Source organism: Balaenoptera acutorostrata, chromosome 13, assembly GCF_949987535.1.
Source record: "Balaenoptera acutorostrata chromosome 13, mBalAcu1.1, whole genome shotgun sequence".
NCBI classification, from domain to species: Eukaryota; Metazoa; Chordata; class Mammalia; order Artiodactyla; family Balaenopteridae; genus Balaenoptera; species Balaenoptera acutorostrata.
In genome coordinates, this window is record NC_080076.1 from 64,055,665 (window position 1) to 64,177,560 (window position 121,896).

General features: G+C 47.3%; 3 protein-coding genes across 19 annotated transcripts; 2 read left to right on the top strand and 1 right to left on the bottom strand.

The window, feature by feature from the left end:
- The first annotated feature begins 5,788 nt into the window (after positions 1–5,788).
- Positions 5,789–96,128, top strand: GNAL (G protein subunit alpha L). Of its 2 annotated transcripts, none has more exons than XM_057527188.1 (12): positions 5,789–6,254; positions 25,561–25,633; positions 26,303–26,357; positions 26,647–26,766; positions 64,321–64,418; positions 90,894–90,948; positions 91,717–91,790; positions 92,222–92,280; positions 92,546–92,666; positions 93,415–93,545; positions 94,779–94,846; positions 95,318–96,128. In XM_057527188.1, the coding sequence occupies exons 1-12, from the start codon at positions 5,957–5,959 to the stop codon at positions 95,462–95,464; spliced, it is 1,299 nt and encodes a 432-aa protein (XP_057383171.1). In that variant the 5' UTR covers positions 5,789–5,956; the 3' UTR covers positions 95,465–96,128. The 2 variants fall into 2 exon arrangements, with proteins under 2 accessions (XP_057383171.1, XP_007196260.3); XM_007196198.3 differs by lacking the exon at positions 5,789–6,254 and adding an exon at positions 25,188–25,329.
- CHMP1B (charged multivesicular body protein 1B) lies at positions 81,720–83,358 on the top strand. The gene has a single exon (XM_007196197.3). The coding sequence runs from the start codon at positions 81,847–81,849 to the stop codon at positions 82,444–82,446; it is 600 nt and encodes a 199-aa protein (XP_007196259.1). The 5' UTR covers positions 81,720–81,846; the 3' UTR covers positions 82,447–83,358.
- Positions 96,129–96,244: 116 nt separating the features above from the next.
- Positions 96,245–115,701, bottom strand: MPPE1 (metallophosphoesterase 1). 16 transcript variants are annotated; one of them, XM_057527089.1, is made up of 14 exons: positions 115,572–115,701; positions 114,428–114,490; positions 107,540–107,703; positions 106,971–107,101; positions 106,412–106,812; positions 103,750–103,858; positions 102,309–102,485; positions 101,971–102,074; positions 101,310–101,384; positions 100,525–100,708; positions 100,344–100,412; positions 100,143–100,265; positions 99,054–99,194; positions 96,245–98,141 (listed from the first exon to the last, which is right to left on the bottom strand). In XM_057527089.1, the coding sequence occupies exons 5-14, from the start codon at positions 106,705–106,707 to the stop codon at positions 97,959–97,961; spliced, it is 1,461 nt and encodes a 486-aa protein (XP_057383072.1). In that variant the 5' UTR covers positions 106,708–106,812; positions 106,971–107,101; positions 107,540–107,703; positions 114,428–114,490; positions 115,572–115,701; the 3' UTR covers positions 96,245–97,958. The 16 variants fall into 16 exon arrangements, with proteins under 16 accessions (XP_057383072.1, XP_057383071.1, XP_057383078.1 ...); XM_057527088.1 differs by lacking the exon at positions 107,540–107,703; XM_057527095.1 differs by lacking the exons at positions 107,540–107,703; positions 115,572–115,701 and adding an exon at positions 115,352–115,445 and having other exon boundaries at positions 100,344–100,409; positions 100,525–100,633.
- Between the last annotated feature and the right edge of the window lie 6,195 nt (positions 115,702–121,896).

A 121,896-nucleotide genomic window follows, 5' to 3' on the forward strand; every position in this document is an offset into this window, starting at 1 on the left:
GATAATATTCATCAACAAGCCTCTGAGAATCTGCTCATTTCTCTTCAGTTGTTTTTTTATCCCCGCTCTGCAGATTGGATCATTTCTATAGACTTGTTTCCAAAGTCTTCAAGTTGTTGTTCTTTCATCTTCAACCTGCTGTTAAGCACATACAATGAATTTTTTATTTCAGTTATTGCACTTTTCAGTTTTAGTATTTCCATTTGCTTCCCCTTTACAGTTTCAATTTCTCTGCTGAGATTCTCCATCAGTTAATTTATTATGTATACATCTTATTCTAAATCTCTGAGAGTATTTGTAACACCTGCTTTAAAGTCCTTGTCTGCTAATGGTTGCATCTGGTTCATCCAGGCATCCATTTATAGGATTGCTTTTTTTCTGAACTGTGGGTCACAATTTCCTGTCTCTTCTAATTATTTTTTAATAATTTTAATAATTTTAATAATTTTTAAATTATTTAATAATTTAAGTTAAAATTTAAATTAAATTATTAAATTTAATTTAATAATTTAATTTAATTATTAAATTAAATTTAATAATTTAAATTAAATAATTTAATTTAAATTAATAATTTAAATTAAATAATTTAAATTATTTAATAATTTTAATAATTGCCTTCTAATTATTTTTTACTGGACACTGGACGTTATGAATGATATGTTGTGAGGACTTCACCTTCCGTTACAGTTCTCTAATGAGTGATTTTCTTTTGTTTTGTTTTGTTTCATTTTGTTTTGTTTTGTTCTATACACCAGTTAACCTGGTTGGGCTCAAACTCTGTCTCTCCTGAAGGGAGAAGAAGCTGAAATCTTTGCTCTGTTCTTTTAGTTTTTTTGGCGTTTCTTGTCGGGCCACCATGTTGTTAAGTCATCAGCCAAGGATCTGAGTGGATTTTGCATTCAGATTTGTGGGGCTCACACTTCTCAAGTTCCCTTCCTTCTAGGATTTGGCTGCAAACTTTCTGGCTGTTGCCACACCTCCAAATTCTGTTCTCTGACATCGTGAGCCAGTGAGTAGGGGCAGCTTCCTGGGCGTGTGACCTGTAAAGTCCCACAGGGCCCCAGGCCTGGTTTAATACTCCTCACTCACTGTCTTGAAATTCCTATTTTTCAACAGGGACAGAGGATTTTCATTTTGCACCGGGCTCCACAAATTCTGTAACCCATCTTGCCAGTAACCCTGTGGCTTTCTGCTTCCCCCTGACTGCAGACTAGGGAGTGTCCTCAGGCAAAAGGGCATCAACTCACAAATCTTAGCCAGTGCACTCATCTTTCAAGGGTAGACTCGCTCTGAATTCACATAGGAGATATAAATGTCATATTTTTTTTTTTGTTATCTGAGGAGTGTCAGTCCAAGCAAGCTCCTCTGCCAATCTATTGCAGCCACAGTTCTCAAGCGGGATCAGTTTTGCCTAAGGGGACATCTGGCATGCCTGGAGACATTTTTTTGTTGTCACCATTGAGGAAGGTGCTACAGGCATCTACTGAGTAGAGGCCAAGGATGCTCCTAAACATCCCACAATGCACAAGACACTCCCTACTACAACAAATTATCCAGCCTCAGAGGTTGAGAGTGCCGAGATTGAGAAATCCTGCATTACAGGAAGTCAGGTCTCCACTTTCATTTTTTTTTTTTTTTAACAAAATGGTTCTTTTTTTTTTTTTTTTTTTCTATTTATTTATGGCTGTGTTGGGTCTTCGTTTCTGTGCGAGGGCTTTCTCTAGTTGTGGCAAGCGGGGGCCACTCTTCATCGCGGTGCGCGGGCCTCTCACTATCGCGGCCTCTCCCGTTGCGGAGCACAGGCTCCAGACGCGCAGGCTCAGTAGTTGTGGCTCACGGGCCTAGTTGCTCCGCGGCATGTGGGATCGTCCCAGACCAGGGCTCGAACCCGTGTCCCCTGCATTGGCAGGCAGATTCTCAACCACTGCACCACCAGGGAAGCCCCCACTTTCATTTTTAATGGCTACATTATTATATACATTACCATCTCATTATTTAATGACTCCTCTAGGACTATATAGCATACTAATCAAACATAGCCCCAATTTAGGGGAAGAGGAAGCCAAATTGGCCTTAACTCTTTCCTACAAGTTTACTTATGTTTCCAATGGAACAGTGTCAAAATATGCAAAAATGGCAATAATAAAGTGCCACTTTCATCAATTAAACACGATATCCACACAAAGACCTTAGACATAATCTTTCACTACATCATAACTATTTGCTCTTCAAAAGGAAATTCAGAGAAAGACGGATTGAGAATGGAAAAATCCTACCTGCAGCAGTGAAGATTATACATAAGATTACATATTATATCAACATGCTGTAATGTTACATTTACTTAGACTCCCCTCATAATTTCTATTTTCAGATTCATAATCATTCTTTGACATTAGAAATTGCCTACAGGGGCTTCCCTGGTGGCGCAGTGGTTGAGAATCTGCCTGCCAATGCAGGGGACACGGGTTCGAGCCCTGGTCTGGGAAGATCCCACATGCCGCAGAGCAACTAGGCCTGTGAGCCACAACTACTGAGCCTGCGCGTCTGGAGCCTGTGCTCCGCAACAAGAGAGGCCACGATAGTGAGAGGCCCGCGCACCGCAATGAAGAGTGGCTCCCACTTGCTGCAACTGGAGAAAGCTCTCGCGCAGAAACGAAGACCCAACACAGCCAAAAATAAAAAATGAATAAATAAATAAAATTTAAAAGAAATTGCCTACATCTATGACCCAGTGATTCTTAAATTTAAAAAAATTATCTAGATTAAAGAAAAAACATTAAATTTTACTAACAGTTATATACAAATATTAAATATTTGATTCTAATTTATCCTACGCATAGACCACATAATCCAATTTTCTAATAATTAGTATTGATGGAAGAAATTTTCACATATTGAGGTGTGGGGAAGTCATTCTGGCTTACACATGACTTGGCTTGAACTTTATGCTCACTAGAATAGCCTGCCTCCTGGCCTGTCAACCACGCATTGTCCATCTGCATCTGCTTGAACCACTAAAGACAAGAATGCATTTAAAAATCAAAATGGAGTAACTGTGGTTCAGGCATCCAAAATGGAGCCGGGTGTCCATTGTGGACATGGTTTCAGACACATTCCTGCCTCACTGAGAACTTGAATTTTCTGAACTGTATCAAACTCAAGGACACCAGCAGCCTTTCTCAAAACAGAATCTGATAGCAGCTGCCAGCTGCAACCTTCTGGTCTCAAGGTCTCCCCTTGTAACTATGCCACCACTTCAGACCCCAACCAATCCTGGCTTAACAAGCGCCTCACTTCTTACCAGATCCAATTATCATTCCTGACAAACAACTCATGTAATTGTCCAGTTTTTTCCTTTATTAGCCACCCTCACTTTGCAGTCTGGAGGAACACAACCCAAATGCTGCTTGAATCTGTGTCTCCCAGGGTATAGTCTTCAGTTTGTCTCAGATAAAACTCTTTTCTATTCCTATTATAGACTTTATTATTTCCATCAACAGGATGTAATTAGAGGTGTTTGAAAGAAACTGAAATGTGGGCACAAGGGGCAGAGCATTTTTTTCCTAGAGTTCTTTTAATAGGATAGTAAGGGTTTTTTTCAGTTTATTATGTAAGGTACCAAGAGGAAATATTGTCTTCTATTTCTTTTTCTAAGTAAACTATTAAATTTGAGTGAATTCTCATTTATATACATTTTATTTTATGTGCTTAAACTTTTAAAAATTGTACTGTTTGCTTCTATTTTCAGCTGACTTTAATTTACAAACATTGTTATCCATCTCATGTGATACTACTTGATAAAGTGTGTATAGTAAACTAAGTTATAACAGAAAGGAATTAATATGCACTTCTCAGATCTCGGTTCAAATATCCCTTCCTCTGAAAGGCCTTCTCTTGATCATACACAAACCCCCTTCCCTCCCCAATTTAAATTGGACTTTCCCTATTTCTCCTCATTTGTATAATTTGCATTATATAACAAACACATTGGCTTGTGTTTATATGACTGAACATACTTCCACCTCCTAGTGTACAAACTCCATGAGGACCCACGTCTTTTTTTTTGGAGTATAGTTGCTTTACAATGTTGTGTTAGTTTCTGCTGTACAACGAAGTGAATCAGCCATATGTATACATATATCCCCTCCCTCTTGGACCTCCCTCCCACTGTCCCCCCATCCCACCCTTCTGGGTCACCACAGAGCACAGAGCTGAGCTCCCTGTGCTATACAGCAGGTTACCACTAGCTACCTATTTTACACATGGTAGTGTATATATGTCAAACCTAATTTCCCAATTCATACTACTACCCCTTCCCCCCCGTGTCCACACATCCATTCTCTACAGCTGCGTCTCTATTCCTGCCCTGAAAATAGGTTCATCTGTACCATTTTTCTAGATTCCACATATATGTGTTAATACACGATACTTGTTTTTGTCTTTATGACTTAACTTCATGCTGTATGACAGACTCTAGGTCCATCCACCTCTCTACAAACGATCCATGTCTTTTGTTTCACCCAATACCAACCAGGAAGCCAAGCAAATTGTGTGTGCTTGGTACATATTAATAAACAAGTGGATACATGGAGGTCAGTGAATGCACATGACAGTGATATTTAGAACCTTCTTCTGTCTTCTCAAGTTAGATTTTCTATAGTCATCCTTTGTTCTACTCAAAAGATCTAAAAGTACATTATAATTTTGGCAAAAATTTTGGCGTAATATTAGGTGAAAAGTATTACATGGCATTTGTTATTAACAGGGCCCTAAAATAAATGTGAATTGTAGATCTCTATTTTTTTATATAAAAAATTAATCAAGTATAAAGTTTACTCCAAATGCCCACTGCTGTGTTGCATTAAACAGCCCAATTTGGTCTATTAACGGGATTTTTATTAGATATATTTACCTATCAGTTACAACATCCCATGTCATTTTGCTCGAAATCAAGGAACCCGTGTTATAGCAGGTTTCTTAAAAGCTATGTTGAAATTTTCATGTGTTGCAAAAGACCTATAAGATGATGGACATTATGTGAGAATTCAGGAGAAAACCAAGGGATCTCTGGTAGACTGGAGGTGTGGATAGAGGGCACAGGGTCTGGAAGCGGCCCGCTCCTCCCTGGGCTATATTGCAGATTAAAAGATAGGACGCAGTGTGCAATTCCGTATTCTCCTTTTAGCAAATATAAACAGTATGTGACAATTAGCACTTGTTTTCAATTTTTTACTAAGTGTAGAAATTGTTGAAAATTATGTCTTGGACCTCCTGATTTGGAAACTTTGTCGAGATGGAAGGTGTAATGGTTTAAGGTAGGGGTCAAGAGTGTGCGGAGGTGGGTGCACGTGTGTAAGATGAGCAGGAAACAGGTGAAGCCTGTTTCCAGGCTGTTTCCAGGTGAAGGCCACAAGGTGAAGAGAGCGCCGCAGGTGCTCCGGGAATTCAAGATCTCAAAGCTAGCATCCCACCCCTTTACCTGGCCCTCCGTTCCTATTGACCACTGTCCAAGATCACAGCCACGGAGGTGTTTTAAGAGCTGCAGTGGCAGCTCCGGGCGGCGGCGGTACCGAAACGGCCTCAGCGGCACTGTCCGCGGCTGCGCACCGGGCTCGGGCACCAGTCTTTACGGTAACGAGAACTGAGACGAGGGGCGGTACTTACGGTAACATGAGGACGCGCCAGACGGCGGTATTTACGGTAAGGGGGCCGGGCCGGGCTCGGGGCTGCCTGTCCGGCCCGAGGTCCGCGTTGTCAGGTGATCTACTGCCGAGGCAGTCGCCGCCCCCTGCACCGGCGGAAAACGCGGAATGGCCCTCGGGGGCAGTGAGGGGCCGGGGGCCCGCCTCATCCGTGCCCCCCAACCTGCAGGCTGCAGCGCCGCGCCGGGTCCGCGTGCAGCCCCCTCCCGCCCCTCGGCTGGGGCCCCGGCGTGAACCCCGCGCCCCGCGCCCACATGGGGCTGTGCCACAGCCTCCGGCCGCTGCTTTTCGGGGACCCGGAGCCGCCCTTGGAGGGGGCGCGGTCCGGCCCAGACCAGACCCCGGACCCGGACCTGACCCCGGTCCCGACCCCGGCCCGGACCCCGGCGGGGGCAGGCGCGGCGCGGACCCCCGCGCAGAAAGAAAGGATGCGGCGCGCGGACCAGCAGCGCGCGGAGGAGCGCGAGGCCAGGCGGGTCAGCAGGAGCATCGACCGCCGGCTCCGCGAGCAGAAGCGCGACCTGCGGCGGACTCACCGGCTGCTGCTGCTCGGTGAGTGCGAGGGGCGCTCGGGGGGCGCACGGGGGCCGCGGGGAACCGGGCGCGGGACGGGAGGCGCGGGGGGCGTGGGGCGGGGCGCGGAGCCGGGCGCACGCTGGGCTGGGAACCGGCCTCGGGGCGTACGCGGGCCCCGCGGGTTCGGTCTCGGGTCTAGAATGGTTCTTACCCGACAGCGTCCACTTGAGTGACTGGGCCGCGAACGCTCTGCCCGGTGACTCTGCTCTTTTCCACACCGTGTCATCCGGGCCCGTGGCTCACTTGTTACCGGTTAAGGAGCCTGCCCGGGGAATTTCGTTCTCCCTCGGTTCATCCCCAGGGCGTGCAGCCGCGTAGTGGGCCTCGTGCCTCTCACCTCCTCAGCGGCGGCCTTTGTTCTAAGGGCGCGAGTGAAAGCAAGTGCACGAGGCGTTTACGTCGGTGGGTGTGGCTTGTTCCCTTTGGAGAAATAACTTCCACAGCCCAGGATACGGTCCTTCTGTCTCACTGAGTAGGTTCGGGCCTGGTGCCGTCGTAATGTTTGCTCCTTCATCAGAAGCATTCGCTGTGCCACCTGCACACAAGAAAATGGGCGCACCACCACCGGTGCTTGAAGGTACAGACCGCGTCGTTTGCTGGCATTTCTCAGCAAGCGGAACAGCCTTTCCCGTGAACAACTCGGAGACGTTCTCTGTGCTCTCAAAGCCTGTGTTTCTCATGCTACTTGTGGCTTTTAAAGTTTAAGGGGGGAAAAAACGCAAGCCGTGGGCTTCTGACCCCAATTTTGTGACCTATAAGGAAGAATAATTGTTGAGTTTTGTGGCCTCCTAGGCACAAAGAAAGAACCCGGCCCATGATGGAGGAAGATTCCTGCTTATAAATGGGTGAGACTTTTCTTTAAGATCTCGAGAACAACTAAGTCTTCGGTTTTGAAAGGGGTCCCCATTGCAAGAACGAATAACTAAAACAACACAAACCTAGCTGCTGTATCCGGTGAAATATCTGAATTCTAACATAAAGGAACTTTTTTTGGAGTAACAAAGAACAAAAAATATAGAAGTGATCAGGTTTCCTGAAAAGGGAAGAGGACACATCAGAAGCAGAATTATCTACAGTGCTAACTTCTGGAACAGGGCAGAACAATGTTTCCAGGGATCTGAAAATACAGAATGGTGATTCTAGAACCTGGTACCTCGTTAAACCACTGTGTGTGTGTGTGTGTGTGTGAGTGTTTGTGTGAGTATGAGGGGAAAACAGATTTCCAGACATACAAGTGTTCAAAGTACATCCCCAACCACACATTTTTCTGGAAAGAAATCAGAAATTACTCCAGCCAAATTTCTTTTAATGTACCAAATTAAAATAACTAAAAGGAGAGAATTGTCGTCTCAAGAAATAAGAGAAAAACAAATAAGGTCTACAGTTCTGGCAGTGTAATGTTGTTTTAATGTGATTGTGCAGCCGGACAGAAGTGTTTAAAGGATATGTGAAGCAGAAGATGCTCAATATATAGAAAAAATTTTAAACTTAACAATTCTGTGAAAGGGTCCTGGGAGGTGATCTAAAGACTTGAACGGTGAGCAGTTTCTTATAACATGTTGAGAGACTGTCCCTTTAAAGACACTGTCTCAGCCTTGTGTGTCAGCATCATATCTGACGTGTTGCATTGTCAGGTGACTCACACTTTGGGGGGAAAGTGTCCTGGATCTTCCCACCAGTGGCAGCAAGAGTGCAACACCAACTGTCCTGTCACAGTGACATTTAGTCCAGACCAGGTGTCAGTCTAACAGGGACAGTGCATCCTAGCTTCATCCCACTGTCACCTTGTGAGAATGCAGGCCCAGTGTTGCCGGGTCTTGAATTTCCAGAATAAGAGGGAAATGCTCATTTTCATCTGAAACCTCCTTATTTTTAACCATTGGCTCAAATTAATAAAACACAATCTGTGTGCCTGCTGTGGCCCACAGGCCACCAAGTCTCACCTCGGTCGGATCTCTCCCAAGCTAAAGGGACATTTCCGCAGGCCGAGCACTGGGCTGGAGGGGCAGCGGCCCCAGGTCAACACCAGCAAAACGCAGTTGACAAGACTGGGTGTGGGATCAAAATATGTAATCTGTCTGAACACATGGCAAGCGAAGCCAGGTTCCCCATCCTTCAAGTGAATCTTTCTGCCGCTGAGCTCATAGGGTCATGACACAGTCATGACAGTAGATGCCATTGATTGTTCTTCCGCCTCTTTTTGTTGACTATGACGTAAATTCTTGTTCGCTACATTCTGATTGGAAAAGTATTCATTTGATATTATCCTTTTTTCCAGATAATTATTCAAATTAAAAATGGCCAACTGTGGTTAGGATTCATGTTTATCGCTTCCTTCTATTATTTCCTGTTGTTTTCCTGTGTGTTTGGTCTTCCTCTGCCAGGAATACATCTCTCGAGATGGAAGCAGTCTCTGTGGGACACTTGCTGCCTTTCTGTTGTACTTGGCTGTTGGTAGAAACCAGAACGCTGGCTTGACCTCTGTCTGTGTCTCTAAGAGGAAGTACTTGGTACCGTCACAGAAAAACAGAATGTTCTCCACTGGGAGATTTTGATCACTTTTTTTCAGATAAATGTCTCTTTTCTTGAGTCGTGCAGTGGACTTGAGCTGCATGGACCCCCAGGACACCTCCCTTTCAGTTTGCTGCCTTGTCCTGCCCCAGCCTCCTGTAGTCCCATGGCTTTTTTTTTTTTTAAGTTTAATTTTTATTTATTTATTTATGGCTGTGTTGGATCTTCGCCTCTGTGCGAGGGCTTTCTCCAGTTGTGGCAAGTGGGGGCCACTCTTCATCGCGGTGCGTGGGCCTCCCACCATCGCGGCTCCTCCTGTTGCGGAGCACAGGCTCCAGACGCGCAGGCTCAGTAATTGTGGCTCACGGGCCCAGTCGCTCCGCGGCACTGGGATCTTCCCAGACCAGGGCTCGAACCCGTGTCCCCTGCATTGGCAGGCAGACTCTCAACCACTGCGCCACCAGGGAAGCCCAGTCCCATGGCTTTTAAAGTCAGGAGAAATTCCAGATGCTCTGGCTGTGCCTTGGCTTTTCTAAACTCACATGCACAAAACGTCCTTACAGCCCGGGGAGAAGATGCAGCCACAGCTTCTATATCACTCTGTTGTGTAAACTATCACCAGCATCCTGCAGACACAAAGCTCCCCGTTTCAAATCAGTGGAGCAAGACTCAGGAAGCAGATGTGGCCCAAGGGATGGTGCAGTGAGAACGAGCAGGTGGGGCCATGGACCTCCAAGGCCAGTGTGGACAGACCCTGAACCCACACCTCTCCTTAGAAGGAAGCACAGCCCAGGAGGGTGTAAGTTGGAGTTAATCCATCGTTTGATGTGGGGATGGCCTGTGTTCAGAAGGATGTTGGGCCGTGTTTCGGGCCACCCACTTGTGAGTTCAGCAGCTCCTGCCCAGGCGGCTCAGCAGAGAGGCATCCCCGTGGCCTAGTGCAGAGACAAGGGCACCAGCGCCATCACGCCCAGTCCGCTGGCGGGACAGAGCAGGGCCTGGAGGAAGGGAGGCCGCGTGGAGGTCACCGAAAGATCGAAGTACACTCATAGAATAGATTTGTTTTTAAAGGGGACCAGGGATTCTTTTTTTCCATTTTGAGGGGTTTGTCGGAAAACGGTGTATTAAGGTTGCACTTGGAGCAAATGCACAGCAGAACGCCCAGCATATTTCCCACCATCGAAACCCGGCACCTGCCCCACACCAGCTGCATCCACAGTCTAGTCACGACGCCCCGTCAGCCTTCATGGTGTCCCCCTGGAAGGTGAGGTTGGGCCCTCTTAATTGGCTATTAGAGCTTTTCATGTACAAGGAAATTCCATGTGCTGGAAAGAAGCAGCAAAACCCAGGGGGAGATGGCCGTTTTCTGTCCATCGTTCCCTCCTGGGCCAGGAAGGATGGTTATGTAATTCTCTCTCTCAGAAGCTCTAAAGTACCTGATACTTTACTTTAGAATCATTTCTTAATTTAATGTAACAGTGTCCTGCACACCAGCTATCCATCGATCGGTACTGTCTGGCCTGAAAGGCGGGCAGAGACGCAGCTGGTCTGATGCACTTCCCTGCACCCTAATGGAGGATGTTTATTTAATACTCAGACCCACTTCCCCCTCTGGTGGGTGGTGTTTTCTCAGAAGAAACAGCTCCCTTTTGGGCTTGGGCACAATAATGAGCTTGGATTGGCAGGGAAGGCCCGGAGCGTAATAACCAGGGTTTAGACAAAAACATTCCAGTTCAGCTGGGAAAGGAAAGTAGTCATATTCCTCTTCAGAAAAAGAAAAAAAAAAATCTAGTTACTTGCTTTCCTCATCTGTGAAATGGGATCATAAACCACCAGAAAAAGAAAAAAAATCTAGTTACTTGCTTTCCTCATCTGTGAAATGGGATCATAAACCACCTCGTAGGATTTCTTGGCCCAGCGGGGCCCCACCCATACTGGGAGAAAACATCCCCAGAGCATGCACCTGCAGAGCACTTGTTTCCAGAACAAAGAAAGGAATCCTACAGACTGACGTAAAAAGATGCCTGATTAAAACAGGCAAACAGGGAATTCCCCAGTGGTCCAGTGGTTAGGACTCCGAGCTCTCACTGCCAGGGGCCCTGGTTCAATCCCTGGTCAGGGAACTAAGATCCCACAAGCTACAAGATGCGGCCAAAAAAAAAAAAATGGACAAATGACTTGGAGCTGACAGTACACAAAAGAAGATATGTGAAAAACCAGTACACTGCCAGCATGATTGGTCATCAAGGAAATGCAAATTAAAACCACAGACAGCAGTTCACTCCTACCAGGGTGGCCTACAGACCCACAGTTCCAGTGCTGACCGGGATATAAAACAGGGTCAGCAGCCTCTCTCTATGAGGGGCAGGCCATGGGACCTAGTCAGCTCTGCTGCACCATGCAGGCAGCTGTAGACCACACATAAGCACACGAGTGGGGCTGTGCTCCAATAAGACTGTATTTATAAATGCTTACATCTGAATTTCACGTAATTTTTAAATTTTTAAATCATGAAATACTATTCCTTTGATTTTTTTTTTCCCAACCACTAATGGAGTCTTAGCTCACAGACTATGCAAAAACAGGCTGCAAACCGAAGTTTGCTGAGCCCTGATCTAGATGCCAAACCCTCACTCTCTGTTGGTGGCACAAGGACAATTGTACAGTCACTGCCCAGAATTACTGAGTAGTTTTCTATGAAGTTAAACACACATCCTATGACCCAGCAATACCACTCCTAGGAATTTACAGGAGAAATATGAAAATACGCCTTTATTATAAGAAGTTATACAAAATGCTTCTATCTGCTTTATTCAAGATAGCGGAAAACTGGGAACAACTCAAATTGTCACTAACAAGAGAATGAATACGCATACTGTGTATATTCATACAATGAAATACTCAACAATAAAAAAAGTACTGATAACATAGCAACATGGATGAGATTTTTGAGTGTTATGTATACGTACAAAAGAGTATCTACTTATGATTCTGTTTATACTGAATTCTAGAAGAGGTCAAGCCAGTCAGTGGTGATAGAAATCAGAACAGTAGTTTCAGGGGTCAGATTTCTGGAAAAAGTCGTGAAGCACCTTTCTGGGGTCATGGAAATGTTCTGTATCTTGAGTGGGACGGTGATTACACAGGTGTAAACATATGAGAACTTATCAAACTGTATGCTTAAGATCTATGCATTTCAATGTATTTAAATTTTACTTTTTTTTTTTTTAAGATAAAGCCCTTAAAAATAGTGCCTAGCATATAGTAGAGGCTTAATAAATGTTTGCTGTTTTTAAAAGGATAGATCAAAACTCAAAAGAGGGACAATTCTAATTATAGAATGAGATAATAAATTATGGCTTGCTACACCAGGGGTCCCCAACCCCAGGCCCGCAGACCCATACCGGTCCCAGCCTGTTACAAACCAAACTGCACAGCAGGAGGTGAGTGGTGGGCTAGCAAGTGAAGCTTCATCTGCCACTCCCCATCGCTCTCACTACTGCCTGAACCATTACCCCCCCCCCCCGACCATCCGTGGAAAAATTGTCTTTCATGAAACCGGTCCCTGGTCCCAAAAAGGTTGGGGACCGCTGTGCTGCACCATACCTAAATCTAATATGTGTGATACAAAGATCCTTACTTACCATTTGTAGGATCTGGGTTCTAATGATCCCAAAGATTAAACACCAGACGCTGAAGTGGGACTGTGGTATGTGAGTGAGGGCAAGGGTGGTGAAGCTAATCTCTCTGCCGTGTGGTCAGAGCGAAAGGGGGGCTGTGTGGTCAGGTTAACTGCTTCTCTAGCCATTTACTGAGCTCCTGGGTGATGCCAGGCGTCACGGGAACATCCACACTGGAAATCATTAAACTATAAACTGTTTTGTTAACGGGCCCCCTGCTGCCTTGCTACTTTTCTGTTCTGTTCTCCCCTATCTTCTCTCTAAAACGGGACCCCAAACTGAAGTTGTAAAGCTGAAACTCAAAGGCAGAAGGCTGATAGGGAGCCATTCACTGGGCCAACTGTGTAGGGAAATCAGAGTCACTTGTTTTCAACTGTGATAGAATTGCAGCTCAAACAGCCTAAGTTAGAGGCAGAGGAGGCATCAGCCAGGCTCTGTCTGTCCCGGGTCTTGGTTCTGTTTGTTCACCAGCGGCTCCAACTTCACAAAGTCTCGGGAGCCCAGAGGAAAGAGGCTCTGGTAACAGTTCTGGGTGGACAGCTCAAGTGAGAGCTTAACATTGTTTCTAACTGGTATCTGTTCTTGTCCCAGACCTCAAAGGTGCATTTTAAGATAAATGCATTTAATATTTTCTAAAATTACTTCTAAACTTAATTTCACCATTAATCTTTGATAAAAGACATTGATTTCTTCATAATTTCTTCTGTTTCCTTACAGTGATGAAATGGACAGAAACATAGATTTTTGCTATATCACTGTAAGAAAATGAAAATATTCCTGATTCCTGTCTTAGACAGTGAGTTTTATGATGTATAATCCCAAGCACTATTGCAAGCTAAAGACTGTTAGACATTTCGAAGGCAAATTGTTTCCTTGGGAGCCCACAGGTAAGGGACAGGGATTTCTCCTCTCTTGGGAGAAACCATAAGGCATCACTTAAAGTCCTGAGGTTTAAACACTGGTAGGGGTGGACCAGGGAGCAGATGAAATCTCAACAAGAAATGTCAGAACCACTAGTAGGGAAGAGATCTCAGGCATCAGAGTTTTGATTTGCTCTTTGGTCTTTGTACTGATATTTTGGTGTTTGGCAGCAAATACAATATTTAAGCCATATTTCTAAAATCTTGGAAATGACACCCAGGATGTGACGTTTGTGGGCTGGACGGTTCACGTCCTCTAATGCGGAGAGATGGAGCGTTTTCTCCTGAGACGTGAGAGAGAACGAGATTCCCCGCCTAATGTCAGGCTGTTCTGAGGCCCTTCAGGACCCGACCACGTGTCTGCCATCACGTGCGCATGTGTGTGTATATGTCTCTGTGTGTCTGTGTGTGTGTGTGTGTCTGTGTGTGTGTCTGTGTCTGTGGGTGTGTCTGAGTGTGCATGTCTCTGTGCATGTGTGTGTGTGCGTGTCTGTGTGTGTGTGTGCGACTGTGTGTGTGTGTGTTTGTGTCTGCATGTCTGTGTGTGTGCATGTGTCTTTGTGTGTGTATGTGTCTGTGTGTGTGTGCATGTCTGTGTGTGCCTGTGTCTGTGTCTGTGTGTGTGTCTGTGTGTGTGAAATATCACTGAGAACCGCCCCTTCAGGGCACGTCACACCGTCTGTCTCTGTCCCTCTGTCCCTCTGTCACTGCCATTTCTGCCCCCCCCCCACTGCTCCCTCTGCCTGGAGAACGGGTCCCCTTTCTTGCACCTGCATGAACTCGTCTTAGCTTCACATCTTGCCTTTGTTGTTACTCTCTCTGTTGAGAAGCCTTACTTGATGCCCATTTTTTCTTTCCCTGGGCAACTCTTTCCTTCACAGAACTTACCCCATTTTGAATTACATTTTCATTCATGTGTTTGCTTAGCGTTGACGCCAGTAACCTCCTGGGGCCAGAGACCTCATCCTTCAAGTTTCCTGCTGGTCTTCAGTGTCCTGCACGTGCCTGAAGGCATGTTTTTCAGTAAATGCGTGGATGTCAGGCTAAGGTCAGATGGTGACAGGCAAGTGTAAGCGCTGGCCCGGCAGGTGCCCTGTCCCCTCGCTCCCACCCCCGCTGCACCCCAGCAGGTGGGGACTGTAGGGTTGACCGAGGCTCTAGACCAAGACCACAGGGTCAAGTGGCAAACTTTTCTTTCTTTTTTTTTAGGAGGTTACTTTGTTTTAGTATTTCTTAATCGAGATACTGTTGACAGAAAACATTATATTAGTTTCAGTTGTACAACGAAATTATTCAGTATTTGTCTATATTGTGAAATGATCACAATAAATCTAGTTAACATCTGTCACCACACATAGTCACCAAAAAAATTGTGTGTGATGAGGACTTTTAAGGTCTACTTCTTAGCAACCTTCAGGTACACGATACAGTATTGTTAACTGTAGTCACCATGCTGTACCCTCCATCCCCAGGACGTATTTATTTTACAGCTGGGAGTTCGTACCCTTTGTCCCCCTCCCCCCATTTCTCGTGGCCCACTCCCCTCTACACGCACGTGGACCCACCACACCAAAGCATCTGTGCCGCCTCCTCGCTGGCTCCTTGGCTTCCCCTGGTCCTCTGCCCCTGGAATCCCCTCCCCCATTTTCAAAGGTCATCTCGGGTGTTACCTCCTTTTCCAAGCCTTTCCTGATCCCCTCTGTCGGAAGTGTCCGCTCATTTTATATGTAACTCCCTTAGAATACCTTTCCTTCTGCTGTGGACATTCATAAGTTTACCTGAAATCCATGATCAGACTATATCCTATGAGAGTCACGTCCACTTTGATTTATCTATTAAACCTCCACACCACCTGGCAGAACCTGGCATAAAATAAATGGGAAATTGTCGTTGACAAAACAGAAATGAGAACGTGGAAGTCCCGCCGTGCATTTTAATTCCAACCCAGAAAGATTGCCATCTGTTCTTTTCTTAATTGAAATATAATTCACATACCATGAAATTCACCCTTTTGAAAACTGTACAGCTCAGCAGGTTTTTAGCGTATTCACAAGGTTGTGGAACCATCACCATTACCTCATTCCAGAACATTTTCATCTTTCCAAAAAGAAGCCCCCTGCCGCTTAGCAGTCACCCCTCCCCCTGCCACCCCTGACCACCACTGATCCACTTTCTCTCTTTATGGAATTGTCTGTTCTGGACGTTTTGCATAAAAAGTCACACAATATGTAGTCTTCTGTGTCTGGCTTCTTTCACTTAACAGGATGTTTTCACCCATATAACATGGACCAGCACTTCATTCCTTTTTATGGCCAAATAAAGTCCACCGTATGGATCTGCCACCTGTTACTTATTATCTATTCATTCAGTTGGTAGATATAATAGCTAAAATGTGTGTTTCCACTTTTTAGCTATTATGACTAATGCTGCCATGAATGTTCGTGTACAGGTTATTGTCTGGACATATGTTCTCATTTCTCTTGGGTGCATATCTGGGAGTGGAATGCCTTGGTCATATGGTAACTCTGTTTAACTTTTTGATGAACTACCAGACTATTTTCCAAAGCAGCTGAATCACTTTACATTTTCACTGGCAACATGTGAGGGTTCCAGTTTTTCCAATTTTTCCACATTCTCATCAACACCTGTTATTGTCCATCTTTTTTTTATTACAGGCGTCTTAGTGGGCGTGGAATGGTATACCCTGTGCTCTGGATTTGCATTTCCCTAATGACTAATGTTGCACATCTTTGGGTGTGCTGATTGGCCATTTGTACATATTCCTTTGAGAAATGTCTTCAAATACTTGGTTCCTTTCGTAATTGGGTTATTTGTCTTTCTGTTGTTGCGTTGTAGTAGTTTCTTAAATATTCTGTCTGCTGGAGCCTTTTGTTCTTAACCACGTGTAACTCTGCACCTTATGCCCTAACCTGCAGAATATCTGTTCAATAGTGAATAACGTCAAGTTTTGCCTCCATTTTTATAATTTTAATTGCCTTGTACAATTGCCTTGCAATATCAAGAGTCTTAATTCCAAGTTTCTAGATATGGACCTTACCAACATTTACATATTTATGGAGGGGTGGGTATGTGGAATTTTCTAAGACGTCAATATACTTTGAAACACTGTTTTATCAACGTAAATGTGAAATCAACAGAACCCGATAGTTTATGATGAACAGGATAATTTAACAGCAGTAACACAGAAATACAGGGACATCGGGGGGATGGAAAACAGCGGCCTTAGGAAGAGGGGAGGGAGGGAAGGAATGGGTAGGGGAGGCTGTGTATTTTGAAATAGGCGCATTGTGAGCTTTGACTAACTGACACGTGAGAAATTGCAAACAGAAAAGGAGAAAAGAAGCCGGGAAGGAAGCGAAGGTGGGGCCGGGCTGTGGGGACCCAGGGCCTCTCGAGGCGAGGCAGGTGCGCGCGGCCGGTCGTTCCTGCGTTAGTCGCCAGGTGGCGCTGCGGCGCGGGAAGTCCGATGGATGGGCAGCAGCTGCTCCCGGACCGCGGTCCGCACTGCCCGCCGGGCGGGTAGCGGGGAAACCGGCTTGTACTGAGCTCCCAGGTGTGAGTGGTGGTGCTGGGCGAGAAGTGAAAGCGAAGGATGCCCTGCCAGTGGCAGAGCGGGCCCTGGAGGGGGGGGGGGAACCCCACTGACAGGGCCCTTACCTGTGCACACCTGCATGCGGCAGCATCCCCCAATGGCAGTTAGAGGCGCCTCCTTTGTGTGGTCCCTTTTATCTCCTGGGAATAATTGTTCTGTGTGCCCGTGTGATGCTGTACATCCCCAGACAGGTCATGCACCTGTCCATTCTGCACGACTGTTCCCGCCATCTCTGTCCCAGGGAGGGCACCCCGCCTCCTGACGACCATCGGTTCTAGTTTTGTCCGGCCTGTAATCAATTCTCCACGTAAAACTTGCCCCATTCCTGCCCTGCTTCTGACAACTTTGACTTCCGGCCGTCCTGGGGATAAAGAAGCATCCCTAACAGAACCCGCAGCCGGACAGCGTGAGTCATGACTCCTTGGGGCAACACTGGCCATGCCATCAGCACTGCATAAATACTCGGGGAGACCGATGATAAACTCCACACAAACAAAATCCAGCTCGCCAGCAGGCAGGAAGGAAAGGAACCAAGAAATGAGTGAGAGGGGTTCTCGCTTCTCTATGACTGATGTTATGTTCCCTTCTCCCCCCCCCCTTTATTTATCTCTTTGTTGTTGGCATGGACACATGGTATTTCTATATTTTTCAGTGGCTTAGAAGTCACTCCTGTCCTTAAATACCTTGGTGCTGAAATCATCCCAGATTTGGCCAAACGGGAGCCCCTTCTGTCTGGTCTTGTGTTCTCAGGAGGTGCCCCCAGCATTTGAAAGCACTTTCCTACTTTCTGGCATAACAATGTTCCAGATTTATCTGTGGCTCCCCTGCCCCAACCCTGGAATCTGCCGTTTCTCTGAGGAGGCCTGGCTCCTCTGGGTTGTGGGTGATACTGAAGACCAAGGCCTGGGCACTAGGTGCGCTCACCGCCACTGGCGTGTCTAATGCCTCGTCTTTTCAGCAGACAGAACAAGGGAATAGATGCGTGTGGCACATGCACAGGCGTACAGTGTACACACACACGTATGTGCACATAATCACAGACACATACATACATACTCTAGACATCACAAGCTCATTCCGATCACTACAATTCCAGTCCATCCCACGGGTGTTCCTTGCGTTTCCCCATTCCATGTTTGTCCGTCCTCTTTCTCTGAAAATCCTGGTTCTCAGTAACCACCTCAATGCATCTGTCCACCTGCCCCGTCCTGTCATTCATGCACCTAAGGGTTTGGGATTTGCGCTCAGAGTCTCCCTTTTGAACCTCAGTCTTGAATTTATCTGTCATCTAAATTCATCAAACGGTTCCTACTTAATGAGCAAATAAACCACGAATGGGAAATACAGACGATCCCTAGGCTCTGTCTCCCTTGTTCACAGCCCGCAAGCTTCAGAAGAGCCCGTGCAACCTTCCTGGGAAAGGCCCATAGTTCCCACCTATGATGGAGCAAGTTCATGTTCTGTTTAATTTCATATACAGGTTGACATTCTATTACAAGGAAAACTGTTGCTTTAGACTCTGTAACTGAGCCAAATTCTAAAAGAAACCAGTTGCTAAGGCAACTGAGTGAAGAGTTAATTAATTCATCAGTCATTATATGCAGATTAATCTGCCTGTGTTAGCAAGGAGGTGGGCTTGTTTGATTTCTTGTTTTGGAAGAGAGAACGGTGCGATTTTTTCCCCACCAGTCAGAGTTCCTTCTGGAAAGGGCTCAGGTTTTGGGATCAGACAGAGCTCCACCCCCATCAGGCCCCTGTGGAACCTTCAGACCAACAGCCTTCTCTGCAAAGTGTGGATAATCTTGTAGCTGTTGCAATGATCTGATCAGATGAGCCACTAGAAACAGAGCATCTTTCAGTGTCTTTTTAAAAATAAGACGAAGGGTGACTTACAAAGGTTAGCACACATCGCTCTAGGGAAGGAGGTGACATTTTTCTTCACTTGTGTAATTGACCACACACCCCTATGTGCTCCCACTGTAATCTCTACAGAATCCCGAGGACTTGATTGCACGTCTGCCCCTCTCTCCTAGCCGTTTAAACTGCTTGCGATCAGGGACAAGGTCGAGTTCGTCCTTGTAATCTCAAGGCTGCGTGTGTGTCGGATTCAAAAAATGCTCTACGGTGAGTGAATGATGGAAACTCACCGCTTTACAGGCGCCCTTGGAGCCTCCTTCTGACTCCAGGGTCTGCACCGCCACCTGCTGGTCAGAACTATAACTGCAGTAGATGTTTGTAAAGGAGGAATTGAAGTCACGTGGCTGTAATCGGAAGCCTCAAAATGAATAGCGGGAAACCACCAGAGAGAAGGATTTCTCTCTTCAACCACGGACATGATGAAGACCCTAAATGTAAATTTTTTTCTTGTCTTTTTGTGGTTAAATATACATAACGTATAATTGACCATCTTAACCACTTTTAAGCACACAGCTCAGTGGCGGTTAAGTACATTCTCGTGCAACCATCACCTCCATCATCTCCAGAATTTTTCGTCTTCCCAAACTAAAACTCCGCCCCCATCAAACACTGGCTCCCCTTCCCCCTCCACCACTCCCTGGTAACCACCATTCTACTTTCTAATGCATTCAGTGACCACCTCGCGTCTTCACACCAAAACTAAACCCCTGTCTTCGGCACTGAGTTGCGTCTTCCAATGAGGATATTTCAGTCCTGGGTTTTTGGACACAGGGTGAAGTCAAAGACAGTTAACCTACCTTTCCTACTCATTCGCTATTCGGGTTTTTTAAGCCATCAGTTAAAAAGACTGCATTCCTACCCTTTATGGATGGCACTTCTGAAAGCTCCTTAACACTACTTTGCTGTAGGAGTAGGGGAAAAAAAAGAGAAATTAACTCAGTAAATTCTAAAATATTTGATTGCAGAGTGCTATGTACAGAAAGGGAATGTTGAGAACGTTTCCCTACTTTTCTATTTAAAAATGTAAAAAAAATTCACAAGATTTTTAAAGTGTGTTGTGATTAGGTCGTGGGGTGAGCTTGCTGCTGAGAATGAAAATAATCCACACAGACCATTTCCACCGAGACACTAAAAAAGGAAAGAGAGAAAATAACTAACTGCAAGGTGCTAAATGACAGGAAGCAGCACGAGGGCCGTGTGCACAGCGGCCACTCGGCCGCCCCCGCTCCGGCTCCGCCAAGTTTGTTTACAAAACTAGGCGCAGCTTTTCGTTTCTTCGGCCCGGTCACTGCATTGAGTGAGGGTTCGCCTCTCCCACTCTGCTTTGTTCCTCCTCTTTAAAATCTTTCAATATACCTGCTCCAAATGCCTTAGAGTGCAGTTTTAATCTTTAGTAACCTTTACAGTATAAAATGCTAGACCAGTTATTAACGTTTTAAAACATTGATTTTTTAAAATTAAATTCATTATGTCCCCTATCTCATGCCATACAGCATTCTAGTCACTTTTCAAACTGGCTCAGCAGCTCCTGGATCCAGGCCTGTAGTGATGTGAAAAAGTTCCTTTGAATTTTTCATCTTGTTAATTAAATTTCTGTGGAGGTCCTCCTTATAACGGGAAACAAATTTTGTTCTCATTGTTATCAACGAAGACTTGCGTCCAGCTAACCAGAGAACAGCTGTGATCTTTTCGACATTTGCCAACTTCAATCAGAGGGGCTCAAACAAAAACAAATTTCAAAATCGTTATTCAAAATTCACAAAACTAAGTACAAAAGAAATTCAAATAATTCAACTGTCAAATGCACTAAGACTTCTGAGACACCTTGTCTTAAACATCAACAAGAGCAGGAAAACACTTTGTTTTACGTTTGCCCTTTCGCCCCAAACTTTGTGCCTTCCCAACCCTCCTTGCTGCCCAGGATGTCCCCCGCCCCAGCATCTCCCCGCCCGGCCGCCCCCTCTGCTGGCAGCGCGCTGCCGGCGGCCCTTCGCCTCCGCAGGTGGGTGTGCGCTGCGCGAGTGGTGCTGATGCTGCGCTGCCGTTGCCTAGCGACAGATGCTGGCACTGCCAGCTCCAGGCTGCTCCCCAACAGCGCCGCTCCCGCGCTCCAGGTGAGCCAGCAGGGATTCTGGATTCTGATCCTAGGGTTCAAAACTCAAATGAGGATCGGTTTCCCAGACCAGACTAGGAAAAGGCCAGGTGACTGGGGTTTTTTTTTAAAGTGTCTTTTTTTTTTTTAATTAATTTATTTATTTATTTATTTTTGGCTGTGTTGGGTCTTTGTTTCTGTGCGAGGGCTTTCTCTAGTTGTGGCAAGTGGGGGCCACTCTTCATCGCGGTGCGCGGGCCTCTCACTATCACGGCCTCTCGTTGCGGAGCACAGGCTCCAGACGCGCAGGCTCAGTAGTTGTGGCTCATGGGCCTAGTTGCTCCGCGGCATGTGGGATCCTCCCAGACCAGGGCTCGAACCCGTGTCCCCTGCATCGGCAGGCAGACTCTCAACCACTGCGCCACCAGGGAAACCCCTTAAAAAGTGTCTTGAGGGCTTCCCTGGTGGTGCAGTGGTTGAGAATCTGCCTGCCAATGCAGGGGACACGGGTTCGAGCCCTGGCCTGGGAAGATCCCACATGCCGCGGAGCAACTAGGCCCGTGAGCCACAATTACTGAGCCTGCGCGTCTGGAGCCTGTGCTCCGCAACAAGAGAGGCCGCGATAATTAGAGGCCCGCGCACCGCGATGAAGAGTGGCCCCCACTTGCCACAACTAGAGAAAGCCCTCGCACAGAAACAAAAACCCAACACAGCCATAAATAAATAAATAAATAAATAAATATTTAAAAAAATAAAAAAATAAAAAGTGTCTTGAGCTCCTACCTGATAATAGACTATGTAAAGATGGGCTTGGCATTTCTCAACAGAAAGGTTGCATCGCTGTGTAAGCACGTTGCTTTTACGTTTTGGAGTGGTTAGCAGTGTTCTGTGCACTTACAGTGCAGACGCTGCAGCCACGCTGCAAGGGTTTAGATCCCAGACGCACCTCTTATGCACCCTCTAACGTTCTGTAAAATAACGGTCACAGTAGTTCCTTTTAGGGTTATTGCAAATACTAAATAAATTGCTCCATGGAAAGGATTTAGCCCAGGGCCAGTAATCACTGGATAAGTCGTAGAAACGAGTTATTTTAACCCTAATTCCTAGATATGAACAAGTGAAAACCTTTTGCTATGTTTTCAGGGTTCCAGGTTCTAACTTTTTTCTCCCTTTATAAGTTTGGTGGGATTTGTTTTGTCCCTTTCTCTTCCAGCTAACAATTTATAGAAACCTTGGCATTAAAAAAATAGACAAATCTTTTAAAACATCCCACCGCACTCTGCTATTTTTGTACACCTGTTCTCGCCTCCAACTGCCCCGTCAGCCACTGAACAGGCCACATGGATGTTGCCGTAGGTGAATGCTTGTGTTAACACAAGGAGTGAGGCCTCACCACAGTGCTAAACAGTGTCCCTCCACAAGCTAAAACTCTTATCCAGCTCAGAATATGGCATGGCACTGCGTGTTTGCTTCTGCTGTGTCAAGAAGAGACACTACTGCTTTTGTTTTTTAAAGAGTATTGTTATTTGGATACAGTACTAAACTGGACAAGTATTTTATGAATTTAAAATCTGATCGTGAAATTCCTTTCGTGAGAACCCACACTTGGAGCGGGAGTTATCTTTGGCCTTCGTGAACTTGTTCATCCATCAAACAAAGACTCAAGGGGCATCTCCCCGGGCCAGGCACTGAACTGGGCACAGCCCAGCAGGTGTGAAGTGCAGGCTCTGCCCCGGCCCTCACTGGGTCCCAAGTTCAGTGGACATTTGAAAGAGCAGCAAACAAACCATTACAATGTAAGGTGCTGTGAGATGCTGGAGAACAGAGAAGGGGGCCTGGCCCTGACTGTGGAAGCAGTGGTGAGGCAGGAAGGGTGACTAAGAGTTGGTCAAGTGAAGAAGGGGCCACACATCTCCCAGAGAGTGAAGCAGCGCATGCACCCACACCATGCACTCGGGTGTCCACGTGCAAGGGGTCAAAGGGGGGCTGGGGCCCAGGAAGGGAGGACATGAGAGCTGAAGCTGAGGAGTTTACACGGACCCAGTCTTGATGGACCGTGGCTGGGGGCTTGGCAGTGGTGGGGACAGTGATGTGAGATTTGCATTGTCACTGTGGCAGCACTGTGCAGGTGAGCCGGAATATGTGAGCAGGAGGCCACTTGTGACATCCAGCCTGGACAGTGACCATGGCAACGGCAGATGGGGTGGAAAGAACAGGAACGATGTTTAGGAAACGCACCCAAAGGAACACGGTAACTGGGTTTGCAAGAAGGAAAAGGAGTCAGGAATGACTGCCATGTTCTGGTTGGGAAAATCAGGGGCCTTATTCACAAAGAGAGAGAGGAGCGCGCTGGAGGTGTGTGTGGGCACGGGGAGGAGATCCTGGAGGCACGGAGGTGGAGGTGTGCTTGCCGCCCTGGTGGTCAGGAGTGTGGGCTGGGCTGGAGGTCTGGTGTGGCCGTCGTCGGAGCCGCGTGTGCAGAGGATGGGGGAGGCAGTCAGCCCCCGAGGGCCAGGTATTAAGGGGATAAGGGCTGTGCTGGGTCTGAGCCGCCTCTCCACGTGGAGAGTGGGCGGCAAATCCAAAGGCCACGTCGGGGAAGCCGAAGGACCCGGGAGACTCCAGGAGAGTCAGAGAAGGTGAAGACCACAGTTCCTGGGTGAAGTCTGACCCCGGGGGTCTGCTGATGACCCCATGAGAGTATTTCAGTGAAGCAGGTGGGCCGAAGCCAGGTGCCGGGAGCTGAGGCGTGAAAGGGAGGTGGGGAAGGGAAAAAGGAGTCAGGTACCGGTTTTAACTCGGAGCCGCGCGGTGGGCAGGAGGACACGGCGGGGCTGAGGCAGAGCCTGAGGCTGTAGGATGGGCCGTCAAATGGGACAGAGTTGAACGTGTTTGTCCGCCCGACGGAACAATCCGTAGAGAAGGGAGGAGAAGAGAGCGGGGAGGCGGGTGAGGCCCGCGCGGTCCAGGGCGCAGGGGCAGGGGCGGCAGAGATCGCGGTCCGTGCAGGAGGCCAGGCGTGATGACCGCGAGGGAATACGGTGGAGCCGGAGGGGAGTGGGGACTTGACGGCGGTGCCAGGGCCCCTGGCCTGGAGACCCGAAACTCGTACCAGCGACGTACCGGGAGGCGACCTCCGCGGTCACGGCTCTGCGCCCCCCGCGCCCAGCAGCGCGGATGGGGAGCGACGGGCACCTGCTCAACAGGTGGAAACCAGCAGCCGCCCTCACTGGTTCCGGCAGCGGTGCCTGGCTCGGGGCCACGGCGTCTTCCAGAAAAGTAGCAAAGCTGCTCAGAGCTCGCAGAGGAGAGCCGGGGGCGGGAGGTACACAGGAGGCTGCGGGAGGCGGCGTGGGTTTGCTGGAACCGTCTAGAACGGTAACGGGGGGAGGCGGGGTGCCCGAGCCCGGCACGGACCCTCCCCCTGATAGAATATGCATGATCATGCGCGAGGCCTCGCCCGCCGGGAGCCGGAGGCGGCGCGGGATCCGGGAGCGCACGCCCAGACCTAGTGCCGCTCGGGCTGCGAGGGAGCCGCGCGCCGCGTCCGGACCGCAAGCGGGTGAGCCTCCGCGGGGGCCCTTCGAGGGCGGCCGCCACCCCTCCAGGCCCCGGGACCCGCGGCCTGGCCGCACCCGAGCCGGCTCCCCTCCCCGCCGCGGAGAGGCCCTAGGGGCTCAGACCCGGGATGGGGCGCGGGTGGCCGGCGGGTGTTCGCAGTTATTGGCGGGGACCCGGTGCGCTCCGTCCCTCCGCGCTGCGTTCGGCCGCCACCGGCGGGGCCCGGGCACCGGGCCGAGCGTGCCTGCTCGGGGTCCCCCCCGGGCAGCGCATCGGGCGCGGGGCGAGGGGAGGGCCAGCGCCACCCCGCTGGCTCCAGCGGCCCCGGCGCTCTTGGCCCCGTCTCCGCTCACTGCTGTTTATCCAGCAGATAATTCTAAACAAGTGTCTTTAAAAAGTAGTTGGCTCCGCGCATCTTATGTCCTCGGAGTCGGGAGTTCGCGGCGGGGAGGGGGAGGGAGAAGAAACGCCTGTTTCGATCGGAAAACACCGAGAGACCTGAGCATCTCTTTCAGCAGCGAGGAAGAGGGGCCGCCGCAGGATCCACACACACCTACAACTCTCTACTTTTGTGCAATTCCTAACTGCGCCTAACGTCCACGCAAGCGGTCAGGCATGGGGTGTTTGGGCAACAGCAAGACGCCAGAAGACCAGGGCGTCGATGAAAAGGAAAGACGCGAGGCCAACAAAAAGATCGAGAAGCAGTTGCAGAAGGAGCGCCTGGCTTACAAAGCGACTCACCGCCTGCTGCTACTGGGTAAGGCGGGGGGCTCGCGGCGGCGCCCGGCCCGAGCGGAGCGCACGGCCCGGGGCGCACGGCCTGGAGCGCGGAGAGGGCCGGGCGGGCAGGGCCCGCGCCCCCGCAGACAGCGAGAGCGCACCTGAAAACGCCCGCGTGGGGGCAGGACACTAGTTCAGTCTCGGTTGGCGTGAGAGATGGCTACGGTGCCCGGCCACAGATCACAGCATTCTCTCTGTTTGTTTGTAGGGGCTGGTGAGTCTGGGAAAAGCACTATCGTCAAACAAATGAGGATCCTGCACGTCAATGGATTTAATCCCGAGTAAGGAATGACCGATTTCGGGTTTGCTTCCCAACTGCATGCAAATTTTGTCACTGCTCTCCCGGCCTCCCCAAAGTGTTTTCTCAAAACAGTTAATTTGATCTTTGAGTCGACCTTTGGGGTGGGGGGGGGATATAGAAGTAAGTTGTTGAATTTGGCATATTTAGGCAAATCCTTCTTCTGGTAGCGTCTACATCAAAATAAAATAACTTAACAATATATGATTTATTAAATACTCTTGAGGTATTGATCTGCATTATTGGTATTGTGCTGAGCACGCTTAACCAATGTGTCTATATATACTTTCCTCTATCATTTGTCTGCATCTATTTCAATTCAACATATGGATAGATTCAAATAAAATATATTTATAGGTGTAGCCTTGTAGTTTTTATATGCAATAGTCATGATGATTTTGCCATGTTACGTAAAACCTGTGTGGTTGTCTAGAGCTAGAGATTGTGGTGTGTGCACGTTTGTTTAGAGTCCAAACCAGAAAAGGTGGATGTTTTCCTTTTCCACATAAAATCTTTGCGCTGTTGTCCTGGGGCTGATGTTGACCTCTGCTAGTACCATTGTAGACCCCCTGCAGCTGGGAATATAAAATCCCACTCAACTGATTTGGGGCAATGTGTAAAGTTAATTAATAACCATTCTGTTTTCATACAGGGAGAAGAAACAGAAAATTCTGGACATCCGGAAAAACGTTAAGGATGCTATTGTGGTAAGGATTTTTTTTTTTTTTTTTTTTTTTTTTTTTTTCTTTTTTTGGCCCCGCCATGCAGAATGCAGGATCTTAGTTCCCCGACCAGGGACTGAACCCATGCGCCCTGCAGTGGAAGCCACTGGACTGCCAGGGAAATCCCAGGAATTTTTTTAAATATTTATTCAGTAGTAAGGTTGCATCCTCTGCTCCCTCAAACTGCGTAGACAGAAATTATGCACTAGATTACCACACATGGAACCTAAGTGGTTTATTTATCCATGTATCTTTTTCCTTCACTCCACTTTAGACAATTGTTTCGGCGATGAGTACTATAATTCCCCCAGTTCCACTGGCCAACCCAGAAAACCAGTTTCGATCAGACTATATCAAGAGCATAGCCCCCATCACTGACTTTGAATATTCCCAGGTAAGTAAATCCTTACTGAAATATTTTAAATGGTGCAAGGTGGAACAGTTTTTTAACGAGGTGGCTTACTGAGAACCAACGTTAATATTATTTAATCTTTGACTTTCTTCAAAATCTAGCTCTGTGCTTAGAAGTGCTTCCCTCCATACCCAAATATTAACATGTGTTAAAAATATTAAAGGCAATAAGATTGTAAAAAAATGCTTTTATGAGTATATCGGTGGGGGTGATGATCAGGAAGACAGCATACCTCTAAGAAATATTGGTAGTACCTTTTCCTCTGTGTATTCCTAAATTAACAATTAAGCCGTTTCCCAGATAACAAAAGAGTAGAAATTACATGAGCAGAGAGAAAGGCTTTATGGTATGTGACTGCATCCTTGGGAGTAATAGAACAGAATTCAGTTCACTCTTAAGACGTGCATCCTTCAGCTCAAATGAGAGGCGCACGCCAGCTGTAGGTCATACATGGATCACTTCTGAATGTTGACTGTATCCTGGGAAAATGTGATTTACTTCAGCTCTGCAGGATTTAGGGCTACTTTTCTAATCACTTGGATGGCAATGTTGCTTATGCGAAAGGGTGTTATGAATATTAGTTTTCTCTTGTTTGCTGGACATACGTTTCTTTAAAATATCGTTATTTGGTAATTTGATTAAACATGTCTTGAAGGAGAATTTCTTCAATTTCTCAGAAGATCATTTTTGTTAACGGTTGTGCCCAAAGAGCATGTGTGTGTGTGTGTGTGTGTGTGTGTGTGTGCGTGTGTACATGTGTACTCCTCCAAAACAGTATTTCAAAGTCTCCACTGCCTGGCATGGTGGTCTTGAGACATTTTTCATTCTCAGAATCCTCTTTTCTGAGGGAAGCTGTTGCAGGACCCAGTGTGTAAGACAGATGGGCCCGTGTGCCCCTCCCCTCCCCTTCAGTAGAACACAACTGCCCTGTAGGCTCTGTATCCAGATGGCGGATAAGAATTACGTTTTAAAGCTTTTTTTTTGGCATCCTCTCATGTGATTTTTGTTTCTGATAAGCATTCCCATATAGCCAGTGAAACTCCTAGAATTTCTAAAAAGAGAGAGTTAGCGATGGCGAACTACCTAGAAAGGGGGGCCATGCCAGCTGGCGTGGCAGGCACACTGTTTTTTATTTAACTGTGTCTTTAACTGAGTGGCGTGGAGGGGGCTCAAGGAGATGATGGGGGGCCAAAGCCATGCTTCAGCCAACTGGAGCTCTGGGTCCTCCCAGCTCACTGTGATGATTTACATATTGGAAAAGTCACCCAAGACTGCAAGGTCCTAGCTGAAATCAGGTTGTTCTTATTCAACTTCAGATTTACACATTTATAGACATGTATTTGAGTTCTAAATTTTGTCCTGCATGCTTGCCTAAAATTCATCATAAAACATTTCCTATGTGGTTCTGATGAAGGGAAAAGTTATTCTTAGCATATAAAGAGAAATTAGCATCAAGATGTATCGATCTGTCACATCTTCTTTCTTCTGTTTATGACAAACTCACACGTGACAAGAGCTCCCAGATTCTATCTGAAATCCAGTAACTCCCACGTGGGTTACTAAGGAATCCAAAGCACCTAATTTGCAAATGTGTTTTTGAGCTATAGCATGATTTTTAATAAAAAAATAAAACTCAAGAAACCATTTGCATTGAAGGCATGTATTTTCGTATAGATATGTTGAGGCTACTTAAAAATGATTATCGGAAACCATAATTAACTACCAATAAAATAAAAGAGAATTGGGAACCAGCAGGTACAAATGCAATTATAATACTTTTTCAGAGGTAATACTTTTTTTGGTAGTTTTTAAACCTACATTCTGTTGTCATACGTGTCTCTGTCCGTGTCAAGTGAGATTATGTTTACAATTGAGCCTACACTTATATAAATGAGGAAATTAATATCTAATATATAACTTTCTTCCTGAAAATTGTGTTTTAATGTGCACACAGTTTTCAGTAACACTTATTCTATAGTACTCTGAAATATTCATCACTTATATCATTAGATTAAATCGTTCTTGAATTTATGTTTTGATGATCCCCTTAAAAGTGACATTAAGACAAATCTCTGACTTATATACTAATAACACTTGGTACATTTGAAGACAATTAACTTTTGTTTAAAGAAAATGTCTATTGTAAAACTCATAAAAGTAGAGCTAACTCAAGTATTTCAATAGTAAACATAACATGAATTTACTAAGTCTAGTACTTTTTTTTGGATTAAATCCTTGAGAAAGTCTGTGTCACAGTCCAATTCGTTGAGGATCTTGTTTATTTTCCTGTAGATCTAGAACAATTTTTGAACCAAATATGTCCTATCATTAAAAGTTAATTTCAGAGTTATTTAATTTTAGAAGGAAAACTTAGAAGAATGTGTAAGATTCTTCTTTATTATTAAGAATTTGAGATTCTACGTGAGATTACTCTTTATATTGAAAAATCTACAGTATCTTAGTGGAATCCTAAGAATTTCCTCTAAGAATGTCACACTTGGGTTTACTCTTCACATTATCTCCTACTTGAATTTCAGTTGAATTATAGAAAGAAGAGTGAGGCTGGCGGGTGGCCTGCCTAGGGGACGGTGCCGGGAGAAGTCAGGGCGAGCATCAGGGGCCAGATCTCGCTGGCCTCTTAGGCCTGGTCTGTCCCAACCTGGGAGGGCTCTGGAGCCTTCTCAGAGGGGATTTTCGTGACCTGAGTGTTTTATCAAGGTCGCTCTGGCCTTTGGCGGAGACGGGCTCTGGGGAGGAAGAGGTGACTTCTGTGACAATCCGGATGGGAGACACCGGGGCAGCCTGGGTGGGCTGGGGTGGCTCACTGGCCGTTGCCTGTTCACAGCGTTTTGCTCGTGAGCATGCCAGATCACCTCCGCTCTGGACAGGGCTCCACCCGGGACCCCTTCCTGGGACGGTGCCCCGTCTGTGCACCCAGCCCGTCTACACGGGAAGTGGTAGGAAATACACAGGCTCAGGTGGTGGTCCTGACAGAACGCACATCACCTGATCATTTACAAAGTGGGAAAATATTGTGGTTGCCCCCGCACTTCCCAAAACTCTTCGCACAATACCGGATAAAATCACTGATGGATTAAATTGGAGTATTAACTTGTTTGTTTGGTATTTTCTTCCCAAAATGTGGTTATGTTATTAGCTCCCTTAAAAGTGTGTTTTGCTGGCATTTTTAAGGGTCAGTGGATAAGTGAGGCTTAGTGAGAAATGTGAAAGCGGTCCGGTCAGTCATTACTCTGTTATCACCTCCCGTTTCCTAAGTGGACGTTTATCCGAATCGCATGTGGTCACACACCCGGAGAGCAGGCGTTACTCTTCCCAGCAAACATTTGCTTGGGGTGCAGGCCGGCTCGCCAGAGCGGACCTGGCCTTCCCCGGGAGGCTGCCTGCCCACCGTGGGCCTTGGCTCCACTTCAGAGCAAGTTGTGACCTGGAGCAAGAGGCCTCCCGCTCGGCGGACAACAGGGTGGGAGCTGGGCTTCCTGAGGCAGCGCTGCGGAGGGCAATGGGCGGAAGCCCTGCCAGGTGCCAGCGCCGGTGGCTCCCAGCTGCCCCTCCTCTGGGGAGTATATGCAGAATCCTGATTTCACACCATCCAGGCTAGTGGTTTTCCTTGTGATATTTTAACCAACTGAACCCTCTCGCTCCCCCACCCCAAAAAGCCTTTGAAGCCCACCATATAAGTCAGGTAGGAGTGCCCAGGCCGCAGCCCCATGGGGACCCCCGGCATCTGCCCTGGACCCCACCAGGCACCGTCAGAAACCACCGGGGGGTGGGGTGGCGGGTGGCGCTGGAGCCAGACCACCTGGGCCCAGATCAGACCCGTGGCTGGATCTGAGCAGTGTCCCCAACGCCTCCCAGCCTGCCTGGGGGTGTCTCAGCTGTCCCCAAGGGGCGATCCTTGCCTCTCAGAGCACAGAAGCCCAGGTGAGAGCCCGCCCAGGTAACCCCTGCCTGGTCTCTGCCACCAGCAGCCCCCAAACACTGAGACACTGTATGTGGCAGGCACTTTGCTAAGTGTTAGGAACACAGAAAAGCGATGAATCAGAAGGTCTTGCCATATAGTGAGAGATAGATCATAAACAGAAAATTCCAATACACCATGGTAGTGCTGTGAGGCCACAACAAAGAGGAAAGAGGACTTACTGTCTAAGGAAGTACTCAGGTACCGTGCTTCCTTGTCAGAAGTACAAGCTACCCGGACTAACACATCTATATTAACACATCCAGGAGTCTAGTCTTCTCAACAAGTATGGCCAAAGAGTCGACCAGAATTGCCAACACGTTATAGTTTGCAAAGTCCCACCCTGCCCTCTTCCCCTCCCTGCACCTTAGTTTCAGTCAGATTCTCCTAAACCGACCCTGGTCCTCCTGCTTTGCCACCTTCTCTGCCCGCCTCTGTCCTGCCCTCCAGGTGGCCTCACCGGCCACAGGTTCTCTGAAGCCCGTGGACGCACCTGTATTTGCGAGATCTCGGTCAGACCTTCCACCTTGCCCCTGGGGTTCCAGGTCCCGCCCAGTTTTGCCACAAGTTCCAACAAGCTTCTGGCTGTTCTTCCAACCGAGCACTCCCCCACACGCCTCTGCCTTGTGCTGCCTGGTGATGGGGGCCGAGCCGGTTCCCACCCACAGGGAGCTCACACCGAAATGTCCCATTTCCAGAGCCAGTGTCTTTTCAGGACACTTACCAGCATTTTGAATTTTTGTAAATAAAATATTTAAAATGTCCTAGGGTATGTTCTCTAGTTATTAAAAAAAAAAAAAAAAAAAAAACCTCATCCAGAGGACGCCCTCTGTCTGTGCCCCTGGAATGTGCTCGGGGGGCTGGTCTGTGTTGGGAGGGGGCGCTTTCTCCATCAGAGACCTGCCTCCAGGCCTCCCGTGGCTTCTGTCCAAACACCGCCAGGAGGAGGGTGGCTCAGACAGTGAGCGCTCGGATCCGTTCTGCTCGTCTCGTGTGCTGGGGAAAGGAAGGGCTGTCCTTTTAGTAAAATATCCCAGTTAGATCATTAGGCACACTAGGGCTTCACTGAAGATACTTTTTTAAACTTCCATCTTCTTCTTTGAAATATTATCATAAGGGGTATTCCTAATAAATAATAACTGTTTTTTTGAAGCAATTTTCAACTTACCCCCAAAATGCAAAAGTAGGACAAAGAACTCCCATACCCCGCACCCAGATTCATCAGGAGGTAACCTCTGGCCACATTTGCTCTCTGGCCCTGACTATACTAAAACACACCTTTACAAGCCATTTGAGAGCTGGTTGCAGCCATCACGCTCCCCATAAACACTTCAGTGTGTATTTCCTACAAACAAGGCCCTCCGCTTATGTAACCAAAGCACAGTTATCAAAATTAGGGGATTTAGCATTAATACAATGTCTATTCAGATTTCACCAGTTGTCCCAATAATTATAGTGAAATTATGGTAATAATAATAACGCTGATGGCAACCCTGGTCAATAATCCAATGCAGGGTCTGGTGGCCTTTCCAGTGGCTGGGAACATTAACTCTGGTCACTTAGTGAAGGTGGGGTCTGCCTCTTTCTCCTCTGTAAAGGTACCTCCCCACCTTGGAACTCATGAGTATGTTTGGGGAATGTCCTTTGAGACTGTGTAGACACCCTGTTCTTTTCAAAACTTCCACACTCTCATTTTAGCGCACTAATAAATTTCATCCACAATAAATACTTAAGAGGGAAAGCTGTTGGCAATTCTTTCAACTATTTCTAAATACTATAAAGAGAAGTAAATAGAGTGTGGAGCCTGGTGCTGCCTTGCGCATGATAAAAAGCTTGTCATTCGTGCTGTTTAACAATCAGAGTTTGTGAGGGTCACTCAGAGCAGCATCCTCTCATCTATACCCTCACGGCGAGAAATCTGGGCTGAAACCACGAGACACATTTTCCCTAAAGTATTTTTCCTTATAGAAAATACACTCTAAGGGTTACAAAGTAAGGCAACATTTTTAAAAAATTCCTTGGAGAAGATGTCACTGAAACTTTAGATCCTTCGAAAGTGTGAGATTTTTGTTGTCAAGGTTCCCCTCAAATTTGGATGCATTGGAAGTTTGTCACCGGATTTCCCAAAGCAAAGTTCACTTCTGAGGACACTTGCACTTTTCAGAAGCATTTGACATTAAAAATACCTTAGTAATGGGACATTTTGTCCTTACCATTGCAGTTTTTTTTTTAATTTTATTGAAGTATAGTTGACTTACAATGTTGTGTTAATTTCTGCTGTACAGCAAAGTGACGCAGTTATGCATATATATATATATATACTCTTTTTCATATTCTTTTCCATTATGGTTTATCCCGGGATATTGACTATAGCTCCCTGTGCTATACAGTAGGACCTGGTTGTTTGTCCATCCTATATATAATAGTTTGCATCTGCTAACCCCAAACTCCCAATCGTTCTCTCCCCCAGCCCACCACCCCCTTGGCAACTACAAGTCTGTTCTCTATGTCTGTGAGTCTGTTTCTGTCTCGTAGATAAGTTCATGTCATATTTTAGATTCCACATATAAGTGATATCATATGGTATTTGTCTTTCTCTGTCTGACTTACTTAGTATAATAATCTCTAGGTCTATCCATGTTGCTGCAAATGGCATTATTTCATTCCTTTTTATGGCTGAGTAATATTCCTTACCTTTGCAGCTTTATGTAACTCTGAGAGAAAACATTTTTACCTTTTCATCTATGTCTCCGGAAACGGAGGAAGGAGCAGAATGAGTTGATTTTCTTGTGTCAAATTAAGGCTTGAGTGAGTCAACACACATGGCTTATGACACAGGTACATGAGGTTTTCAGAAGCAGAAAAATGAAGTTGCTCCTGAGAAGATTCCTTTGAAACACTGACTTTTCAATTTTTTAGCTTTGCATGAGAATGTCATCCATGAATATGTGGGTTTTTTCTTCACCTCTTAAAATAATCCCACACAGTTTTTATCCTGTCCTTTATTATGGCATATAGATTGAATTAAATCAACTTCACACATAACATTCCTACTGCACATAGTAATTTCATGTTTTAACTTGTATTTGTATTTGTTTGAATAGGAAGTGTCTGTGTGTGGCACAAAATCCAAAAGATAGGAAAGAATGACAAGTCTCTCCTCACTCCTGCCCCCAGGCACCCACATGTCGTCCCCAGAGACAGCCAAGGTGACGTAAAATCGACTTAGGGTCCTCGAAGAGCAATCTTTTAAACATACTTTGATCTCATAGCAAATAGTTATAAAATGCCATTGCAGTTAATCTTATCAGTATGGAGAAAATATCCAGCCTGAATTGCCAAGTAAGCATTTTTTCAAATAACATTTAACATTAAAGTAAATTGTATTGAAACCGTTTTGATGCCGAGACAAAATGCCGGAGTGGATGGTGACGAAAATACAGAGGGGTTTATTAGGCATCCATAAAATATTGAGATTTTAAAGTACAGAAGCTGTAGGCGTCATCCTTTGAGGGAAACCACAAATGACACAGTTAAGCAGAGCAGGACACGGGAGGGCACTTGACCTCTGGGTTCTGCGTGGTGGGTGACCTCTTCGGTCTGACCCCATCCCGCCTTGGCTTTAGGACACACCGTCTCCGCCCACACCCAGCTTCCTTTCACAGACCTCGTTGGAAGTTTCTGCCCAAGAGAAAGCCCTAAAAATACGTAAAGGTATTTTCCATGTCCTATTCTTCTGAAAAGGGCAAGTGTCCCCAGGTGGGACGTGCTTTCCTCCATCTGCAGGTCATTCCCCAGCCCTGGCTCTTTCCACCTTGAAAACCCACTTGCCAATTTTTCTTCCTCTGTCTGCAAAGCTCAGATTCCCGAGAGCACAGTGTTCACCCCGTATGTTTGCCTTTATTTATTTATTTATTTATTTATTTATTTATTTATTTATTTATGACTGTGTTGGGTCTTCGTTTCTGTGCGAGGGCTTTCTCTAGTTGTGGCAAGCGGGGGCCACTCTTCATCACGGCGCGCGGGCCTCTCACTATCGCGGCCTTTCCTATTGCGGAGCACAGGCTCCAGACGCGCAGGCTCAGTAGCTGTGGCTCACGGGCCCAGTTGCTCCGCGGCATATGGAATCTTCCCAGACCAGGGCTCGAACCCGTGTCCCCTGCATTGGCAAGCAGATTCTCAACCACTGCACCACCAGGGAAGCCCCTGCCCTTATTTAAATAGTGATTTGCCAGGGTCCGTCCTGAGCACTCAGTAAGCACCCAGTTAATGCTGAGTGATCAGGATAACTAAAGAAACAAGTTATTGGCCGCTTTTAAGTCCCTCCGACTAACAAGGCTAGACTTACTTAGAAAGCAGATTATGTGTCATGATTCCAAATGCTTAACTTTTACGCCTGTCCTTTTCTGAGAAGCGCACATCATGACTAGTCATGTTGAGTTTTGCCAGTAGACATGCATTTCTGGGGTGTGGTAGTCTCTTCCCCTTGCTTGGCACGGCATGTGGCATATAGTTTTGATCCGAAAACGTGCTCGAAAATCACGTGTTTGCCATGTGCTCGGTGCTACACTTAGGACCATGAGTTACACTAAGACACTCTGAGTTATGACTTCTCAGCTCCAGAAACTTATGACTTAGTGAAGAAACAACATGTTTGTAATGTGTAACATCTGTAACATATAATACGTAACATAAAATTAATGAACAGTAAAGTATCCTGTAATGTCAGACTACCTTCTGTGGGGTAGACTGGAAACTCTGTACCCATTCAGGGAAGAAGACCCTTAAGAACTACAGGTGCTCAGACCACAGGCTTAATGACCACGCCCCGGGGGAGAGGGGCTTCCTGGGCTAGTAATAGTGTCACCAGCAGAGCAGTAAGAACTGAGGGTCGTGGTGGGGAGGACCCAGCACAAGTCAGAGGTGTGTGTTGAAGGGAGACGGAGCATTACAGAGGTGGGACATCGACCCCCAAACTAACTGGCACGCTCAATCAGATGAGTGTTGGTAGAAGAATGACAGTTGGTATTTGAGCTTTCATTTTTATCACCTACAATGTTAAAGGATTTATGGAATTATCGTCATTTATTCTCATCCATGGCAGTGTGTTCATTACCCAGAAGAACACCTTTTACTACAAGTTGGCTGATTTGAGAAATTACTAGGAGGTTCCTACACCACTTTCCCAAGCCTCTACTCCTTAGTTTCCCAAACTCTCTCCTGAATTTTAGACATTGTCTAAATGTCCCATTGCTTTCCATAGTAAATGATGATATATCATTTCAAAGTATTCAGTATTAAATTTTTAAGGGTATTTTTAATAGTTCTTAAACCATTGTATTTTTATTTGTTTCTTTGTTAAACTGTCATCACCTCCCAAAGAAACTAAAATGGCACTAACTGGCATCTTTAGCTGCTTGAAAGAATTTAGGTGATAAAGATTATCATCCAGGTTTCTTATTTCTACGGTTAAAAAATTATAAGTAAGTAGTACATCATATCCGTATCATCACATAAATTCCTCTAATTCACTAGAAGTTAAAATCTTTCAAATCAACCTTCATCCGTTTTATCTAAAGAGGCATCCTATTCGATTTTTCTCTCAATGATTGCCTGATATGTGTCAGGAACTGTGTTAGGCGTTGGAAGTACCAGCGTGAATGTCTGCACGCCCGTGAGGAATAACAGGGTGCAGAGTTCAGTAAATAAATAGGAAAGGTTGGCACATGGGTGCAGGGGAAGAGGTATTGCTGGTGAGGCTTGGGTGGCTCTGTCCCAGGGGAGCCTGGACTGGGTTGTGAGGAGTGGACAGGTCCACAGGTTGACCGGAGGCAGAGGGCAGTGTGGCCAGAGTGTACAATGGGGGATACATCCAAGGGGTCCATCTCCCAAATCCCTGCATCATATGAAGAACTTAGAGGGTGTAGCCCTGCAGAAGTACCATGGCCGGATGGTCTTGGAGTCCCAGCCCTCATGAAGCTAATAATTTAGGTAATTCAGCTGGAGACTTTTACACTAACTGCAGTGTAACATTTCATAGTATGAATATTATGGTAGAAATAAAAACACCAGTGCAGGTAGTAGAAAAGAATTATGAGACATTTAAATGGTTGTGCCTCAATAAAAAGATTGCTTTACATTGTTCTGGTTGATTGTATGGAGAGTACATTTGAAACTACTTAGTATTTAAGCTAAATTCCTAGTCATGCTTCTCTTTGGTTCTCTTTACCAAGAAGTCTGGGAGAGTGAGCTTGTGAGGCTTCTGCCTCCAGCCTTGTTCTCTGCCCCCTGGAGCCCCCAGCCCTGCTGCTGCGTCAGCGGGTCCTGGGTCAGGCACACCTGACAGCCCACCTGATGTTGACCGTGCCCCTTGTCTACATTCTGGCGGCTGCTCCTTGAATCTCGGCCTTTCAGCTGGTCGTGACTCCAGGGCGTCTGGTCCAAGTCTCACTTTGTAGACCGGCACAGAGACTTGGTGGGGGGCACCCAGGCCTGCTGCCCTGGAGGTCGGGCCAGGACGACAGTCTTCTGATCCCCATCGGTGGTCTGCTCACCATCCTCACCCATGTGTGGGTCGGACCCACATTTGTACAGAGGAGTTTTATGATCTGTTCAACGGAAACATAAGAAATTGCCCACGTGTGGCCGTTTTTGACCTACAACATGGCCGTTTCATAAGGTTCAACCTTGTGGATTTCGTGCCACCCGTCAGCTTCGGTCCCTTCGGTCGCCTGGTCCCTTGCCCTGCATCTGTGTGACAGGTGCCCCCGAGGGGTCCGGCTCTGTCCTCTCAGTCCTGGGCTCCCTCCTCGGGGCTGCCTTTCACTCTGGTCACTTCAGTCACCCCCACCCCCAACCCCGAAGTGCTTCCCTCCCATCCCGGGTCTCTTCCTATGTTTGGGCAGAAACCTTCCAACCAGCCACGTCTCCTGGGAGACCCCCCACCGTGAGATGAGGGGCAGCCCCAGTGTCCCCCGCCGAAGCCGTGTGCTCACATGTCCCACGCCCACTGCCCACCTGGTGCCTCTCATTCCTGCGCCTTCAGTGCTGGTTTAGCCAAAGCCACGAATTTTGGGTAACTAAGCATGTGATGTGTTTGCTTATCTACAGTTGTAACAACTACAGGTTCACACAGTCTGTTGAAAGGATTTTGTGTGAAATCACCCCCAAAGAGCCTCAGTGTATGTTGGGGTGGGAGAGAAACAGGATGCTCTCTGCATAACAAGTCTCTGAAATAATTCCCTTAGTCGGCTTGGTGTCCTTTCTTGAGGCTCTTTTTGGAAAAGAAAGGAAGCAGAGTAGTACCAAAACTCTAATCATAAGAGCTTGACATATGTAATTATATAAAAACCATTGTATCTGAATCATTCTGGTGGATACAGTAAAAGTTCCTCAACCTTGTGGCTGAGGATGCAGTCTCTGTGGTTCCTGTCCCGTATCTGCCTCCTGCTGCAATCTTGGGAAAGTTGAGGAGCATCTCTGGGCTCAGTTTTCTCATCTGTAAAATGGGGTCAGTAATAATGATGTCTGTCTCATGAAGCTGTGACAGGAATTCAATACAGTCATGCATCTAAGTGCTCGGGACTGTGTTTGGATGCTGCAAACGTCCAACAAACATCAGCCGTCATCCTGGTTGCCCTTTCATGTGATATTTGTAAATGTACGTACACTGCCTTCTGAGATGTTGCCACATGCTAAGCTTTGGAAACTTCACTCAGGGATTTTGCCATCAAATCACGCAGAGGACCCTGTTGCTGATGAAGGGAGAGTTGAGACCTTACATCTCTCCTGAGGATGGCAGTGAGCTCTCAGTGTCCTTGCTGGATTCCTGAGACCAGCAGGGCCCTGGAGAGCAGGGAGACGGGAGCCTCCACGAGGCTGAGATGGAGCCCGACCGTCCCCGCTGTTGGATGCCCGAGCTGCACACAGGCTGCCCCGTCTGACGGCACCTCTGGGAGGGGTCCCAGAACAAGCCTGTCTCTGACTAATGGGTCTGGCTGTGGTGTTTGCAGGGGCCTCTCTTCTGTAGCTTTTCCAGGATTGGGTTGCATGGGCAGAGTCAAAAATTCTATATTCTGCAGAAAACGTTTTGATCTGGGATAAATTCATAGTTTAGAATAAAAATGTAAAGAAAAACAAAATTGGGATTTTAAAATACATAAAAGTCTATCAAAAAATTTTTTCTCCTCCTCGGTTATCATCCTTTTTTGGCAATGTTGGTCAGTCAGCTTGATACAAGTGAAATAAGGCCTCAGCTCCCAAAGCCCTCAGGCCACAATCCTGTCCTGAATCCAGTGGTCACAGCATCTCTGTCATCCTCCCTGCACACCTCAGGAGACAGGAGCTCGGAGAAGGCAGTTGACTGGTCCAGGGTCAGAGCTGGGATCTGGGAGCAGGAGGTCAGGGCTGGAGCCCGGTGGTCTGACTCTGAAGCCTGCTGCGTGGCCTTCCTGGGCTCGGGAACTGCTGGTCCATCCTGATTGCTGGGTCAGCCCTGTTCCAGCTGAGGAGGTGGGGGTGGGGGCTTGGTCAGGCCACGTGCAGCCCCACGGAGCAGCCTGGAAAGGGGAAATTTCCTGGAAGAACAGGGTGTTCTCTGGAGTCACTCTGGTCCACCTCTAGTGGTGCTGTCAACAGTCAGCTTTGGTGGCCACTCAGTTCTCTTAGGAGCAAAAATGCAAGTGAATGAAAATGAAAGTTGGGAATTATTGGATCATTCACTCATTCAGGTAGAATTTCCTGAAGGCCTCCTGGGTGAAGGCTTGGGTGGCCTGGAAAATGGAACATCCCAGTGACCAGGACACGGTCCTGCCCCGAAGGACAGTTCATTCGCCAGACTTTCACTGCAAGTTGGCCATTGCCACGGGCACACTCTTGCAGCTCTGTTCATTCCCTTGCATCATACTGCAAACATTTAACTGTGCAGTCAATTAATTAATCAAGGTGGAAAATGTCAACCAGGGATTATTTTTCTACTCCCTTGAAGAAGCGTTGTGCAGCTTCCTGAGCTGGTGAAAGACACCTCTAATAATTTGTTGTTGTTTTTGAACTAAATAGGCCATTAGAACGTGGATCATCACCCCATTAGGGCCTCTTCCCAGCTTTTGGTTTATACTCTTCCTTGGGGTCTCAGATGGCTTGTGTTACATTGCTTGGATGTAGTATAAAAATATCTCTGTGATAGGGACCTCCCTGGCGGTCCAGTGGTTAAGACTTCGCTTCCAATGCAGGGAGTGCGGGTTCCATCCCTGGTCGGGGAGCTAAGATCCCACATGTCTTGTGACCAAAGAACCAAAACATAAAACAAAAGCAGTATTGTAACAAATTCAGTAAAGACTTTAAAAAATGGTCCACATCAAAAAAATCTAAAATCTCTGTGATAAATTTCTTATTTTTAACTTTTTAAACTTCTTTTCATGCTCTGACACCTGAAATTATTCTGTAGGGACTTGAGTCCAGTCCCTTAAGTAGAGGGATTTTTGCATAGTCACGTCCATGCCCTCCTGGCCAGGCATTTATCCTTGTGTGCTGTTGGTACATGTTTGAATTCTATTACGTAAGCCCATCTTTTAGAGAAAATATCTAAAAATTTTTATAATGTGCCTGATATTTTAGAAAGGATAAGGTTTTGTCAAATTTAAGATGTGCTAACTCTGGGACTTTAAATATTTTCAGGTCTTCAAAAAAGTCAATGCTTATGGGAGCCTCTTTGGCTCTTTAAAATAAAATATTCCAGCTGTAAGTGGAAGGATGGGGCCTCTCTCCAAACAGTTTTCAGAATTATTCCAACCAGCCCCAGTGAAGCCAGGTGCGGCACAGTGAGCCCAAGATCTAAAGGACTTGAGTCAGTTCTTGGCCAGACACAGTCTCTTAGCCAACTTGCCTTTGAATTTTCCCGTCTGTAAAACGGGGACAGTAATACGTGCTTCATGTCTGAGAATGAATTAGATCTCATGAGAAAGCTCGGTAATTTAAAGAACAGAATAGCCGTGAATCATTATGGTTATTACCGTTGGCCAAGTTGAAATACGAGAACCAGAAAGGGACTTGGAATTACAATAAAAATTAGCAGGAAATCCAATTTGACGTACACACTGCTGCCAGCCCCACTCCTCGCCCGTAAGACCTGGGTCACCCCAAGGCCTAAGTGACTGATGACAGGTGTTATCCCCCAGGTGTCTTTCATTTTAACTGACTCAGAGCCTGGGACCACAGGATTGATATTCTACAAGTTCAATTTTAAATATCAACCAGTGAATGACTAAAACTTCTCAGTGCTTTTTATGGCTGTTTCAAATTAGGATTTAAGTGTAGGGAAAATATGTTTTCTTTTTCCTTATAGACGTTTCCTCTTATAGGCATCTTTTCAACATGCCACATCCATGGTCGCTGCAAATAAAGCATTCCCTGACCTATACATAAGAAAGTGGACTCAGAAAAGCCTAACCATTGATGTACAGCTCTGAACAACTCTGAAGGTTCCTTTGTGTCACCCAAGCCAGGAAGCCCAAGCCAGAATTGAGGGAGCCTAACCCAGGATTGAGGGAGCCTTTTTACCATACACCTTTAAAAATGTGGAATCTCAGAAATTGCCATGTGTCTTATAATAGCTATGCACATTTACTGTGACAGCGTCCTCCTCCCATACACCCCCTCACCCCCCAAAATCTATTATTAAAACTGTAGGGCTTCCCTGGTGGCGCAGTGGTTGAGAATCTGCCTGCTAATGCAGGAGACACGGGTTCGAGCCCTGGTCTGGGAAGATCCCACATGCCACGGAGCAGCTGGGCCCGTGAGCCACAGCTGCTGAGCCTGCGCGTCTGGAGCCTGTGCCCCGCAACGGGAGGGGCCGCGATAGTGAAAGGCCCGCGCACCGCGATGAAGAGCGGTCCCCGCGGCTTCCCTGGTGGCGCAGTGGTTGAGAATCTGCCTGCTAATGCAGGGGACACGGGTTCGAGCCCTGGTCTGGGAAGATCCCACATGCCGCGGAGCAGCTGGGCCCGTGAGCCACAATTGCTGAGCCTGCGCGTCTGGAGCCTGTGCCCCGCGACGGGAGGGGCCGCGATAGAGAAAGGCCCGCGCACCGCGATGAAGAGCGGTCCCCGCACCGCGATGAAGAGTGGCCCCCGCTTGCCGCAACTGGAGAAAGCCCTCGCACGAACCGAAGACCCAACACAGCCAAAAATAAATAAATAAATAAATAAATAAGAAAAAATCCTTAAAAAAAAAAAAAAAAAAAAAAAAAAAAGAGCGGTCCCCGCACCGCGATGAAGAGTGGCCCCCACTTGCCGCAACTAGAGAAAGCCCTCGCAAGAACCGAAGACCCAGCACAGCCAAAAATAAATAAATAAATAAATAAATAAATAAATAAAATTTAAAAAAAAAAAAAAAAAAACTGTAGTACATCCAGAATGGAGAAAATACAGCATTTTGTGGAAAATTAAATATCATATTGCTTCGAAAAAAAGAAAAGATCCGTTGTAAACATTTCCTTGGCTAATTACATAATTCTTAAAAAAAAAATCATTTTACATAATGAACAAATTACTGAGTTCTTTGAAGATAAACCTTGTCCTTTGTGGTATATATATATATATATATAATTAAAGGGACTGAAAAGCTGTATTTGATAAGCAATATGGAAAGGAAATTCTGAGTTGCACACGATAGAATTACCAACGTACTGGATGTTTCTTTATTCTGCCATTTTTGCGGAAAACCTAGGAGATTTCTGGCTACTGCAGGGATTACAATGGATTTCAGAATTAAGTTCGTTTTAATTAATAAAATAAGTGTTATCGTGAGGCATGTATAACAGGAAACATAGTGGCACTGTTCTTAGAACCAAAGGCTGGAAGAGCCCTAATGCTAGCGGACACAGACCCTGCGGGGACCCAAGAGGGGCGGGTGCAGCAGCAGTGGATCCCACCCCCATCATGACGTGGGTGGGTCTCCGTGTCTTTATGGTGAATGAAGAACTGAAGTGACGAAAGGTTATATAGAATACAGTACTCTTCTATGAAGTTCAAAAACAGGCAAAACTAAGTACCATATTGTTTCAGCGCACATTTCAGAGTTTGTGATAATTTTTGTAAGAGAGAAGAGAATGAGCATCACAGTACTCGGGGTGGGGGGGAGGAAGCAGGAGAGGGCTGCAGAAGGTGACCATCAGTTATCCATCACGCTGGGTGCAGGGGGATGGGAGGGGCTCAGAGTGTTCTCTGTATTATAAACAAATACGTAACAAAACAAAGCCAAAGAGGGCCCTGTGTCATTCCCCAATTCTGCTCACCTGCAGTCCCCATTAAAAAGAAATTGGAGTTTTCTAATTTATTAGCATAGATTCTTCTTTGTGCCCTGTTCCCACTTAGAGGGGAGTTTACATAGATGAACTCGAAGGGGCTGTGTGAGCACAACATCCTGTAAAGAAAATCCTAAATCTCAAGAGTTTTACTAAGGTTTGCATTTCTTGTGATAGAAGATGGTGCTTTAAGATTCGCTGGCACGACGCTGCTGAGGGTATTTCTTCCATGAAGACAGATTCCAGGGACTTCCCTGGTGGCGCAGTGGTTAAGAATCCCTGCCTGCCAGTGCAGGGGACCTGGGTTTGAGCCCTGGTCCGGGAAGATCCCACATGCCGCAGAGCAGCTAAACCTGTGCGCCACAACTACTGAAGCCCGTGCACTCTAGGGCCTGCGAGCCACAACTACTGAGCCCACGTGCCACAACTACTGAGCCACCCACCTAGAGCCCGTGCTCCACAACAAGAGAAGCCACCGCAATGAGAAGCCCGTGCACCACAACGAAGAGTAGCCCCCGCTCGCCGCAACTAGAGAAAGCCCACGTGCAGCAATGAAGACCCAACACAGCCAAATAAATAAAATTAAAAATAAATAAACAATTAAAAAAAAAAAAAAAAGACAGATTCCGATTGTGCAGAAGACACGGTGGAAGATCCGTGTTTGTTGAAGTAACTGTCATTCTGGAAACTTCATATCACATCCTGGCAGTAATTCTTACAGTAATTCCAGAGATGGGTGCTGTCCCATTTCTTTTTTATTATGAATGTAAGCCAGGTTATTTTGAAAGTATTCTAAACTTTCAACGTTCAAAAGAAATGGGTGTGGGGAGAGGCTGCTGCCTGAGCCTGAGTCCGGCTCCGCCCTTCCTGGGGACCCCACCACCCTGAGCCTCAGTGTGTCCCTCTGTTGAATGGACGTGACAGCAGAACCTCTGCCCCTAGCTCATGAGGATTGAATTGATTGAGTTAATATATGGAAAAGGTTGGGCTCCACCTTTGCTGTTCTCGGTATTCCCAGTTAGCTATTCAGAAGAAAAACATTTTTAAATCAAATGTTTATGTTGCCTGTTTGCAAAGCCAAGACACTCTGCTGATCTCAAAGCAACTGCATCACTACATGAGACCGTGGCCGGACCTTCTCAGTGACCGCGTCCTCCACGCCAGCACTGACCAGATACAGAAAATAGGGGTATAATGAGAGCCACAAGTGCAAACCACGTGTGTAAATTTACATTTTCTAGTGGCACATTTTTTGAAAAATGAAAAGAAACAAGTGAAATTTAATAATATATTTTGCTTAACGTGATATATTCTACATATTACTTCAATGTGCAGTTTTTAGGAGTTATTCATGAGATAGTTCATCATCTTTTTTCTTAATCAATCTTTGAAATCCACTGTGTAGTGCACATGTCAGCACACCTCAAGATGAAGAAGCCACATGCCAGGTGCTTAAAAGCCACCTGTCAATGGCGGCTGCCACATCAGACAGACAGGGCTGGACCCGAGGATGGGGCAGAGGACATAGTGATTTCTTCTTAACCAGCCTGAGCGTTGGTGCTAGTGACAGGTGCAGGCCAGTGGCTGTTTGTTGGGCCTCTCTGAGCCCCCACAGGGACCCTGGCGTCCACGTGGCCATCCGAGCCCGGGCTGGTGCAGAGGGACACCCTGAGGAGGGGCCTGGCCTGGGCCAGGCAGCGTGTGTCCTCCTCATGGGCAGGCACACTCGTCTGCCCTCCCAGTGCTGATAAAAACCTCCTCCTCCTATAGAACCTTCTCTGCAAGGCTTCTCTGTCTGCAGGTCGGTGGGTGAGGTGCCCGCCGTTTAGCATGACCCCAGTCCAGCTCCCTGCCTCTCAGCCTCCTGTGTCATTCGCCATGTCCTGACTCTGGGACAGTCAGCCACGTGGCCCTTGTCCGGATCTGTAGGTGGTGTTGCCAGCGGCCGGGCCTCTGTGTGTGCAGCAGGCGTACCTGCGAGACCTGCTTCACCACACTCCCCAGTGACGCCCCTGTCGTGATCGAAAGCTGCCATGAGCCTAGCGCTGTGTGTGTGACATGTACCCTTCTGGGTGCTTTTGCCCAGAAAGGGCCATGTGGCTCTGGATTGCTTGAGCAGAGACAGATTGTGTGATTTTGTTCTTTTCGTTTTCTTTTATGCCTGCACTTTTTTAGGGCATTGAGTAATTCACTGAAAACATACAAATTAGCATTTTACTTCTGAGCCAAGAAATTGGCTCTGGTCTATGTGAGTTTAAAAAGACTGTGTTATGAATCTAAATAGGATACACAGGGGGAGAAAAGATTCCTTTTCAGCTCAGTGCGGGGGGGAAAAAGCCAGAACCCGATTTCTGAGCCTTACAGGAACTCACTGTGCGTGTTCTGTCGGATTCTGAGAGCTGGGCGGGCCTGGGTGTCCGTCTTTGAGGGAGTCAGAAAAGTGGGAGGAAATGTGTGATTCATGGTGAACAGAGAATCCGAGTTTGGAAACGGAATGAGCAAGAAGCATTACTCAGTTGCTGCTATTTAAAACTGGGGACCAGAAGACAAGGAGCACAATGGTGTTGGAAGAGAAAAAGTTCCAGATATTGTAACATTTTTAGTCTCTCCGAAGTCTGGAATTGCTGTGGTTCATACTTTTTGTCTGTCCCATGCTTAGTTTTTGTCCCCTATCAGCCATTTGAGAGGAGCACCTTTCTTCCCCAGTCCCCTGAAGGCTTCTGGATATTTCTTTTTGCAAGATTTTGCCCCAGTGGAATTTGAAAATCGAGTCTAGACAGGTGAGAGGGGAGAGGGGAGCTGAAAGTTGGGACAAAGCTTGGGTAGGTGGACCTGGATTCCGCCCACTCCCCAGCGTCATCCCTGGGGAAGCTCTGCAAAGGTGCGGTGGGCGTCTGTAGGTGCGGTGGGCGTCTGTAGGGCAGATGGGCAGTTGGGGTGCTCCAGAGCGAGCTGTGTGCCTTGAGCCTCCCAACAAGTAGAACAAATGGACGAGGTAGATTTTAGAGCTCTGACAATTAGAGGAAACAAGGGTGCTGGGCCGCACTCGGAGGTGCCAGCGCTGGTGCCCAGGTGCTGGGGGCTTCCGCCCAGCCCAGCCCAGCGACGCCAGCAAGGACCCGCTGAGAACCCTGGTCCCAGCGAGTTTCCCATCCAGCCTTTCCAAGGGTTTTCTTTCTTTCTCTCTCTCTCTAGCGAACAATTCATCACATTAGGTAAAAGAAGTCAGTGCTGGTGAATTTAAAATCGAATTGCATTGTTTCTGGTTTGGTTTTGGTTTTCTGGAGATGTGTCTTTCCTAAATTGGGTTCAAGTCGTTGTATGTGAGGCCATACAGGGTCATTCTGACCAGAGACCTGGGGTAAGTCCCCCTCCAGCAGAATATCAAAGACAGTCTCGGCTCCGAACGGGTTACAGCACCCGCTCCTCCGGCTCAGCCCTGTGTCGAGCTGTTATTGAAGTCTTGAAAGATTTCCACCCACCTCCCGCCCACTCTCCTGGCAAGTGAAAGACGTTTGAATTCCTCTCTCAAGGGAGAAAATTATTAAAGTGAAAGAAAATGACTGTTCCCTGTTCTGAAAAGGAGAGAGGAGAAAAGTGGGTTGTGGCCCTCCTTTGCTATTCTGTTCCTGAGAGGATGCTGTCATGCCAGCTCCCAGAAATCAAGAGGAGGAAGCTGATCCCAGCGGCCTTGTGTGCCTATTTCAGCTTAGAGCCCAGGGTCCTGAAATACAGTGGAGGAGATGCCATGACTGGAAGACCCCAAGTAACTGAATGCAGAGAAGAATGTCAAAGGGGAAGGAAAGGAAACTCGGTTTATGTCTCCCGCCCCTGGAGCCCTAGAACTGCCACTGAAAATGAATCCACTTGGGGGTCAGATCTGGATGAGAAGTAATGATTCTTTTACACTTGACTGAAGACTGTAAGGGGATGGATCCTCACACATCTCCATTTAAATCTTTTTGTATTTTATGAACATCATTTCATAATTTGTTAGTTCAGCTCACCTTTCTACATCCCAAGCTAATGAAACTGTTCAAGCTATGTTCACGGAGCCCCAACCATGCTGGAAGCATCAGGTTAGGGGCTCAGACAGGGGTGAGGGGGTGGGGTAAAGATTTTTTAAATAATCCCTGTTCTAGGACTCATGGTCTAAGTAGGAAGATAAGACCAACACGCATGAAAAGCTACAGATCAAGAGATCCTAGGATTTCACTAAATCCTAGTCTAAAACTGTCTCTACTTTCCACCAATACAAAAGAAAACAAGAACCTGACAATGGCGAAAGTCTATTCCATACAAATTTCAAAACAATGCCTTCCCCATCCCCCTTCAGATGTAGCGGTATTAGAACTGAAGTCTCTGCCGATAACGCATCCCTTCTCTGGCGACAGCTCTGGTGCCTGGAAGTGACCACACGCTATTCAGTGAGATGGGCGGAAGCCATTCCCAACCTCTGCAGCATCACCTGATTTTATCATTAGTGACTTTTTGCAACAACGACGTAAAGGATGAATATAGAGCATTTCAGACCTTGGCATCATTACGTAGCGTCATTAACTAATAAACGTTAAACCCAATTGGGTGATTTCCTATATTTGAGATCACCTGCCTTGGTCAGTTCTACATCATGAAGTTTTCATGCATATTTAGGGAGCTTACTGGGCTCGTGGGCCACCTGCGCTGGGCTGGCTCCACGATAAGAAAGGCACAGAGTGGACTTAGGCACCTGTTCCATTGCCGTTGCCAGTTTCCCACTGCCTTCTGCAGACTTTTCTTTTTACTTCCTGCTGCCCCAATAAATAATCCTGATCAAACCTGGAGCCAATCCCATAATCAGGCCTTCGAGATCTGAAGCAGCCTGAGAACTTGGCAGCCACGAGCTCAGTGCATTATTCCCAGATCAGGCCGCACCTCAGAATCGTCTGGGGAGCTTTTAAAGCAAGATCCCAACGCCTGCCCTCGGAGACTTTGAGTAGGAATTCTGGGGGAAGGTTAGAGGGATCTGTGCATTTGAAAAGCTCCCTGAGGTTTCCACCGCACCCCCAGGTTGGGCAGTAATGACCAGACCCCTGGTGTGGTTCTCAGTGCCTGGTGGGGCCGGGTTGCAGCCGTGGACTTGCAGTGACTTCTGGTTATGGGGTGTGGGTCGCCGGATGTAAATGTAGCTTCACTTCACAATCACAGTGATAATTGCACTTTCCTGTAGCCATTTTTGTATTTACAATTCAGGATAAGTCTTGATTCATTCAAAGTCGTCGACAGTATTTTTGCTTAAAAACAGAATGTGTGATACACTAAATGTGAAGGATCGATCGTAAGGAGGGCCTGACACCTGCGCCCCCTCCAGAGGGTCGTCCAGCCCCGGGCAGGGTGGCCTGAGCCTCCTTTGGCCTGTCCTTCTGCTCCCACCCCCGCCAGGCCTGCGGGGAAACCGGGGCGGCTGGGGCGGGCTTGCTGGGAAGCTCTCTGCACAGCACAAGTGCTGGGGGGTCGCTTTGGAAGCCGAGAAGGTGGTGGGACAGCCCAGGCGGAACCGGAGTCCTGAGAATATGGGCACCTTGTGTTTCAGCGGGAAATGCTGAGGGATTAAAGAGGCTTTGATGGCATTAGGAACTGTGCCCCCCACGCCAGCGCCCCCCACTCTGCCTTGTACGCGAGGTCCTCCAGAGTTGGGGACTGCAGGATGGGGTCGCTCCTTGTTGGCTCAGCGTTTTCTCCCAGCCCCGCCCACCCCCCGCCTCAGCCCATGTACAGGGAGGGCAGGGCTGTGCACCTGGGAGCGTGTTTGGGGGGAGACCACACAGAGACAGCCACATTCCCTCGGATCAAATCAGGCAGTTGTGCAGCTTACGGATGACAAACACAACCCACATCTCCTTTGTAACGTGGATTTTTAAAATAAAGTCCTCCGTGTTTCTCCTTTTATCCTACTTATATTTTATGCGCACTTTTTTCTTGGCATTAGCTACCGTAATTTGGAAACAATCTTAAACTGACATAGTTTTACATGTCATTTACACAAATAATGCTCGTCTGATTTTGAGGAGGTATAGGAAGAGTTTAGACCCAGAAGCTATAAAAACACCTTGTTGTGAAATGCGTTGTAACAAGATGCAGGCTGCCACCGTCTGTGCTGCTGTGTTGCAGAGTAAAAGTCTCAACAAAAATGTTTTGTTTGAAGTAAAAGTAAATATTTTGTTGGGAGCACATCACAAACCTGATTACATGTATCTGAGATACACACTTGAAGAAGAAAAGACTCATTTGCGATTATTCAAATAGCGAGTCCGTATGTGTACACCTGAAACTAGTGTAATGTCCTATGTGGATTACACCTCAATAACATGAATAGTAAATATGTAAATATAAGGAAGGTAAGACTCGGGTCATTCACGCGAACATGGGAAGAAAATTCTAGGAAACCAAGTTCAAGGCTTCAGTTTTCTGGAGATCCCCAAGAGTCCGGGAAAGGTGCTCTTTTCAAAAAAGAATGAGATGCCAGATGTATTCAAAGTAAAGATTAAAGTGGGGAATGGCTTTTAATGGTGTGAATAGAATCGCTGAGCTGAGTGTGGGGTCTCTGCGGGGTGGGGTGGGCTGAGGCTCGGCCCTGGGACCTCGCCCCGCTCACCCACCTCTGCTGGGATGGTTGTCACGGCCTCTGATCCCCACGCTGACATCACTGAGTCCTCGGAGGGGGATGTTTACAAGCTGGATCCACCTCACTGTGAGTGCAGATGTTCCAGGAGTTTCTGACACTGTTGTGAATTCTCAGCACCACAGCGGGTCGGGGTTCAAAGGGAGGGGGAGCCTGTTAACATGGTTGACCTTGATCTCTGAGACCCCTGGGCATATAACATCATGTCAAATTCTGTGGTCTGTAGCCTGTTGATTTTTCTATCAGAGCTATTTCAGTACTTAGTAAAAGAAAGAAAAGGACTGCTTAGAATGTACAGAGCAAGGTGCCCCGACTTGGGAATGATGCCATGTCCCTTTAGTGTTGGGAAGGGAAGCTGAGTGTTGAGGAGCTTGTTGGATTCGTGAGACGTGCCTGGGATCCTAACGAAGGTTTCCAGGAAAGCGAGGCTGGGGACTCTAAGAGGTTTGCTGGCCACGGTTATCTTCAAATTCCCTGTCCACGGTGTCCCCATTGCCAGCCACCCGAGCGGAGCCAGTGAGGTGTTTTTCTGTAGCCACGGCAGAGGCATAGACACCCAGGTAGGAGGAGAGACCAGAAGAGCCATAAGGGACCCTATTTGCCTTCTCAACAAAAGGCTCATTATCAAGAGATCACGCTTGTTTGTTTCAAATAAATGAGCTGATTTCTCTCCTGGGTGCTTTTCTTGGTAAAACATATTAAAAGCTTTCAAGAAGGAAAAAGAAAACACAAACCTATAATCAACTCCACACAATCTAAATAAGATGCTACCACCGTATTGTATCCCCTCCCCCAACAAGAAAATCGGCGACTAGAGCATGTCTTACCCATTTAGGTAAGACATCGTCAGTAGAGCATAACCGGGTTAGCTTGTAGGTATGTCACCCAGACTTGGGTGGCTCCCTGGTATTACGTCTCCCACCCAGTAAGTTAAGCCAGTCTCTTCAAGGCTCCTGACTGTTACCACCTTCATCGCTCATGTCCTGCTGATTCTTTTTTTTTTTTTTTTTGGCTGTGTTGGGTCTTCGTTGCTGCACAGGCTTTCTCTAGCTGCGGAGAGCAGGGGCTACTCTTCATTGCGGTGCGCAGCCTTCTCATTGTGGTGGCTTCTCTTGTTGCAGAGCACGGGCTCTAGGCGCGTGGACTTCAGTAGTTGTGGCTCGCGGGACCTAGAACGCAGACTCAGTAGTTGTGGCGCACAAGCTTAGTTGCTCCGCGGCATGTGGGATCTTCCCGGACCAGGGCTCGAACCCGTGTCTCCTGCATTGGCAGGCGGATTCTTAACCACTGTGCCACCAGGAAAGTCCCCCTGCTGATTCTTTGAGTTTAATTCTACCTCCTTTGGAGACCTTTCCAGTCTGTTCTGAAATAGGGCAATGTCGCCCTTTCCCGAATTCCCGCAGCTTTCACTTCCTGTGGCTCTCCTAGTTGGCACTCCAGCTTTGGTCATTATATTATATCCAGTACTTATTGCCCTTTATAGTTGCCTAATTATTCGGTATATCTGAGCTGCAATCTCCTTACTGAAAGTGTTAACTTCTTGAGACCAGGAGTCGTGGCTTATTCTGGGGGTCCCTCTCCCCAGCTCCTCGCCTCATGCTGGGCACATAATCTGCAAAATTTCAAGCTCCTTGAGGACAGGGACCACCTCCTCACTCACATGTCCTTGAGGACAGGGACCACCACTCACTCACTCACCTCACTCTCCCCAGCCCCTAACACAACACCTGCCACAGAGCTGAAACTCAGTAAACATTTGGTGAATGATTGATTGTTGGCACTTAGGGGATACTTGGGCTTTGATGACAAGTTTTGAGGGAGAAGGTCATCCTTGTTTTAAAATGTCTTTGACAAACTACCATCATGGTGACATGACGATGAAACTTCCGTATGAGATTCTTCATAGTCCATTTGTGGGAGAGAGAGTACTACAAAAATTTTTAATAAGATTAGGCATGTTTATGTAGTATGGACTTGTTATAGTATTGAAATGTGTCATTTTCCAGCAAAAATTCATGTGAATTTGAGAAATAATCTAGATTGAACTAACCCTATAACAACATACATAACCTCATACCATACACAAAAGTTAACCCAAAATGGATCAATGGCCTAAATCTAAGAGTCAAAACCATAAAATGCTTAGAAGAAAATTTAGGGATAAGTCTTCATGACCTTGGATTTGACAGTGATTTCTTGGCTATGACACCAAAAGCTCAAGCAACAAAAGACGAAATAAATACATTGGACTTGATCAAAATTTAAAACGTTTGTGCATCAAAGGACATTATCAAGAAAGTGAAAAGAAACCCACAGAATGGGAGAAATATTTGCAGATCATATATCTGATAAAGGCCTAGTATCCAGAATATACAAAGAACTCTTACAACCCAACAACAAAAAGACAAACAGCTCAATTTAAATATGAGCAAAGGACTTGAATAGACATTTCTCCAAAGAAGTTGTACAAATGGCCAATAAGCACAAGAAAAGATGCTCAACATCATTAGCCATGCAAATCAAAACCACAATGAGATACCATTTCAGACCCACTAGAATTGCTATAAGGTTTTTTAAAAACTTGAAAATAACAAGTGATGGTGAGGATGTGGAGAAATTAGAACCCTCATATACTGCGGGTGGGAATGTAAAATGGTGGAAGGCAGTTTCTTGAAAGCTTAAACGTAGAGCTATCATCATATGACCCAGCAATTCCAAAATAATTGAAAGCAGGGAATTGAGGAGATCTGTAAACTAGTGTTGATAGCAGCGTTATTCAGAATAGCCAAAAAGTGGAAACAAACCAAAAGTTCATCAACAGATGAATTGATAAACACAATGTGGTGGATCCATACAATGGACTATTACTCAGCTACAAAGGAACGAAGCTGTGACACATGCTGCAATGTGGATGAGCCTCGAAAACATGCTGAATGAAGGAAGCCAGACACAGAAGGCCACGTGTTGTGTGATTCCAGTTGTATGAATTATCCACACTAGGTAACATCCATAGAGACAGAAAGCAGATCAGTGGTTGCCTCGTATTGCACGGAAGAAAGGATGGAGAGTTACTGCTCTGTGGGCAAGGGATTTTCTTTCCGACGATCGAAGTTTTGGGACCTACAAATAGAGGTGATGGTTTCACAACATCGTGATTCTACTAATGCACACTTTAAAATAGTTCACTTTCTATTCTGTGAATTTCACCTCAGTTTTCTTAATCTTTTAAAAAGGCATACATAAGCAGGCATCTAACAATGTCTGTGCCTACCGTCAGGAATAATTACCTTTCTTAAATTTCTGTTGAGTGAAAAATAGATTAAAGTAACTTATAAATATTGCATTTTGACCATGTATTATTCATATAAGCTATAGATTTGAGGACAGTGACCAAGAGGCAGATGTAACAAAAAGCCTTGTACTGAAATTGAAATCAGTTTTGTTATGAGGAAAGTCCTGCTCAGGCCAAGAGAAGGGGACTTTCCAGAAAAGCTTATTCACCCAAGCACTCATGACACAAATATTTATTGAGCTCTTACTAGGTGTCAAGGACAAAAAACATGAAGATCCCTGCCTCGTGGGGCTGACAGTGTAGCAGGGGATACAGAGACTAAGTAGGACATAGTGAATGAGTTAATTGCAGGCTTTAGGAAGTGCTGAGCGCTGTGAACACAGGAACAGTCAAGGCAGCGGAGGGGCCTGTGCATAGAAGACTGAGGATGGTTAGAGAGGGTCTCATCGGGAAGGGGGTTGAGGAGGCCCCGAAGGAAAAGAGGCAGCCGCACAGCAGGGCTAAGGCGCCGCCTGGGTGCGACTGGGAGGCCAGCATGGCTGGAACAGTGACCGAGAGGGAGGGCAGAATGGGGACACGATGCTGGACAGGCCACGGAAAGGGGGCGCCAGAGAAACAGGGCTGGTGTCACGCAGGGACCCTGAGCGGACAGGCCGTAGGCGGTGAGCACGGCGGTGACCCCAGCTGACTGCTCTGTGCAGCCCCGAAGATGTGGCGGGTGGGAGGCGCTTGCAGTCCTCAGGTGAGAGAGGCCACTGGTCGGAACCCGGCAAACAGTGGAAGTGGAGCTGTGGTGATGGATTTCATGTGCCTGTGAGACACAGGAGCGTCCAGGTGACTTCAGGGCTCAGTCTGAGCCACCGGAGAGACACAGCCTCCATCCGCCGAGTTGCAGGGCAGGTATGGGGGGTCAGGAGCTCGGCTCCGGCCGTGTCGAGTGTCCGGTGTGCACTGGACATCCGGGGAGAGGCCAGAACTGCTCTTCACCTTCAGGTAACAGGTTCTTCTGAGGAAGGTGCTCGTGGTCGCAGAGTGAGGAGATGGTGCTCAGATACGAGATCCCGGGCGGGTCTTCGGAACAGTCACCGCGGTGAGCCGAGCGGTGCAGAATCATCACATGGACCACTTATGTCATCAAAGCTTTTTCTAGCGTGGACCTGGTCACGCAATTCCCTGGAAGGTTAGGAACATTTTTCTTGTCTAGGAAGAATGGTGGGTTTCGGATAAAGATTACAAGAAAAATGTTTCTTCTTCCTATAATTGTCAGATGCCTTCTTTGATTCCCTCTGGACAGTGCACTTGCCAAACAAATATCATTTTCTTGATATTTAGAGTCAAGTTAGCAAAAAATTAATAAAGATCATGCTTCTTATGGGTTTTCCCCCAAGATCCTGTTGTCACCACTGATGTAACTGGCCTAAAAGATTGAGAGAGTAAGAGCAGAAGCCATCCATTTACAGGGTTTCTTGTGTCACAGACAGCCCCTTGGGCTGCGCTGATCTCTCCTGTTCCAGACCATCGTGGCCAAAGTCAGCTCAGGAGGCAAATGAGTGGGCCCAGGAGGAGGCTTCCTTGTTGTCGGGAATTGTCGGGAGCTCCGGGAATGTCAGGTCCATCTGTGTTCAAGTTTAAATCAGAAACACATTCAAGAGCTGGATGAGAGTGACATCTTGCAACACTGGCTGCACTGCCTGCCTCCGTTGGGGTAAAACAACGTTTAATAAAGCTGCTAAATGCTGAGATGAATTAAGCATGATGAATCAGAATCTCCAACTAGTAACTCTTGTAAAATTGTTCCAGATGTTTCTCTTGGGAAAGGAGGCCCTCTCCTAGGTATATGCCCAAGATAATTAAAAACCCACATTTACTCAAATACCTGTACACGAATGTTCACAGCAGCACTATTCACAACAGCCAAAAAGTGCAACAACCCAAATGTCCATCGAAGGATGAATGGATGAATCCACGTGGTCCATCCACACAGTGGGATCTTATTTGGCCATAAAAAGAATGAAGCACTGACCCGTGTTACAACCTTGAAAACATTATGCTAAATGAAAGAAGCCTGACACAAAAGGTGACATATCATATGAGTCCCTTTTTAATGAAACATCAGAACAGGCAGATCCGTAGAGACAGAAAGTGGACTGGTGTTTGCCAGGGGCAGAGGGAGGTGAGAATAAGGAGTGACTGCTCGTGGGTGCAGGGTTTCTTTGGGGTGATGGACATGTTCTAAAGGTGACTGTGGTGATGGGTGCACAACTCCGTGAATAAACTAAAAACTACTGACTTGTACACTTTAAATGGGTAAACTGTATGGTATATGCATTATAGGTCAATAAAACTGTTCCATTAAAAATAGACAGAGGGAAAATATAAAACTTAAAATCAGAGAGTCTCAGAACTGGAAGAAGTCTTAAAGGTGATCTCATACAAACACATGAGTGTAGAATATCAAGATCTTTGGGTTCTTTGGACAGTTTTCCTTCTGTTTTGTGTCTGGCGCCAGATTCGCAGCTGCTGCAGGTTTGCACAGGAGATCTGCAGCACCTTTGAAATCTTTTATTTCGTGGAAACGTGAATCCCCTAATCCCTCCAGGAATTCACCGTGGGTGTTGCGTTTCCATTTAGCCATTGGTTCCTCTCAGGGAGGCTGCACATTCCCACTGAGGACACCCTCAGCCTGTTGTAGGGTGTCGGGTACATGTGCAGCTTAGTTAATTACTAAGATCCCCCTTAGTAACTGGGGATCGTGGGCCTGCACCCTGGCCCAGCCCACTCTCCTTCCTCCTCCCCGCCCCGCAGCTGCCTACGGGCTGAGCTGGGGTTCTCCAGGGCCCCAGGGATCCCCTCCCGTGTGGGGACTTGGAGGCTCGGCTTCCAGGCACCCTTCCATGGGGCTGCACACATTCTCCTACAAGGGCTTGGCCCTTGTTTCTAGAAAGCAGCTGCAGTCCTGTTCAGCCAGCCCCACTCCCTCTCCAGCTGTAAGTGCAGGAATCTGGGGGCCTTGCGGTGGGGAGCGGGGTGTCTGGGAGCCGGGGAAGCCCAGGCACCAGAAGCTCAGGGTGCAGCTCAGTGTGACAGCAGTGCCCTCGGGGCTCCTGTCCCCGAGGCCCACTCTTGGCCACCATAACCTACCTCTTGCTGGTGATCTGGCCGTTCCCTTCTTGTGTTCAGAACCCGTGCCCCCTCCCCAGCACCTGGTGTGATGCCTCATGCCTGTGGGTGTCCTGAAGCTGTTTCTGGAATTCAGTCCTCAAGCCTGCACGGCCTCCTGTTCCCTGCCACGTGCTTCTCTGTGAGCCTGTTGGCACCTGGCGGCCTTGTCATGATGCTGCCAGATCTGCAGCCCGTGTTCTGGCCCTGTCCTTGTGCCCAAAGCCAAGAACTCCCTGACCCTCCCCCCAGCAGCACTTCACAGGTCGGTCCTCACCTCTTGGCTGTCCTGAGGCCTGGTCCACCCCCCCCCCTTATAATTTTGTCTTCCTGCTACCCCCTCACCGCCTCCCTCCTGCCCTGGCCCCTCATGTGCACATCCTCACCGCCCCTCCTCCACCTGTCGGCCGTGTGCTCATCACTCCAGCTGAAGCTCCAGCCTCTGACCAGAAGGACCCGTTCTGTCCCCGGGGAACAGGACATAGTGGTCAGAGTGAAGAAGCTCCCCCAGCTGGGACCTGAACCCAAAATCCATGCTCAAACAGAAATATCATTTTAGGATTCCTCATTAGACACCTCTACTATGTTTTACACTAAAATTTTCCCAAAGAAATATGTATCTAATTCTACAGCCATTGTCAGTAGGAATATACCAAACCCACTTTTACAGACATTTGCTTTAAATCTAACCTGTTCCCAAAAAGAGGGCCTTCTCCCTCCATTTTGCCTCTCAGCACGTAAAACAGGACTCAGAGTGACTAAGAAGACCAAGAATAATACCTCCAGGTGTTACATAATCAAGCTTGATGCCACGGAGAACTTTTGTCAGACAACTTGACAGAGCCTGTCTGGAAGCAAAGACCAAAGTCGTGATTCTTTGAGTCTCTTATCCCTAATAAAAATACATAATTATTTTATTTCTGTTCCCACACAAATAAGTTTCTCCTGTGAGTCTCTTTGGCATGCTTCAAGTGCACAAGTTTCTCAGAGAATTAGGATTTTAGAGAGAGACTCTTAGGTATAAGAGTGGGAGTATTGTGAAGGAGAAAATCAAAAGCTAAAAAATTAATTTTGTGGGGAAAAAATACTTAAGGAAAATTATATGTTCCCATCACAATGGGGTAGATTTATTTAACTCTCTACTATGGGTCATGGATCTAATTACTAGAACTTTATACTTACCAGTTGTTTTGTGAGACTATAATTTGTAAATAAAAGGTAGAGTCCTTAGACAAATCTTACTATATCTTTAAAAAAAAATTTTTTTAAACCAAGTGCAAGAGCAGCAAAACCCATGCAACCTGGCCATGGTGGGCAGCAAAGGCCCCTTTGGCTCAGTCCCCCTGAACCTTGGAACCACAGAGAATTCTGATTCTGCCCCAGCCCTTGTGCATCATGCTTCAGGGAGAAAAGAGACAGGCCAGAGCTTTGTGGGTAACTCTCCGTGCTCAGCTACACAGGAAGGAAGTGAAAGCCTCTGGAACTAATACATGAAATGAGCAAGGTTGCTGGATATAGGATCGAATACAGATGTCAACTGTATTTCTTTGTACTAGCCATGAAAAATTCCAAAAATGAAGTTTAAAAAAAACATGCACCTTCAAAATAACATCCAAAAACATTACTTAGGAAAAAATACCTAACAAACGTTATGAAAGATGTATACACTGAAAACTAGGAAACATCACTGAGAGAAAATAAGACACAAACAGATATACCATGTTCATGGATAAAAAGCTCATTGTTGTTAAGATGGCATTTCTCCCCAAAGCAACCTAGAGATGCAGTGCAATTCCAGCCAAAATACCAGCAGCTTTTCTACAGAAACTGACAGGCCAGTTCTCAGACATATGTGGAAATTCAGAAGACCAAGAATAGTCAGAATGATGTTGGAAAAGAACAAAGTTGCAGGACTTAACACCTAATTTTAAGACTGACTACAGAGCTACGGTAATCAAGATGGATGGAGTTGGCACAAGGATGGACATATGGGTCGGTGGAACAGAATTAAGTCCAGGAACAGACCCACGTGTGTATGGTCAATTCAGCAAAGGTACCAAGGTCAGTTTCAACAATTCAATGGAGAAAGGATAGTCTTTTCAGTAAATATGCTGGGGGAAGCTGCATATCCACATGGAAAAAAAGTGAAGCATGACCATTTCCTCCCACCATAACCCCAAATTAACTCAGATCATAGACCTAAATCTAAGAGCTAAAAATATTAAACTTTTAGAAGAGATCTTGGAGAAAAAACTTTTTACTTTGGGTTAGGCAAAGGTTTCTTAGAACACAAAAATGCGTAAAAGTGAAAAGCAAAAACTGATTAATTAGGGACTTCCCTGGTGGTCCAGTGGCTAAGACTCCACACTCCCAATGCAGGGGGCCCGGGTTCGATCCCTGGTCAGGGAACTAGATCCCACATGCATGCCGCAACTGAGAGTTCTCACACTGCAACTAAAGATCCCGCATGCCACAACTAAGACCCAGCACAGCCAAATAAATAAATAAATACTTTTTTTAAAAAACTGACTAATTAGACATCATCAAAATTAAAAACTTTGCTCATCAAAAGATGCTTAGGAAAATTGAAATGCGAGCCACATTGGGTGAGAAATTGTTGGCGAAGCCTGTAGCTAAGAAAGGATTTGAATCCAGGCAATTTTTTAGAATATTTTACTCTTATGAAAAATAAAACAATAATAAGAAGACATACAACCCAATTTTTTAATGGGAAAAATACTTGAACAGACACCTCAAAATGAAGACATGCGAGCGGCCAACAGTCACATGAAACGATGTCCACCGTCATTGGCCATTAGGGAGATGCAAACTCAAACCACAGCCAGATGCCACTACACACCCGTTAGAATAATTAAAATCAAAAAGACTAACAAGGGCTTCCCTGGTGGCGCAGTGGTTGAGAATCTGCCTGCCAATGCAGGGGACACGGGTTCGAGCCCTGGTCTGGGAAGATCCCACATACCGCAGAGCAACTGGGCCCGTGAGCCACAATTGCTGAGCCTGCACATCTGGAGCCTGTGCTCCGCAACAAGAGAGGCCGCGATAATGAGAGGCCCGCGCACCGCGATGAAGAGTGGCCCCCACTTGCCGCAACTAGAGAAAGCCCTCGCACAGAAACGAAGACCAACACAGACATAAATAAATAAATAATAAATAAATTTAAAAAAAAAAAAAAGACTAACAAAACCAAGTATCAGTGAGGTTTGGAGGAACTCAAACCCCTACCCATTGCTCTTGACAGTGCAAATGGAATGGCCACTTTGGAAAACAATTTAGCCATTTTTTAAAGTTAAACATGCACCTGCCCTGTAACCCAGCAATTCCACTCCTGGGTATTAACCCAAAAGGGATGATAATAGAAGTCCATACAAAGCCTGGTACACAGATATTCCTAGCAGCATTACTCATAACAGTCAAAAACCATAAATAACCCCAATGACCATCCACTGGTGAGTGAGTAAACAAACAAAATGTGGTCTTATCCATACAATGGAATAGGACTCAGCAGTTTTTTTTTAAGCTGCTAAAATACATAACAAAATGGGTGAATCTCAGAAAAATCAGGCTAAGTGAAAGAAGCCAGACACAAAAGACTATATGACTTCCTTTATACAAAATTTCTAGAAAAGGCAAAACTATAGAGACCAAAGTAGATTGGCAGTTGTCTGAGACCAGGGGAGGGGGCAGATGGTGGAGGGGTTCTAAGACTTGGCTGTGTTGGTTGGGTGTGTGACCGGATAAGTAAATGGGTGAATTTTAGGGCATATAAAGTATACCTCAAGAGGCTGTTAGAAATGATTCTAAGAATAGTTAAAATTGTCTGTCACAGGGGGAAAAAGGTGAGTGTGGTGTATACTGTAAATGTGGGTTTGCTCTCACTGGTCTCCAGCCATGAGGAGCTGCTACAGAAGAGAAGGAGGAAGCTGGCCAGGCCCTGAGGCTGCTTCCAGATCCAGGCTGATCATGTCCTAGTCAGAAGGCTCGGGCAAGTACAAAGGATCCAAGATCATTCCCATTTCATCATGTGTAAAACGGGAGCTGCATCACCTGCATGGCAGGGTATTTGAGACTCAAGTGAGCCCTCGGCCAAAGACCCTGAGAAGCTTGCCTGGCACCCACGTGGCCCCAGGAAGGGCCAGGGTGACACCACTTTACGTTTGGTTACTTGCTGTGGTTGTCACCCACGGAGGCCGTGCTTCATGCTGGGAAAGACTCGGGCTTGGGGACCCCTGATTACTGTCGACACTTTATTTGGTTTGTTTAGCCTGGTCTCTGAAAGCTGTTTCTAAATAGAATTTGAAGCATCCTGCATTAACTTAGACCTGAGGATGGACAGAGATTATAAATAACCAGGAGTGACGGATCCCACACAGACCTTCAACTTGACATCCACCAGATAGCTGAAAAAAGAAATGACAGAAACCTATTAGATCGTTCTGCTCCCTGAGGGGTAAAACTGAGTAGGTGTATTTTAAATGAATCAGACCCAAACTTGAGCTTTAGAAAATTCTACTTAAATGGCCACTCTCCTGACTGAAACTGCCTGTTTCTGAGGCCCATTTGATGGTGGTGGTGGCCGTTGTTCACTGCATTACCGTGGAAAGTTCCGGTAATCATTTATTTTTGCTCCAGCGTGTTCCAGAAAGGATTTAGTGCCACTCACAAAGTTATAATACAAGTTAATTGAAAAAAACAAAGTATGGCAGAAGGAAGCTAGGAACAGGAGAGTGAGTGATGTGGTAGCAGAGGTGAAGTTGGTACCCAGAGCATAAAGGCAAGGTCTACACACAAGCTGGGACCAACCCCCAAAAGGGATTTCTGAGCTTCTTGGCCGTCAATTCAGTGACATAAATGAAAGCAGCAGAAAAGTCACAGGATCCCAGAGGATTAAAAATGAAATTGGTAAAGCATTTTCTTGAGAGATGCAAAAAAGTATTACTGACACTAAAATTAAAGAGGAATATTTTCCATAAGACATCCTAGGAATAACATTTTTCACTCAACCCAGTAAGGGTTTCCGCCACCCTCAGGACAGAGCACCACATGTCAGAGCAGCTCCACCTGAGACCTGGGTGCCCTCCAGGCCACTGGACGACATCTCTTTCACCAGATAAGAAATATTATGCTTTTGATTGTTATGTCCAAAACAAAAAGTGAATCTTAAGTGTCAGTGTAACCAAAAGTTTTTTTATTGTATTACATTAGCAGAGAAATCATGCAATAATTTTTTTTTTACATTTCTTATTGGCAGACATTTATTTCTGTTTTAAAGCAGTTATGAAGAATTTAAAAATTTTTTTAAAAATTGTTACTCACCTGAGAATTCCAGGCTAGCTTTGAGTACACTTTATACCTACAGGAAGGCGTAAACAGCAGAACGAGAAGGAAAGTGCTGTAATAGGAAATGGAGGAGTTGGGTATTTAATTTTAGTTTAAATTTTGATTTAAACATCAAAATTATGCTATGAAAATTTAAAGCCTTCTTTTTTAAAAGTAGGTTTAATTTGGTATCATTATCATGTTTATTTTCTATAACACAACTCAAACTCCTTTGAATAAGAATGACATAAATGACCATGTATTTCAGTTGCTAAATATATGAAGATCACAAGGTGATTCTCAAATTCAATAATACAGAAAAAATTAAGAAATGTCATTTAGTAATTTTCTTTTTATGCTCTCAGTGTCTCTCAACTCTCAGATGTCAAAAACAAGTGAGACTTCACTGTGAATCACCTTTTCTTTTCAGACACACACACACACACGCACACACACCACTGAAATTATTTTTATTTAGTATCATTCATCTTAGTTGCTAACGGAAGCATACTAAAAGTATTCCTCATATTTATTTCCCAGTTGTTTTAACAAATGTATTAGAATTCTAGCCAGGCTCTGGACAAATGTTTGAGCACAGCTAAAGAAGCTGCAGTGGTTAATGATTTTACAGAATCATTTCTTTACTGGTTTATGTATTTTTATTTGAGATTGTGGTATTGTGGCTATGACTTCTAAAGCTTTATCTTTTAGAAATAATGTTGAAATAAAATAATATGGTGTAAGAGAACTGCTATTAAATAATAAAGGTGGGAGAAAAGGGCTGAGATACAGATAAAAGAGAACAGCCACTTGATGAGTGTGGAATCTGCCTGTGGGTAGTGAGTGCCCAGGGGACATTCTCTCTCCTTGGGTAAGTTTGACATTTTCCCTGATAAAAAGGTGAAGGGGCCACAACAGCAGCAGCCCTGGAATTTTCCACAAAGATCTGAGAACTCCTTAAAGAGTAAACGTAGGGAATCCTGGGGACCTGGCCCTGGTCTAGCCTCACGTCTTGTTTCCCAACAAGGAAGACAAAGCAGCAGATCGAGCCTGTTCTGTCTCCTCCGTGTTGTCCACGGCGCCCGCTGTAAGATCCCAGCGCCCACGGTTCCTGTCTCACTATGCTGTCGGCATGTCCCCAGGAACCGTGCATTTTGTTTCTTGGGTCAAGCACCCCTCTGTGACTGTCTCAAAGGCTTCTGCTCAGACTATTGAAGAAAAAATGATTCTGACACTTGTTAAATACAGTAAGGAACTTTCTTCCAGGACCACTGCACAGGGGTTTGCAGTAGGGGGAAAGTGGGGCTTAAATCCCAATATCACCACGACAGGCGTATGACTGCCCTCCTGGACCGTCCGGATAATAGCATAATAGAGTATTTCTCTTTAGACGTGGGGTGCGTGTGTGTGTGTGTGTGTGTGTGTGTGTGTGTGTGTGTGTGTCTCCTCATTTGGCTCTTCGAAGGAAATTTTTCAAGGAAGCCCACAGACTCCTTCACTGGAGCGATGGGAGCGGCCCTGGAAGATTCCGGAAGGAAGCATCAATCCAGGGAGACAGGATGAAATCTGAGGGTCCAGCTCCTCTCCTTGGCGTGGAGACTGTCCCTTCCTATCACCTGTGAGCAGTTTGGGTTTGTTGTTGTTGAGGACAGACAGGCAGACACGATAGATACAGAGACGTGCGGCACAAGCTTACAAGCTGTTCCCGACACTGGGAGTCAGGCTGGGACGCACTAGAACCGGGTGAAGCTGCACTCAGGGCCCCCTGCTCCCCCTCCCAGGTCTTATCCCTGATTTGTACTCATAATTCTGTGTTCCTTTTTTTCAAAGAGGGTCCACAAGTTGTATAAGCATCAGGCCCCTCAATACTTGGATCCACCCTTGTATGGAATCGTGAACCAACTCAGGTTTTGTTTTTTCCTGCAAAGAATCTGGGCTGATTCTTAGGGAGAGCAGCCTCGACTGCTTCCTGGTGGGGTCACCCCAGGCCCTCTCCTGCAGAGCAGAGATGGAAATCGGTGCTTCCTGGTTTGGGAAGGGATATAAATATTCTAACAAAGAGTTTTGTGAAAATTTATGTAACTTATTTTATATTTAGCTGCTAATGTATCGTCATCTGCTTCCATAGCACTGTTCATTTAATTTGGATAATTTTGGAAATATGGATTCATAGAGCCACCTTTACTGAGGTAGACAGGCTCCTATTTCAGAGGCTGCTGGTACCGTATGGGATAGGCCTGCGCACAGTGTGTGAACCAAAAATCCCAGTTCACGCTTAACTCAGAGTTTCTGGAAAGATCAAAAACAGTAAATCACTATCCCCAAAGGATGTAATTTTAAAAGTTTCTTTCTTATGTACCTAATGCTTTGGGGCTGAATTTAACCCGTCTGCTCAACCATGTCTATTCATAATCGTGGCTCACCTAGAAAATTGAAAAGAAGCAGCTCAAACAGAACTTGCCATTGTAACAAGCATGTTTTTTCACAGCTGAAATGGCCATTCTGCTAGTCGGGTTGTTGAGTCCTAAGAACTTTAAATTCTTAGTTGTATTGATAGTTGGTGAATGTCATTAATTTTTGACTTGTCATTTCCACTTTGGGGAACTTTCTGGAACAATAAGAATGTTTGACCAGTAGATTGAGTGGTGAGATCTGGGCCTTCCACCCCATGTGTGGAGTCGACCTCCACGAAGAAATCAATTTATGCAATCCCTGCAAATGTTTTTGGCATTTTCTTTTTACTTTTAACTTTTGGAAGAAGGTAACACATGGGTTTTCTTATCTGTAACTTTTTCAAACTTCAGGAATTCTTCGATCACGTGAAGAAGCTCTGGGATGACGAAGGTGTGAAGGCCTGCTTCGAGAGGTCCAACGAGTACCAGCTCATAGACTGCGCCCAATAGTGAGTTTGTCCTCGAGGACCAATCCGTGCTGCCCTCCCAGAATCTTTGAACTTCCTTAAGTACAAGGAACAAATAATTAACGACTCATTGCAGAAATCAGCTTTTAACATAAGCTGAGTTTAGTAGATGCAAAACTGAAAATCCAGCAGGAGGCAGTGTTTCAGGGAAGAACCAGAAGCAGTTGTATTCATTTTACCTCGATCTTTGTATTCAGTTCTAGTCATTTTTTGCCTTCTATAGAGTTATAGGCATGTTCATAAATTATAACATACTTAGATATTCATTACTATATTTTAATTTTGGAGCCAGGGCCCCCAAATTAAAATTTAAATAATCCACATCTGCAGTCAAGCCGAAACTCTTACTTAAAGTAATGAGATCATCCTACGCACATTTGAAGTAGACTAGAACCTCAAGAGTAGATGGTAATTAAAATAATAAGTAAATATTTGATGAAAAAAATGTATGAGGAGAAATAAGCAAAGGACTCTGGTGCCAAGGCTGGCTCATTGTTTTTCCCTGAAATTCTCATTTTTCTATTTCCTATCTTTTGCTATTTTAGATTCAGTCTATAACTATTAGAGCATAATGGTCCCCAGAAGAAGGTTAATCAGCGAGTTTTAGCTGTGTTTGCTCGTTTGATAACAAAATCTGTATTTAAAGTTTGTCTTAGATAACTCTTTGGGCATCAAGAAATAAGTTGTTTTACATTTTAAGTCTGTAAAGTCTAAAAATCCATACTTGTGGAAAAGGTTCCAGAAGCGTAAAACCTGGGAATTCACAGTATTTGGGACCAAATCTACACTATTTAGAACTACACTGTGAATACTGACTAAGGACAGGGAGGTGCGGCCGCCCCCGGCCCCTCCTCACCCCTCGGAGCTCAGGCTCCATCACCTGTCACGGGCAAGGGGTGCTGAGCGGGGTGGGCAGGGCCCAGGAGGGGACGCAGGCATGTCCCCAGCACTGACAGGAAGCATTGTGGGCGCCCAGCGGTGATGGAGGTGGCTGTGGACAGGCGAGAGGGGTCGAGGGGCCACATGCTCCCAGGCCAGGGAACGTGGATTTTCCTCCGGACGCAGCAAGTGGCCATCGGCTGGAAGAGTGAGGCTGTCAGGTCACTCTGGTGCTGCGTGGAGGGTGAAACAGAGGCGGCAGAGACCCGTGGGTGCACCCGGGCAGGTGGTGGCCGTGGAGGTGAGCCTGGGGCCTCAGGGACAGAGCCAGGCACTGGATCGAACGAGGGAGGTGGAGGAAAGGGGGGGTCAATGAGGATGACCACGGGGCCGTTATTGGGACAGGGACCCAGGAGATGTTGTTTATGGAGGACAGAATGCCATCAAGCTCTGGTTTGGGGAAGTCTAGCTGTGATGCCAGAGGGAATTTCTAGCACAGCTGGAGATAACATTAACATTCATATAGGTTTGCGTTTGAGGTTCTGGGGGAATGTGTCTGATCGTGGTTCCCAGTATTTCTTGAGCGAAGTCGCCTCTGGACCACAGCTCCCTTCAATGTCGCATTAGGAGTTTCTCTTTCTTATAAAAAGAGACAACCCATCACCATAGCGATAGAATTAATGGTTTACTTTAAAATAGAATGTGCAAAGTAAATTTGACAAAAAGAAGCAGCATGAGCTTTGACAGCAGGCAGTCAGGATCCAGATCTTTGCTCTGCTCCCGAGAGCAGAGAGTTTGGGCAGGTTACTTCCATGGGGATAAAATTATGGGCTGTATTCCTGTACAGTTGTTGTAGGGTTAAATAGGGACCCGAAGACCCCAGAGTGGCACCTGGCACACGTGAGCCCTCCTGAGCTCTTGCTGCTGTGTCTCCAATGTGGGGACTGAGGTCCAGGGGATAACCTGAGGCCACTGAGATCAGGGTTCCCACCCGGGGGGTGGCGGGGCGGGGAGCCCCCGCCAAGCTCTGCTATTTCTTTCCGTTCCGTACTTTCAAATTACAGAAAGTGAGACTCTGAGGCACGAGGTCAAGACCCCAGGCTCGTGAAAAATAAAACACCAAGGTTCCTGCGGTCTTCACTCTGGGCTCGGCAGAATCACAGAAAGCCGTTCCCCTCTAAACCTCACTGTCTGGGGCAATCATAATGTCCCAGCTTTGCTTTTTTAATCCATTTTAATATGCATGGGAATCAGATTAGGTCAACAACCTTTGTCTCTTAATAACAATCTTGTTTTTCCTCTGCACTCAGATGTTGAGGTTGGGGGTGAGACATTTCAAAAACAAGTAATATTTCAGTAACTCTTGTTAGACCCACACATGGAGACAGATGTTTTTTTGTTGCCAAATAAGATGTTGAAGGAACGTAGCTGCTTCCACCTCCCATCACCTTTGCTCATGAAATAAAGGACAGAAAGGACATTTCAGTGTCCAACCGGGGATGTCCTGGGACCAGGACGCTCATGCTGGCTTTCCCAGCGCCCCAGAGTTCCAGTTCCTTGGGGAATGTGTCTTATTCCTCCTCAAAGACCCGGCTCCTTAGTGGGAGTTCTTGCATGAAATCAGGGTTATTGGAAATAAGTGAATGGGCAGATCAGGAGCCCGGGGCTCAGCGCGGGGCAGATGGGGCACTGAGCTTTGCCCTGGCAGAGTCCAGGGTTCTGACAGGTCTTCTTTTCCTCTCTCTTCTGAATCCTCTGAGAAAAGATCTGCCGACATCTCGGTGTGACTCTAAGTCACTATGTTACCTGCTCAGCAGTCTTGTGTTTTGAGCCCAAGTGCTAATTAAGAAGGGATTCATTCTAAGCCCTGTTGAAGTCATTTCTTCCATGGCAGAAACCACGGGAATATTTGGGGGAAGAGGCGCTTCCCAGGGGGGCTGAGCTGCCAGTGAAGAATCCAAGGATGATCTCGCCACAGTAACTCAAAAGCTTAAACCCAGAGGAACCCGGAAGTTTCTCCCCTGGGTATACACCCAAGAGAATTAAAAACATACATCCACATAAAAATGTGTACATGAATGTTCACAGCAGCATTATCCACAACAGCCAAAAAGTGCAAACAATGCAAATGTCCATGAAAGGATAACTGGATGAACAGACGTGGTCTGGCCACACAATGGGATCTTATTTAGCCATAAAAGGGAACGAAGCACCAACACATGGTACAACATGGATGAACCTTGAAAACGTGAGGCTCAGTGAAAGAAGCCAGACATAAAGGCCACGTATCGAATGAGTCCAGTTGTATGAAATGCCCAGAACAGGCAAATTCATAGAGACAGAAAGTAGATTAGTGGTTGCCAGGGGCTGGGGGAGGGGGAAATTGAGAGTGACTGTTAAAGGGTACGGGGTTTCTTTTGGGGATAATGAGAATGTTCTGGAACTGAATCGTAGTGATGGTTCTAAATATACTAAAACCCGCTGAATTGTGTACTTCAAAATGGTGAGGTTTATGTGATGTGAATTATATCTCAGTTTAAAAAAAGAAACAGTACTGGGGAGGGAAGGGTCCAGGGCAGGACAGGCGATGGCAGCACCAGTCAGTCTTGGTGAAAACTCGTGAGAGCAGAAATCCTGCCTCCTCTCGGTCCTCTTCCCAACAACAGATTCAAGTCTAAGCAAGCATTTTAAGGGCTGCTTCTTCGTACCCGCCGCCCCCTCTCCAGGCCGCGACACACGGGCGCACGTGGAGCTCCCAAGTGATAAAGCACCTTTCATATACAAATGAGAAAGTCTGCTCAGGTCTGTGTGTGCTACCTGGCATGCAAGGCGCGGACACTTGCTAAGGCTCCTTCAGGAAAGGGGGGATTTGTTCTGAGTCTCTCAGAGCCACTGAAGCCCGAGGCATCACAACCTCTCCGTCCCTGTCTGCTGACCCGTGGGGCCACCCCATAACCCTCAGGCCAGGGCCCAGAGGAAACAGGGCAGACAGGTTTGCTCCAGCCGGGCAGCCTCGTCCCTGTCATCCCGGCCAGCGGCCACCTCTGCGTCCCCAAGCAGGGTTGCGGCAGGCGGGGTGGGCACTGCACCATCCAACACCAGGACCAGCCTGGCTGGAGGAGCGTGGGAACAATCATTATTATGAACTTCAAGGGTTGTACATTTGGTAAAAATGAGTGTCTTTGCAGCATCAAGCAAGCTGAGCAAATTAGCAAGAGATTATATTTCATACAGAGGGCCCCAGTTCCCACTGTGAAAATTAAAAACAATCTCTACTGCATTATCCCCCAAAATGTGTTTCCTCTAAGTGCTAATAATAAGTGATTATGTAGCCATGGAAACAGCTATTTTGGGAGAAAGGAAATCAGGGAAAATCGGATTTTTATTTATTTATTTATTTTTGGCTGCGTTGGGTTCTTGGTTGCTGCACGCAGGCTTTCTCTAGTTGTGGCGAGCGGGGTCTACTCTTTGTTGCGGTGCGCCGGCTTCTCATTGCGGTGGCTTCTCTTTGTTGCGGAGCACGGGCTCTAGGGCACGCGGGCTTCAGTAGCTGTGGCACGTGGGCTCAGTAGTTGTGGCTCGTGGGCTCAGTAGTTGTGGCTCGTGGGCTTAGTTGCTCCGCAGCATGTGATATGCCCAGACCAGAGCTCAAACCCGTGTCCCCTGCATTAGCAGGTGGGGATTCTTAACCACTGAGCCACCAGGGAAGTCCCTGGAAAATTGGATCTTTAGAACAGGTTTATAAAATCGTACTCTGCTTAATCTAACTTGAAACTCTACAGCTTGGAGTGTATGTAGGTTCTCACACTTTGCACACATGTCTTTACATGATACTCACCTTTCGTATACATCCATTGACATAATTGGTTTTAGAACACTCTGGAAAGGAGAGAATATCCCCCCAAAAGAAAAGAGCAGTGAGAAAGGTGTAGTGATTTCTCACGTGTGCCCTTTGCCGCCCGGCAGGAGCCGTGGGGGCCCCGTTTGTCCCCTCCACACCAGCCTGGATCTCAGGGCTTGCAAGTCCTTGAATGTGAGCTTTCAGGACAATCTGGAAATTATTCACAAAAATGAAGTTTCAACTTCAAAGTCGATGTTTAGGTCATTGTAAAATAAACAATAATTTTAAATATGCATGTTACTATATAGTGTTAACTCACTAAATATCCAATCAATTACCTGAGTGCTTCTGAACCCTCGTTTTGACCTTCATTTCAGCCAAGTTTATTTTCAGATTCATTTTCTAGATCTGTAGCATTGGAAGTGTTTATGGGCAGTAATGTTTTTAAGTATGAAGAATAAATTACATGCAAATATCTCAGTATAAGTGGGTCAGCCTGGTTCTCCTCTGCCCTCTTTGGAAACTTCACCCCTAGAAGCAGCTTCTGCGAGGGTCCTGAGGGTGGGAACCTACACTTCCCTCGTGGGTCCTCTTTGCTCCCACTGTGACCACACTCACCACACTCTGACACCAGATGTGTTACACCAGCCGGGTGTCCCACCGTTTAACTCAGTTCTGACACTCTCTTCCCAGAGAGCCTCAGGCCCCACAGGGTAAGGGCTCAGGCCACGAGACGCCCCACTTAAGGTGCCAATCACGACGAGGTCCCCAGGGGACCCCCCACGTCTGTCCCACCTGACTTCAGATCAGAGGTGCCCGTGTCCTCCTCCACCTCGGATTCAGTTTTCTGCTAGAACAGCTCACAGAACTCAGGGAAACACCTACTTAACGTTTACCGGTTTATTAAAGGATATGATAAAGGACACAGGTGAACATCCAGATGAAGAGGTTCCCCAGGGCAAGGCCTGGGAGGGTCCTGAGGGCAGGAGCTTCTGTTCTGTGGAGTTGGGGGTCCCCCCTCCCAGCACGTGGATGTGTCCACAGCAGGGGAGCTCTCCAGGCCCCATGCTGCTGGGTTTGCTGTGGAGGCTTCCCCATGGGGGCAAGATACATCATTAACTCAGTCTGCAGCCCCTCCTCCCTTCCTGGAGGATGCAGGTGGGGCTGAAAATTCCCAGCTTCTAATCACAGGTTGGTCTTTCTGGTGACCAGCCCTCAACCAGGAGCCCACCCAGAGTCACCCCATTAGAACAAAAGATGCTCGTCTCACTTAGGAAATTACACGGGTTTCAGGAGCCCTGTGTCAGGAACCAGGAACAGAGACTACCTTTTTTTTCCGTGATTTCACACTGTATACATGGATTTTTTTAAACCTGTCAGAAAAACTACTCCCCTGAGTGGAGACTCCTGGGGGATTCCCGTTCCTTGTCTCGTGGGTCCTCAGACTTCCCGTAAAGGCGGCAGGACCCCACGTCCTCACCCCTTCCGGCAGGTGGAACGAGTTTCCTGTTCACTGTGTATTGTCAGATTCATTCTGAAGGCTGTGGACATTGGGCCATTGAACCAGATAGCGTTAAGCGTGCGCGCGCACACACACACACACGTTTTTGCTGCCTTACGGCTATTTTTCCTCTTGTTCCTTAGAGATAGACCCTTTGTCAAACAGTATCCCACGTGGGGTGCCAGCGTGCTGAGGGCTCCGCAGGGGTGAGGAGCAGGAGGTGTCGCCCTTAGAGCCCCCCCAGAGCCTTTGTGGCCCCTCAGTTGATGCCAGGAAACCGCAGTCTCCACGGGGCCCAGGTTAAAAATTAGGGCCAGTGTCCAGAATTTGTAGCAGCAGAATGAAATGCGTCAAATGCCAAACTAAAGTGGTACTTGAGTAGAGTGAAATTCTCAATGTTCACACTGGCAACACTTACTATATGATCTGTGTAGTGTGGGTTTGGATGGCGGCTGGTCTCCTCTGGGCTCAGCGTCCAGTGTCTCCTGCGGGGGGAGGGGTGTGTGGAAATACTCTGGTTTATGTGGTTGAGTAGCTGCAAACGGTAGCAGAAATGGGTTTTTTTCAAGTTGGCCTTATAATCAATCACAAGAAACATTTAAGTTAATTATGCAGGAATGTGGAAAGGAGAAATGCAAGAAATTTCCCACCAACTGGAATTCCTAGCAGACCCTAACAACTCCTCCCGTTCCTTAACGTAAATGTAAAGTCAGATAGATGCTTAAATGTTTTAATGTGTCACATTTCCAACTGTGATGACGGGACTCTGACCCTCACGTGAGCCGGAGCTTCAGTGGCATCGGAAGAAGCGGGTGCCCTGTCCTCACCTCGAGGTCCTGCAGCTGGACGGGGCTGGTCGTCTAAGCAGTAGATGCTACAGCCTTCCTCCCAAACAACTGCACATCTAAAAACATGGGCATAATGTCTTGATAAGAGTTAACGTTACACAGGTGTACGCATTTGTCAAAACTCAGCAAACGTACACTCACAATTTGGGTTTCTATGGATCAAAATTTACATCAGAAGAGTAAACTGTCAACAAACATTGATTTTAGCTAATGACCTGGGTGCTGAATCATGTAGGAGGAAGTATTCTGGTGTTTGCGATTTTGTTGAAATTATCAAAAATAAGATGGATAAATGGGGTAGATATGTGACTTTTTAAAGTACAGTAAAGGGCTTCCCTGGTGGCAGGAAAGTGGTTAAGAATCTGCCTCCCAATGCAGGGGACACGGGTTCAAGCCCTGGTCCAGGAAGATCCCACATGCCACGGAGCAACTAAGCCTCTGCTCCACAACTGCTGAGCCTGCGCTCTAGAGTCCGCGAGCCTAGAGCCCGTGCTCTGCAACAAGAGAAGCCACCGCAAAGAGAAGCCCGCACACCGCAACCCTGCTCACCGCAGCTAGAGAAAGCCCGGGCACAGCAACGAAGACCCAACACAGCCAAAAATAAATAAAATAAATAAATTAAAAATAAAGTACAGTAAAAATGGTAATGGCAGAATCTAGGTGGTGGGTATTCAAGTATTCACTATAAAATTATTTCAAGTTTGTTGTGTGTTTGAAATTTTTCATAATAAAATATAGGGGGAAGAAAAATATACATAAGTATAGATGTGATCAGAAGTCTACAGAAAAATAAGTAACATAGCAGCACAGAGTAACGCATTGGTAGTACCCCATGAGGTATATAATATGGCACAGAAGACATTGATGTGGAAGGGTTTTACTACCATTCTTTTAAGTGTTTGCTGAATTATGGGAAACACTTGCAAAGAGCCCAGGGAACTCAGGTTGAAAACCACTCATACTACTAACTATTAATAAGATGTGCAGCTACAGAATAATGTAAGAGATGTGTCCTGTAATTCTCAGCTTCCAAGTGTAGCTGCAGAATAGCCCATTGTTATAGAAACTTACCATGCACACCATATGAGTTAACATATCCATCCTCACACAAACCCGGAGAGTTTATTATCTCCATTCTACAGAGGAGGAAACAAAACTGCCCACGACTACGTAGAACTACCAGGCTGTTACTCGATTTAGCCAGGATTTCACATTTTAAACCTAAAGATTGTGAGAGACTATTATGGTTTAAAAGTTTAACAAACATTATGTGAGCATGAAATGCCTGCCAGGTGCTGCCACAGAATAAATTTTAAAGATGATGAGGGTGGGTCCAAGCTTATAAATAAGTGGATTTTCACAAGGACACCCATTTTCTCAGATTCTGAAGTCACTCTCCTTAACTGTTCATTTTTATCACATTCGTGTCTCAAACATAGTTTGCAAATGAAAACCAGGATAGTTGGGGTTTTTTTATAGAGGTCCTCATAGTTCAAGAAATTTAAAGGATAATTCACCGAAAAGGGAAAATATTTGTAAACTATGTATCTGATAAGTTATTTGTATCCAGAATATATAAAGAACTCTTACAACTCAATAACAGAAAGATAAATAGGGCTTCCCTGGTGGCACAGTGGTTAAGAATCCACCTGCCAATGTAGGGGACACGGGTTCGAGCCCTGGTCCAGGAAGATCCCACGTGCCGCAGAGCAACTAAGCCCATGCGCCACAACTACTGAGCCTGTGCTCTAGAGCCCACGAGCCACAACTACTGAGCCCACATGTCACAACTACTGAAGCCCATGCGCCTAGAGCTCGTGCTCTGCAACAAGAGAAGCCACCTCAGTGAGAAGCCCGCACACCACAATGACGAGTAGCCCCCGCTCACCGCAACTAGAGAAAGCCCACGCACAGCAACGAAGACCCAATGCAGCCAAAAATAAATAAATAAAATAAATAAATTTATTTAAAAAAAAAGATAAATAGCCCAATTTTAAAATGAGCAAAGGATCAGAAGAAACATTTCCCCAATAAGATATATAAGTGGCCAGTAAGCTGTGAAAATGTGGTGAACATCATTGGCTCTCAGGGAAATGCAAATTGAAACCATAATGAGACACCACTGTACACCCACTAGGATGGCTAGAATCAAAGAGTCAGATGAAAACTAATGTGGCGAGGATTTGGGGAAACTGGAACCTTCATATTTTTGCTGGTAGAGATGTAAAATAGTGCAGCCGCTTTGGAAAACAGTCTGGCAGTTCCACAAAAAGTTAAACACAGAGTTACCGTATAATCCAGCAATTCCTAGGTATACACCCAAGAGACTTGAAAACATACATCTATACCAAAACTTTAAGGCAGGGACTTCCCTGGTGGTCCAGTGGTTAAGACTCTATGCTCCCAATGCAGGGGCCACATGTTCGATCCCTGTTGGGGGAACTAAGATCCTGCATGTCACGCAGCGCAGCCAAAAAAAAGAAACAATCCAAATCAACTGATGAATGGATAAACAAATTGTGGTCTGTCTATGCAATGGAATATTATTTAGCTGTAAAAAGGAATGAAGCACTGACACACAGTACAACATGGATGAGCCCTGAAGATGTGATAAGTCAAAGAAGCCAAACACAAAAGGCCACATACTGTGTGATCCCATTTTTATGAAATACCTAGAATAAGTATTTCTGTAGAGACAGGAAGTAGGTTAGGGTTGCATAGGGCTGAGGGGAGTTGAGGGGGCGGATGAGGAGAGGACCTGCTTGATGGGTACCGGGTGCCCTTTTGGAGCAATGCAAATTCTAAAAGTGATCGTGGAGCTGGTTGCACAAGTCTGGAAGTACGAAGAAAACCACTGAATTGTGTGCTTTAAATGCACTTTGAGACCCCCTGTTGCAACTGGCTTGTTAGATTAATTTGGACACCACAGTAAAACTAATATGGAGACTACTGATCATTTGAATCTGCCTAATTTTAGGGCGTTTCTATTTAATACCAAGGAAAAAGCAAAAAGAGAGACTCCGTTCAAAAGTGGTGAACGATTGCTCCACAGAAGTGGATGCTCCTGACCCTATAAAAGGATCTCTGTCTCACCTGTGTGCTTGAGCTGGCAGTACAGGTATGCTGCTGAAAGAAAAGGGAAGAGGAGAAATGGAAAAACAAAAATACTGATTCAAAATACGATTCCCATACTGAAAAGATGTCTTGATATCTCTAAAAACTAATCTTTATGGAAACTGGCAGGTAATGTTATAAGAAGTTATTTCCATAGGATTTTGAGCTGTTCTTCTCCACACAGTGCCCGACACAGTAACATCTCATTAAATATTTGTTGAATGAATAAGTAAATCTAATCAGGTATTTTAAACTCTCCATTATGGATGAGTCAGTGGGCCACTGCTGGCTGTTCCCCACCATGCCTGGAACAGAGCCCAGCACATAGTAGGTGTTCAGAAAGCAACTGTTACATGAATGGACTTTTACATTATAACTGTTCATTCTCGGTTGTACAGAATTCATCTTTCTCTAAAACTCAGATAAAGGCACAATATCTGTTCATAGCTGCGTTATTCAAAATAGCCAGAAAGTGGAAATAACGCAAATGTCCAACATACGATGAAAGGAGAAACAAATGTGGTCTAATCAGACAATGACTGTTGTTCAGCCTTGACAGGACGAAAGGCTGGTTCATGTTTTCACATGGCCTCCTTTCGAGCAGAAGCATTCACTTCTGCTCAGAGAAAACGGGCTGCTCTAGTAAATAGTACATTACACAAGGACTTCCCTCCTTCCAGTAAACAGTGAGCATGTGTTCACACTGTCAAGAAATGTAATTACAGCCTTTCAAGTATGATTCAGGGAGTGAGGAAGCTGCCCTTTGGTAATTTCACATCAAAGAAAGCTTTCAAAAAAGGAAGAAAGTAAAACCGTCCTTCTTCCTTACACCAAATTCCATTGATCACATAATAATTAGACTCCATGATACCAATAGAAAGCTACCTTTCAAATACAAGCTTCATTCTGTTCTTATATTAACTTACTAAGCACAGATGGAATTCCCGTGTGCTCGCTAACAGTTTTATCCATGTGATCACAGTTAAGTGCTTGGTACTCAGTGTTTCCCATCCTGTTCTCCATCGATGTGAACCTCAAGGGCGGGCATTGTTTCTGAGGAGAAGGAAATACATTTCCTGCTCTGAAAATACATTTTCTCTCTCCCGAAGTATGCTAGAGTTTACTGTTAAGTATTGTTTTCCAGATGTTAACCCTGGCTGGGATTTATTATATTTAGGACACGGTTAAACATGCCTCAAGGCAGCCTAGTGGTTCCTGGAATAGAAATATCTGCTAGAACCTAGCCTCAATGGGCAGATTTATCAGGGAAGCTCCGCCGCACCTCTGTGCCCCGATTGTGGCGACCCTTCCAAAAAAAGAAACGCGGGGGAAATGCACCCCTCTGCTTTGTGGAACAGTATAAATGCATCATGTGTGTGGATTACTTACCTGTCCCCACCTCCCACCCCCGCCATACATCCCGAGCCTCGAGCCAGGCAGTACTTGTGGAAACAGGTGTGAGCTGGAAGAGTCCGGCCCAAGTCCACCAAATAGTAGAATAAGAAAGCATAGCCACTATATTTTAGTTCAGATACCTTGTATCTGATGACTTCGTTCAAAACCATTTTAAAGCTGACACTGCTTTTAAAAATACCTACCTTTGGCCTCCTTCAGACCACAAGTGTTCACTGTCTCAGAGAAACTGAAGGCTATCATAGTAATTATAGCAATGTAGAAGTGGTAACAAGTATCCAGCTTTTTTAACAGGATTTTTCACGTTTTAAATAGAAGTTTTAAGTTATTTCTAGTAGGATTCATTGAGTTAAGTTATAGTGGAGTTCTCATCCTGTTTTGCTTCCTAACTAAAGATATCAGCTTAAACTAACAAAACCTTTATGTTTTGGCTCAAAAGCTTAATTGCAGCTCCTCCTTGAACAAAAGAAATTGCGAGCTTGGGCACTAATGGCCCGGGACTCCTTCCTTTATGTGGACAGTGTGGGTTAAACTAGACCTGAAGGGACTTTAAGTGGTTCTCAGAGTACATGGCTGTCAGCACTGTCCTCTGTTCTGTGGCCATGGGTATTTTAAATCACGTGACCCACTTAAGCTTAATTTAACTGTGACAGGATGCTACTTAAAAGCTGTGTCTCGGGATGGGTCAGATACAGCACCGATTAAGGATGTGGGTGTATCAGCTGCACACACTGGTCCCAGGAGCGGCAATGAGGGGCCCAGGGTTGGGTCCCGACACTCAACCCCACCAAGCCCTGAGGACGCTCTGCTTCTAATGTTTCCATTATTCACAGAAGGAGCTGCCAGAGCAGGCCTAGACAGGGCTGTGGTGTGCAGCAGATTTACTGCCCAGGGTGCACAGTAGCTGTTTTTAACGTACGGCTTGTAAGCTGAATGTTCAAGTTTAAGGGAAAAAAAACTTGTGTGAGAACCGTCAGCCTCCAGGTTCCTGGAGAGCGGTCCCCTCTGCAGCCCGGCTGGACCAGCAAGCAGTCCTGTCCGCCTGCCCCGGACCTGTGGTCCTGAAATCCCTTCCCACACAGAGCAGTGGCCGCAAGGTGACCTACTTCCCATCAGGCAGCCAGGCAGCTGTTAGGTACTGCCACATGTTTCTATGCAGGGAATAAGCTTTTCTTAAAAATAAAGAAAAAGTAGCAGAATAAAGATTCCCAGTGACGAATGGAAAGAGTGACTGGGAAGAGGCGTGCAGGCACATGTCCCAGACCGTGAAATAATTCAGGTCCTTGTTTTCCGACCACAGTTCCTTACTCTCTGCTTATGTTCATCTGTCCCTTTGAGGCAGGAGGAGGAGATTTTCTCACCAAAGGAGGAGATTTTCTTCCTACAAACTGTTTTGTATATGGAGGAGTAACATAAAAATAGACACAGTCCGCCTTCTCCCTTTTGCTGAATCTTCTCTCTGCGTTCCACACGAGATCTGGCAACATCCATCACAAATTGCCGGGAGAAAAGCAATTTAAACAGTACATGTTTTTCTCTAAGTAAATCTTAAAACAAATCTCTGCAGATTGTTTTAGGGACTTTTTTAATGGAATTATGCCGTGTATACCATTTTGGTCTGTTCCTTTTGCTCCAGTTAAGTTTTTAGGATGTATTCATGCTTTGAGTATGGGTGTAGCTATTTATTTTCATTGCTATGTAGTATCCGATTGTAAAAATCTGCCACAATTTGTATCTCTGTTGTGTTCACAGTTACGTTGTTTCCAGGTTTAGGTCATGACGTCTTGTTTTGTACCCGGGGCACACGTGCAAGCGTTTCTCTGGGGTGGATCATTGCAAGCAGAACTGGTGCTCATGGGGGTGCACTTTTTAACTTTATTAGATAAAAAAGAGAGGTTATATCTACTGACACTCCCACCAGTCGTGTATGAGAGTCTTCACTGCTTCACATCTTGGCCAAAACACACTATTTTGAGACTTCGCCTGAATTATTTGAATTCAGAGATTTTTTTTTTTAATTTAATAGTTTTGAGCAGCCTCCCCCGGTGCCAAGACCTGATGAAGGCACGACTGTTAGATCCTAGGTCCTCCCTTTCCAGTTTTACCAATGAGGAAACTGAGGCCCGTAGAAGTGAGCTGGTCTACGCCGGATCGCACGAGGAATCACCCAGCTTTACCAGAAGGGACCAGCGCCCAGTGCCCTGACTCCCAGTCAGGATCACACCCAGGCCTCCCCCTCTGGCTTTCACACTGCTTCTTTTGTTGGGAAAGTCCAAAATCGCCCTAAAATAAGACCAAACTGAAGAGAATCTGGAGTTATGTTTTAACAAAACTCAAGTGGGGAAATTAATATTTAGAGACTTAAAAAAAAAAAAAAAAGAATTACTGCCATTGCTGTTTTCTGAATCAGATTGTTCTTTATTGCAAAGAGGACCGGGAAGGGGTGTGGAGGCTCCTTCTGTGAACGGCTGGGCGCTGTAGGCATTGCTTTCCTCTGCACCAAGGGAAATCCCGGAAGTGTTTACAGCCTAGAGTGTTGAGGTTTCATTTTCAGCCTGTCGTCAGATCAGTAAGGTGTTCAGCATAGAGCAGGAGAATCTCTGTGTCCGTGTGATTAGACCATCAGGACAGGGGGACTCGGGCTGTGCTGCCACCGTGAGGACCACTGACCGGGCGTTTCCCAGCTGCACCTGGGTGGAACATCGCGGCAGTCCACTCAGGGGCGACTTTTCTGTTTCCTTCTAACGCTTTCTTGTTTTCGTTTTTCAACCTGGACGTCATGTTAATATAATTTGACGGACAGTGGCTTTGCGATTTCCCAAGGTTTGAGGAGTCTCGGCGTCTCACATTATAGCTGTGTTCCTAAATGAATAGAGAGGGAAATTATATATAGAATAGGTGCAGTGGTATATGTCATGCAGTCCTGGAAATGGTCATCAAGGGGGTATGTGCCCAGTGCCGCATCCTTCGCCTGCAGTCATATGTTCAGCAGAAACACTGAGCTTCCGTGTGTCCCCGAGGGTCACTGGTACCTGGTGCCAAGCAGTGAACTTTCAAAAGGGGGTGGTTCCAGACGATTCCTAAGAATCTGACCTGAACAGCTGGGTGCATGGAAGTGCCCTTTAGCAGGAGGCGCAGGTTTGGGGGGAAGGACCGAGCAGTCAGTGGGAGGACTTGCCAACGGCCTTGCCGCCCCAGCTCTCCAGGGTCAGCAGGTCGTTGGGACATTGGGCTCAGAAGGAAGCTGGCTCTAGGAAAGTGACCATGAGAGCTTCAGCCTGGGTCATACTGAGCACAGTGGGGTGGCTGGGGTGTCAGAGAAGAAAGCAGAGGGCCGGGCCTGGGAAGGAGGGCCCACGGCGAGATCAGCCTCCCCTCGGCGTCCAGTCTGCCCGGGCCTCTGGAGTCCTCAGCTGGAGTCTGGAGTCCAGGCTGTCCAGCATCCAGAGGAGACCCGCCTTGGTCAGCAAGCATAGCCTCAGGGGCTGTCAACTTCTCTGGGCAGCCTTCCTTAGCTCCTGTTAATCTCGCGGTCAATCCAGTCCTCAGCTGTCTCAAAACAACTCCTGCTGCATCAACCTCTTCCTTTAAGTAAAAATGATAACTCCACTGGATCCCATGTTAATTTACTGGATCCCCCATTGTTTCTTACTTGTCCCACTGCAGCCCTGGAATCCCATTCCTCACACTCAGCAGCTGTGGCCGCAGCCAGTGGCTTAGCGTGCTGCGCTTCAGTTCCCTGGCCTGTAGGATGGAGGTGTTAACAGCGTCTGCCTCCTAGGGTTTGTGAGGATGACGTGAGTCAATTCATGCAAAGTGGCCAGAACAACCCAGCACATCAGGACTTAATATGTTAGTTGTCATTATCCTCATAATCTGTCAAGGTTTCTCATGCTTATATTCCAAACCCTGTCACCTAATGGAACAGGCCATGGGTAATGGTCAAGGAACTGGCTTGCTGACTGCAAGGGACCCAAAAGAAAGGGCTGGTGGGGGGACAGTGGGTGAGCAGTGGAGGGGGTGGGGCCCTCTAAGCCCCACTTTAAACAGATTTCTTCCCTTTATTGGTCTTCTATATTCTGTTTCTAGGAAATGTCTCATGTAAAGAAAAAGTTCTGCTTTAGGGAAAAAAGTAATCTTGGCTAAGCTGCTGACGAGGGTAACGTCCTAGCCCCTCTCAGCCACAGTTCAACTCAGCAAAACCTTACTGGGTTCAGTGCCTGCTGTGTGCAGAGCGTGTGCTGGGTTCCATGGGGGGGAAAGGAATAAGACTGTTCTCTGCCTCCACGCAGTTCGTAATATAATAGGTACCCGGACCCCGTGCCAGGCAGCCTGACATGTGTGCTGTGTGGGGTAAGGGGACAGCATGGAGCGGGGGTCCTGGAGAAGCAGCTTTGAGCAGGGGCAGGATCACAACAGGCAGAGATGCGACGGCTAGAAGCCCAGGCGGTGGGGACAGTGTCCGGAGGACCATCCCTCCTCATCCACACTGACCAAGTGACACAAATGGTGTTCAGCCTCCAAGCTCAGCCTGGCTTGACTGGGTGGGGAGGGAAAGAAAAGGGAGGGTGGGGACCGTGTTTGCGGCGTGCCTTTCTGCTCAGGTTTTGGTGCAAGAGAGTGATATAACCAGAGCTGGGTTTTAGGAAAATGCATGTTCAACAGCACCACGGGCAAACTATCACACGAGGCCCAAAGGGATGGTGAGACTTTGGATTAAAACTATCTCAAACAGAATTACTCTCAGAGTTCATTTTCAGCCTAGCTCCTTAGGGCAGGTAGGGCCCTGCTATGTTGTTATTGCTGTACGGGAGGACTCTTCCTAAAAGAAAAAAGCCACAGCACAGTCTGCTGCCATCTGAAAGCCTGCACTTCTAAAGGGTATAATACATAGTGACAGTTTTGATCTACGCCAGTGGGTGTGGGTCCCAGTACTTCAGCATCCTCTGCCTGCATAATTTAAAATGACAGTTTCGTGTCAAAATGAAATGTGAGTGAAGTTCCTTGGATATTTATAAAATATCAAACAGAATCATGTCAGCAAAAGATGGGTCTTTTATTACTAAACCACACAAGGATTTTTGTATGTTTGGAGTTGCTGGCAACTCATGTACAAGCTGACCTTCAGCCACAGCATAGACGAGGTGGTCCGCGGACCAGAAGGTATTTTCACCCACTGCAGTAAAAGGATGTCACAGGCTGCAACCAGATTGTCCTCAAAGACCGAGGCGCAGGTCAGTGATAAAACTTTTTCTGTTTCGTACTTTTAATTATTAACGGTCCACGTTCCCCTGAGAAAGTGGAAGTTGCCAGAGCAGATGGAGAAGGCTGTGGTCTGCTAACCTCAGGACAGCTTCCTGGTTTCCAGCCTCTGGCCGGACACCTCAGGCCACCAAGTTTGGACAGTTTTTACGTGCAGCTCCAGACAATCCTGTCCGTGCCTACGAAAGTGTGTGGGCACGCATTTCCGTGAATTTACTAATGCTTCAGTACTTTAACAACTGGTGCGGGTGGGGGGAACTCGGTGCAGTCGGCGAGCGCCCGGGTCAGCGGGGCCGCGGTCAGCGCTACAACATCTCGCCGCCTGCGCCCAGGTCCGCCTGCTCCAGGTCCGGGAGCCCCGCCCCCTACGCCGTGCGCCACGCCGGCCCCGCTCCCGGCGCCGAGCGATGACGTCACGGTCTGCGCCGCGTGCGGCAGAAACGGGAAGTGGGACCAAAACAAAGGAGCGGCGGCCGGGAGCGGTGTTTCTTTTCCTACCTCCTCTGGCGTCCACCTCAGCCCTGGCCGCCGACCCCCGGGAGCCGTACGATCATGTCCAACATGGAGAAACACCTGTTCAACCTAAAGTTCGCGGCCAAAGAACTGGGAAGGAGTGCCAAAAAATGCGACAAGGAGGAAAAGGCCGAAAAGGCCAAGATTAAAAAGGCCATTCAGAAGGGCAACATGGAAGTTGCGAGGATTCACGCCGAGAACGCGATTCGCCAGAAGAACCAGGCGGTGAATTTCCTGAGAATGAGTGCTCGGGTGGACGCGGTGGCCGCCAGGGTCCAGACGGCCGTGACGATGGGCAAGGTGACCAAGTCGATGGCCGGTGTGGTTAAGTCGATGGACGCGACGTTGAAGACCATGAATCTCGAGAAGATCTCTGCCCTGATGGACAAGTTCGAGCACCAGTTCGAGACGCTGGACGTGCAGACGCAGCAGATGGAGGACACGATGAGCAGCACGACGACGCTGACCACTCCCCAGGGCCAGGTGGATATGCTGCTGCAGGAAATGGCAGACGAGGCCGGCCTCGACCTCAACATGGAGCTGCCGCAGGGCCAGACCGGCTCCGTGGGCACGAGCGTGGCCTCGGCCGAGCAGGACGAACTGTCCCAGAGGCTGGCCCGCCTGCGAGACCAAGTGTGACCGCGGAACCCGCTCTCAGGCGTCCCGGCCGCAGCCACGGTCGAAGACGGATACTCTACGCTAGAAACTCGGAACCGGCCTGAATGCTGAACTGCTCTTACTCAAGATGCTTCTACCTTTGGGTTTTGCAGTGCTCTCCAGATACACGAAGACGTCCCAGGCCTTCTCCACTCTTAAATGGATTTGAAAGTTCTGTATAGCTTGTGATCATGTGTATTTTTATAGCTGCCTTTTAACAGATCTGGTTAATTTGGCGTATATGAATCTTTCTCAAAAATTTGGTCAAAACTCTAGTTCCCGTGTATTCAGTATTCTGCCCGAATTACCAGAATTGAAGGTTTTCTTTTTAATTTTGTGTAATCGATAATATCTAGAGTTGACGGGAGGTGATTACTTAGGTTGATTACAGCGCTATCAACACCTCATTAAGAGATTTATTTTATGGGCAGTGCTATTCTGTGTATCCTTTGTTTATTGTCATCAAATCCAGACTACAGGTGACTATTCATCTGTTCTCATAACTTACACTAAAATTACTTTACGACTTTCCAGCATAATGTTCAGTTACTGTTTACGTCCTATACATTTTTCTTATGGTAGTTGTCTTTTTATAACTGGAAAAAATGCCATGTAACTTGCATTTATCATAAGAGAAAAGTGTTCATTTATGGTTTTAAGATTTACAAGGTTTAACGTTAGTATGACAGTTTTTTCCAAGTGAACTTCTCTCTCACGTTTCTAGTTATTTTCCTATTTAATTGGACTTCTTTTAAAGTATGGCAATTAGCATGACAGTCACATTACTCTGACGTTGCCAAAGAACCGTTGATTGGTTTGAGAAAGCCCTGGGACTGTGTGTGTGTAGGTTTTGTTTTGATTTTAATCAAAAATAGAAATAAAATTAGAACTGCATTTTAGGTTCTAATTATTTGCATTTATTATCTTGTCTTAAAAGCAACAGCTCTTTTAAAACCTCGGAAATACAAGTTGGAGTGTTTGGCTTAGCCATGCAAATCCCTTACACATACATGCAGCCACCTGGAAGTCTGGGAAGGACAGATGCAGGGTCAGACGATAGGCTCGACCCTCTCAGGCCAGAGCCCAGATGTGCTGCCTTCCATCTTTCTGGCGTGGTGTGTAAAGTAAAAGTGAAAAAGCAGAGCCTGTAGCTACCACTTTCTCAGAGCCGCAAAACATGGAGAACAGCAACTTGCTTTTGCCTTGGCGAGCATATTAATCTAAGTTAAACACTTAAGGATATTTTAAATTCCCTCTTCCCTTCACTGGAGAGAATTCCAGTATTTCAGAAAATAATTAAAGGGGCTCTTCCAAGACTTTTGAAAGATTGAGAACCAAGTGTTCACTGTTACAACATGTCCTCCTGTATGAACGTGTGTGTATTAAGGGAGAAAAAAAAAATGAAGAGTTGTGTGCAGATGAGGACTGACCCTCGTATATAAGTGTCATTATGTCTGACTGGATGTTGTTCCAAAGTCTTCTGCAAAGGACACCTGCCAGTCGTCTGCCCCAAATCCTCTTTCTAGAACTAGTCCCTTCTGGTGTCTCCTCTCATCCACAAGGTTGCCCAGAGGCAGCTGTGTGTGAGCACAGCATGAGTCCTAACCCCCTTTAGACTGAAAACATCATTACAACTTAAATAACAGCTTGGTGTTGATCATTTGGTAAATTGAGGACCCTTTTATAGTGCAGATAATTCCCAACAAAACTAATATATTTTGTGAGATTAAACAATGCTTATATATGCTTGAACTTTCTTAAAATATGTTCATTTCAAACTACATGAATGTACATTTTTATGAAACATAAATATTTTCAAAAGCATACCAGGCCCATGAATTATTTCCTCAGTTTTGCAGTTGATGAAATGCTGGAATATGAACCACAGAAGTTTGTCAAATAAATCACTTTAAACTGCATGTTATTGCATACTGAGTGTACATCCTGTTTACAAAGCTATTTAAGGAAAAAGAACTCAGAGGTTGATTTGGTTCAGAAAGCATAGTATTTTTCCAGACTCACCTTTAGCACCTGAATTTCTGTTTGCATGCACATTTCTAGAAGCCCAAGTTGCTATTTCTTTACTGTAATAGTTTCTTCATGGCAACAAGGTTCTTCCTCATACTGAAACTTGCCTAGGCTAAAGAGAGAATTTCCAAAAGGATCCAGCTCAAACATACCAAGGAAATGGTTCATCTTCCATGCAACTACTAGTATAATTTTTGCTCTTATTTCTCCTTTGTATTTTTCTGCCTTCAAATTCAGTTTCCAAATGGATTTAGAATAAACTTTTAAGTTTACTTTAGGAACTATTTAGTTTATTTCAGTTCAGATGATAACGGCACTATTGGAGACCTTTCTTACTACAGTTGCTTCTTCCTGAAGGAGCCTTAATGTGTGTGTGCCTTTCAGATGAGGGTGCCGTGTGCCCACCCTGCTGTCTTCGATTTGGAAAGGTGCCACCTAAAGTAAGCACCCATCTGACAACATTATTCACTGAACGTGGTCTCAGGGTCAGCCAGACAACCTCACCTCATTGAGCAGAAGTGAGGCACCTCATAGTCTAGATTTCCTCCTCTGCAACAGGCATGACACCCTCTTGGAGGCGTTTCCGTAGCCAAAATCCAAAGCTCAGGACCTCGGGTGCTGTTGGCAAAAAGCTGCAAGCCTGTGGTCATTGAACAAACTGATGAGCAGGCCCCCATCTCTTTTTTTTTTTCTTTTAATCAACTGGTTGGAATGAGACAGTGCCTGCCTGGTGTACCGAGGTTTGTTTTCCTACAACCAGACAGTAGGTTCCATGTGGGGCAGGACCAGTGCATCTCAGTCATGGTTCCTGGGCATCAGGTGGTATACCCAGCTCAGTAGGTGTGAATGCAGATCTCCCTTGGGTGCTGTCACTCGTGACCATGCCCAGAGCTCCCCGGTGACAGCATCACAGTGGGTGCGGGGGCCTCAGCAGAGCCCGGATGTACCCTCAGGACCACGCTGTCCTCCTCCTCCATCGTGTTTCTCCAGATGGAGATATTTGCTCCTGCTCTTCAGGGTTTGTACATCCTCCATCCCTCCTGAACGGTGTCAGGACAAACAGTTCAGCAGTGTTTGTTGAGAACAACTGAATACAGTAAAAGATTTAGACTGAGGTGTGTCAGATGCTGGCTGTCTGGGGCTTCTTTCTAGAAATAAAGACATGCTTCTGCCTTAAACGGTCCTCAGTGGAGTTAGGTAGATAAGGCACAAGCAAAAAGAGGAAAATACACCAGTGTACACAGGTGCGACAGAGTCATCAAGATGAGTAATGTCAGTGCTCTTTACGCACCGTGTGTTTTATACCTCAACTTATACAAGGGGGGAAATCACGATGTAAGGTGTGTTCCAAGCTAATCAAATCATGAAACAAACTACATGGAGGAGGATGGGATTATAGTGTCCTAAAACTGGTTTCTTTTTTCTTTTTTTGTTTTTTGAAGCAGCACTGGCTTATGACACATAAGTTTCATGTTTACAACATTCTACTTCTGTGCACACTACAGCAAGCTTGCCACCAAAAATTTCATTTCCAGCCATCACCTCACAGTCGATCCCCTTCACCCATTTCCCCCTCCCCCTGCCTCTCCCCCTCTGGTAACCACTACTCTGTTCTCTGTATCTACGTGTTTGTTTTTATTTGGTTTGGCTTGTTCATTTATTTTGGGGTTTTGTTTGATTGCTTTTTTATAGTTCATGCATGAGTGAAATCATACTGTATTTTCTTTCACCATCTGCCTTACTTCACTTAGCATAATACCCTCAAGGTCCATCTGTGTTGTCACAAATGGCAAGATTTCCTTCTTTTTGTGGTTGAATAATATTCCTTTGTATGTGTGTGTGTATGTGTGTGTGTGTGTATATATATATATATCATATCTTCTTTATCCATTCATCTGTTGATGGACACTTAAGGTTGTTTTCATATCTCGGCTATCGTAAGTAATGCTGCTATGAACACTGGGGTGCAGATATTTTCTGGAATTAGTGTTTTTATTTTCTTTGGATGAATACCCAGGAGTGGAATTGCGGGTTCATAAGTGGTTGTTCTATTTTTAATTTTTTGAGGAGTATCCATACTGTTTTCCACAGTGGCTGCACCAATTTACATTCCCATCAACAGTGTATAAGGGCTCCCTTTTCTCCACATCCTCGCCAACACTTGTTATTTCTTGCCTTTGGTAACAGCCATCCTAACAGGTGTGAGGTGATATGTCATTGTGGTTTTTGTTTGCATTTCTCTGATGGTTAGCAGTGGTGAGCATCTTTTCATGTGCCTGTTGGCCACCTGTGCGTCTTCTTTGGAAAAATGTCTCTTCAGCACTTCTGCCCATTTTTAAATCATGTTGTTTGTTTTTTTGTTATTGAGTCATGTGAGTTCTTTATATAGTGTGGATATTAACCCCTTATCAGACATATGATTTACAAATACCTTCTCCCATTTGGTAGGTTGTCTTCTTGTTTTGTTGCTGGTTTCCTGTGCTATGCAGAGTCTTTTTAGCTTGATGCAGTCCCATTTGTTTATTTTTGCTTTTGTTTCCCTTGCCTGAGGAGACATATCTAGAAAGATACCGCTAGGACCAATGTCAAGGAGCATACTGCCTATGTTTTCTTCTAGGAATTCTATGGTTTCAGGTCTTGCATTCAAGTCTTTAATCCATTTTGAGTTTGATTTTTATGTAGGGTGTGAGGTAGTGGTCCAGTGTGATTATTTTCCATGTAGCTGTCCAGCTTTCCCAACACCAGTTATGGAAGAGACCATCCTTTCTCCACTATATGTTCTTTGCTCCTTTGTCATAAATCAGTTGTCCATATGTGTGTGGGTTTGTTTCTGGGCTCTCAATTCTGTTCCATAGAATTGGCTTCTTAGAAGAGGTTGGGTTCAATCTGAGGCTTCAAAGAAAAAAAAGTGGGGATTACACAAAGGTCTGAAAAGCCAAAACCTATGTGGAGATTTGACTGGAGTGGACGGTTTGACACCAAGAAGAACAAAGAAGAGATGGGACGCATTGCGAAGGGCTCGGAGGCCAGATTCAGCGTGGACTTCACTCTGAGGGCGAGAACAGGATGTGAGTCATTGGGTATGCCATCCAGGTGACGGGAGAGGACAGGCCAGGGCAGGGGAGGAAAAGGCATGATGCTTCTCAGACATCCAAGGGCACGTGGGTCACTCATCCACCCAGGCTCTGGCTCAGCCGCAATCCCGATGCCCGGGCTCTGGTCTGAGGACCACCTCTGACGTGGCCTGGATCTTAGCCCTGCTGCACGTTAGATCAGGCTGGTGCTCTGTCACTACTGCTAACATTTTCCTCCAGTATTTTTTACATCAAGTAAATAAGCGTCATGAAGTGAATTTCGGTAAGACACTGAGAAAAGGGTTTTACTTGTGTCGATTTAAAAAAATGCACAACATGAGAGTTGCGAGTTGTTTTATTTGGGGCAAAATGAGGACTACAGCCCGGGAGACAGCATCCCAGATAGCTCTGAGAAACTGCTCCAAAGAGGCAGAGGGGGAGGTCAGTATATATGTGATTTTGGTGAAGGGGGAATACATGCAACTGAGCACATACTATTTTGCAGAAGGTTTCTGCTAGTCACGAGGAGCAGTTGTCACCATGAAGGATTTTAGTGCTTTTCTAGATATGAACAGATACAAGAATTGGGCTCATAAAATTGGCTTCTGAAAACATCTAACTCTCTGAAGACCTGTTCTGCCAGTTTTTCCCAGAGCACAGAGTGCCTTATTTTAGCTCTCTACCTGAACTCCTTTCAGGGGGTGTGGAAAGTCAGCAGCTGCAGCAGCACAAGAGTTAATCCTTGTAGAGGTAGATGGCAAATGCCAATGGAAAATGCCAATTTGTAGTTGACACTTGGCTTGACACAGCTCTGACTTGCTGCATTTTTCATAGAAGAAATCATTTTAAGTACATTTTAATTAAAGGTCGTTGGTGCTTTTCCTGAGATCCAGTTGTTCAAAGGCATTTAACAGGATAGCTTCATCTTTTCACCATCCCCCTCAACCCCTGCCCCCAGCCCACAAGAACCCTGCAGTTTTGAGTTACTGGGGTGGCAGACAGAGGAGAAATGAACAGTGAATTGCTGTTTCGTGCCAATGTCGAGCAGAGGGGGATCCCAGTGGCCAAAATAAAATCACTTCTGTAAACACAAATATCCTCAGCTGTAGCAGGAAACAGTGAAGAGAAATCAAAGTAAATTGCTTTTTAACTGCTTTTCTTAAAGTGACCATAAGGGTGGGGGCGGGGGGGTGACATTTCTTTTTAATATTTATTTACTTATTTATTTGGCTGCACCGGGTCTTAGTTGCGGCATGTGGGCTCTAGTTCCCCAACCAGGGATCGAACCCAGGCCCCTGCATTGGGAGCATGGAGTCTTAACCACTGGACCACCGGGGAAGTCCGGGGGGCGACTTTCTATAATTGTATTTTGTTATTGTCCTGTGACTCTTTATCTAGTGGAAGTGAATGGTCTACAAGTGGAATTCTTAGATCTTGTTAATTTTTCGGCATAACAGGCAGTGGCATATTTAGGGAGACAACCTTTTAAATTTTAGTCATGCAAAATTCTGTGCATGATTTGGAAAATCCTTTTAAAACTCCTCTCTCTATATATTATCTTAAGAGCCCCGTTTTGAAGAAGTCCTACTACAACATGCGGGAAATACACCAATTGAACCAAAGATTAAGTCAAAAGTCTGGCAGAAATCAACTGCTAGTCTTTACTCCTTAGAGAGGCTCTCAAATGTCCGGGGAAACATTCACATCCGGGGAATTTTCACATTTTACTTCCATTGCACAAACTTGAAATCCATGAACTCAGAGGACTGTTCACCATCAGTAACAATTCAGAAGATGCTCTGGGAAATGTTCACTGATGCCGGTCAGGTCTCAGGTGGTTAAGTACCAGAGCTGGAAGGAACCCTGGACACCCACCCCGGGCTCAGGGGTGGGGACAGATGGTATATCTTTCCTTTGTCGCGGTCAGGAAGTGGTCAGGAAGGTACTCCCAACGCGTCCTTGGGAAGGCGGTCTCTGATCTTTCAACAACTTCTGATGTCTTTTTTGTTAACCACACTTCATTGTTTCTACTTATACCCGTTATTACCATCTGAATAGATTCACCCACCCCCTCCACCCTGTCTGCATCCTGTTTGAAATCGGGCACCTCCTACCCTCTAACCAGAGCTGAAGGCTTCATATTTGGTTTGATTTTCAGTTCCTTCCAGCCCTTTCGATGGGAGATGATCAGTGTCTGTATCACCTTCTCATATTAGATGTCCCTGCCGAGAGGACAGACCACTTCTGCTTCAAATTATTACATCCATACACGGGGAAGGGGGGCGGCTCATCTCCCCACCGGAGCCCCCAGGTTTCTGGGCTATAGTCCAGAGCCCCTCCCCACCTCGGCAGACACCCCTCCCACTTCATCACAGACTCAAGTCTTCTTGCCCCTTTCCTTTCCTGCTAGACAGTCGGGGTGGACTTTGAGGTGCCCTCCACTCCACCAAATGCAAGGCCGGCAAGGACTGGGCCACACGGCACTGTGGTTTTCAAACCACACTCAGCTCTCAGGGGTCCCCTCCTGTGGCTTCTCCAGGGTCTTCTGCACTCCCCCCTCCTCCTGTGAGCAGCTCAAGGGCCTGCAGTGCTGGCTGGGGAGGGGGGCTGTGCGGAGGTGGGGAGGTGCTCCCCCCTCACTGTGCAGAAGCTCACGGCACACAGGCTGGGAGGAAGGCCCATCATGACTTTACTCCAGATACGGAACAGTGGACCCCGAGCTGTCCAGGCAGGGACTCCGGCCGAGTCCCCCTGATCCAGGTCACATCCACTCTCCCCAGGGCCGGAGCCCCACCTCAGCCACAGGGACCCCCCCACCAGGAGAGCCCGGGGCACTCAGAGCCCCGCCCGCTCCTCACACGCTCTGCTGTCCCCACCCCTCGGGAAGTGGTCCTTTGCTCACTGGTTAACCAGCGCTGTGTCTTCCTGCGTCGGTTGCAGGCTGGGCCTCACAGCCCCCTGCTCACTTCATCCCACAAATACGCAGGGGCTGGGCTGCCCCACAGGCGCTGGGGAAACCCGGCCAACAAGCCAGATCTGCCCTGTGGGTCCCACATTTGGAGGGAGAGACAGACGATAAACAGAAAGACAAAGACATGTAAAACCTGTCAAGGGAGGGCAGAGGCCTGGACCCCTGCTCCCCCACCACGACGGATCAGGACCCTCAGGACACTGACCTGCCGGGGAGACACGTGTCCAGGAAGAACGCGGGAACCTGCTGGCCCGTGGCTGCCCCGTCCCCCTGGGCTCGTGCGGGCCCCGCACACCTGCCCCTCAGCCCAGAGGCGGCCCCAGAGCAGCCCCAAGCACGTCTGGCTTTCTTTTCAGCTTCCTGGAGAGAATTGACAGCGTCAGCCTGGTGGACTACACGCCCACGGACCAGGTAGGTGGGGTTGGGCCGCGACCACCGCCCGAACGGGGGGACACTGGAGGGTCTCTGTACCCTCGGGGCCCAGCCGTGCCCCTCTGGGAGGCTCCCTGCGCCCCCCCCCCCCCCCCGAGGTCTGAGCTCCTGGTTGTCCCCTGGAGTCCATCCCTCTACGAGGCCGACCCTGGGAGCTCAGTTACCCTGGCCTTGAGCCTGCCCCTCGAGTCTGTCCTCACACTTCTCATTGGGCTCAGAGGGGCCACCGCCCTCCACTTCCAGAGTCACTGCGGTGGCCGATTTACATCCTAATGGATCTGGTAACCAGGAAAGAAACCCTGACACCTGACAGGCCAAAAGAGGTGTCAGCCTTGTGAAACTGTACAGCTTTCTCATCCCCTTGGGAACACATCATCTTTTACCTTCGAGACTAGAACTGTGAGAGGAGAGAGAGTGAGTCTGACCCGGAGCGGCAGCTGGTGGGACAGGCGCCTCTCCCCAGACACTGGCGGGCTGTTGGGGACACGGTGTCAGTAGGGAACACTCAGGAGTGATTACAGGAAGCTCCTAAAGGAAAAAAAAGCAGAGCCATCAAGTCTCCAAGACCAAACCAGTACATTAACTGTGACTTTCTCTGGGGAGTGAGACCGAGAGCATTTGTCTCAGTTTTTAAGTCCTGTTTCTTTTCCGATGGAGGGAATTGCTGTTTGGGACACTCGCAGCCTATGGCTGCCCCGGGCTCTCCTCCTGAGGACAGGGGTCACTTGTTTGCTTCTCTGCCCCCAGGACCTCCTCAGGTGCAGAGTTCTGACGTCAGGGATTTTCGAGACACGATTCCAAGTGGACAAAGTCAACTTCCAGTAAGCATGTGGGCAGGACCCTCCCACAGGGCCCCCAGGCCGGGGGTCGGGGAAGCGGCCTGGACATCGGGCCATCCCGGGCCTGCAGTGCTGCAAACCCGCGTGCGCGCCCGCAAGCGCAGGTGTCAGTGCAGGGAAGGGAGGCACTCGAGCCCGGTGGCCTCAGGCAGGTGCAGAGGAGGAGGACGCAGGCAACGGGCTGCCCAGGGGGAAAGAGAGCCAAGAGGCCACTGATCACAGGGCTAAGGGCCGGGCTCAGAGAAATACCGGGGTGTGGACACTCACCTGGGCCAGACTGGGGAGGCCCCGCTGGGCCCGTCTGCGAGGTCACCTGGGGAGCAGAGCCACGGGCCAGGTGGAGGGGGAGAGCAAAGGACGGATGTCCTCCTGCCCCCGACTAACGGCACCCCCCAACCCGTGTTCTCCCCCAGCATGTTTGACGTCGGAGGCCAGAGGGACGAGAGAAGAAAATGGATCCAGTGCTTCAACGGTGATTTCTCCCTCTCTCAAGAAAATGGGGACAAACCCACACTCCCTCCTGCTGCTGTGTTTCAGTAGCTTTCAATCCACTCACCTATCAAGTGCCTTAACCATGAGTCCCATGAATACAGAAGTTAAGCATCCTGGGGTCACACTGTCTCTGCTAGTTTGGGGGCCCCGGGTCAATCCTGCGATCACAAGGGAGCCCTCCCCGGACATGGGTGGCCGTAACTGCTGTAAATAACCAAGGTGCCTCCCCCACTCCTCCCACCCAGACGTCACCGCCATCATCTACGTGGCCGCCTGCAGCAGCTACAACATGGTGATCCGGGAAGATAACAATACCAACCGCCTGCGGGAGTCCCTGGACCTTTTCGAGAGCATCTGGAACAACAGGTGACAAGACAGTAAACTCGGTCTCCTGCTGGGTTTAAAAATGCCTCTCAGCTTGCTTTCATCTTTGTTCTCCGATGCAGTCCTTCCTTGTGATAAATCTTCTAAAACCATAAGAAGCCTCTTTCAGTCCATTTACTGTAGAGACTTACTTAAGATGGGGGTGTGAAGCTGATGGGACTTTGTCAGGAAAATCCAGATCTCTATTTTGGAAGCCTGTTATATACGGTTCAAATTTGGTTTTGTTTGGTTTTTAAAATGCAGAAAGCGCCCATTTAAAACATCCGCTCATGACTCGATGACCCCTGAGCCCCTCCCTCGACTTGTCAGCAAAGTGACAGGTCCCCACCCAGACCCTCAACACCCAGCTCCTCGCCCAAGAGCCGCAGATGCCCTGCGTGACCATCTATTCTGTTTCTGTTGTTGTGACAGCTTTAACTTCTCCCGCTTTTCTGACCCTTTACTAGTAAATTACACCACACAAATCCGAGCATATTTATTCCTGACGTGAACCTTGGCTTTGGTGCCAGTACAGCCCTGTGGAGCTGAATCCTCCTCCTGAGAGTTTATCCTCATGAGGGAGTCCTGTGTGCAGATGGATTGGGGGCTGAGGTTCCGGGGCATCAAATAATCCCAAGCCCGGCACCTCGTCCGGAGGGCAGCACGTTGTCCTCTCCATGGATAACGCCTGCGACAGAGGTGCCTGCTCAGGCAGTGGACCCACACCTGTGTGTTTCCTGCTCCTTTCCAGGTGGTTACGGACCATTTCCATCATCTTGTTCTTGAACAAACAGGATATGCTGGCAGAAAAAGTCTTGGCAGGGAAATCAAAAATTGAAGACTATTTCCCAGAGTATGCAAATTATACTGTTCCTGAAGACGGTAAGATTCCAAAACAAGTATCTTGCGATTAAGGGAAAGAATTGTTCTTTCAATAGCCCTGTAACTGTAATTCCTACGGTTCTGATGAATCTAGGAAACAGTTAATTTAGATCAATCTTCTTGACTCCTGCCCCACCCTTAGCTTCTGGAGTATTAAAATGTCCTTAGGGTCCCATTTGTAAAATTTTCAGAGTTCAACTTGGTCCACACTGAGCAGGAGGAGGAAGGGCAGCTTGACGTGAATGCGGGGTTTGCAGGGAAGCTCTGCCTCCCGGGGCCCCGTGTCAGTCGGTCCGCCCGGACCTGCCTGCTGACCCCGCACAGTGACTGACAGGGAAGTCGCTGTCTGAGCCACTCTGGCCGGGCCCGCAGGGACAGGGCAGCAGTGACCTCTGTCCCGAGCTGCCCGCCGCCGACCACCGTGTGGAGGCCTCTGTCCCCAGCGATGACTTTGGCCACAGCATGGTGACTTCATCGGGTGACCAGCTGTCCCGGGAGGCTGTGAGGCTCCTGGGACGTGGGAATTTCAGTGCTGAAGCCGGGAAGGTCCCGTCTGGCAAACCTGGAGGAGTCAGGACCCATTTCCAGTGGCTGCTCTTGGGTTTTGAGTTTCCTGGGCCACCAGAGTCTCCAAGGAGGGATTTGCTTATGGCAAAATAACCCCACTCCTCAAGGTTTAATCCCAAACTGGATAAAGCAGGATGAAGGGGGCTTTCCCAGAAACTTCAGTTAGAAGCTAAGAAACCTATCGCGGTCTTTGCACCAACCTCAGCCAGCCTGGCAGGGTGCTTCCTGGGCCCGGGTAGCAGCCGCCGTCTGGGAGCTCCCCAGCCCCCATGCCACCCACCCCGCAGCAGCCGGGCCTGCTCTGACCTTTCCTGGGAACCAGCCCCTCGCTCCCCGTACCCTGTGTGGTCAGCATTTTTCCTGGGAAAAGTCTCAGGATGAGCTGGCAGCCCTCCCTGCAGGATGGTTCACCAGGTGCAGGCGATTGGGGGCCGGCTCACCAGTCAGTGAGACGCTTCATCTGACTTGAGTAGAAGCTGTTCACCCGGCACCAAACACAAACCACTGTTGAAGTCAAAATGACCTGGGAGGAGGAGAGAGACGAAGGTCACGTTTCAGTCTTTGGCTGCGTGGCCCGTGTGCTTCTGTGCTCTGTGTGCACAGCCTCCATCCAGCTGTATCTGTGTGTCATGTCACTTAAATAAAATTCCCTTTGATTTTCTACAGCAACACCAGATGCGGGAGAAGATCCCAAAGTCACAAGAGCTAAGTTCTTCATCCGGGATCTGTTCTTGGTGAGCATTTTCCTTGCCCTTTGCTGTCCTGCACCTTAGGGTGACCCTGCTCTTTGCACTTAAGTCTTTCACGAGCTCATTTAATCTCCCCCAAACAATGAGGGATGGGAAGGTGTCGTTCCCTCATCTCATAGCTGAGCACACGGAGGCTCAGAGAGGTCAGACTTCTGACCTCAGGTCACACAGCTTCCCAGCAGGAACGGGCAGGGTACAGGCCCCGGGGCGGCACTGAGATGGCCGACCCCGCTTGCGTGTTGCCTTTCAGTGGGATGCGGGGTGTGGCCTCTCCTCAGCTCAAGGGTCACGTGGAAATGGACCTGCTCAGGTTCAGACGTTCCTTTTTGAAAAAACTGTATTTTGAGATGATTTCAAACTCACATAAAAAGTGAGATCTGGGGGGCTCAGCCCTGACACAGACACCCCCGCCCCCCGCCCTCGGTCCTCCGGAGCTGACGGGCTGCGTCTCCGCAGCGCATCAGCACGGCCACAGGCGACGGCAAGCACTACTGCTACCCGCACTTCACGTGTGCCGTGGACACGGAGAACATCCGCCGCGTCTTCAACGACTGCAGGGACATCATCCAGCGGATGCACCTGAAGCAGTACGAGCTCCTGTGAGCCCCCCAACCCCGCCCCGCGTCCCAGGGCCGCCCGGCACAGAGCAGCGAGTCCCCGTCCATTGTGCGGGCTCTCGTGACCGCTGGGCCCCCGGCCACCTCTGCCCCCACCTCCCCGCCCCGGTCTGTGTGGGGGTGGGGGGGCCCCGACTCGTGGAGAACTTGGCAGATGGGGAGACGCACTGGCCCAAGCGCGACCGGGTGTCACCCTTCTGACCCCATGGGCCCACGACTCAGAGGAGCCCCCGAGCCACAGTGGGAACGGAACCCCCTTCAGTCCTGTCTCCAGGGGCAGCTGGCCTCAGCCTCTGTGTCAGAGCCCCTCTGACCGTCCACACATCAGCAGAAACCCCCCCACTGCTCTGGCCACATGTGTCCCGTCCACGATGGTCCCCAGACTCACGCTGCTCAGGCAACGGCCTCCTTTCATAGGTTCTTTTTGTTGTTTTATTGCTGGTTTATTATACTGTACAGACCACAAAATGTAATATTATTTTGTATAACTACTCAAGGAAAATCCCTGTAGATCTCCGTGCCTTGACTATGGCTGTCCCTGTAAAAGAAACGTGTTTCTGTTGTGCTGAACAGCTGTCATCATACTACCGCTTGCTCTGAGAAAGGGAGTGAATGGTGTATAGAGAGTATAGGGTATTTTATCAGGTTGGTACTTTTTAACAATACTCCTTGATAAATATATATATATATATATATATATATATATATATATATAAATTTATATAAATATAAATGATACACATTAATCATCCACATCTCACAAAATGCCACACCCACATCACAAGCTTCTTTCAGGGAACCAAGGATTTTTTCTCTCCAGAAAACATGTTTCTCAATTATCTGGCAATTTAAAGACTTTTCCAAGGTCACCCATTCCCTTAGTCAAAGTTTTTGAACCACTTACTTGACCACAGGTCTCATCGTAAACAAAGAGCGAGAAAAAGACAAGGGTTCCAGGCTTGTGTCTGGCCTTGGAGAATCAAAGGATAGAACGTGATTTGCCTTTTGAAGAAGAAACATTACAAAACCTTTATTTGAAATACAAAGTCAAAATACATGGCTATTTCTCAACCTTGAAAGACTTGCAAATGCAGCCTCGTGAGTTACATCCAGCTCAAGACCTCGAAAGCCGTTCTCTGTCTATCCATGGCCTTGAGGGCGGTTTTCTCAGGTCAAAGACAATCTTTTAAATTGTCCAAGGTTATATTTCAATGACACAAATGCAGAGACGGGGCAGCCTAGCCTGCGTTACTGCATTAACTTCCGTTTCGTCTTTTAGTCTTTAATATTTTTAAGTTTACTCTTTAAAGCAGCATCTTATAATCCTTTGTAAACTCATCCACATTTAAATACTGCTCTTCCATGAAATAAAGGATGACAACTTTACAGACAATGCACCATCACATTTTTTTTTATTTCATTATCATCGAATTCCTGTTCCTGTCATCCTTGATTATTTCATAAAACCCTCAGTTGAACTGAGACATATGAAGTGGAAATGATTTTCAGTTTCCATTGCATTTTCAAAGTAAAACATGAAAATCTGAAGAGCTACAGCCCCACACATACACCCAAAAAAAATGAAGTTGTATATTTTTACATGCATTATTATTCAACAATTCCGCTGTAACTAAACTTCCTATTTAAAAGTCTGATTGAAGAGCCAGACTCTTATGGAAAAAAACACAAAAAGAATACATTTTATCCGGTTTAAAATTACCACGGCATATTTATTTTCAAATACCAAAAGCCTCTTCCTTGTCCATTTTTCAAGTTTCTTTTGATCACTGACAGGCATTCAATTCAAATTTAACAACTTGGTCTGCTGGAGAGAAAATTACACTCATCTAAAAATCTGATTCCAGGGACTTCCCTGGCGGTACAGTGGTCAAGACTCTGTGCTTCCACTGCAGGGGGCACGAGTTTGATCCCTGGTCAGGGAACTAAGATCCTGCATGCCACGTGGCACGGCCAAAAAAAATAAATTAATAAAAATCTGATTCCATTAATTTAGCACAGAAATACAGAAGTCTTGAGAACAATGTATTCCTGCTTGTAGCATCTGTATTTTATTTTAAGTATACAGCTTTATAAAATATAAGAACTTGAGAACTACTCATAGGAGGACAGAAGCAAACCCAGCATTTGTGAACAGCTAACCCTCCGTCTTGGGGAAGGAAGGCTGTCTAGTGCATGCAAGTGATGACATTCATAGCTTTTACACACTGTACATATACAATCTTTGATTACACATATATTTGATAAAACGAGAAGACAGACCTGCTGTAGAGACAAGTCCCATTTTTGCAGCGTGAGAACAGCACAATCAACTATTGATTCTGCAGGACTCTGCACCAGCAACCCAGATCCTATGAGCTGTGCCCATGGCCCACTTTGGTCTCGCCCTCCGTAAGCACTGCCTAAAGTTCAGTTTCGTTGGCTTCGGGACTTACTACTAAGTGCAGAACGTCTCCTGCTACTCACGTGGTCTTAAATTTTCTGAGCATGTTCCAACCGAAATGAAAAGGTGAGGCTACAAGCCCAGCGTGGACTAACGTGAGGAGCACTAGGCCCCCGGCCGCCGTGCAGTACGTGGTCAGAACCGTGTCCTCGCAGGGCAGGTAGCACTTGGCAAGGGCGTACTCTGTGGGCGTGATGCTGCCCTGGAGAGTAAGCGAGACCGTTAGCTGCCATGACAGCACCAACCCGCAGACCCAACCGAGGAAAGGCAGCCGCTGGGCTTGAGGCACCTGAGACCGAGGGCACAGCCTTTAGCCCCACCCCCCCCGCCCCCAAGCACTGGGTCCCAGTGTGCTGAGTGCACACGACCTGGAGCTGACCTCCACTGAATCTAGCCTCTGGCACGGGGGGTTCCTCTAAAACCCAGGGGGGCACATGGCAGAGGGGTTCAGAGAGGCCTGGAGACTTAGCATCAGTGGTCATCCAGGAACAAGCAGGACACGGCTATTTTTCATGCCACTTGATGCTGAAATAAGCAACTATTACCAGAAATACGTGTGCTGGGGGCATCTCAGTGGGCTTTTTTTTTCTTTTTTTTTTTTTTGGTAGATGTTTTTGCTATGTGGAATGACAGTGGGGAACGTTCATTTACTTTGAATTTGAAAACAGGAGGTTTTCCCCCATCTTGTTATGAAGTAAAAGCCCCTGACATGAAAGCACTGTGACCTGGATGCTGGACTCATGGGTCAAAGAAAGGAGCTGAAGCTTCAGGTCGTCACTAATTAACATCTTTAATAAACGTGCAGGAGCTGTAGCATTTTTCTGTCAGAACAAATGGGCATGTTTGGAAAATAACACAAGATGACCCTGCTTCCTTAGAAAACGGAACAGGCAGAGCTGGTACCCAAGGGCACTGCAGGGACACAGGATGAGACGCCTTGAGGTGTCCCCCCGCAGCCGCAACTGTCCCCTGAGAGGTGTTCCTGCTGGTGTGCCTGGGGGGTGGTGTTTACAGCTTCTGTGTATTTTCACAGATTGCAGCAATTCAGTAGTTGATCACTGTGTTGATTTAAATACGTATGAAAGCTTTGAGACGAAAATAAAGGTTCACGTACCATGATGAAACTGGGGTTGTTTCTGTTCCTCCAACTGAAAGATGGCACGCTGACCTCCAGGACGCCGGCCCCGTGCAGGACCTCGCAGGCGCTGTGCGTGTGGCCACTGAGGACCAGGCGCGGCCGGAGCCACCACAGCAGCTGCAGTGACAGCGGAGGTGGGGAGAGTGCAGCCGGGGCCCAGGGCCACCACCACAGACACCACCCCGCGGCCACCGCCCCGTGGCTACCACGAAGCCCCCGCAGGCTTCCCTCGGCCCTGAAAATCCTTTGGGCTGTTTAGACTCCACCAAAAGTTGAGCTCAGGTTCTTAGGGAGAATCTATTCTTCTCAACCCAGATTTCATATTTTTAATTATATTTTCTCTTTATAAATATTTTTATAAATCTACTTCATAAATGTACTTATATTTTGCTTTGCATATTACATACACCACATAGTATATAAATATTCGTGTGAATGTACACATACAGACACACACACTTAAGAAAGCACATTCTAGGGGGCTTCCCTGGTGGCGCAGTGGTTGAGAATCTGCCTGCCAATGCGGGGCACACGGGTTCGGGCCCTGGTCTGGGAGGATCCCACGTGCCGCGGAGCAACTGGGCCCTTGAGCCACAATTGCTGAGCCTGCGCGTCTGGAGCCTGTGCTCCGCAACAAGAGAGGCCGCGATAGTGAGAGGCCCGCGCACCGCGATGAGGAGTGGCCCCCACTTGCCACAGCTATAGAGAGCCCTCGCGCAGAAATGAAGACGCAACACAGCCATAAGTAAATAAATAAATAAATAAAATTTTAAAAAAAAAGTTAAGGATGTACCTCACATATCTTAAAAAAAAAAAAAAAAAGAAAGCACATTCTAATTAAGTCCCTAAAAACTTAACTCTAAGTGTCATTCACCTTCCCAAGTACGTGGTGATGGGAAAACAGAATAAAGAATAGCTGAGAACATTATTAACTAGATCTTAGGGAACAGAAGTGGGTTTCCTGGGAGGGGGTGGGGGGGGGAGGATGAAACAGCTGTACAGGCACTGCCTGTCCCACCCCGCGTCCCTGTGTCCCCACGTCCCTGCGTCCCGGAGGCAGCAAACCTTCCTCGAGGCCTCCTGGGAGAGCACATCATAGCGCTCCTTGAAGGGGGTGTACTTCTCGTCGGGGGGTGCCGCGTCCTCCCCGGAGCAGTTGGCGTCATTTCTCCGGTAAAGCGGGAAGTGCTGTCCAGGGTCAGAGAGGAGTCAGGGGACCATAAGACCCTGGACGCTTCCTCCAAACACGGGCGGGGACCCCCTCACCTGCAGGAGGATGGGGGCCGAGGCCGGCAGCCGCTGCCCGTCTCCACACTCTTGGGGGCGATGCTCCTGCTGGTCAGAGGTCAGGCCCTTAACTCACACCCCCGCCTTCACTGGACGGTGGACGGTGGGGAGGGAAGGCGGGGAGGCCATGCCCTGGGGGTGGGAGGGTGTGGGGTCCTACCTCCCGGGAGCAGTTCAGCCGGTGAGAGATTTCCAGGAGCTCAGCCTCTGCTCCAGAGCAGATGTCACAGCCGTCCCCTTCCAGTGCGACGCTGTTAACCATCACGAAACTGAGGCAAGGGCAGGAGATCAGCCATGGGCCACCTGTGCAGTCCGCTGGCGACTGTGTCCCTGGGACACAGAAGCTACACACCCACAGGGAAGAAACCCCAGCACAGCTGTAAGTCTCAGCCCGGCTGTGCTGTGTCTGCAGGTGCAGACGATGCTAAGAGGACAAAACAGCATCTCTGGGTGAGTCCAAGACACGGTAAAGGCTTTCCACCCCGAACGTGTGAGAGGTTCCAGGTGACCGCCACGCTGGGCGTCTTACCTCGTGTGCCTGGACCTCGGCTGTAAAATGGGGAGACAAAGACCCACCCACACACCCTGGCTCCCTTTGGAGATGACGTGAAATAAGACGACAGAGCAGAGCCTAAAACCTGGCGGGGGGTAGGGGTGCTGCAGAGCTAGCTGGGCCGGAGGAGCCCAAACTGGGATTGACAACAAGGCCAGCTGTGGTTCCCTGGGCCCCCTTCCCTCTAGTGCACCATCAGAGACACCCACTACATGTGCCTTCCTTTCCCACATGCACATCCACCGGGCACGAAGAAGGTGCCTGACATTTAAAGAATTTAGAGATGAGAAGCCGATTAATCCAATGATCTGGGACATGACCATCGTGTTTAAACTTTCTTAAGGAAATTCAAGTTCTAGGGGTCTTCATAAGAATTCACAGATAATACTCACTTAATTCCTTTCCAAGAAAACAGCCTTTCAGGGTTGAAAACTTTCTCAAATCGTTTTATTTTGTATGTGTTCATCCTACGTTCAATTGTAAAAAGAAAGTTTTCAGAACGAGCCATTTTAAAACGTCTTAAGAAGTATCATGAACACAGAAAGTAACTTCCGGGACCTGAGGGCTCGACCAGCACCCTTCGTTCTGAGCTCCCAGGGGCCCCAGGTGGGCAAGGTGCCACCCCCACTGCCCCACCACTGACCAGCCCAGGGCCTGGAGCCTGGGGCTAGCGGCTTCGTCCCTAGGGCCCCAGCTTCCTCACTGGTACAGTGGGTAAAGTAATAAAAAATAATAGGTAAAATAAGAGATTAAATGTACAGAAGTACAGTGCTTCTAACAGGCTGGAACGTCAGAAGCACTGTGTGAACATTAGCTAATAAAGCCCAAATCGTCTTGTTTTCTGATTCCCAAAGAAAACGGGCCACGAAATATAAGTTTCAAGTTAGAATCACTCCAGGGCACATACAGATCAGCTGTGGGGCAGGCATATGATGTGCAGGACAGCAGTCCCGCCCGCGTGGAGCCCCGCCACCTGACCGCACAGGTAAGGCCCCACAGGCTGGGCAGGCAGGAAGGCACAGCCGTGCACAAGGGCCTCCCGTGACCACTCACTGGTAATGGAAGCCGATGTCATGGTTGCCAGCCACGGCCCTCAACTGCACATGGGGCGGGTGTCGGAAGATCTTCCAGAAGCGCCCTACGTCGTCCGCCCAGGCCTGCAGGGAGAAGCACCACCGCTGTGGCCCAGGAGCCTTCCCTGCCCTGTTTTGAGGGTGAGGAGGTCACTCCCACCCAGATCAGACGTTCATAAAGCCAACATGCGGAATTTCTAACATTCTTTTCCCAAAACTAACTTAATATTTTAACTATTTAATTTGATGCCAAATTTTAATGAAATGGTGTTATCTCCCCAAACCACCTGCTTCATACACCCACTACTTCAAGGTCACCTGACGGCCACGCACGGACCCCAGGCTGAGTGAGGATGCCCGCAGATCTGGGCATGTCCTAAGAACGGGCTCTGCAGAAACGTCAAGTACACTGTGTGTCCCCCCAGGATGAGGACCAGCAGCTCCTGCGGGGTCACACTCCCTGAGGCTGGACGGGGGGTTAGGGCCCAATGAGACCTGGGGGAAAGACAAAGTCCAACAAATCTCTCAAGACTTTTCTGACTTTAACTGATAAAGCTTGAGAATGATGCTTGTTTAGTTCTTATTTTTATTAAGCCTAAAAACGTAAACTGGACAAACACGCCAGGCTGGACGATACCCAGTTGAATAGTAGTCAACTTTATCCTAAAAGTTTTAAATTTGGCCCAACCTAGGGAAATAAGCTGGATAGAGATTCCTTCAATACATTTACAAAGACTTTAACAAATAATACTTAAGGTTAGAATAACATAAAATTAGAAAAAGATAAAATGTTCCCCTTGATTTGCAAAACCAACATCTATATCCAACCTCATTTTATAACTAGTTGCTTTTTACATACAGCATTTCCATTATTTCATAATTAGTTCTGCACTAGATCACAACAAACACTGCAACCCTATGAACACTGGGTTTCTATCATACCTGGACCAAGACTTTCTTTGTACAGCTTAGGACCGTCCTGGGAAATTTCAATGAATTTTTAAAAATATCTTCCAGGGGACTTCCCTGGTGGTCCAGTTGGTTAAGACTGCACTCCCAGTGCAGGGGGCGCGGGTTCGATCTCTGGTTGGGGAACTGAGATCCCACATGCTGCACGGCGCAGCCAAAAAAAAAAACAACAACCTTCCAAAACCATTAGTGACAGAACATTTTTAACAAAGCAGCAAGAACAGCTTTTTTTTTTTTTCCCCCCCATTAATCCCAGGAATGTAGTAGGCAAAAGCATTCTGACAGCCAAGGTGAGAAGGGCCTTTCTCTCTGGTTTGTGGAAAGGTTCACATCACCCGGTCTCGGGCCCGAGGGCTAAGGAACCTCCCACCAGGGCCCAGCTCCCCCTACCTTCCTCAGAGGAAGGAAAATGAGAGGAAAGCAAGTAACCTGTACATAGCACAATCTCATGATGTAGCCATTATATTTTAAGAGCCTAAACTCAAGCTACGTTTCAGCATGTACTCTGTAACTCCGGGGACAACTGAAACGCTTCCCTCTTGCTTACTTTTCCCCTTCCGAGAGCTTCGCGGGAAGCGTCTGGCTAACCCAGGTGTCTCCTACACAGACAAACCTAAGATGGGCCGACCTAACTCAGGACTGTCATTGACACAGAGTCCAAAGACATCAGGACAGGCCACACACTGTTCATGCTGGAACCTCCGACCCACGGCCAGGGCTCCACGACCCCCTGGGCTTCCTGTGCTGGACCTCAGCACAGGACCAGGGCGCCAGGGTCGCAGGGTCCCACCTGGGAGGAGCTCCACTTCCCTTCGTCGAAGATGTCTCCCAGGATGAAGACGACTTCGGGCTGCAGCAGCCACAGGGCCGTCTGGAAGGCTCGCTCCATCTGCCACTCCCTGGAGGCCAAGAGGAAAGGAAGGGTCAATCCGCTTGTCGGGCGGAGCTACATCCAGCGGATGGTCTGATGGGCCGTTTAACATGTGAACTAAAACGTCCCCGCTCCTTCTTCCATGGCCCCCCTTGCTTGGAAGAGCCAGGGTCCCCACCTGCTTCACTGAGAGGGCAAAGGCACCAGGGGACTGTCAGGCTGTCCCTCCCACCACCGCAAGGACTGCCTCCCTGGGCGGGACCCTCAGACCAGCCCCACCCTGCACGTGAAGCTGTCCCTCCTTCACCAGAGCCCAGGGGCCTGGGAGGCCTGGATGTGGCTTCCAAAGACGCCAATGCCGACGGACACACGGAGGAGATGCAGCACAGGGCTTCTTGGGGGAGACGAGAGACACAGCCCAGCATCAGAACTAAGTCCTGTCGACTCCAGACGTACCAGCAACCACCCCGGAGGAAGACGACCGCTCAGAGCTCGGGTCTGCAGCCCAACAGGCCACAGCCCAACACGGCGCCCCCCAGTAACCCGTGGTCGCCTCGCCAACGCTGCCTACTGTCTTTGATTCCTGGTTTCCCTGTGGTCAACGAGACAGTGAAATCTGCTTTCACAGATAGTCACGGGATGAAGCGAGCGGGCACGGCACCCACACAGGTGGGACTTCAAATTGGCAGTGCCTGCCCCGCCTCCAGCTCCCTGGCCAACTCCGACTCCACCACTCTCCTGCGATCCCAGCTCCTCTCCCCTCCCAAAGCAGGCGTTACGTCCGGTGCACAATAGAGGGGACGGTGACTGTCCGTCAGGGGGAGACTGAGGCCAAGAAACCTCTCTGCGTGGCCACCGCTTCACCCAGGACGCCTCACAAATACACATCTCGGTTTGCCCTGATTTACTGTTATTCACCCTGGCGAGGAAAGCGTGTAGTAGCAACAGCAGGAGGACAGGGCAGGCTGCTCACGGGACTGCTCATAAACAAGGCTCCCTAGGTGAGGCCCAAACAGAGAACCTGGGCCTCGCCCTAGCCCTGGTCTAGCTCATGCCTCCTGGGGTTTAAAACTCTGAGGAAGAAGGTACAGCAGCCCCCCCGTCCATCCCGCCTCCTTCACCCACCCTGGGAACATCCCAAGAACTGGAGGACATTCCCGCCCACAGGAGTAAAAGCCTGTCCAGGGAGGCACAAATGAAGCCACGGTGACGAAAAGGTGCCAGGGACAGGGCCACCAGGGCAGGAAGCACCCCCATCAATCGCCTTCATGGCATCAAGCACAAAGGCCAAAGGGTGGAAGCAACCCAGTGTCCAGGAACAGATGACAGAGAAACAGAATGTGGTCCATCTAGACAGCAGAGTAAAACACAGCCTCAAAAAGGAAGGAGATCCTGCTACCTGCCACCACACGGGTGGACCTGGAGGACGTTCCACTCAGTGAATCAAGTCAGACACAAAAGGACAAACAATGTGGGACCCACTTACTGAGGGACACAGAGCAGTCAAGTTGCTGGAGACAGAAGTAGATGGTGGGGAACCAGGGGCTGGGGGAGGGGAGGGGAAGTCAGTGTTCAGTGGGGACAGAGTCTCAGCTGGGGAAGATGATGAGGTTCTGGGCATGGATGGGGTGACAGCTGGACAGTGCTGTGAATGTGCTTAATGCCACCAAGCTGTGCACTTAAAAATGGTTAAGATGGTAAGTTTTACATTATTTGCATTTTACCACAGTTAAAAATAACATTTTTAGGAACTTCCCTGGTGGCACAATGGTTAAGAATCCACCTCCCAATGCAGGGGATGCGGGTTCGATCCCTGGTCAGGGAACTAGATCCCACATGCATGCCGCAACTAAGAGTTCGCATGCCACAACTAAGGAGCCCGTGAGCCGCAACTAAGGAGCCGGTGAGCCACAACTAAGGAGGCCACGAGCCGCAACTAAGGAGCACACGTGTCGCAACTAAAGGAGCCAGCGAGCTGCAACTAAGGAGCCCACAAGCCGCAACTAAGGAGCCCGTCTGCCACAACTAAGACCCAGCACAACCAAAAATAAATAAATAATTAATTTTAAAAAATTTTGTATTTTAAATAACATTTTTAAAAGCCTTCCAATGAGAAAACAAACTAAGCCAAGCAGGTCTAAGCTGTCCCCAGGGGAACAACCACAAATCTGCTCCTCCTCCAGTCTCCCAGAGGGGCAAACCCAAGGGCTCAAAATTTCACACCAGAGAGGTGAGGGGGGAGAGGGAGACCCCTCCGCGGACCTCGTCCACATGGCCCGTGAGGTTTCCCGTATGAACCCACTTGCAGACGGGGAGAAAAAGGAGCTCAGAGGCCTGATAACTAGTCCAGAGCCACAGGACTCAAACCCACACACAACTCACAATCCTGGGTCCTTGTATGTAACAGGCACTCAGTAAATAGTAAGTTAAAGGAAAAGCCAAATGCCTCAAACGTCCTTCTTTGAGGAGAAAAATAACGAACGCGTCCCTAAAGCCGTGAGGCCCAACCCGTGGGGAGAGGCTGACAAGCCTCCAGCCTACGGACCCGCAGAAAACCCTCCATAATTTGACCAGCCCTTACCTCCGTAATTTGTCCAGCCAGTGGCCTCTCACAGCCCCGAGCAGGTGGCTGTCAGCCAAGAACATGACCCTGAGCACAGGCTCAGGGGTCCCGAGTCCACCGGCATCCGCAGGAGTTTTCACTGCAGGCCAACTGCACCGGAAGATCACTAGGTAATAGATTAGAAATTCACAAAAGAGAAGCACAGCAAAGACGATGGCCGTGAGTCTCAGCAGCACCAAGCCCCTCCTCTTCAGTGGACGGAGGTGCTGCCTCCCGGCCCCCAGCCGGGTCGAGGCCATGTCCCCTGCAGCCATGTCCCTGCCTGGGGGTGCAGCAGCCAGGTCAAATCCACGAGACTTCCCACAAGGAAACTAGACTCCTGGCCAGGTGCAGCTGGTGCTGGTGTCTTAGCCGAGTACCTGCAGGGAAAGGAAGAGGACCGGGTGATGTGTGTCCCTTAACAAGCCACTGTCACTAGCCCTCCATTAAGAACTAGCAAGTTCCAGAACCCTATCACCTTCCCAGATAAACAGGACTGTCCTGTACTTTCACAAGGACGACCCACCACATGACTTACAGATAAGGCAAACAGTGGCTTCCTAGGCGGTCTCTACGCCTCCACGTGACAGGATAGCGCTACTAGAATGATCTTCTCACCAAGATGACGAAGTTTTATTACTACTTTAGAAATCATGAGATGGAGGGAGTCTAGGGAAGGATGTTTAAGGTGCGAGACATAACAGGAAAAGTCAACAATTAGCAAGCAGGTGCCACTTGACTCCCAAAAGGATGCCCCGCCCACCTCCTCAAAAATCAACAGGCCATAGCCCCATGTAACGTGTTGCCTTTGGTGTGAATTCTCCACTTTTCTACATGGCTCTTCCACAAAAGAAGTAGACATTCACAGACAAGGTGCTTCCTCGCTGGCTCAGGGTTGGGGTCTGATGCAGCCACAGGCATGAACACTGCGTTGGGTTACACACATTCTCACAAACATGAGTTTTCACCTCATGCACATCAGCCTTAAACACTAGATGGCCTTCCTTTATAAGACATTTACGTGCGGTTGTCTCTCTTCGGGAACCTTGCAAATGTTCACGGGTTCATCTGAATCGTAGATGAACTCTGCATCCATTTTTGACACACCTGACGAGAATGCTGATGAAAGGGTGGCCTGAGGTGGGTTTTGAGAGGTGGCCTTCCACTTCAGGTTCCTCCACTAGTGCTCAAGACCAGGATCCTACAACAGGTGGTGACCTGGAGGCCACAGAGAGCTCAGACTCGGGAGAAGCTCCAGAAGGCAGGGGGAGCTGTGGAGACACCCACCATGGATCCTAACTGAGCCAATAAATACAGAGAGTCCTTTCCAGGGAGGTGATTTTCTAGGATGGATCTAGGAACCTTCATATGGTTGACAACCAAAGGGACAAGGACACTCATTCTTTCAGGGCTTAAAACAATCGCCACAAAGTCCGGCTTCCAGAATGTTCGCACCTCCACCTGTAAAAGCCCAGCCTACTCCACAGTGGGGTTTATAACACGCAACCCCTAAGACGCGGAAAAACAGCAAAACCTCACCTAAAAACAAACAGGGGCAAACGTGTATGTTGAGCCATTAAACAAAAGCTTAAAACACAACCCAGCATTGAAAATACCAGCAACTGATCAATGAGGAAGCCTGCTTGCGAAGACTGAAATCATGCTGACGGCTGTGGGGCTGCACTGCTCAGGACTCACCTCCACAGGCGGCTTTTTAGAAACGAGGAAATGACGGGCAGGTGCTTCCCACCTCCCGTCCACTCCCGTGTCTGCCCGCGAGCCGCACTGTTTATAGTAAGTACCTGATGGGAGAGGGAGCAGGACTCAAAGGCTAGATTTTAAACACGTCCCTTGGGACACAGAGGTCACAGGCAGCCACGCATGTGACCTGGGATCACAGAAGACGCACGACACACGACAGCTTTACCCACAGGTCTGGGCCGTCGGTGATGGGAGCCGGCCCTTCCCCTCTGACCTGGACTGTCCTCCCCACCCGTTTTCTCTAAGGAGAGTGCAGAGCGGCTCTGAGGGTGGTAGCGCCGCCTCGTGACGTGTGGTCACCCCATGCGAACTTCTGCCCACATGGCCAGCGCTTCCTCGGATGGCACGAGGAGGAGGAGCAAGTCCTTTTTGCTGCCATGCACTCATCACGGTCCCACCTCAGACGTGGACAACCATCAGTGTGACTCGGGGCACGGACTCTCTGCTCGCTGATAAAAGAGGGAAAAGCGAAGGGACTCGAAGGAGTAACGAACCCTCTCAACACCATCAGCCTCCTCAGCCTGGACTCATTCCAATGTACCAACACCACTTGCTCTCACTGTCGCATTTTCTTTCAAAGTCCTAGAATCTCCTAAAATCCTGAAAGCCAAGGCCAAAACAGCAGCTGAAACTTGCTAGACCCTAATGTCCCCGCCCACGAGGATGGGAGGGAGGGAGCCCCAGCCCTGGGGCTGGTCTGGAGCCTTCTGTCAGCAGCCTTCGCTCTGTGGGTCCCAGTTTCCCAACGAGAAAACGCTAAGGACAAGTTAAATGGCTCCTCCACGCCCACTGCTCCGTCAGAGAACCTTGTTCCCCACGGCATGGTGACAGAGACCTCGGAGCACAGGGAGGTCACGCCCCCGGGGGAGGACACAGGAGCACAAGGACAAGCAGAGACACCGTGGGTTTGCACTGTGGGCACGGGGACCCCTCCCAGCCTGCCCTATGCCCCACGGCTGTCAGCTTAGATAAGGGCCCAGGCAAACGGGTCAGAGGTCACGAGCCCTGGCCCTTCCTCGGGCTTCTGTGTTCTTTCTGCCCTAAACAAACAAACCAGAGGACTTAGAAGGAAGGAGGGAGGGAAGGGGAAGAAAGGAAAGAAGGGGGGCAGCAGGCCAGCCAGAGGCTGTTGAGACACATTTTCTGGAGAAAACCCCAATACCACGTGAACCCGGTATAATGTGATCATTAAAAAAATAGAACTCGCCATCAGAGTAAAAACCATATTTGACAGCTTCTGACACCAAATCTTTCAAACAGAATTCCTTTTGCTCAAAGCTTGGAAACTGCTTTTCTTCCTCTTTCCAGAACTCACCGTACCATCCATCAAAGTCGTGTTCCCAATGCTGTCTGCAACGTCATGGCCACAGCCCACCCCCTTGACCTCTGAAGTGAAGGCAGTGTTCAGGGCTGACGCAGCAGGGGAACCAGGCCAGGCGCGGCTCTGAGCCCCACGCTAGGGGCCCAGACGTCACTTCCACCACGGCTGCTTCCTACGGCCCTCTGCTCGCTCCCAGCCTGCGGCCGGCCTCAGGGACCTGGCTGCTGCTCACTTCCTGGCCCAGCTCGAGGGAACCTGCAGCCATGGGCAACCAGTCACTACCCTGTGGCCGGCGGGGCAGGAAAGAGCAAGACGGAGCAGCCCGGGCTCTTCTTCCGGTGTTGCATCCTCCGTCAGATCTGTGAGAATCGACCGCAGCTCTGCTGGGGGACCTCGGCAAGTCCCCGACCCTCCCTGGGCCTCGCGGGGTCACAGCACCTGCCCCCACTGCACACGCGGAGATTGACAGAAATGTTCACAAAAGTGTTTTTTGTTTTTTTTTAAAGTAAGTCTTTCTATTGTTGACAGTAAGATTAACCAACAGTCGATCTAAGGAAAAAATGGAAAATTTTATTCAAGCCAACCTGGGAGATGGTCTTTTGTTTCTGAGACAAAGGGTCACACATCAAATGTATCACTGACAGTTTACACAATCCAGACCTGCACGTACGAGCAGTGGGCGGTGGGCCGTCTCGGTCCCTTACAAGTTGAGGAAGGAAGGTCACCCCGTAAGGAGCTGTGACCCTTGATGAGATGAAGAAGTAAGGCCCTCTCTAAGTAAGGAGGGCTGGTCAGTGCAGGTGCACAGCACACACTAAAGGCGGGGAGGAGGCCCAAACGGGCAGAGAAAAATTTTGTATCTAAGGTTTTCTCGTCTTGCCATAAAATATGAATTTTATTTCATCCCTATGAGGCAGGCTTCTCAGGACAAGATTAGAGTCAAGCTCACACCCTGAGGGATTTCCACAGGCTCGGTCAGTGGAACCCAGCAGGTCAGGGGAAGGGGGGACCCTGCTTCTCCATTCATTCACTACGTGGTGCTTCTAACGCTTCACACCTGAAGCCCCCAGACCCTTGCCTCACTAAAAGTAAACCTTATGTTTTATCTCAACCATAATAAAAACCAGTGACTTAAGATCCCCACAGCTGTTAGGGAACCACTGACTGAAACTGCCCGCCCTGCCCAGGGAGGATAATGACCGCTTCCATGATTTATCTTACAACAGGAGGTCCTGATAAGGAACACAGACTGACAGACAAGCTACCGACAGCCAGAAGAATTAGGGAGAGCCCAGAAGAAGGCAGGAGACGCCAGCCTACAATATGTCCTGCCAACCTCTCAGAAACCTCACGCTGGAATCCATCTTGACTGAGATGCCTGCACTGCCAGGAATTGGACCAAATACAGGCACAAGCAAAATGACTGGCCATAGATGACCTAGGGAGCTAAACCCATTACCATAAACCCTGCGACTACAAGCATGTGGCAGAGCAGGTCTCCTGGGTTCCCTTACCCTGCTGCTCTCCACCTGGGTGCCTCTTCCCACTAAAGTAAAGTCTTCTGCTTCATCAGCACATGTGTCTCCTCGGACAATTCATTTCTGAGTGTTAAAGACCCCACCCTTGGGCCCTGGAAGGGGTTCCCCTTCCGGTAACACAGCCACAGCTTGAACCACCAAATGCTACTGTCCCTTCCACGTCCAGGCTCTCACAGGCGAATGGAGAGAAAACGTGTCCTTTCCTAGACTAAGCGACAGGGGGTCTGGTCCCTCCCGGGCCCAGATGCCACCGTCCCCTCCCGCCTGATCAATAAACACACGGAAAAGATGTGTTTATCCATCTGTATCACCAGCCTGTAAGAGGAGGAAGTGGGAGGTTATGATAAAGACTATATTCTGTGTGTTGCCTTCTTGGGATTAATGATGAATAATTCTGTCCATATTAGAAGCTTTCCTCTGCATTAGAAGGTTTGGGCTCAAAAGGCAAAATTAATAAAATGTTATTGTTTTCATTCCCCAAGTTCAATTTGTCAGTTTTATTAAGCTCATCAAATTTAACCCAGCAGGAAAGCCATTCAGGCTCCCGACACAGCTCAGTCTGGCCTCGGATGAAGGGGCAGACTCACAGGTCTAGGACCCCTCCTGGCTTGTCTACATGTAAGAGGCCCTGCTGACCCCTACAGGGCTGAATCTTGGTATTTTGATTTCTACTACACACACACTTCTTATTCCTGACAACACAGACGACAACAGTAAAAAAAACAGCTCAGTAACATCTACTGAAATGGAGCAGGACCCTATGGGGCCCACTCTGGTACAAGGCCTTTCTGTGTGCCCCACTTCTCGTTTGTAGAAAATAGGCTTCACCCAACCTCCTTGACCTTTCCCGAGTCCCAAAGGGCAGATTCAAACAGTTACTAATCAGGAAAGGGAAGGAATGCAGAGACAAGGAAGTAACAGTCAAGAAACAATAGTGCAGCCTTGGGGCAGGGTCCTGGTTCCCCCTCAAGAGATACAAGTAATAATGACTTTGAGCTCTTCTGCAGAACTAAGGCTCCCACCAGGTGGAGGATGGCAACTTCAGGCTGAGCACAAGATTCCTGGAGCCCCGCCCTGCTACCTCACCACCAACCAAACAGAACAAAGCCACACATCCTGCACCCTCCCCCCAAGTTTTGCCTATAAAAACTTTTCTCTGAAAAACCTTCGGGCAGTTTGGGGTTTTAGAGCACGAGCCACTTGTCCTCCTTGTATTGGCGCCTTTCCAATAAATACCGCATTTTCCTTCACCACAATCTGGTGTCAGTAGATTAGACCCAAGTTTGGTTCGATAACACTATCATCCCAGAATTTTTCAAAAAGCTAGAAGAGACTCATCACTGGTTTATAAAATCAGTTTGGTGGTTTCTGACCCAAATTTTTAAAAATAAAATAGAATAAAATAAAACAGAAAAGACAAGCCTGTAGGGCACACTGTGGAGGAAAGGCAGAGTAAAGCTTTGAGCTCCGTTTTTCTGTACATGTGTCTGTGTGCACTGGCCACGACATCAACAATACTTCCTACTGCACTAGGCTCTCCGCTCCCTGCACAGGAACCCAGCCCATTTATCTTCATGTCCCCCCTCTCATGCCCACTTGGTGCCTGCAAACAGTAGGTGCTCAATAAATGTGTGTGGACTTAATGGCTTACGTTTAGTTTTATTTATTTTCCCGGGCATTTTAGAATTACAAACACACAGCGTGGCTGTTTCGGTCCATCATCTCTCTTTAAATGCACAACAGTCTACCCTCATCAGAGACACAAGAGGGAAAAGGACAGAGGCTCTTCCTGCTCCTCTGAGTGGGAGCCAGGTGGGAACGTAAAGGCTGGCAAACGTGCGCCCAGAACCGTCCTCTCACCAGTCCCGGTGTGGGACTCAAACAGAGGAAGAGCGCGGGCAGCTCTCTGGTTGGAGGGAAGTGATGACAGTCTTCCCCAGTCTCTTTGGAGAAAACACTTTCTTCTAAAAGGGAAGGACACAGAAGCGCCTGGAGCTCCTGGGGTCTCCCCTAATGTCTGGGGCCCGGGTGATCCCAAGAGTCAGGGAAGCTCACACCCCAGTGTGTTATTTCCCAGTGTGTGACCTCACGCAAGTCACTCAAAACAAAACAAATAAAAAAGGGACAGGATGGTTATTATCAAAAACAAAACAGAACAAACAGAAAATAACAAGTGCTGACGAGGACGTGGAGCAATTGGAATCCTTGTGAACTATTGGTGGGAATGTAAAATGGTGCAGCCACTGTGGAAAACAGTATGGTGGTTCCCTCCCAAATTACAAATAGAACTACATGATCCAGCAATCCCACTTCTGGGTACATACCCAAACGTATTGGAAGAACAGACTCAGATATTTGTACACTAATTTCACTGCAATACGATTCACAATAGCCAAAAGGTGGAAGCAACCCAAGTGTCCACTGATGGATGAATCATGAATATACAAAATGTTGCATGAACATCTAATTACAATGGAATATTATTCAACCCTTGAAAAAGGAAAGAAATTCTGACACAGGCCACAACATGGATGAACCCTGAGGACAGTATGCTGAGTGAAATAAGCCAGACACACAACAACAAATACTGTACGATCTAATTTATATGAGGGCCCTTGGACTTCCCTGGTGGCTCAGTGCTTAAGAATCCGCCTGCCAATGCATGGGACACGGGTTTGAGCCCTAGTCCGGGAAGATCCCACATGCCGCAGAGCAACTAAGCCCATGTGCCACAACTACTGAGCCTGGGCTCTAGAGCCCACGAGGCACAACTACTGAGCTCACGTGCCACAACTACTGAAGCCCGCGCGCCTAGAGCCCAGGCTCCGCAACAAGAGAAGCCACCTCAATAAGAAGCTCGCCTGCCCCAGCAAAGAGTAGCCCCAGCTCAACGCAATTAGAGAAAGCCTGTGCGCAACAACAAAGACCCAACGCAGCCAAAAATAAACAAATAAATAAATTTATATATGAGGACCCTACAGAAGTCAATTCCATAGAGACAGAAGTGGGACGGTGAGTGCCAAGGCCTGGGGTTGGGGGAATGGACAGTTATTATTTAATGGATGTTGAGTTTTCATTTGGAAAGAGGAAAGAGCTCTGAAAATGGATGGTGGTGATGGTTGCAGAACAATGTGAATGTACTTAATGCCACTGAACTGTGCACTTAAAAACAGTAAAATTTATGTTATGTAGGTTTTGCCACAATTTTTTTAAAAAAGAAGACAAACACATGCACACAGAAGACCCTATAAGTTAACAATGTCCTATAACAAGGGCTTCCTTTTAGATTTAAATTCACTACTTTTATATTTTAAAAAAGAAGAAAAATTGTTGGTAGCTTGGATTCAGGGGAATATCACTGGGTCATTTTCTCACCTTTTAAAGACAGAGACCGGTATGAAGGTTGGCTTGTGCTCCCCAAAATCAGAGCGCCTCTACCTGAAATAAAACACAAACTGTGTGCTTTGTGGCAGAATAATCTTTCATTCATTAACTATCGTTAAAGCGGAAAAAGCATCAACTCCTAGAGGGCACAGTGGCTGCTGCCTCCTGCACACAAGGAGCCTGAGCCACACTGAAAGTGAAAGACACCGAGAACCACACAGCTAACGACCTAACGACAGACATTAGTTACTGGCCAAGAACAGTTCTTTTAAGTTGTAGTATAAATACTTACACATAAAACACGTATACAACATTGTTCTGTATGGCCCAACACACAACAATAGTAGCTGCAGTCCATCACTGGGAGCAAAATATTTCATCCATTGACTGATTTTTAACTTCAAAGCTATCACTGAATAGTTAACCTCCCTCCCCCAAAAAATTAGCATTAAAACATGTTTAATACTTGTTCATTAATGTTAAATTCATTATTACCACAATGTCATCAGTGGCTGTTTGCATGTTAAATTTTCCATCTTAAGTTACATTTTTAAATAAGACGGGTTTTTAAAAATCTACAGCAGCAAACTAGGAAGGGAGCAGCCCCTACGATTTAATACATGGGCCTTAGGTAATGGTAATTTTCCAGCAAATAAATAATTTCCAGTATACCATTTTCTCAAGAGGTAAACCTGCGTTCCTAAAAGGGCAAGGGGGCTGCAGCTCGCAGGGCCGGGAACAGCAACGAACGGAAGCACAGACGCCGCAGCGCGGAGGTGACACGGGGCCCGGCTGCCTGGCCCCCACCTGCCTGCGCAGCCGCCTGCTCCGGTCCCGGAGGCCCAGCCCCGCGCCGGCCTCGGGCCGCGGGCTCCCACCGCGGGTCCGCAGGGCTCGCCCCGTGCGTTCCCACACCTGCCTCAGTGCGCCCGAGGTCCCGGAGCTGCCGGCGGCGCGACGCTTGCTCGGCAACAGACCCAGCGAGATGCAGGCGAGGGGCGCGCGGGGCGGGGCCCGAGCGCCGTTGGGGCGCGGGGGGCGGGGCGTAGGGGGTGCAGGGGAGGGGGGCGGGGCGCGCAGGGCGGAGGGGCGGGGCGCGGGGAGGGGACGTACACGGGGCGCTGGGCGGGGTTACCTGTGGCTGGAGACGCTGGGGGCGCTGGGCATGGGGCGCACGGCGTGGCGCGCGGCGCTGGGCCGCCTCTGGGCCCTTGCCCGGGCTCCCGCGGAGGTTGGCTGTGCGGCCGCACACCTGCGTCACCGACTCTCCGGCTGCTGCGCGCGGGCACCGGGCCGCTTTCATCCTCTTCTGCTCAGCGCCTTAAAGAAACGGGTGCGGAGTAAGTGAGACAGACATCACAGTAACTGTTTATTTTGGATTTTCTTTTTTTAATTTTTTTTATAACACTATAGCAGGGCGTGTTCTACTTTTCAATATGCTTTCATATCATTACTTCAAATAATCCTCAGAATAACCCCGTAAATCAAGAGCAAGAATCACTATGTCAAAAAAACAAACTGAAGCTCAGAGCAGTGGTTCAGAGTCTTCCAAACAACCTAGTCCGGTCCGTTTTTCAAATCTATGAGTACAGTGAATGTACTGAGATGTACTGAGATGTAATATAAGAAGTCGCATAGAGAACAATTAGCAAAATGCCTGGTATATGTAAGTAAGCAGTAAGTGGTAATTATTATTATTAATTAAAATATTGGAATATTTTCAAATATGCCCAGATAAACAATTTTAACATCACCAAAACCGGCACAACTGGACTCTGTATGAACAGTGATATGATGCAACAGGAGGTAAGCATCACCTCCAAAGTATTCTCACTAACCGGAAAAGAAAAGGAAAAAAAAATGAAATCCGGTTAAGCCTAGAACTACAAGCTTAAGGAAATACAGGGACCAAAGGAACATGTTATGTTACACCAGCAGGAAGCGGTCAGCCGAACCCAGAATGTGGGGAGTCTACAGACCAAATGACCCAATTTCTTTCTTCAACAAGTAGCATCACGACACAAGGGAGGAGGGCAGGAGGAGGATCTGTTGTTGTAAATCAGACGGGAAACACGGCAGCCAAATGCAGTTCCTGGCCTGGGTTGGGTCATGATTGGGACAAACTAACTTCAAAAAAAAAAACCAAAAACACTTTTTAAAAGATTGGGAAACTTGGACATGGAATGAATGTTAGGTGATACTAAAGAATTATTGGTAATTTTGCTATGATAATGCTCTTGGGGTTTTTTGTTTGGTTGGTTGGTTGGTTTTGGGTTTTTTGTTTTGTTTGGCCGCCCCACGTGGCATGTGGGATCTTAATTCCCCGACCAGGGATCAAACCCATGCTCCCTGCAGTGGAAGCCTGGAGTCCTAACCACTGGACTGCCAGGGAATTCCCCTGTATTTTTTTAAGATTAGAGAATCATACTAAAATACTTACAGGTAAATTATATGATTTCTGGAATTTTCTTTAATACTCCAGAAAAAAATTTTACGGTAGGGAAATAGGAGAATAACTGCTATTGGCAAAATGTTGCTAATGCTGAAGCAAGGAGATGGGTGTACGGCACAGTGTTTGGCAGAATAATGGCCCCCAAAGATGTCCATTCCACGTCTCCCGACCTGTGAACAGGTTTCCTTACATGGCAAAAGAGACTTTGCAGATGTGTTGAAGGTTAAAGGGCCATTTATCCATTAGGTGCTGTGAACTGGGTGAGTAGGTACCAGATCCAAAACCCATAGACCATGCTTAAGGCAAAACGATCTGACGAGTTATTCCCACAAACCCCCCAAATGTCAGGGGAGTGAGGATGAACCACAGATCGCTGCAAGACCGGGTGACATCAGTGTAGATGCAGGTAGAAACAGGAACAGTAAAGAATCTGATGGACCTGATGACAGGGAACCCCAGATTGCATCAGGTTCTGCAGTAAGCATGGAGAGGAGAGCAGCTGAAAACAGGAAGGATTTTTCTTCGTCCAGCGGCAAGGGGCCCACGGATGGGCCTGAGGGGCTGGAGCAATTCTTCTTCTGGAACAAGACCCCACATGGAGGGTGACTCCCAGGGTGGGATGAGAATTTGCAGGACATGGGCGAGAGACATGGAGGAAAGAAGTGCAGATAAAACTGGGAAAGAGGGAATTGCAGAAGGCAAGCTCTCACACGTTAGCCTGCTGATGACAGCAACAGAAGGTGTTGCGAAAGCTCTCTGAACACTGCTACTTTTGGATGTTCAGAAGTAAATTCAGGAATGAGCATTAGGGAAGAAGTGAGGTCAAAAGTCAGCAAAGTTATCATCAGAAAAAAGAGAACAACAAGTAGAATAACATTCCTGAAGACGATGAAAGCATGCCACAGAAACATACCCACAAAACAGACCAAAACTGTCACCTACTATTTCAGAACAAACTAAAGACATTCAGAGAATGAGAGACAATGTAAATCAGAATCAGGAGAAATTAGAAATAAAAGAAAAAAATTAAGAAATAAAGATTAAACTAAAGGAATGAAAGGAACTTAACAACACCTTAAGAGAAATGGAAAGTGAAAAGGAGAAAATCTTTATAAATTTTAAAAAAATGAAGAAAGACAAATGAGTGTAAGAGAGGCCGACAAATATTGAGGACAGCCAGGAGCAACCAACAGATAGCAGGAGTCCCAGAAGATAAAAGCAACGTGAGAGAACAGTTCTAAAACCTGCAATTCAAGGAAACCTTCCTGAAATAAAAACTAGGCATACTTGAAACATATCAAAGGCAAACACTACATACCTGAGACTATGAATTCAGAATGTTCATCACCCAGACATATTCTAGTAAAATTATTGGGTTTTCAATAAAAACGAAAAGAAAATATCTTTGGGCATCCAGGCAAAAACAGCAAGTGACTTATGAGGGAATAGGATTTAGGTGATCATCAAACTCTGACAGTGTGCTTTATGCCACAAGAGAACAAAGTACATGTACTTAAGATTTTGTAAGGAAAGAAAATGTGAGCCATGGACTTTATATGTAGCAAAAGTGAATTTCAAGTATAAAGGTCATAGACCACTGTTATCAACATGCAGGAATTCAGAGAATTCAGTTCCCATGATTTCTCCCAGAAAACAATCTTCAGACCATCAGAATGACTAGGGAGAGACATTGCTGTAAAGACCAGAGGTGAACATCAAAGTCACAGTGTCATTTGAACTAAGACCAAGTTAGGGTTAAAAGAGAGAGTGGTATGTAATAGCTATACGCTCTGACAAGATAGATGTACAGCTTTTTTTTTTAATGGCGGAAGAATGGAGAACACAAATGCAGAGACAAATTCTTGTTTTCAGTAAGCATTATTGGTAGCAATATTATTTGTAGTGTCATTCTAACACTGTTGCATGTATAAGAGAGGATAAAGCAGATTAGTAACTATGGGATATTCTATCAGTCCCTGATGAAAAATGATTATGATTCTTTCATGACTTTTGCTCAGGATATTATTGGTTCTTTAATGTTTTCGAGATTCAGGGAAACTTTTTCTCTCTTAAGCTATCTATAATTTATTCAACTTGGTAGATTATACTTTTATAAAGAGAAACAAAACAATCCAGAAGTAGACCCAGAGCTTCTAGGATTGGTTCATTGCGTTTCCAGTTCATATTAGACACAGCAATTTTCTTAAATCCCTGCAGGTAGAACTAGCCGGAGTCATCGATGTAGAAACACTGCCGTCACAAGCAGAGGAGAGCGAGGATTAAAGTACCCACAGTTGGAGCAGCTGGATGGAGTTTGGAAGAGCAACCAGTTGGAACCAAGCAGAGAAAGCAGTGGACCCCGCATCCACAGGGAAGGCCAGGTCGCGAAGGCCAGTGTCCACACCGCCACACGGGGGTGCTCCCAGGGCAGCAGAGAGGTCAGGGGCTGAGCACCTCTGCAGGCTGGATAGTGGTCAGAGAAACAACTGATACTGGCAACGAGACCAGGGCCAAGTTTTGAACCCCAAAGGCCAGGTCCCAGACTGCACCCTTGCTGTCCCTCTAGGCTGTAGAGGCCCCGCCAGAGAGGCTAGTGACAGGGTGTTCCCAGCCCAGCACTCAAGAACCACAAGAGCCCTGAGTTCCTTGGCAGATGTCTTTCCTCAGAGCACATCACCATCCTCTGCCACGACTGGAGGTGGGGAGTTTGCCAACAGAAGGATATTCGTAGAGCTGTTTCACTCATGCTCTTTCTTCTGGACATACAGCAGATTCTCCAGAAATGGTTTTTGTTAGTTCGAAAAGGAGAGGGAAAGACAGACGGAGAGAGGAGGAGGAGGGGGAGGAGAAGGAAAAGAAAGGAGGAGAAGGAGGAATAAGAGTGGAAGGATTAAAGGAAGGAAAAAGGGAAAGAACTGAGAGACAGAAAGCTGAAAAATAAGAAAGGGAGGAAGGAGGAAAGGGAGGGAGGGACATCATTCTGGTGGGAACATGTGCACACACACACACACACAACCCCCACTGTGATCAGCCTAAAGAAATCTGCTATTTTCAAACTACACCTATTATCTTAGCCCTTCTTAGAGCATCCTTTAGGGTAAGAGCAGATAATGGCTGGGATAACTGCATGTTCTGGTTTAAATTATTTTTATCTCTAGGGTCAACTATTCTTTGCTTTTCTCTGAAACATAATCTAAAAGACAGAGGATCTCAAGGCAAATAATTGTCGATAAAAAAAAAAAATTGTCAGTCAGAAGTAGTAAAGGCAATCAAGTCGTGAACTAACTAGATTGCAGCCAATTACTTCATGACCGGATGGAAGGACTATTAATGTCCCCAGCAGATGGCGCGAGCTGCCCTCTGCCGAGATGAGACTTCGCACCCTGGGCTCCATTTAGTGTCAAAATAGGTTTCCTCTTCACGTGATGGTCAAAACAGTAGACCCTAACCAGGTAAGGCTGGGTTAGGAAAGAAATCGTTCAGCAGGATTCCAGGGGAAGCTGAGTAGGGAAGACAAAATCTGGAGGCTTTTACATTTATTTCTCATGTTAAACTGTTTAAAAACATGCACTGACCTCATCGATAATATTGTTCCATTCACATGATCTGGGGCTCTGAAAAAGTTAAGAATTCTTCCAAGACAGAGTTTTAAATTAAGTCACAAAGGACAACAAAGTACTAAGAATTAGGACATCTGAAAGTATTTTTATCTGGTAGGATAATTGGTGAAGAGTTTATAAATGAGGAAAGCTTTCCTGTAACAAATGAAAGATAAACCAATTCTGAAGGAAACCTCAGGACAGGGAACATTGATTAGGGATTACTGGGATAAATCAATGTTTCTGCTGCTTCGCTGGTTACTTACATTCTGACCTCTGGGCTGTGCATTTTCAAGGAGCGAGCACACAGCCGAATGGAAAGCATTTACATCTCTGGACAAGAGGCAGGGAACATAACATGTTTTCTTTGGAATCATCCTCAAATCTGGGACAGAAAGTAGATCTTTATTAATCAAGTTCTTAAACATCTGTCTTCACAAGTTTCCAAAGAAAGAGTTTGGAAGTTCAAGTCTATGACTAACTTCCAGTGAACAGTGGAGCCCCCAGCACTTGCAGCCTCCCTTCCCGCCCATCCACTGATATTTTAACTCTCTACAGCTGCTTTTGCTGTCAGCCCACCATGAAAACTTTACTTTCCAAAGACATTTTAAATGTAAAAGTTAATATGTTAACTGCAAGACGTTTGAAAACACTGAAAGGTGTAGAGGAGAAATTACCCACAATTGAGTAGACATTGGCTTGTGTCCAGTTGTGGCAGCAAGATTTCGAGTCACGTGCTGTGTTATGTCTGCTTCGACTGCTGTTAGCCTGTTTGATGGGGTCAGGGCACCTGATTTGCTGGGATTGGAAGTCTGATGCATCAGGTGGATAAGAACACGGATGTGTGCAGGGGGAATCTGCCCTCGAGGATTATAAACGTGCCCTGTGGAAGTGTTTGAAAGAAGCAGATATTACATTCATAATTACAGCTTGAATTATCTACCGTAACTTGGTCAAGTTTAGAAATGCTGTTGTTTGGGGGAATTTAATCTGTCAAACTTACATACAAGCTGAGCATTGATTACAGAACTGTCTTCGGACTTGCTGACGTTATCAGGCCATTGACTAGATTAGCAAGACTCATAAACTGAACATAAAGCTTGAAGAACATTTGGTTTTGATTTTATAATTTTAGTTCATTAAGGACTGGTAAAAAAAAACACCAGCTTCTTTTCTTTTCTGAGCATAACGCCCCCTCCGCACCAAACACTCAGTGGACAGACCTCTGGCCACAGTTTAGAAAAGCAAAGGACATGCAGCCGCTCAAACCGCAGAAAAGGCAAAAGTTCTTTCTTCCTAAAGACTGTAGGATTTTTTTCTGATTAATACAATTTTTGGAATATTTATGTAACAGTAGTGTTTTCCAATGGGTGTTTTTCCACCCAAAAGGGCGTTTTGGGAGAGAGTGA

Bases quoted from the DNA above. Each gene is read 5' to 3' on its own strand.
- GNAL (XM_057527188.1), top strand. From the start codon at position 5,957: ATGGGGCTGTGCCACAGCCTCCGGCCGCTGCTTTTCGGGGACCCGGAG. The intron at 26,358-26,646 runs GTAAGGATTTTT...ACTCCACTTTAG, and splicing joins ACGTTAAGGATGCTATTGTG to ACAATTGTTTCGGCGATGAG. The intron at 93,546-94,778 runs GTAAGATTCCAA...GATTTTCTACAG, and splicing joins TTATACTGTTCCTGAAGACG to CAACACCAGATGCGGGAGAA.
- CHMP1B (XM_007196197.3), top strand. From the start codon at position 81,847: ATGTCCAACATGGAGAAACACCTGTTCAACCTAAAGTTCGCGGCCAAA.
- MPPE1 (XM_057527088.1), bottom strand. From the start codon at position 106,707: ATGGCTGCAGGGGACATGGCCTCGACCCGGCTGGGGGCCGGGAGGCAG. The intron at 103,859-106,411 runs GTAAGGGCTGGT...CTTGGCCTCCAG, and splicing joins TGGCTGGACAAATTACGGAG to GGAGTGGCAGATGGAGCGAG. The intron at 102,075-102,308 runs GTGACCTTGAAG...TTCTCCCTGCAG, and splicing joins GGTCCGTGCGTGGCCGTCAG to GCCTGGGCGGACGACGTAGG.